Source organism: Protopterus annectens, chromosome 17.part0 (assembly GCF_019279795.1).
Source record: "Protopterus annectens isolate FY-2018-M chromosome 17.part0, PAN1.0, whole genome shotgun sequence".
Taxonomy (NCBI): domain Eukaryota; kingdom Metazoa; phylum Chordata; order Ceratodontiformes; family Protopteridae; genus Protopterus; species Protopterus annectens.
The window spans coordinates 808289060-808433238 of record NC_056751.1 but is presented as its reverse complement, the minus strand read 5'-3'; positions in this window follow the sequence as shown (position 1 = coordinate 808433238).

The window sequence follows — 144179 nt, the reverse complement described above, 5'->3', positions numbered from 1 at the left end:
CACCAAGGATATAAGTTTCATAGTTAATTTCAGTAGAGGCCCATAGGAGAATATTTTCGAGTGTAGAGATATTGTTACCAGGTGAGATATATAGGGCAATGATGCAGATATTTTTATATTTATTTAGTTTTAGAATTCCAGCAGTTAGTTCAGTGTTCTGGAATTGAGGAATTGGAATTTGGAGGGGAATTAAGGTAAGAAGGTTGGAGTAGACTAGGGCAGTGCCTTCACCTTTTTTATTTTATCAGGCATTTCTGAGACAATGAAATCCTGGTGGCAGAATCTCAGAGTCGGACATAAGGGGCTTGAGCCAGGTTTCAGAGATGGCTAAGATATCTGGTTGGTTATGGCTTAACCAAGCTTGAAATTTGTGTACTTTGTTGTTTAGACTTGGTGCATTAATTGTAAAAATCTTTAGGGTGTTGAGATAGGAGGAAGAGGGTAAGGGATGAGTGTTGTTAATAAAGGATGTAGGACCAAGGTTAGGATGGATATCACCAGCTTGGACTAGGTTGTTGAAGGAGATATCCTTTAGCCATATTGGTCTGCCAGGCATGAATTTTGGTAGATTGTAGATTGGAGCAAGTGGCAGTATCTTGACTTTAGAGGAGAAGAGTTTAGGGTGGAATAATACTTTTATTTTGCTCTACTTAGGTGTGTACTAGGCTAACAACCACTGGGGCCTTTTTAAGCCAAGTCATGCATATCAAATTTCTAACAATTTCTCGTACCCTTGGTGTGTAAGCAAGGGCTTGGAAGATGAAACACTTACAAGCAGGGGGCTGGTAGATGAAGCATTTACAGGTGGCTCATGTTATTAGAGACATGGGTGCCAAACCAGGGATGAATTTCTAGTTCCTCATCCAGTTGTTCAAGTTACTCTTGAATTGGGTTAGGGAGGATATCTGTCTCACATGGATGGGGAGCTTGTTCCAGAGAATGGGTAGTCTTTGGGATACATACCAGTTTATGCAGAAGGTCCTATTTATATCACAGGCAAGATTTAAGTGTGTATAATGGGTAATTCTGGTGCTATTTGTTTTGCAGATATGAAAGAAGTCCATCAGAGTGAGGTCTGAAGATGGCTGTTATGCCAAGCGTACATCTGCCTTCAAGAACGTATAAGAGACAGAGTACAGGGTAGGGCTTTGAGTTAGAATGCATAGGACATGTTATTTACACCCTGTATCCTTTTTATGAGGAACATCTGTGGACGTTCTGATAGTTGGATGTGTCCAGTTACATACATTCCAAAGGATGCATTGTACTCAATGATAGGTCTGGTGAGTGCTGAATATAGAGGAACAATGACCTTCTTGGACCTAGATGCCATACCTTCATTTATAAGTTACACAACATAAAATGATTTCCTCAGTGCCATACACACTTTATGGTCAAAGGCTAGATTACTGTTTATGTGTGTCCTCAAGTCTCTGGCTGCTAAGTCAACTCATGGGGGATGTTGTCAGTATGGTAGTGCCAGGAGTGGCCAACTTCCTGAAGGGCACTATTATGCATTTCTTAATGTTTAGTTTTAGTCCATGGCTCTGACACCATTTATTTGTTTGTGTCTGCCCTTCTTGGAGAACATTAGTATCAGTGGGGGATTATTTGACTTCTCCTATTTTGCAATCGTCTGCAAATTTGGTCAGACAGAGGCACTTGACATTGGCCTTGACTTCAGAAAAGTAGATGCCAAAAAGGAGCTCTCCCAGAACTGTTCTCTGAGGGGCTTTGCTGGTGACTGATCTCTTTGTAGAGGTGGACTCCCCAATTCTAACTTCCTGGGTCCTGTCTGTGAGTCAGCTGGATTGTCTACCCGGTGACATAAGGGTTTATACCTAACCTCCTGAGTTTGCCAGCAATGCTCAAGTGAGGTATTGTGTCAAATGCCTTGATCTCTTCTCAGTGAAAATGTTCTTATTAGTCAGATTTATTAGGCAGTTTACATTTGTTAGGGTAAATGAATAATTGCTGAGCTAGTAATTATGTATGTATGGATCTAGTTCACTCCTGTCTATATATATCATTTGTAGTTATTCATGTACATACAGCTGTATGTTTTGTTATCGTTTCTCCTGGGTCATGACTGTAAATGTTCCAGAGTTAAATAAATAAATAAATAACTAAAAGACTTATCCTCTTAGCTAGTTTTTGCTTGATCATCTTAAAAAGTTATTATCACTTATTATACTGAAAATATACAGCAGGCAATAATGCCTCAGAAATTCCCTATTATTGATGCTGGAATAGAAATACTGCTGATGTACAGCTCACGCATTATGCCTTTAGTTTTCAGTGTTGTCCCAGCAACTGAAGTATTACCTCACTTCATAGAAATGATTTATCTATAGCTGAGAAATGCTGTACTATTTTAACATCAACATTGTCTTTGTTTGTTTAGTAATATTGCAGTAGTTGTACACTTAGCAGTATTTCTTTAAAATATCTGTACTGTTTTTATGTATATTAGAACACTATTCTAGCTGTAGCTAGCAGCTCAGAATACTTATTGCATATACTAGTAGCTGTTTTTTTGACTTGATATGTCCCTGTGTGTACCATATTCATAGACCTGTGCTGGAACTTTCCTCACTTGGCCACATGAGAAAACTAACTTTTGCCTAGTGGGAGTTTCCTAGTTAACAAGCAGAAGTAATTACTGGTCATAGTTTGCTGTTTAAAGACTCTCCATCTGCTGATACCTATCAAGGTTCCTAATACTCATTTATTATTTACACAGTACTTAGCACTGATTGCAAGATAAACTAGCCAATTACACAACTGGTAAACTGACAGACTATTGTTGTCATTTTCAGAATTTGTGCTGTATTAAATGGGTGGACGATGTTTCAAAGTTATTTATAAGAACAAAATTTAACAGAAATCCTTTTTCTAACAACTGCAGTTTACATTAAAATGCTTACACTCACATGGACTTTAACATTGAAAGGATGTATCAGTTCAGGTGTTTCACAGCATTAAAACTTTATTAGACAGCGCATATCATCGGTATTCTGAATCCAAAGTTAAGTAAGGTGATCTGTTCTCCATTACCTCTAATAAACCTAGCCCAAAGCAGATTAGAAAGCGAGAATAATCTGGTATGTGTTATAATAGTGCTGTCTTGTGGCAGTCAATTAACATGTAAAGTAATGTTGAAAACAGCATAGTTATTATGGAAAGTAATCACAAATTGAACTAATCTAGCTAAGTGTTAAAAGTGCTCATAATGTCTCTGATCCCTGGATACTGTCATGAAACATGCTATAGATTTCAGTTTACTTTGTATAACTTTGTCACGCTGGATTCATGGTTCCATTGCAAATATCTGATATTGCTGGATATCAGAAACACTCTGCCTCATCAAAGACATTTACACTTCACATTTCAGTACCAGTTTACATTTTAATACTTCTATTCAATTACAAATGCAGGCAGTCTGCTTCCTTTTATGTAATATCTTCCTCTTACATACTTGCAGTACAAATAAGCTTTCTTATAGCATGATAATATCTGTGTCTTCATCTACTACTGCGGTTATGTTTTGCATGTCAGTTGATTACTAAATATTTGTTTTGCTTGTTTATTTAACTGAGTAAACTCACTAACACAGCTGCATATTTTAGGGGCAACCCAGAAATGCTTTCTGGTTAAGTAATGCTCCAAGTCACATAGCTGATAAATAGAGACTGAATGAAGTTAACTCAAGACTATGCAGTAAAGCTCATTAACAGGTCATAGTCTTAATTCTGTGCTCTCAAGTATTTGACTCCAGAAATGATTCACTTAACTAAGCTGATTCACACCTAAAGGAGATAAAAGTTGTTATAACTATGTCTAGCCTTAACACACTTCAGTGTCAGTAGTTATAACTCATGTGTGATTTGTTTTGCAGTATTTATAGTAATGTTTAACATGTATGGTACTATTGCCTGTTCCTGTATGTATATGCCATTTATGTGTAATACTCCTTACAGCTTTTAGTGTGGAGCATGGCTGACAAGTGTCTTTAAGGTAATGGTTGAATACTGGACCTCGGCAGTGGTTTTGCACAAGTCCTAGAATGTTATGGCAGTAGTATTGCTTGACAAGTGCCTCTATAATATTCTGACAGCTTGCAATAACAGTGATCAAGGTACAGTAAGTGTCTTGATTGCCAGTAAAAGCTTCGGTCCTTAAACCGTCTTTACATTTCTCCTTCAGGAGGCACACTGGTTAACAGCAATCACAGTTTTTTGAGGAAATAAACACATCTGTCTTCAAAATTTCTAATAGAATTTTTTTTAACAACTACTGTTTACATTGAAATAGTGACAGTAAAATGGACTTTAACATCAAGAATACATGTGCCTATAAAAGCTTCAGTCTTTTAGACAGTCTTTATGTTTATTCTTTCAGGAACCAGCCATAGGGTCTCAACTTCTTCGTGCAAGAAATCTAGACAAATTCTGAAATAATGTGGGGACAAAGGTTCAAAAGAGGGGTAGATTTTAAAAACTGCTTTTCTAAACTTAGAAAGTTGCTAGAATAACACGATTTGTATACATACACATGTATTTTCTGAAGGACATGAAGTCTGAAACTCAAATGCATGCCATTATTTATTGATTCCAATCCTCAGTGATTTGCAAGAAAAACACAAATGTAATAAGAAGCAGACAAAAAAATCTGAAGCAAAAATATGGGCATCCTGCAAAAATCTGTGCATTTGAGAGGCATGGTTGTTGGAAACCTCTTTTATCCTGGTCTTTACCTGTTGATCATCAAGTCTCTGCTTGGACTGTACCTATTTATACCACACTACCTGTATGAGTGCAGGCCATGGTGTGGCTGTCATCCTGGCAACCATGAGGGAATTTTCCATTTTCGGACCATAACTGCTCCATAGTGGTTGAAATTAATATTTACAGAAGTGCAAGCTTGCTATGGCTTTCTGTGAGTGTACTCATGTGTGCACATTTGTTGACAGCTACGACATGGGCGTGGTTTGACATAGAGCACATCTGTCTCTTTCTCTCTGTCCAGCAGATCCGAGCAGTGCAGTGGGTCAGACCACCTCTCTTTCCCAAGGGGAACTGCTGGCATTGGTCACTCACTGGATCATTGCAATGGCTTTTCCTCAACACTTCACAGAGCCAACTGGAGTGGAAATCCATTACAGAGTTAATGGAGAAATTCTCTGCCACTTTCCTAAAATCAAGCCATTTGTGGTACAGACCTTCCTTTGATAGTGAACATTTCCACAAAATATTGCAGGATAATGGGAGCTCAGGCACAGTCTATAGGTAGTAATTAGAAAATTATCCAAAAAAGTTCTCATAATGCAATATAGGCTTGCAGCACATTTGGAGGGAAGACATAATTATAACACCATAGCTGCCACAGTGAAGTAGTATTTAAATCACACCACTAAATTTCAAGTTTGAAAAAAATAAAATAAAATAAACTTCACCATTTCTGTTATTTTATTTGGTTCCTTCTTCCACTTTCTTTCACACAAAACCATTGGTGCAACAATAAATATCCTAAAGGATACTGACTTAAATATGTGTTAGCAACAAATCTTCCTAGTTTAAAGGAATTAGAAACCATTCTAGTTGCTTAAATAATAATAATAGCAATAATAATAATACATGATATGAGTTTATTTAAAATTTAAAGGAATGGTGTCTTTCTTACACATTATGCATGTTCCATACTCTGTTGACATTAAAACGTTCAATTTTCCAGCATGTTTTTCATGAAAATGCTTAATAACCATACTCAGTGGATTTTAATGTGCTAGAGCTGTCAAATGTTTATATAAGTAAGAAAGAATCTAATGTTATTTCTTTTGTAGCATAGTTTATAAAGTCAAGATATAGACTAAATTATCCTTATATATTTCCATTGTGCTCTTTGGTTTAGAATGTTTGTTTCTTGATTTACATGTCATCAGCTAGCATTCCCACAAATTTACAGATAGTATACTTTTGTCATTTGTATGTATCTGGTTGTAACAAGGGCCAAAATCTACTCTCTTGCTATTTCAGGGACAAAAAAATAAATAAGTAAATAACCCTTGGAGATAACAAATTCCCTAGTCTTTTTGTATTATAGAAAGACACCATTAAGGTTGCTAGACTACATTGTGACAATACTGGAACTTCCTGTAGAGGTTTTTAAAGTTTCCTAAAGAGACCCACTACAGCTTTAATTTCTTCTCTAACTTATTTGTGTTCCTGTCTTAAATTGTAGAATAATGGGGCATCAAGCACAATCTATATCCCAAAAAAAAAAGTTCTCATAATGTAGGCTGGATTTGTATTTGCTTCTGTTTGTTGATGGGGAGTAGTTTTAAGTGAAACTAGGCAATGTAAACAGCTTTGAGAGGAAGTGGGTGTACTTTGTCAATATTAAATATTTGCTTGTACCGAGATTAGATGAGGGTGCTTAGTAAGTAAATCCCTCTGTACAGAATATGTGATTGTTTGCAATGCATGTCTATGCTGTTCATATCATGTTCCTAATACTTGTGTTATTAACCTGAAATACCGTGGGTCGTGAATCAATATGTATACATAACTATCCATTTCAGTTAAGTTAGGTGCTTATTCATTTTTTAGTTCACAGTTCAATAAATGATATATCTCATGAACTGCCATTATATATCCAGTGATTGTCAGTTTTGTTCATATAAGTCTGCTATGCAGGTGTCACTGTTTTTCTAATTTTTGTGTGGAATAGGATGTTTGTGGAAACAAAATGAATACTTAAGTAGTACAGACAAAAATAAAGTCTGCAGTTATGTAATGTACTGTATTTTGATGTGAGATGTCTTTGTGATGCTTTGAAGTGCTGAATTTTAAACACATATGTGAATGATTTCTGTAGTTCTCTGCTTTCAGTTACTGTTGGTGTTTTTATCCATATCATTGTCATCCATGCACAACTTCATATTATATATACTAGAAACAAGACTCAGACCTCATAGGTTCCAAAACTAGCATTGCTGTATGAAGATCTGATTTCAAAGAGGTAAATCTGCGGTAATAGGATTGATGCTCTGGGTAATAGTACTACTTTGTGTCTAAAAGTTTACCAAGCTGATGCTTCTATGCCCTTCTCCAAAACACACTGCTTCCTTCTGTCTCTCCTGTTTTTTTATCACTATTGAAGCTTCTTCATAAAGAAAAACAATGTCAGTCTTGCTCTTCTTCATTTACAGCATTCTGGAAGACTTGGTTTGTCTCAGTGAAAGTATTTTCTCATAAGTTTCCTTTAGCTGGGTCTAATGGCATTGTTTGGAGGTTTTCTTTTGGGAGAGCTTTTCTCTTATTCTGCCTTTCCACCTATTATCCTCTTGGGTTTAGGCCCCTATCTAAGCCTTTGTTACAGCTTCTCTTGTTACCTGAATGCCTATGGCAAGCAAACACCACTTGCTGACAGTTAGATTAAGAGCTTAACTTATTTAACATAAAAAGTGTCCCATCCGTGAGTCCACTTTACTTACATGACTAAATGACATCCAAAGAAGATACTTTAAAATGATCATCTGTTGTACTGCAGACCAAGCTTTTTGACTCCTCTTTTCCTCCTTTTAGGTCACCTACATCTTCTTCTCTTTCCTCTTTAAACCTACAGCAAATCAGCATGGGCACAAATGATGAAGTTCAAAGATGCCTGGAACAGATGAAGGGAAGGATGCGCATGAGGGACAGTTACATAAAGAACCTCAGCTACAGCCAGGTGGTGTGTTGATATAGGTCTTTTTTTTTGGAATCTTTTGAATGCTCATATATTTCACCTGTCTGATGGCAGACAAGTACTGTGTCAGAGTAGTTAACCAACTGAAAATGTTTAATAATCATTCCCTTTTAACAGATCAAATGCCCACATGCTCGACATACACAAGATCAAGCCAACATGCTCAAATTCTGGAAGATCGAACCAGCAAAAAGAAACTGCAAAGTGTTTCTTTTTGCAGGGACTTGGACTGTGCGCGATCAGGGCACAGTAGGGATTGGGATATTGGTTCTTTCCCACTGTGGTACAATTTCAGAGTTGGAATACACAAGTTGCAAAGGGTTTGGGATGTAGCGAGCTTTCCCCCACAAAAGCAAGTGCTCAATGTGCTTTTTAAAGTTTGATCTTCCATGATTCAAGCATTTTTGCTCAATCCTAAGAATGTCAAGCATGTGGACATTCATTCTTTTAAAAGGGAACCTTAATAACCTATCCTCTTTCAGTATCTCTTTTCCTATATTTTTATTTATCCATGCTTGTTCAAGTGATTGATTGACTTCTGTCTATATTACACATTCTAGAAGTCCATTCCATGTATTATTAGTCTTGTTTATCAATAAGTACTTATTAATATCCAGAATATCTGCTCACTGTATCCTCTTCTTCCTCTCTTTCTTTCTCGTTAAGTGAAATTCATTTCCTTGTGACTGTCTTTGTACATGTCATGCCACCTCATCAGTTACCCAATCACACACACACACACACACACACACACACACACACACACACACACACACACCAAAACAAGGAGGACATGCAGATTCCATGCAGAATACATCTTAGCTGAAAACCAAACTAGACACTAAGCAATATAAGGCAGCAATGCTAACCACTATGTCACCATGCTGCCCTCCTAATATATACCGTAAAATAAAATAGAATAATATAAGCAATAAGTGTCATTTTAAACAAAAGGACAGAGCTGAAAGTTTAACATTTAACATCCTCCCATTCAGTGGCAACCTACTGGCACAGGGGCAGAGCAACCATCTGTGTTACCAGTCCTTAGACATGAAACAATAACCTCTAGAGAGCCAGCCAGAAAGAAGGGAAGAGTTTTGAGTCAGTGCCTGCTCATGTCTCCTTTGGGGGGGGGGGTGGTAGTATATGGTATAAAGCAGAATCTCTACCAGAAATGTTGGCTAAATCACAATTGTAATGATAGGAAGGATTTCCTGAGGGCACTGAGTTTCTGCATGAGTGTGCACAGCCTTCTCTAGGTCTACTGCATACTGTCCTGTCAGGGGTCTGAGAAAATGTGAGTCACAATGAAACACTTCATCAAGGTGTACAGTGTGGCCTGGTCCTGATGGTCAGCTGTAGCTTTTATGTGAGAACCTGGGAGTAGGTCTTTGGGTGGGACTGGTTTCAGGGCTGAATGGACCAAAGAAGAAGGAAAAGGATTCTTCGATCCACAGTGTTACCTGTACTGAGACCATTGCTTCACTATTGTAAACAGATGAGTTTAGCTCCTGATTTATGTATTTAGTAACAGAACTCAAATGCTGTGCTGACCTAAGGCTAAAAATCCAAATCCTTAAAATACAATTATCGGGATAACCATGATTACAGCCCAGGTGACCCAGGATCAGTTATCAACTTGGATATCTGACATTGCAGCAGGGTAGTATGGGATGCTGGGTATGGGTGTTACCACCCCTGGTGGATGGTTTCATGGGCATCTCCTGTGAATCTCCATAGTGGAGGCTGAAGAAATCATACTAGGAGGCATATGCCAAAGGGAGGAAAATAGGGTGAGTACCACAAAGGGATAAAAGTGAGGATGGAAGTAACAGGGTAGGGCATAAAATAAAAACAAAATGGTAGATGTGAATGGCCAGACTTCCTGGGCAGCCTTAAGTTTCGCTAGGGTTCCAGCCATATGGAGCTATTCAAGGGGAGTTAGAGAGGTGGCTGGTAGACCTGACAGTGGCTATGGGGTCTTGGAAGGGAGTAGCAAGATGATGTTGAAGGGAAAAAAATCTCCAAAAAAATACAAATACTTGACACTCAAAGAAATTCAAAAGAGCATTATACATACCCAGCAAAGGGAAAACTGCTGTAATAGAAATAGCTTATTCACAACTGACTTCAGATTTTTTACTATAACGGATGCCCAGTATGGTATTGTTTTAATACTGCATAACCCTAAGACTGTCACAGTGTTGACACCATCAAGCATCCCATGTTGTTACTCCATGTTTAGTATTCATTTTATTACTATAAAGGAAAACACCCTGTGTTGCTGCATGTAGATATGTAATATAGAGGCCTCTGATTATGACATGTATGAGACAGTTGTGTCTTTGATTAATTGAATAAATGTAGCATGTTATAACCTTGTTTTAGAAATATCCACGTAGAGAACAAGATGTTAAACATGACTTTTTTTTTTTTTTTTGGAGAGACTCATGCTTCTCAACCTCTAAGAGCAAAACGTCTGGACAAAGTCATATACAGTGGGGGGACAAAGGCCCAAAATAGGAAAAATTTTCAAATATTACTCTTACAAACTTCCAAAGTTGATAGAATAACAGATTTTACATTAGTATGAACTTTCTGAAGATTATGAAGTCTGAAACTCAAACTTCTGTCATTATTTTTTTACTTCAATCCTCAATGATTTGCCAGAAAACAAAAAAAAAAAAAAATTACAAGGAACAGACCAAAAATATGAAGCAAAAATCTGGACATTCTATGAAAATCTGGACAGTTGAGAGAGGTATGGAGGGAGTAGAAATGGAGTACTCCTTAATGTGAGTCTTTTTCATGATGCCTCAAAATCTCACACACTGCTTGTGTGTGTGGGCTGGGAGGGGTGGTGGCCAAGATGGTGAGCAGTTAACAGCACTGTTTTTTAGCTGTGCTTCATTTTAATATCTCTGACAGGATTTTCACTAAAAAAAATAGAACATTTCAAAACTTAATGTATTTATAGCTGAACATCTTTTGAAAGATTTACTACAAAAATAACAAGTTTGAAACTCTTTAAATTGCTTTTCCTGTCAAGAAAACTAGAAAGAACTAATTGTCTCAGAATGAGCCACTCTAAGCCCAGTGTACAGGACAGTACAGTGAAAAAGGACATACAGACTATACTAAGTAACATCAGTGAGTTATCTGTAGAGATAGATAAATTAGAAAGCAAAATGGACAATTTTAAAGAGGAATGTAAAAAACAAGTTGAAGTGCTAAGTGAGTCTCTTAAACAACAATCATCACAAATCCCGACTATAGAAGTGGTGCTATCAGATTTTGATGTAAGATTACTTGAAAATAAGGATAACACTGAATTTTTTCTGAAACATAACTTATTCCATGAAAAAATAGAAGACTTAGAGAAGAGATCTAGAAGGAATAACATCAGGATTTATGGGATTCCTAAAAAAGAAGAGGGAGACAGTATGATTTAATTCCTTAATACCTGGATGCCTCAAACTTTGAACCTGCCTGAGGCTTTTTCCTTTGACATCAAATGGACACATAGATCACTTTTAAACTTATCTTTAAAAAAAAAACACCTTTCCCAAGGTCAGTGATCATAACATTTTTTTCTCAAGTCAAGATAAGGATTTAGTCTTAAAAGCTGCATGGACTAATTATCCAGTTAAAATTAAAGAAAATACTAAAAGATTTGACAATGACTATTCAAGATTAGTGACATCAAAGAGAAAACCATGTGTGACACTTGTTAAAAGCTTAAAGAAAAATAATATTAAAGCACAAGTCTTGTTTCCAGGAAAAATAAGGATTCACCTTCTAGAAGGAAAGAAGATTTTTAACACCTTGGAAGATGCAATGGACTTTATACAGTAAAATAAAATCCTAGAAAAAACAGAAGAAATGGACTTTGAAGAGAAATGCGACAACAGATGGTTGGTTAATAAATGTCAAAAACAGTTAAAAAAAAACCTGAAGGACAAATGAAAATCAATGTATTTCATGGTTATGAATTCTTATTAATTTAAAGAAGTGCTCATTATGAACAGGTGCCGAATATTTTTTTTTTTTTTACAAGGTAAATCATTTTTTTCGTTTTCTTTCTTTCTTTCTTTCTCTCTTTTTTTCTTTCTTTCTTTTTCTTTCTCTGCTTCAAATGGTTACTAGTTCCCTTTTTAAAATGTTACAGTTTGATTCTTTTAGCTATTTATCTGTGAATGAAATTAAAGCCACTTATTTAATTTAGAGTTTAAAAGGTTAAGCTATTCATTTTATTAAAAGTTAATCATTATTACGATGAAACTTATGTTAGGTGGCACATTTTCTGATATATTGGCATAGTTAAGTAATGTACTGTTACATTAAATATAATACAAGATGCAACAAGTGACACTAAAGAGGCATGTTAAGTTACATTCTGGGTTCTTAAAATGGTCCAGTAGTGTGCTACTGATAGTATACTTGACATGCAGTAGCACCCAGGAAGGACATGCTATGTTATAAAAAAATATGAAAATATAGCTTTTTACATCTAAAAATCCAGAATGGTACTAAAAGGTACAGTAGAAGCAACCACCCACAGAACTCAAACCAATATAAGCAAAAAACAAATTTTATTATAAAGAAACAAAAACGCTTAATTAATTCACCACATTTTTTGTCCATATCAACCAGATTTCATCAGATAAATCCGCCCTAATTTTAGTTTCATTTATAATACTCCAGTAAAATAATTACCATTCATTCTTCATTAAGAATTAATAACAATTACTACTCACTAAAATATTCTGCCTATAGAAACCTATATATGTATACCTAAATATACATAAAAATATGTAAAAAAATAAACATTTATATAATATAAGTGTATAGGATGATAATTTGATTTTATATAATATCTAAAAGAAATATGAACAACGCTACTGATGAATTACATATAAATGACATTTACAAAAACTCTTAAAAGCTTGCACTGCAAAGTATTGTACTAAACAAATTTGAAATCTTAACAAACCACCTATGTACAAATGACCTTTGTATTTATCTGCATAGTTAGTCTAAATCCACTCTTATTACTGGGACGTAGAGTCTAGCAGCTTTTATTTTCAACACAGGGATTAAATAAATGTTTTCATTTATTCTTGGGGGATTATATGCTTCCAAAACTAGCTGCCAATATATTTCCCTATACTCTATTTTCTGCTACCATAGTCCACCTCTAACTTCTTGTCTAATTTGCTCAAGAACAAAATATAAAAACTTGGCTTTACTACATTTTAATGTATGCTTAAACAAAGCACTGTCATTATCTTTTGTTGTAATAGCATAATAATGATCATAAATTCTATGCTTTAACGTTCTTTCATTTTTCCCTATGTAAAAAGCCATACGTACATTACAGGTGGCTAAATATATAATTCCTTTACTATTACAACTGTAAAAATATTACCTTGTATAAGTCTTTCCCTACTGGGTATGTATATTACACTGTTGTTCAATATATATTGGCACTGTTCACACCTTCCATATTTAAATGTGCATTTTCTTCTATTATTCTCCTCAATGTGTCTGCTGTTATCATTCTCTAATTTATCTTTAATACTGTAACCCTTTTTATATACAAACTTTATAGGTTCTTCAAAAATACCCTTCAAATTAGAAAAACTTCTAAACAATTCCCATTTTTCTTTTATTATATTTCTAATTCTGTTAGTATCTTTATTATAATACATAATGTAAGCCTTCTTGTAATTTTCACTATCCTTTAATACCTCATTTTTATTATTTGTTAATGTATTCTTATTTTCCCTTCCCAAAATTGACCAGTACTTGGAGATTCAGAAATTTTGAGAAGGTGAATAAGTTAAGTGTTTTGTTTCTTTATAATAAATTTCATTTTTTTGCTTATATTGGTTTGAGTTCTCAGGTGGTTGCTTCTACTGTACCTCTCAGTACCATTCTGGATTTTTATTGTTGATTTGTGGTTTTTGGTACTGGCACCTGGAGAGTTTTTTTTGAGCTTTTTACATATATAACAGTTATTACTGGAATGATGTCAAATAATTAGAGTAACATTCACACTTTTTAATATCTTAGAACAATTTATTATGGAAAGTTTGAATCTTAAAAGGGAAGATCTTTCAGATATTTGTTCAGCTAAAGTTAGACATAACATTTAAGGAAAAGTAGGGCTGATTCTAACAGTAGTACTAGATTAATGAGTATCAAACATATAATGGCAAATGTAAATGTTTTATTATATTATATTCTATACTAGGGTTATAGCTAAAATATAAAACCTAGGAATGTAGTAAGAGTACAAGATATAGTATACAAACAAAAATAGAAAGAGATCAGATTAAGTAAATATGTGTATAATTAAAGAATATAAATATGTCTACAAAGGTGGGAGGTTGGCATAGTAGTTAAGGTGTCCATCTTATAGGTGCAAAATGCAGGATTTGATTCCCACATGGGGTAATTTACTAGACTTGGAATTACTCACAAAGGCAGTTAGCTTGGTACTAATTTATGAACTTATGATCCTAGTAAATACAATAGAAAAAATATAAATCTGAACTATAAATTAATAAATATGAAAATAACAACTGACTTCCTCCCTATATTAGATCAGTGAGATAATGTGAGGTACAGGGAAAGATGATTGAAGAAATATTTAATTTGGTCAACTTATAATAAAAATTATAATAAAAATTCTGAATACTTGATTAACTTTTCTTATTTCATAATAACTTAGTGAAGGGCTTTTTTAAAGATGATGCATACTAAAACTATGAGACTCCTTATAAGAACACTAAAGATAAGCACAAGGCATTCTTCAGTTATGTTAGAAACCTAGCCGGAAATCTTCAGATATGCTCAGAGTTAGTACACAACGACAAAAAATTTACCGAACCCACATATATTGCCAACATTCTAGCAGACAGGTTCAGTGCAAATTTCTCCCCTCCCTCACCCCCAAAAGAAGAAATACTTATCCCAGCTGAATGTAACCTCCCTGTCATCTCAGATGTACAGGTGAGAGCCACCCTCAGCAAAGCAAAAAACACAGCATCAATGGGACCTGATGGTATCCCCGGCTGCGTGATACGTGAACTCCAAGAGGAGCTAAACCCGCATATAAAAATGCTATTTAACCTTAGCCTTACTACAGGATATGTACCTGAACACTGGCGTACAGCAACAGTGGTCCCACTCCACAAAGGAGGCTCCGCTACAGACCCTGGGAACTACCGCCCCATAAGCTTAACCAGCCTGGTCTGCAAAGCTATGGAAAGAATCATTATGGAACTCATAAACAATGACATTGGGGACCTACAGACACTTGATCCCACCCAGTTCGGCTTTGTAAAGGGCAGATCCTGCCTTTTGAACCTGGTTGACTTTTTTGAAACAGTCACTAGAGCCATTGATGAGGGCAAAGCAGTCCATACAGCCTACCTGGACTTGGCTAAAGCCTTCGACACACTACCCCACTCAGGCATCATAGACAAGCTAAACAGCTTAAATGTAAATCCATATGTCACAAGATGGGTTGCAAACTGGCTAAAGAACAGAACCCATAAAGTCAAAATTGCGGGAGCCATGTCAGACTCAAAGCCATTCACAAGTGGTGTCCCACAGGGCTCTGTCCTGGGACCCCTCTTGTTCGGCATTTACTTCTCAGATGTGAAAGCAAACATAGGAGGGTTGTGGCTGACAAAGTTTGCAGATGACTGCAAACTAGGTGCCATAGTCGATACACCAGCTGACATATACATCCTACAGAAAGGCCTCACCGAAACGGACAACTGGTGCCGGAATCATGGCCTTAAACTGAATGCCAAGAAATGTATAGTCATCCCCTTTGGGAAAAACAAAGTACCCACAAATTATCACATAGACAGTAACCCACTGAGTACAGAAAAAGTAATCAGAGACCTGGGAACCCAAGTCTATAGTGACCTCTCATTTGACACCTACGTTGCCAAAGTGGTTAGAAAGACTTTCTACTTTGCCCACCTTGTCATGAAGGGGTTCACATCCAGATCAAAGGAGGTCATTGTACCCCTATACTCCTCCCTTATCAGGCCCATGATTGAGTACAATGCCCCATTTGGTATGTACCTCACCCGGCACTTACAACAGCTGGAGAGACCCCAGAAGTACCTCACCAAGAGGATCAAGGGTCTCCAACATATGTCATATGCTGCCAGGTTAAAGAAACTCCAGCTCTATTCAGTAGCATACCGCCTGCTCAGAGGTGATCTGTGCCTGACGTACAAGGCCATGTCCAACCAGGAATTGATGGACATGCTCCACCTCAAAAAATCCAAATCCATTAGAACCATGAGAGCTAAAGATTTAAACCTCAGCACAAATATGAATAGAACATGCTGGAGGGACAGATTCATAACTCAGAGGCTTCCCACACTCTGGAACAGAATCCCAGTTCATGTTAGGCAGAGCCCCTCACTGACTCTCTTCAAGAGAAATCTTGACGAGTGGATGGGAGATCGTAGGTTTACCCTGGGGGTCATCCCTGTGTCACTACTAGACAGAGGCACAGTAAACTAATTTTAATAAGTAAGGGGGTCTTCAATGTGTCACTACTAGACAAAGGCACAGTATTCTAATTTTATTCTGTACACTTTAGTACCACTACATGGGGTGGTGAAAGCCACATCACTAGGGCTAGGCTTACAAATGCCCCAGGGCAGATAGCCTAGTACTAAACTATAAAACTATGAAACTATGAATCAGAAGCATGAGCTAAGTGTTGTTAGTCTAATGGAGAGTTTGAGAGGTAGTTTGTTCTTCTTTTTCAACAAACTAGGAATACATTATTCTATGGTAGGATGTTTTAGGGTTATATCATTAGGTAATTTTTTGTTTGTTTCAAAAGTTTTGCCCATAGCTGAAGATTTCATATTGTTATATATAAATATATAAGGTATATAATAAGTTCTGTACATATATGTGATTTTATTATACCTGTTTTGTTTCTCTCACTTATATAAAAGTCTGATTTTAAATGCATATCTGTTAACATTAGTGGATTGAATAATCCAATAAAAGAGGGAGAGTCTGTTCAAATACTTGCAATTACATAGAGCTCAAATAGCATTTCTACAGGAAACACATTTACTTAATAAAGATATAAATAAACTTTCGCTAAAGAATTATTTGTTTTTAGCAGGTTCTGATTTTCGGGCTAAAAGAAGAGAAACCCTCATTTTATGGAATAACTCACCAGTAATGCCTAAAGTAAAAGATACCTATGTTGATAAAAATGGTATGTTAAGCATTGTTATAATTGAGTGGAACAGAAAACTGTATACATTCGTGAACACTTATTGGATTTCAGATGTTGGAGCTAAAGATGCAAAAAATTACTTAGACACTATAGCCTATTATATGAAAGATTAAGTAATAATGGCTGGTGATTTTAATTGTATTTTATCAGACAAAGATTCGACTGCAGATAGAAAGCTGAGAATCATATCTTCAGCCAAACACTTGACGAATTTTGTAAATCTAATGAATTTAAATGATGTATAAGGAAAGCAAACTCACTTCAATTTACCCATTATTCATATAGATATGGAACACAAACAAATATTGATAACATTTTTGTCTCAAACAATCTGTTATCACATATCAGAGAAGTTTAAACAGTTTCATGTCCATTATTATAGGATAATGGCATAATTAATATTCATTAAAGATAAATAAATCTCAAAATGGTTAAACAGCATGATTCCCTTGAAGTACTTCAGGTGGAATTGACTGTAGGTAAGACCCCTCTTTAGGTCATTGCCAGCTATAAGACCCCCTCCATGAATCAGGACATCCACTCAGCCTACATGGATCCACTTGAGTCAATCTAGATACAACCAAACACCCTGGTTTTGGGTGACTTTAATTACCCGTCCATAGACTGGGTAAATTATACGTGTTCTAACTCACTTGCCCATATGTTCCTGGACTTTGTTAACTCCAATGTCCTGGACCAGATGGTTGACATACCCACAAGAGGCTCAAACATCCTGGACCTGGTGCTCACCAACATGGGAGACTGCTGCACCACCCCTAGTGTATGGCCATCCCTGGTGAGATCTGACCACAAATCAGTCTCGCTAGAAGTAACTATAACACAATACTCCTCCCTTAGCAACAACTAGACTAAAAAACGTCTCCAAGGCTAACTACAACCTGTTATGTGACAGCATAAATAGCTTCATAGCCTCTCCCTTCACTAATGGAACAGACATCTATGCTGAGTTATACACCAATGCTTTATACGACCACCTGTACAACTGTAGTGACTCTGCCACACCTGATAGAACCAAAGCAAGATCTTCAAGGAAAAACAAACCTGCCTGGTGGACAACTGCCATTAATAGACTATGGAATAGGATAAAGAATTGCCGTCTAAGAGCAGGAAGGAATGGTCTAAAAACTAGAAACACTCCCTTCTCAACTTAAGCAAATAAGACCGATAGTTCATAGGTAGGTACTAGGCTATCGGCCCAAGGGCCCATGTAAGCCTAGCCAACAAGGTTCCTTGGCTTTTGCCACCCATGAAAGTTATTTTCCTGTGCCCCTGTTGAGCAGAGCCACAGAAGTGATCCCTGGGGTGAATGTCCTATTTTCCATCCACTCATCAAGATTTTTCTTGAAGACTGCTAATAAGGAGCTCTGCTTGACATAGATAGGTGGCTTGTTCCAGAGTATGGGAAGTCTCTGGGACAGGAATCTATCCCTCCAGAATGTTCTGTTTATTGATGTGACAAGGCTTAGTTCCCTGGAGCGTGTATCCCGGAGGGATTGGGATTTCTTTATGTGTAGCATGTCCAACAGCTCTGCGTTTGACATAGCTTTGTATGTTAGGCAGAGATCGGTGTAGGCAATATGCTATGGAGTAAAGCTGGAGGTTTTTCAGACAGTCAGCATAGGGCATCTGTTTGAGGCCCATAATCCTCTTTGTGAGGTACTTCTTTGGTCTTTCCAGCTGTTGCAGATGTCTTGTGAGGTACATTCCAAAAGGGCATTGTACTCAATAATGGGTCTAATGAGAGCTGAGTAGAGGGGAACAATGATCTCTTTTTTTCTGGATGAGAACCCTTTCGTGATGAGGTGTGCCATGTAGAAGGATTTCCTGACTATTGTGGTGATGTGATTATCAAAGGAGAGACTACTGTCCACCCGACTCCCAAGGCCTCTTATCACACCTTCGGCATTAAGTGGACTGCCGCCTATGCGGTAGTTCATGGGCACAGAGTTTTTACCAAAGGGGATGACAATGCACTTTTTGGCGTTTAGCTTTAGGCCATGGCTCTGACACCTGGCATCTGTCTCAGTGAGGCCCTTCTGTAGGATGTCCACATTGTTTGGGGACTCGACAATGGCACCTAATTTGCAGTCACCTGTGACCTTCATCAGCCAGAGGCCCTCTGTGTTAGCTGTTACTTCAGAGAAGTAGATACCAAACAGGAGAGGACCCAGGACTGAACCTTGTGGTACTCCACTTGTCACTGGTTTAAAGTCAGATTTGGAGTCTGCAGCTTTTACAGTGTGAGTTCTGTCAGTGAGCCAGTTGGCAACCCATCTTGTGACGTATGTATTTATATCCAGTTTAGTGAGTTTATCTATGATTTCAGAATGGGGGATGGTGTCAAAAGCCTTGGTGAGGTCAAGATAGGCTGTGTGAACTGCCTTACCCTTGTCTACAGCTTTGGTGACTGTTTCAAAGAAGTTGATTAGGTTCAGGAGGCATGATCTGCCTTTCAGAAATCCAAACTGGGTGGGGTCCAGAGTTTGGAGGTTACCAATGTCTTTGTTTATGAGTTCCATGATGATACGTTCCATGGCCTTACAGACCAGGTTTGTCAGGCTAATAGGGCGATAGTTCCCAGGATCTGTGGTGGCTCCCCCTTTGTGGAGTGGTATAACTGTTGCTTTGCCTCATTCAGTGGGTACAAAGCCTGAAGTGAGGCTATGATTGAACATGGTGCTTAGGTAGGGGACTGGTTCATTCTGAAGTTCATGTAGAATGCAGCCTGGGATGTTGTCCGGTCCGATGAAAGCTGTGTTCTTGGCTTTGGAGAGTGCAGTTTTTACCTGTACAGTTGTGATTGCAGGGGCTCAGCATTCTTCCAGTATAGATATGGGCCCTTTAGGGGGAGAGGGGAGATAACGTTAGCACTGAACCTATCAGCCAGGATGTTGGTATTTTCAGTTGGTTCTGTAATTTTCTTGACATTGTGCTGTAACTCAGAGCAGACCTGGGTGTTGCCACTGAGATTCTTGGCATAGCTATAGAATGCTTTGTGGTTGCCGTTAGAATCAGTGGTGATCTTATTTTCATAACTAGCTTTGGAGGATTTCATGAGGGATATCAGATTCTTACTGAGGCTGACCAGGGAGCTCCTCCACTCATGGGATTTTACCCTCTACTGCAACAGTTTCTTCCTTCTGTTGTAGAGTTTGTTTATAGCAGGGGACCACCAGATTGGCTTGCTTTTTTGGAAGATAGCGTCTTGGTTCTGTTAGGGATAGCACGATCCATGCACTCATGTAAGTGCTTTTAGAGTGTATTTGTGTAAGATTCTGCAGTCATAACTGCATTGTCCATCTGCATGGGTGTTGTGAAGTTTGCCACATCTGTCTTAAGAAGCATGAAGTTGGGTTTGGAGAAATGTTTTACAGTGGTTTCCTTAATGGGGGGGGGGGATGTGGATATCTTTGGTGATAAACTTATGGTCGGATCTTGGTAATGACTAGGTCTATGATATTGTTGCCCCTGGTGGGGGTGTGGATAAGTTGATCCAGGGCATTGGAGTTTATGAATTCTAGAAAGCGTTGAGTGAAGGAGTTGGCACATGAGTAGTTTTCCCAGTTAATGGTGGGGTAGTTGAAATTGCCCATTATTAGGGTGTCTGGTTGAATCCTAATATTTTCCAGTATATCAAGAAAAGAGGAGTGGGAATCTTGGGGCATGGTGGGGATCTGTAGCAAGCTATAATTTGCATTACAGTTTTGCCCAGAGTTAGTTGCACTTGGATAATTTTTGATGCATTATGTTGGGCAACTAGCCTGGAGGTGTGGATATCCTTAATGAATATGGACACACCCTCCACCTTTGGTGTTCCTGTCCAGGTTAGATGGCCAAAAGGTATGGTATGAGCCTGGTAATGCATGGGGTGCTCTCTGGAGCCTTGAACCAGGTTTCAGTCACTGTACAGATGTCAATTTTAAGGAGTGCCTCGAGTGAGTGCATTTTGAGGTTTGGACTTCTAGCGTTGAGTAGCATTACCCTCAGATGTTCTTCATTCCACATTGCTGCAGTCCTAACTATTGGGTAGTCCGCTGTCCAGTCGGCCCGAATACCAAAGTATATGGCTGACGTCGGTCAGGGCGCATTAGACTGACGTCAGAACGTCAGGGTACTAATGCGCATGACCGACGTCATATCCTCAGTCTTTTTTGCCGCATGGTCCAATGCAGAAGCAATTTGCAGGTTGGCGTTCTGAAAGTTTCTGAAGTCAGAGTTTCAGACCGAATCAAAGTTGGCTAAGTACCCGTTGGGGAATATTTTGGTTTTCTTGCCTCAGTATTTAACCGGATGTCAGAAAAGTGAATAACTGTATTTCTTGTGGGAAACAGATACCTCATAGGGATTACCATACTTTGTGTATACCTTGTTTAGGGCCTGAGCACGACGTTGTTGGATGCCGCTCTTGTGCTAGATTTAACAAACGCACTATTAAGAGAAGGTTAGACTGTGCCAGGTTAGTTTTGGGAAGCGTTGTAATTATAAAATGCCGCCGGAGGCTCCGGCGCCGCCAAAAGCGCAAGGACAAAGCAGCAAAGCCTAGAGTGGAAGAACCGACAGTCCCTGACGCCGGATCTTTAGAAGGCTCAGTGGAGCCGGAGGTTTTGCCAGGTGTTTCTTTGGAGTCTCAGGAGAGACTTTACTGTTACAGGATGTATCCTAGGAAGTAGGCCAGGCTGAGGGGCTTCTCAGGTGGCTGTTCTTCCCTCTCTTCCTAAGGTGGTTAGGGCCTCCCTTCTGTTTCCAAGGCTTCTTTGAGAGGCAGGCCAAGTTTAACTTCAGTGGGGGTTTCTCCTAGTGCTTCAGGGTCTTTGCCTAAGAAACATATGCTTAAAATGGCAGAGGATTTGATTACTATGATTAGAGGTTCTATGCCCCCTCCTGATAAGAGGCCTAGGGTAGAACCTGAGTTTGAGAGTTTTGAGCAATGTTCGGAGGCTTCTGAGTCTTCGGCTGAAGACTTGCAGGAGTATCCTCCTTATTCTGATTCTGATGTGGATGATTCTACTCCTTCAGCTTCTCCTCCTGAGGATTTTTCATTTTCAGAGACTCTGTTGTTAAAAATCCTGTTCCTCCTGATAAAGAGGCAAGGGCTTTGGATAGATGGGGAAAGAAAGTGTATACTTCTTCCACTTTAGCCATGAGGGCGTTGAATTGTCAGTTTCACATGTTAAAATATCAGAATTATCTCCTTTCACAATTGAAATCTAAGGTGGATGCTCTGGCAGAAGGTATTGAGTGTAAAGAGTTGCAGGATTTAGTTCATGTGTCTGAACAGGTGGGTAAACATTCCTTGCAATGTGGTTTTGATGCTGTGCAGGCCTCCTCGAGGGTGGCTGCCACTGGTTCTGTTCTTCGTAGGCATGCCTGGTTGAGAGATCAGAATTTAGCTGAGCATGTTAAAACAAGGATTTTGGATGCTCCTTTGCAGTCTGATGTGTTGTTTGGTTCGCCTGTGGAAGCAGTCTTAAAGAAAATGGAGGACAAGGCTAAGTCTATGCAAACTGTTAAGGATTTTGCAGGTGCAGCCTCCAAGTTTAGTAGAAATTGGCCTACTAAGGGATGGACTTATCCTGCTTATGATTCCCAGTCTAGGGGTAGGTCTAGACGTGGTAGGGGCAGAGCTCAAGGTTCTTTTAGGCCTAGGACAGGGAGTTCCCCTGCTCAGACTTCTGGTGAGGGCAGGGGTCAGTCCTTTCGTAAGCAGACCCAATGACCTGCCTTTTCAGCTGCCAGTACATTCTCGCCTGGCAGCACCTTTGGGAGGAAGGCTGTCTCTTTTCAAATAAAATTGGGATTTAATTACCCAAGACAGATGGGTTCTGGATATCATTCACCACGGTTACAGGTTTTATTTCCATACCATGCCTCCTTTCAAAGGCATGCCAGACATTCCTCCTCTACAAAGACAAGAGGCTCACAAGCAAATTTCTCTGTTGCTCCACATAGGGGCCATTCAGCCAGTTCCTGTGCCAGAAAGGGGCCTAGGATTTTATTCTCGCCTGTTCCTAGTACCAAGAAGGGGAACACGTGGAGGCCAATTTTGGATTTATCTATCCTCAACACTTATCTGGACATTCCCAAGTTCAAAATGTTGACGTTACAACAGCTTTTACCTCTGCTGGGCAAGGATCACTGGATGGTAACTTTAGATCTCAAGGAAGCTTACCTTCATGTGCCTATAAGACTAAGTTGCAGGAAGTATCTGCGTTTCGAGCTGGAAATTCTCATTATCAGTTCTCTGCATTGCCCTTTGGCTTATCCACTGCCCAGAGTATTCACAAAGGTTCTGGCTCCAGTGATAGCTTACTTCAGGCTAAAAGGAATTCAAATCTATCCTTACTTGGACGACTGCCTGATTCTAGCTCAAGAAAAAAGACCTTCTACAGCATTTGGATTATGTCATAGCAGTGCTAAGATGCCTAGGGTATTCTGTGAATGAAATAAAGTCCAGTCTAGTACCCTCTCAAGACATGTGCTTTCTGGGTGTGAGACTGAATACAGCAGCCCAGATGGCCTTTTTAACCCCGGACAAACAAAAGACTCTTTCCAGTTACTTCCATCAACTATCTCTTCAGTCCGGCTGACTGCAAGGACAGTCCTTCAAGCCTTAGGGTTCATGGCATCTTGTATTCTGGTGCTTCCCAATGCCAAACTGCATATGAGGAAGCTGCAATGGTATCTCAAAATGTATGGACACAGCACTGCCAGGATTTGGACACTGTCATTCAAATAATACCTTGCATTCAAAAGGAATTTCTGTGGTGGGCTCAGGAATGTCACCTAAACAAGGGACTCTCTGTGACCCGCCAGAGGCGAGTCAGATTCTAATGACAGATGCCTCAGACATTGCTTGGGGAGCTCATCTAAATGGAAAGTGGATACAAGACAAGTGGCCTGCCAGACTACAGCATCTACATATCAACATGAAAGAGATGTTAGCAGTCCAGTTTGCATTAATGGCTTTCAAGGAGTTACTTCTTCCAGGGCAGGTGTTGATTCTAACAGACAACACAACTGTCATGTGGTACATCAACAAACAAGGGGAACACATTCTTACCCATTGTGCAGGCAAGCAATGATTTTATGGGAGACTGCTCAGCTTGCAACTAACTCTTCAGGCAAGGTTTCTGCCGGAGCACAGAACTCCTTAGCAGATGTGTTAAGCAGACAAATCATGGATCCCCACGAGTGGAAACTGGATCTTCATGTATTTCAAAATTGACAGTGTCATGGGGAACTCCAGACATAGATCTGTTCGCTTCTCCACTAAACCACCAGCTGCCAAAGTTTTGCACAAAGAGGTTTCATCACACAGCTTGGAAAGTGGATGCTCTTTCTTTCAGTTGGAAAAATCTTCATGTGTATGCTTTTCCACCTCTGCCTCTTCTCCCACAGGTGCTTCTAAAGGTCAGACAAGACAAGCCAAGGATGATTTTAATAGCTCCAGATTGGCCTCGCAGCACTGGTACCCATTACTGCGGAGTCTGGTAAGGAAGCCTCCATGGCCTTTACCCTTGATTCCACACCTGTTGTCTCAGAGGGACGGTCACCTGCTCAATGTCAAGCTTCACTCTCTTCATCTAACAGCCTGGCATATTCTGTTTTGAAAGACAGCAGGTCTCAACTTCCTCAACAAGTTTTAAATGTGATTATGGAAGCCAGAAGACCTAGTACAAGGAAAGTGTACGCAGAAAAATGGAAGAGATTTTTATTTTGGAGTGCAGCAAACAATTTGGAGATTTCTGAGCCTAATTTGAGTGTGGCTCTTCAATATCTTACTGAGTTATTGGACAAAGGTTTGTCTTTCTCTTCCATTAAGATTCATGCTGCAGCAATTTCAGCTCACTATGATTGTGACCCACCATTGTTTTCGCATCCTTTGTTCAAGCAATTTCTTAGAGGGGCAAAGAATATAAGAGCTCCTACTCCTGCTTGGGATCTCAATTTTGTGTTGGAGAAACTTACTCTACAACCTTTTGAGCCTGCGGCTACTGCTGAATTGAAGTACTTGTCATGGAAGACTGCTTTTTTGTTGGCCATTACTTCTGCAAGAAGGGTTTTTGAGTTGCAGGCCCTTATGGCGGTAGAGCCTTTTTTGATTTTTCATAAGGATAGGGTATCTTTACGTACTAATCCTTCCTTTATGCCTAAGGTGGTTTCTAGTGTGGCTTTAAACCAAACTATTCATTTGCCTACTTTTTATGCAGATCCTCAAAATAAAGGGGAAAGGATTTTGCACACTTTAGATGTACACAGGCAGTTGCGTTATTATTTGAACAGGACTAAGGATTTTAGGCAGTCTCAGCAGTTGTTTGTTTCTTTTGCTTTGGGTTCACAGGGCAAGCCTGTGTCAAAACAAACTATTTCTAGGTGGATTGGGTTTTGCATTGCATTTTGTTATTCCCATCATGGCAAGGAGATTCCAGTTGGGATTAGGCCTCATTCCACTAGGGCTACTGCCACTTCAACAGCATTTCTGAGGGGGGTGGCAACTAAGGATATTTTGGAGGCAGCTACTTGGAGTTCAGTGCATACTTTCTCTAAGCATTATCACCTTCCTCTCTACTCTAAGTCTAGGGCTGGTTTTGCCACAGCTATTTTGCAAGGCATGTTGTCAGTTCCTGCTTCCTTATGATTTGCCAGCCTCCCTTACCTCTGCTTTGGGATTCTACCCAATAGTTAGGACTGCAGCAATGTGGAATGAAGAACATAGTACAGTTTTGTACCTACCATAAATGTAGATGTTCGAGGATCCACATTGCTGCAGTCCAATCTCCCTCCTTCCCTCTGTGTTTAGGGGTGGTTGTGTAGGTGAGGTTATATTCTGGTAATTTTGTATATATTGTACATATTTTGGTGCAGGTATGTTTGGAGTTTTGGTTTTGGCCTTATCTTTTTAGGGTCTTCTGACATCTGGGGCAAGAAAAGACTGAGGATATGACGTCGGTCATGCGCATTAGTACCCTGACGTTCTGACGTCAGTCTAATGCGCCCTGACCGACGTCAGCCATATACTTTGGTATTCGGGCCGACTGGACAGCGGACTACCCAATAGTTAGGACTGCAGCAATGTGGATCCTCGAACATCTACATTTATGGTAGGTACAAAACTGTACTTTTTTGTTTACCTGTACCTGTTATGGTGGTGGGTTTGTCATTTGAACCTTGCCTAAAAAAGGCACTATGGGGGTGGCAAGAGCCTTAGCTAGTATCCATAATCCCAGGGCTGACAGGTGCAGGCCATTTCTGGCAAAGCATCATGGCCTGTCAACCATGTCATCCCAGGCAGACAGATACTGGGTCCCCTTTGAATGACACCAGAAGCTTAGCCAATTGTTGAAGTCAATCATTTTGTCATTGTACTGCGGTATCATTCTGGGGGAAGGTAGGATGCTACTCAGGGCTAGGGTCATACCTGCCTGGATTAGAGGATCGGAGAGCTCTTCCATGTCTCTTTTCATGTAGTCCAGGGAGGTATGTCTCAGGTCGTTCACACTAATATGGACAATGACTGAGCCATATTTGTACTTGTTGTGCCGTGACCTGAGTGCGTGGGTTATGTGGCAGATCCTGGCACCCGGCAGGCAGCTAACAGTAACCTGCTTTTTGTCTAGTCTGGTGAGTGGAACATCTGTGTGCCTGACTATAGAGTCACCTATGACTAATGTGTTTGGCTCGTTTGTTTTGCCTTATGGGCTGTAGTTGAGTGGCACACTGAGTCTGTGGGTTATGTGTCTTTTGAGTTGTGTTGAGGGGTAGAGGTTGCTTGCGTTTCTGCTTTGGAGGACTCTGTTGCTTGGGCAGATTATTACTGAGAGTCTCTGTGAATGTTTTTGTGTATCTATGTGTGGGTTTTGGTGGTGCCGGTATAGTGGGACTATGTGATGAGTGTGGTGTGCTGCAAGTGTTTACCTTCTCCTTTTGACTGAAAATTCAGTCTTGGGTTGAGAGAGGTTTGCTTCCAATTTGGCTAGATAAGTGCATCTCTCACAGGTTGTGGTGTTTGGTGGTAGGAGGAGAGGGTTGTCAGTGTACGTGAGGAGATTGCTACATTGCCCCAAGATGCCCAGATTAATCAGGTAGACAGGAGAGAACACCGGGAGCTGACCCTTAGACATGCCTGGGTAATCACTATTTCCCAGGTAGACAGGAGAGAACCCCGGGAGCTGACCCTTAGACATGCCTGGGTAATCACTATTTCCCAGGTAGACAGGAGAGAACACCGGGAGCTGACCCTTAGACATGCCTGGGTAATCACTATTTCCCAGGTAGACAGGAGAGAACACCGGGAGCTGACCCTTAGACATGCCTGGGTAATCACTATTTCCCAGGTAGACAGGAGAGAACACCGGGAGCTGACCCTTAGACATGCCTGGGTAATCACTATTTCCCAGGTAGACAGGAGAGAACACCGGGCGCTGACCCTTAGACATGCCTGGGTAATCACTATTTCCCAGGTAGACAGGAGAGAACCCCGGTAGCTGACCCTTAGACATGCCTGGGTAATCACTATTTCCCAGGTAGACAGGAGAGAACCCCGGTAGCTGACCCTTAGACATGCCTGGGTAATCACTATTTCCCAGGTAGACAGGAGAGAACACCGGGAGCTGACCCTTAGACATGCCTGGGTAATCACTATTTCCCAGGTAGACAGGAGAGAACACCGGGAGCTGACCCTTAGACATGCCTGGGTAATCACTATTTCCCAGGTAGACAGGAGAGAACACCGGGAGCTGACCCTTAGACATGCCTGGGTAATCACTATTTTCCTCTAAGCAACCGAGGAAGATAAGTACAAAAAACTGTTATCCACTAGGTAATGAGGAAGGTTGAGTGCTGTAGTAATTTGTAGCTTATTTAGTTCTTACAACAGTTCTGAACCAGTGCTGAGCATGAAGAAGCAGATTCAAGTGCTAAAATTAAGAATCTGGCTAGTTCTAATGGAAAAAGTGAACAGCAGTCTTTATGGCGCCTGGAATAGTTTAACCCTAGCTATGCAGCGCTGTGCGATAGGAAACCCGCACAAACACAGGTTTTTTACTGAGAAAGTTGAGAGGGAGAGAAATCAGCCCAAAACGGCGAATAAGGTTAATTTCAGAGCTGGAAACCTCTCCTCTTGTGACAGATTGGCTGCTCTAATGCTTACCACTGTCACTGATAAGCCTAAAGACCTCCCACTACCACAACAAGGTCTGGACCACTCAGAAACACAGACTAAAGTCCTGAAACCAGCAGATCTGGACTACTCTAGTATCGGAAAGGGCAGGAAACAAGCAGTACAGATAATGTTTTTTTTTGTATTTTTGAAATTAAGCAGCAAAAAGCAATTTAAACAGTAAAAATGCTTAGAAATGGCTGTTGCACTTGAGTGTGAGACCTACAGTACTAAATGCAGTTTACATTTTTAACTTTTAAGCAGATAAATCAAGTGCACACACAGTAAAATGATTTAACAATAAAATGCAGCAGAAATACAAAAGAACCACAGTTTGTGTCTTTCGGCTTTTCCCGGTTAGGGGTCGCCACAGCGGAACTCCAGTCCGCTAATGATTGGCAGTAGATTTTTATGTGCCGAGTTGCCAGCCCTGACGCACAACCTTCAACGAAGGTACGGCCATTCACGCATGTCTACACACAGAAGACGCTCTAGCCGAGAATCGAACAGGACAACGTCTTACTGTGAGGCGACAACGCTACCGCAGCACCACCACCGCAGTACAAAAGAACCACAGTAAAAATTTTTTTTTAAGTGCAGTAATCAAAAACAGTTTAAGAGAAAGCCAAATAAGGTACTTAGATCAGCAAAAAGTCTCTCCTTCTCATTTCTGGCATTGTAGTAGTCTGCAGGATGCCCAAACAGGATCCACTGAGCTAAAACAAGTGCAAATCTGCGCAAACATGGGTTTTTAACTGAGAAAGTTGAAAGGGATGGAAATCAGGCCAAAACAGACAATAAGGTTAATTTCAGAGCTGGAAACCACTCCGCTTGCAACAGATGGGCTTCTCTAATGCTTAAGTAACAAACACAGTTGGCCAGCAGTGAAATAATTCAGAATGAGAATAGAAACACCCAAACAGAGTGTAAAAGGAAAAACTTTAATGAACACAAACCGGTTTCGGCACTCCAGTGCCTTTATCAATGTGGGAAAAAAATAGACATACAAAAGCCTGTGAAGCATCAATATTTAAATAAAACCACCACCAATAGGAACCTTGGTATGTTCCTATAAATCAATGCATAAACATGAACTCATAAATAATGTAAAAAATGAAAAATAAAAGGTAAATAGTGAATAGATAATATAAAAGTTAATATATTGGCTATTAAATATAATGATCAAAAACAGAGTATGGTAGTTTGGCTAAAGTCCATATGCTATCCAAACGTTAATGTTGACATATTGTAAGAATAATGCACAAAGAATATAATTAAACCCATAGGTCCAATATATCTAATAAATATAGATAATGATCTAATGTGTATTGTTATTCATACATGTAGAAACACAATTAGGAACCAAATTCAAAAATCATAAGGCAGAAATTAACCTACGGAAGCATCATAACATGCCCTTGTTTCAAAAAATACAGTTATAAGTGGTCATTGAGACCTGGTGGAAATAACGCACCCAACGTGATGATCCAATACTTCTCCTTATGATTTAGTATGGTATGCCATCCTTGAGAATTGCTTCTGTCCCCAATTATCCTGTCAATGACCATAAATGAAAACTGTGCGTTCTGATGTTTGAGTACACGATGATAAAGAGCATTAGTTTCTTTCTTATTTTTGATGTCACTTCGATGGTCATTGATACGAGTACTGAGTGGTCTCCAAGTTTGGCCTACATAGAAGGCTGAACAATGACAACTAGCCAGATAGACCACCCAGTTGCTGCTACATTTACCAAAAATTTTGCAGTCAAATACTTTACTGGTGTTATGACTGGAAAATTGTTTCGATTTGTTAATCTGTTTACATGAACCACAATGGCCACAGGGAAACGTACCCAATAATTCATCCCCTGAAACAGTTAACTGTTTATAGATTGCTCTCCCACTTTCAATATGTTTAAAATGAGAGAACAATGACCCAAGGGTTTTGCCTCTATGTTAGGAAAACTGACAGGCTAGACCCAAGATGGTTCTTAAATAATCATTAGCCAAAAGGATGTTCCAATGTCTATTTATGGTACCCTTAATGGCATTGAAATTCCTGCCATAAGAAGTGACGAACCTAATGGCATACTCAGAACCATCCCCAACCCATGTCCTATATTGTAATAAGGTGTTCCTGTCCATTTGATTGGACCAATTCCATGCCCTTGAAATATCTGGTTGTCTGTATCCTCTCTGTACAAATCTCTGAAATAAATCTGAGCCAGCCCTATCATAATCCGGTTGGGTAGAACTGAGGCATTTGATACGCATAAATTGAGACTTAGGAATATTTTTGATGGTGTAGCGTGGATGCATGCTAGAAGCATGTAGTAAAGTATTATATTGGGGATATTTACGAAATACCCTGGTACTTAGGGTATGATCCCTATTTCTGGAAACAGTAACATCCAAAAAATTGATGGATTCTAAATCAAAAGTTACCGTAAACTGAATACCCCAAATATTGTGGTTAAGATAATCTACAAACTCCTGTAAATATCCAGCATCTGCACGCCACACCATCCAACAATCATCTAAGTATCTGCACCATATGTCAATTTCAACTAAGTAAATGTTATGTGACTGGTCATAAATCATGCAGTCCTCAAAAAATGCCATGAATAAATCGGCATAAATGGGAGTAAAAGATGCTCCCATAGCCATACCCTGGAGCTGCCAGTAACATTGTCCCAGGAAATAGAAGATATTTTTTGTCAAAACATGTTCAGTCATACAAATAAGCAACGTATTAAACCCCGGTAAATATAAGTTTGCTCTGTCCAACCAATACTGTAATGCTTGAAGTCCCGCCCAATGCGGAATACTGGTATACAATGCTTTGACATCCAAAGAACACATGAACCAGCCAGGCTCCAGTTGAGTATCTTGAATAATATTGAGGAATTGTGTGGTGTCTTGCAATCTTGCCCTGACAAAAGTCAAAAGTGGTTTGAGATATTGAGTCAGAAATGTGGATAAAGGTTCAGTCAACGAACCTATTCCGAAACTATTGGCCTGCCTGGAAGATTAGTTAGAGATTTATGAATTTTTGGTAACAAATATAAAATCTGTTTACGAGGGTCCTTAACTGTAAGTTGTAAAACACAGTTCTTGGTAATTATCCTTTCCTCCAAAGCTAGATGCAAAAATGAATCAATATCCTTCTTAAAATGTGGAGTAGGATCTCTGGCCATGTACATATAACATTTGGTGTCTGACAATTGAGACTGACCTTCATTAAGATACTGGCTCATATTCAGTACCACCACAGCTCCACCCTTATCTGCAGGTATAATCATAATGTCATGATTGTTGCGTAACTGTTGTAGGGCCGTAATTTCTTATGAGGAGAGGTTGTGTCCCAACATAGTATAATCTGTATGTTGGAAATGTAAATCTCTAAGTACTGATTGCATAAATATCGAGACATTTTTGTTCATGGGGGGCTGAAAATCTGATTTATAAAATCTAAATTCATTAGATATTTGAGATGCCCTGTCGGCGAAAAACAATTTCAAGTTCAAATTGCGACAAAAAGTTAAAACATCCATGACAGTATGATATTCATTGGAAAAAAACCCAGGGACAAAACTAAGCCCTTTATTCAAAGGTTGTTGTTGGATAGGAAACAATGTTGCGTTCAACAAATTTAAAACATTCACGCATTCATTGTGAGCTATGTTAGAAAGTTATGGATCAGTCCCTCCAATGTATTATGTCTTGTATCTATTCTTGTACTTGCGTCCACCACGACGCCTGGGGCCATTTCTAAAGGGATGTTCCTATTCGATTTCTTTCTGTGTGGAGACACCTTATTATCAGTGATGTCATTGTTAGTAAGAGAGGATTCCTCCCCTGATGTGCTAGTATTGGACCTCTCTCTATTTTTTAAAATAGACCGTGGTCTTTTTTTGGATCGAACCGGTAATGTTCCCTGATTAGCATCCGCAAACCTGACTGTCCTATTGGACTCAAAGGGGCGACCCCTCTGATAGTCCATAGAATCCCTATGAAATTTTTTGATCTTCCTTTCTTTGGTGATTTTCTCATGGTTGGTCAGTTCATGGGACAACGTTTTGAGACAATCCTGGAACTTAGGATGTGACTCAGATTTCTTAAAGTCTGAACATAATGTTTTAACCTCCTGTATATAAGTGTCCACTATTCTCTCATAATATTGTAATAATGCATTCACAAATAACATGGATCCTGCCTGCAAAGCTTCCTTCCATTCAATGTTAAGCCTATCATCTGGTCGACCGACCAGAGGTAGTAGCCGAATCCTGAGGCCCCTAGGGGCAATATTCTGGTTTGCATAGGCACGGAATAGTCTCAAGTGCCATATGTTTGATCTTCCTTTCTTTGGTGATTTTCTCATGGTTGGTCAGTTCATGGATTCTTCAGGCCCTTAGTCAAGGAGTGAAAAGAAAAATCACAATCCGGAGGTATTTGTTGTCCTTGATCATTAGGATTATTGCCTGGCGAGGACTTGATGCCAAATACCCCTATGTCCTCCCGATCTGCACATAATCCAGAGAGTATATTTTCAAGATCCATGCTGTGAATGTATGGTGAACCTATGAGATAATTAAACAGGTAAAACCACCAACCAGAGAAATATCCGAACAAATATAAACTAATAAAGTTATAATGGACAGCAAAACAAGTGGATGCCAGTCAGGGAATCATAAAAAATCTGTATTATTATATAATAATCCACGCATAAAAAAAAGAGAGAGTATGTTCAATACTGCATTAACTTGTGTAATAACCACCTATTATAAATGACTAAAAAATGTCATAACCTAAGGCAAAAGTAATACAATACAACAATAGACTGATGCAAGGAACATCCAAATATACATACAACCTAAAGGCATTTATATGGCTGTATGCAATACCTAAGTTACATAGACCCAAAAGAAATACCCCCTCAGGGCCTATAAAACACAATTATCCACAATATGCCGCGATGGTAAGACTAAACACTCATAGATATATATAAAATATATAGGACAAACTTGGATGGAACATATATTGTTAACCCATAAATTATAATGTGACTAAAACAGTGACCAGGATATATAATTAATAAAAATATGTAAAAAAATAGAACCTGTATCCGGCCCAGATGAAATTAAATATATGTAGGTCCTTTAGTATACAAAAAAATATAGATAACAAAAAATATGTAAACTGTCAGTAATATGCATATTGTGTTGCCAAAAACCCTCCATCTAATGGTGGGTTGACCACAATGAAACCAAAAAAATGATGTCCCTGACAGGGCATCAGGCACACAGTATCCTGCTTTGCTTAGTTAACACCTCTATTGTTAAAATGATATATGTTAGCTCTGTGGCCTAGTTCCCAAGATTCAAATATAAGGCAATGGAAACCAACAGTATGTATAAGACTTGAGATGATTCACATTGAACAACTGACAGAAAACTTATGCTTCAAAAATTCTTTTTGTCAGTTACACAATAATCCTATGTATTGATAACAAAATCTGAAAATATAAAAAATAAGAGTCCATATGGAAACAAAACATAAATACTGTCCCAGAGAAAAGGAGCAATGAAGGTCTGGATGTCTCCGTATATAGCAACTGCTTGATAACATAAATAAATACACAGGATATATGTATACAACCTGGACCAGTCACAGCCACACCATCTATAAAGATGTAAAAATAATCCGTAATGGATTGAAAATCCAACAGAATCACAAATGTCCCACAAAAGTCACCAAATGGAATTATTATATTGATTTATGCCAACCAAGGTCCAAATTGTAAACGACGAGTGTAAAATATCCACCAACGCATCCACCCAATGGAACAATAGATGATGGTCACTGTTCTCACAATATAAAGGATGATACAAAAACCTTACGATTAATATCCCTCAAAGCGCTATGCCTGCATCAGTTCCATAGAATGAATAGGCCCAAATCCAGTGAAACGCTTTTAAAAAAACTCTGCCTACGCCACCAACGCTGTAAAAAAGGAAGTAGCCAAAATCATGATGCGATCCCAGTCACATATAGTATGTCCATTCAACCGAAGATAAAGGTCCAAAATGATACAAAAAAATTATGAAAAGTAAATCACATCAGGAGAGGATTCCCCTTCTTCTGACAACAGCACTTCTGAATCAAGTCCTACAGCATAGCCCAATGAACATAGTCAAACAAAACTGCTATGCACGTGGGTTCTGCACGGCCAGGAGAACTCAAGTAACAAACACAGTTGGCCAGCAGTGAAATAATTCAGAATGAGAACAGAAACACCCAAACAGAGTGTAAAAGGAAAAACTTTAATGAACACAAACCGGTTTCAGCACTCCAGTGCCTTCTTCAGTGTGGGAAAAAAATAGACATATAAAAGCCTGTGAAGCATCAATATTTAAATAAAACCACCACCACCAATAGGAACCTTGGTATGTTCCTATAAATCAATGCATAAACACGAACTCATAAATAATGTAAAAAATGAAAAATCAAAGGTAAATAGTGAATAGATAATATAAAAGTTAATATATTGGCTACTAAATATAATATATTTAGTCTATTGTTGTATTGTATTACTTTTGCCTTAGGTTATGACATTTTTTAGTCATTTATAATAGGTGGTTATTACACAAGTTAATGCAGTATTGAACATACTCTCTCTTTTTTTTATGCGTGGATTATTATATAATAATACAGATTTTTTATGATTCCCTGACTGGCATCCACTTGTTTTGCTGTCCATTATAACTTTATTAGTTTATATTTGTTCGGATATTTCTCTGGTTGGTGGTTTTACCTGTTTAATTATCTCATAGGTTCACCATACATTCACAGCATGGATCTTGAAAATATACTCTCTGGATTATGTGCTGATCGGGAGGACATAGGTGTATTTGGCATCAAGTCCTCACCAGGCAATAATCCTAATGATCAAGAACAACAAATACCTCTGGATTGTGATTTTTCTTTTCACTCCTTGACTAAGGGCCTAAAGAATCTTAGGTCAAACATATGGCACTTGAGACTATTCCGTGCCTATGCAAACCAGAATATTGCCCCTAGGGGCCTCAGGATTCGGCTACAACCTCTGGTTGGTTGACCAGATGATAGGCTTAACATTGAATGGAAGGAAGCTTTGCAGACAGGATCCATGTTATTTGTGAATGCATTATTACAATATTATGAGAGAATGGTGGACACTAATATACAGGAGGTTAAAACATTATGTTCAGACTGTAAGAAATTTGAGTCACATCCTAAGTTCTAGGATTGTCTCAAAAAGTTGTCCCATGAACTGACCAACCATGAGAAAATCACCAAAGAAAGGAAGATCAAAAAAATTCATAGGGATTCTATGGACTATCAGAGGGGTCGCCCTTTTGAGTCCAGTAGGACAGTCAGGTTTGCGGATGCTAATCAGGGAACATTACCGGTTCGATCCCAAAAAAGACCACGGTCTATTTTAAAAAATAGAGAGAGGTCCAATACTAGCACGTCAGGGGAGGAATCCTCTCTTACTGACAATGACAGCACTGATAATAAGGTGCCTCCACACAGAAAGAAATCGAATAGGAACATCCCTTTAGAAATGGCCCCAGGCACCGTGGTGGACGCAAGCACAAGAATAGATACAAGACACAATACATTGGAGGGACTGATCCAGAACTTTCTAACATAGCTCACAATGAATGCGTGAATGTTTTAAATTTGTCGAATGCAACATTGATTCTGACCAACAACAAATTTTGAATAAAGGGCTTAGTTTTATCCCTGGGTTTTTTTCCAATGAATATCATATTGTCATGGATGTTTTAACTTTTTGTCGCAATTTGAACTTGAAATTGTTTTTCGCCGACAGGGAATCTCAAAGATCTAATGAATTTAGATTTTATAAATCGGATTTTCAGGCCCCCATGAACAAAAATGTCTCGATATTTATGCAATCAGTACTTAGAGATTTACATTTCCAACATACAGATTATACTATGTTGGGACACAACCTCTCCTCACAAGAAATTACGGCCCTACAACAGTTATGCAACAATCATGACATTACGATTATACCCGCAGATAAGGGTGGAGCTGTGGTGGCACTGAATATGAGCCAGTATCTTAATGAAGGTCAGTCTCAATTGTCAGACACCAAATGTTATATGTACATGGCCATAGATCCTACTCCACATTTTAAGAAGGATATTGATTCATTTTTGCATCTAGCTTTGGAGGAAGGGATAATTACCAAGAACTGTGTTTTACAACTTACAGTTAAGGACCCTCGTAAACAGATTTTATATTTGTTGCCAAAAATTCATAAATCTCTAACTAATCCTCCAGGCAGGCCAATAGTTTCGGGAATAGGTTTGTTGACTGAACCTTTATCCACATTTCTGACTCAATATCTTAAACCACTTTTGACTTTTGTCAGGGCAAGATTGCAAGACACCACACAATTCCTCAATATTATTCAAGATACTCAACTGGAGCCTGGCTGGTTCATGTGTTCTTTGGATGTCAAAGCATTGTATACCAGTATTCCGCATTGGGCGGGACTTCAAGCATTACTGTATCGGTTGGACAGAGCAAACTTATATTTACCGGGGTTTAATACATTGCTCATTTGTATGACCGAACATGTTTTGACAAAAAATGTCTTCTATTTCCAGGGACAATGTTACTGGCAGCTCCAGGGTACGGCAATGGGAGCATCTTTTGCTCCCATTTATGCCGATTTATTCATGGCTTTTTTTGAGGAATGCATGATTTATTACCAGTCACATAACATTTACTTAGTTGAAATTGACATATGGCGTAGATACTTAGATGATTGTTGGATGGTGTGGCGTGCAGATGCTGGATATTTACAGGAGTTTGTTGATTATCTTAACCACAATATTTGGGGTATTCAGTTTACGGTAACTTTTGATTTAGAATCCATCAATTTTTTGGATGTTACTGTTTCCAGAAATAGGGATCATACCCTAAGTACCAGGGTATTTCTCTAAATATCCCCAATATAATACTTTACTACATGCTTCTAGCATGCATCCACACCACACCATCAAAAATATTCCTAAGTCTCAATTTATGCGTATCAAACGCCTCAGTTCTACCCAACCGGATTATGATAGGGCTGGCTCAGATTTATTTCAGAGATTTGTACAGAGAGGATACAGACAACCAGATATTTCAAGGGCATGGAATTGGTCCAATCAAATGGACAGGAACACCTTATTACAATATAGGACATGGGTTGGGGATGGTTCTGAGCATGCCATTAGGTTTGTCACTTCTTATGGCAGGAATTTCAATGCCATTAAGGGTACCATAAATAGAAATTGGAACATCCTTTTGGCCAATGATTATTTAAGAACCATCTTGGGTCCAGCCTGTCAGTTTTCCTACCATAGAGGCAAAACCCTTGGGTCATTGTTCTCTCATTTTAAACATATTGAAAGTGGGGGAGCAATCTATAAACAGTTAACTATTTCAGGGGATGAATTATTGGGTACGTTTCCCTGTGGCCATTGTGGTTCATGTAAACAGATTAACAAATCAAAACAAATTTCCAGTCGTAACACCAGTAAAGTATTTGACTGCAAAATTTTTGGTAACTGTAGCAGCAACTGGGTGGTCTATCTGGCTAGTTGTCATTGTTCAGCCTTCTATGTAGGCCAAACTTCGAGACCACTTAGAACTCATATCAATGAACATCGAAGTGACATCAAAAATAAGAAAGAAACTAATGCTCTTTATCATCGTGTACTCAAACATCAGAACGCACAGTTTTCATTTATGGTCATTGACAGGATAATTGGGGACAGAAGCAATTCTCAAGGATGGCATACCATACTAAATCATAAGGAGAAGTATTGGATCATCACGTTGGGTGCGTTATTTCCACCAGGTCTCAATGACCACTTATAACTGTATTTTTTGAAACAAGGGCATGTTATGATGCTTCCGTAGGTTAATTTCTGCCTTATGATTTTTGAATTTGGTTCCTAATTGTGTTTCTACATGTATGAATAACAATACACATTAGATCATTATCTATATTTATTAGATATATTGGACCTATGGGTTTAATTATATTCTTTGTGCATTATTCTTACAATATGTCAACATTAACGTTTAGATAGCATATGGACTTTAGCCAAACTACCATACTCTGTTTTTGATCATTATATTTAGTAGCCAATATATTAACTTTTATATTATCTATTCACTATTTACCTTTTATTTTTCATTTTTTACATTATTACATTGTTTATGCATTGATTTATAGGAACATACCAAGGTTCCTATTGGTGGTGGTTTTATTTAAATATTGATGCTTTACAGCCTTTTGTATATCTATTTTTTTCCCACACTGAAGAAGGCACTGGAGTGCTGAAACCGGTTTGTGTTCATTAAAGTTTTTCCTTTTACACTCTGTTTGGGTGTTTCTATTCTCATTCTGAATTATTTCACTGCTGGCCAACTGTGTTTGTTACTTGAGTTCTCCTGGCCGTGCAGAACCCACGTGCATAGCTGTTTTGTTTGACTTCTCTAATGCTTACCACTCTCAGTGATAAGCAGAAAGACCTCCCACTACCACAAGGTCTGGACCACTCAGAAATGCAGACTAAAGTCCTGAAACCAGCTGATCTGGGATCCGGACTATTCTAGTATAGGAAAGGGCGGGAAATGAGCAGTACAGATAGTATATATATATATATATATATATATATATATATATATATATATATATATGAAATTAAGCAACAAAAAGCAATTTAAACAGTAAAAATGCTCAGAAAAGGCTGTTGCACTTGAGTGTGACGCCTACAGTACTAAATGCAGTTTAAATTTTTAACTTTTAAGCAGATAAATCAAGTGCACACACAGTAAAATGCAGCAGAAATACAGCAGAACCACAGTAAAAATGGCTTTTTAAAGTGCGATAAGCAAAACCAGTTTAAGAGAAAACCAGAAAAGGTACTTAGATCAGCAATATCCAAAACGCAGGAGACCAGGATCCAATCCACACAAACTTCTTACAATGGCTGCAATACACTTTCACAATGGCTGGAGGGAGAAAAAGTATGGCAAGGTGAATCTAGACAACAACCAGCACAAAATCATGGGACTGAACAAATTTTTAAACTTGAAAAACTAACCAAGGACTATCAGAAGGTGCAGTTGGAAAGCAGCTATCTGAGAGAATGTGTGTGTACAGAACGTATTGCTAAGGGCCTTTGACTCTAGTAGTTTCCTATAGGGCTGGTAAGAGACTCTCTTCTATACTTGGAACTGCTTGAACTTTATAAAAAAATGGCTCTGAACTGTTTAATAAGGGACAATGACTGCAAAATGGTTAATTTACTTAGCAAAAGCAACATATTGGATTAAAATATCCAAACAGACTTGTTATTTGAAAGCAAAAAGTCTGATTATTTTAATATGTTTGTAAAAATTGATAGTACTATGGCTGAATTAAAACAAAGGAAAATTAGTAAACTTAGAAAGGATGAAAGAGAGTATGAGGAACACAGGGCATATCCGCTACCTCCTATGGGGCAGCAAAGTGGTAATAGAGAAACAGGGTATGATGCACCTAATACTAACAATAATAATGCTGTGAACAATGATAACACCCCAGAACCTTTAGAATACCCCCCCTTAGGAGGCCAGAGAAATTAAGGAACCAGAGAGGGGGGGTACTTATTACAAGTACACCAACAATACCCTGCATACATGAAGGGTAAATGGAGAGGGAGAGGGAACAGATACTTAATGCTGAATCTAACTGTAATTTGGTTGTACTACAGAATTAGTGGAGGCGATTTCATAGTATATAAATACAGCAGTTTTAAATTTAATAGTCAAGTAGCAGACTTGTTTGAAAATGGTTTAACGTTTGTACCTGATAAAAAAGCTTCATTAGATCAGACCATAATTGATTTAAAACTTTTTACCAGGAAGTTGAATTTTGAATTTTTATTCAAGTGAACTAGCACTAACGCCCCTGAGTATACCGTTCATAAAAAAACAAGTATTTTCAACCCAACTTTGCATCCTTCAGTATTAACTTTTGAAAAACTATGCGAAAAAGATATCAGGGAATTGTTCAACAGGGACAGGGGGAGATTATGTAACAATCTGAACGCAGTGGAAAGGGCACTATAAAGAGAAATTTGTGACAGTACTGAAATAAGGGTTATGAAACCCAACAAAGGCGGTGGCCTGGTTATCATGAACTATAATTCCTACATAAATAAAATGTTTACCCTATTATATGGTGATACCTACTGTGAAGTTAGTTTGAATGAGAAGAACATTTGCTATAGCAAGGTGGATGTTATGCTGGAAGAATTGCTCATGAACCAGTAAATCCACCCAGAGGAACATCAGTACTTGTTAGTTAAACATCCTAAAATACCTGCAATATTTGGTGTTCCCAAATTACACAAAGACCTAGTTGACCCCCATTTAGACTCGTTGTGGATGCTCGGGCATCTAAAACATATCCTATTGCTAAATACATTGACAGTAAAATAAAAAATATTTTGAAGGACTGCCCTTGGATACTTAAAGACTCCTGGGATTTTCTATCCAAAATCAAGAAAGATATGTATACTGATAGTATGATCTTTATCACAATTGATGTTCGGGACTTATTCTCTGTCATACCCCATGACACAGGTATTGATTGGTTTTACCAATATCTTTGTCAGTACACTATCCTAAATCATAACACCATCTTAACAATTAGAACACTTATGGAACTAGTGTTAGATACCAACATTATTACCTTCAAACAGCAGTTATTTAAACAAGTTAAGGGGGTAGTAATGGGGGCAGCCTGTGCCCCCATCTTTGCGAACATAGTACTTGCATTTTGGGAAAAATATATTATTTTTAATTGTCCTTATGCTAACTCATGGACATTTTACAGTCGTTACCTGGATGATATAATTTTGTGGAACAGTGATATGACAGAACTAGAAGGCTTTCTTGAATTCCTGAACACCAGCACAGATTTTCTTGAATTTACACATTCTGTTAGTGTTACAGATCTGAATTACTTAGACATTACCATCAAGAAAGATGTGGTCAATAAACATTTCACCTCCACTATTTTCTGCAAGCCACCTACTCTAATAGCCTCCTACATTTTGATAGTTACCACCCCCTGCACCAAAAGAAGGCTTTAGTAAGAGGACAGGGGGGTACGGCTTGCCAGGATGATATCTGAATATGATCAATTTATAGGGAAAATTGAGACCCTTAAAATGGATGTTACTACATAGAGGTTATCCAGTTAATTATTTAAACAACATCCTTCAGGAGGTAATAAGTAAGAGAGCTAGTGACTATTTTTCCCCTTCTTGGTACAGGGGAAGGGTTATCCAACAAGGAAAATCAACAGACTAAGACTTTCCATAAAAAATCTGCTATTTTCAAGTTTAATCAGCATTTTTAAAGCATCAGGAATATTATTGAACATAACTGGAACATTTTTAGAATTGATGTGGAACAGGCACAGTTGTTAGGCCCTGTTCCCAGCATTGTATATAAAAAGGAATGTAGCATCAAAAATATGTTGGAAAGGCAGAAATGTGATCCCTGGTATAGGGGCAGGGATGGTTAAATGCTGCTGTTGCCTACAATGCCAATATATCATTGAAGCCAAGGAGATTTGTATTCCCAATTATGGGAGACACACTATATGAGGGAAAGTCTCCTGCAGCAGTAAAGGAGTGGTGTACCTTGCCCTATGTACCCAATGTCCGAGTTTTTACATTGGTAAAACTAAAAATGCATTTAGAAGTAGAATTTACCAACACTACTATGACATCAGTAGGAAAGATGTTAAAAATGCATTAGCAGGACATATAGTAGCCAATGAAGGACATGGGTTCAGATTCATTATTATTGAGCAGGTTAGGATGGATGAAAGAGGTGGGCCACTCAACAATTATCTAGAAATGGCTGAGCTTAGATGGTAAATTAGGACAATGCATCTGAAGCACCGGGTCTTAATAGTGCAGTATCCGTAAGCTCTGTTCTCAGGCTCAAGGCACAATTTCTTATATGACAGTCATCGATACCTACTATTAGGCTAGGATGCTAATAAACAACAAATACATATATACTTTCATATGCATAAATATTGACATTTGTTGCTTTGATTATTTTTAATTTATTGTAGGATATATTTAATTGTCAAGTATCTTTTATATGTTTTTAATCACATTTTTTTCTTTTTTTACTGTGAGTGCAACGTGTGTGTATATATATATATATATATATATATATATATATATATATATATATATATGTGTGTGTGTGTGTGTGTTGCTCTTTAAATGTTTCTTTAGCCCTTCTGGACTTTATTTTATTAATTTGTTAATGATGATTAATTTGTTGGAATAGCATATATAAGGCTGTTGGGTAATGCTATGTTATTCTGAAGAAGTTTCAATTCAAGAGACGAAAGTGCTCAAGAAACGTTGTTTGTGTGGGTTGAACCCTGGTCTCCTGCTTTTTGGATATTACAGTTTGTGTGGAGCCTTGTTTTACTTAGATCAGCAAAAAGTCTCTCCTTCTCATTTCAGGTGCTGTAGTAGTCTGCAGGATGCCCAAACAGGATATGCTGAGCTAAAACAAGCGCAAACCCGTGCAAACATGGGTTTTTAACTCAGAAAGTTGAAAGGGGGAGAAATCAGCCCAAAATGGTCAATAAGGTTAATTTCAGAACTGGAAACCACTCCTCTTGTGACAGATAGGCTGCTCTAATGCTTACCACTCTCACTGATCAGCAGAAAGACCTCCCACTACCACAACAAGGTCTGGACCACTCAGAAATGCCGACTAAAGTCCTGAAGCCAGCAGATCTGGGATCCAGACTATTCTAGTATAGGAAAGGGTGTGAAACAGGCGGTACAGATAGTATTTTTTATGAAATTAAGCAGCAAAAAGCAATTTAAACAGTAAAAATGCTCAGAAAAGGCTGTTGCACTTGAGTGTGATGCCTACAGTACTAAATGCAATTTACATTTTTAACTTTTAAGCTTCCAAAGCTAATTATGAATCCAGATTAACTTCCCTAACTAAGGATAACCACAAGGCATTCTTTAGGTACATCTGTAACCTCAAATGTAAGGCCCAGATTTGCACTGAACTCATAGCTAATGATACTACATATATAGAACCTGTGGATATAGCAAATCTGCTGGCTGACAGGTTCAGTAAAAACTTCACTCCTCTGTCCCTGTCACATATACCCCAAAGCATCCCAAACACCTGTCCCCCATCTAGTATCTCCGTGGAACAGGTCAGGCCAAAATCATAGCCTCTATGGGACCAGACAATATCCCGGGCTCTGATCTGCATGGGTTAAGACAGTAATTAGGATCACCATTGAGCATGCTTTTCAATCACAGCCTAAGCACTGGCTTTGTCCCAGTGGAATGGAAAACAGCTACCATCATGCCTTTGCACAAAGGGGATGCATCCATGGACCCCGGGAACTATAGACCATTTAGCCTGACCAGCCTTATCTGCAAGACCATGGAACAAATTATCATATAGGAAATCTCCAAATGCTCGACCCCATCCAGTTTGGATTTACCAAGGGGAGATCATGCCTGTTAAACTTGGTGGCCTTCTTTGAGACAGTCAACAAAGACCTAGATGAGGGCAAATCTGTGCATACAGCCTACCTAGACTTAACCAAGGCCTTTGATACAATCTTGCACTCGGGCATCATTGATAAACTCACCCTGCTGAGTATCAACCCATATATTGACAGGTGAGTTGCAAACTGGCTCACTGATAGAACTCATATGGTCAAAATAGGGGACTCCACCTCCTCCAGCAGATCTGTAACTAGTGGTGTGCCACAGGCATTGGTTCTGGGACCCATACTGTTCAGAATCTACTTCTCCAAAGTACAGGCTAAAACTAAAGGACTGTGGCTGACAAAGTTTGCTGATGACTGCAAAGTGGGAGCAGTCATTGAAGCCCCTAGCGATGTCAACATCCTGCAAGAAAGTGTCATGCAGATTAATGACCGGTGTCAAAGTCATGGCCTTAAACTTAATGCAAAAATCACATTATCATCCCTTTCAGCCAAGGTGATGTTCCTGCAAAGTACCACATCAATAACAATACCTTAAGCACACAGTCAGTAGTGAGAGATCTGAGCACACACGTTAACATTAACTTTGATCACCATGTCTCCACAGTGGTAAGAAGGGCATTTTATATTGCTCATCTCATAAGTAAGAGCATTGTCTCCAGAAGAAAAGCAGTTATAACCCCCCTGTACTATTCCCTCATCAGGCCAGTAATAGAGTACAACACACCCTTTGGTATATTCCTTTCCAAACACCTGCAGCAATTGGAAAGAATACAGAGATTCCTTACAAAGAAAATTCAGGGTCTTCAATATCTGTCTTATGAGGACAGACTGAAATTATTGTCACTTTACTCTGCATTATACAGACTGCTCAGAGGTGACCTGTGTCTTGCATATAGAGCAGTATCTGACCCAGCTTTGATGGAAATGCTGCATATTTGCAAGTCAAATCACTTGATGAAAGGACCTTAACCTGGTATGTAACATCAACAGAACTTGCTGGAGAGACAGGTTTGTTTCACAGAGCTTGCCCCACCTTTGGAGCAAGCTTCTTATTCATTTTAGACAAAGCCCCTCATTGGCCCTATTTAAGTGCAGTTTGGATGACTGGATGGGTAACAGGAAATTCACATGGGGGTGTTCCATATGTGTCCCTCTTAGATGGGGCAATAGGTGCTGATTTTAGTGTCTGCTTGAACCAGACACCCTTGGGAACACGGGGTGAACTTGGCTAGGCATGTAAGGGCCATAGTGCCATTAGCCTAGTATCCCCTGATGGTCCTATGATCCTATAATCTTTAATATTATTTTAAAAACTGACAAGTTAATGCATCACAGGAGATTGCAAGCATACATTATTAAAATAAAAGGATTCACAGATTAGTATGCTAGAAATAAACATAAATGGTGAAGTATCTGACTATGTCCTGTGGGATTCAATAAAGGCTTACTTAAATAGAAGAGTTACAAGCTGGTATATTAGTAAAACAAGAGAATGGAACACATAATTGAATTCACTACAGGCCAAAATAGACTCACTAAAGTTAAATCTAAAACTAAATGACATTATCAGTCAGTCTGAACTTAAATACAAAATATGTTAAAATTCTAAGTCATAAAGTTTCAATGAATCTGGAAAAACTTAAACTTCAGACGTATTCTGTAAACCCTTTAAGCTTGCATAAACTTGCTTTTACATAAAAGAAAATGAATAAACTAAATCATGCCAAAGAAATTATGACGATATAAATAATAAAAAAGAAGAGTAGCTATTAAAGGTAATCTTGAGGGCTTTAAACTATTTTATGAAATGTAAATAATAATACAAATAACCTAAGTAATGATGATATAGTTGAAACTTTTCTAATGGAAAGTATAAATGATAAAATAACAAGTGAACAAATAAAAACTTGATAAGCCATTCACTTTAAAAGAAATAAAAGACCAAATAAAAAAGTTAAAAATAATAAGGCATCAGGCTTAGATGGTCTTATACCAGAACTATATAAAATACTACTGGATGATACAGTTAAAATATTAGATAAGGTCTATAGAGAAATAAAAACAACTGCTGAAGTCCCCCATCATGGAAATATTCCCTTGTATTACCTATTTTAAAACAAGGTAAGGATCCTGCAAAATGTTCATCATACAGACCCATTTCACTTTTAAATGTGCACTATAAGATGTTCATGTCCATTTTAGCTAACATAATTAACCTACTTATTCCTAAACTAATTAACAATGATGAAACTGGATTCATTTTAAATAGACAAGTATAGGATAATATAACAAAAATACATACATTACTAGACTGCAAATAAAAATAAAAAAAGAACTTGCTATCATTAGTCTCGATTTAGATAAGGCTTTTGACTCAGTTAATTAGTCATACCTATTTAAAACATTTAAAGTCTGTAATTTCTCACCTGAGCTAATTGCATTAATTTATAAGTTATGCAATCTTGTGTTTATGTCAAAATAGGTTCTTCTTTTTAATTCCTTCAAATTACAAAAAGGCACAAAACAAGGCTGTATGTTATTACCTTTATTTTTTTGCAATAGCTATAGAACCCTTTGCTAATAGTATTAGCTCCAGTAAGAACATTAATGATATCAAAATCAAAGAAGATTTTGAACTAAAGATTCATCTCTTTGCTGATGATATTTTACTAACAATAGGAAATATCGATACTTCATTAGAACATATAATTAGTTCTACGAGTCAGTCTGAAAAAAATCCAAACTTAAGATTTAATCATAATAAAACAGGAACTTTATTAATTAATAAAAAAAATTAAAAAAAATCATACAAAAATATTCCAACTTCAGTTGGAATAGCAATCAAAAGAAATACCTTGGTATAACCATTATGTCTAATAGTAAAGAAATGATACAAACTTTCAACATGTTGTTGATAACATTTTAAGTTTAGTCACAATTTGGAACAATTTTTTCTTTACCATGGAAGAACAATGAATGCTTATTAAGATGGTAATTCTCCCTAAAATATTGTTTGTCTTACAATCTTTAGTACTATCTCTACAAAAAAAATTGATGAAGAAGATAAATAGTATTCCACTTAATTTTTTTGGCATCCTAGTAAACCAATAGTTTCCTTTGATTGGGACAGAAAAGGTTGGATAATGGTGGAATAGAATTCCCTGATATTCAATTGTATGCTCCTTTAGCAATTGCAAAAGTTATAGCATTATGGATAAATTCATCTTATGATTCAAACTGGAAACAAATACATGAAGAAATATTGTTAGTAAATAATAAATATATCATAACCAGTCATCAGCAAATAGAGATGAATAGTTTTATCTGGTTATTAAAAAAACTTGTGTAAATTGAATTATACCCTCTTCTCAAATTCTGTATTTAAGTAACATCATGTCCTCTTTCCAAAAGTTCACATATTCGAACCATTGTATTAAAGACGTAATATTGTCTATGTTTCCAACTACATATACAAATGACTGCTTAAAAACTCATAACTTCAACAAAATGCTGGTATTGAAACAACAAAGTAACTTAATCTATTGGCATCAATTCTTAAATGGTACTGAAATATATATGTATACATATATAACATATATAATATTATATACAGTGGATATATATATATATATATATATATATATATATATATATATATATATATATACACACACATATATATATATATTCACCTCAGAATCTTGAAAGCCCAAAATCTTGAATTTAAAAAGACTGAGACCAAAATCTTGAAAGTTCAAAATACTGAAAACTCAAAATACTGAATTTCAGAATACTGAAAACAGACAGGATACCAACACTTACTGTATTCCAGCACAACTACATACAGAAACAAGTAAAGGATAAACCATTTACCACTTCTCCAAGTATAAAAGGGGGGAAGACCCCCTGCACCTCCCATATGGGGGGCTGTGCCCCCATACCCCCTGCTACTTAAATATATCAACTCTGAGATCGCACTCCACAGAACAAAATGGCAAACATACCATTACGTGTTTCATGACTGCCTGTTGTAACCTTAGTCATGTTCCCTTCTAACTTGCTATACTACAACATAACTCATGTTAGTGCAGTGAAGTGCGATCTCTGAGTTGATATATTTAAGTAGCAGGGGGTGTAGGGAGCTGCCCCCCCACATGTGGTATGCAGAGGAGCTGGCCCCCCTGCTTATACTTGGAGAAAAGTAATATGGTTTGTCTTGTATTTATTTCTGTATCTACTTCTGCTGGAATATACTAAGCATTGGTATCCTGTGTATTTTCAGTATTCTGGGATTCAGTATTCTGAGATTCAGTATTTAGAGTTTTCAGTATTTTGAACTTTCAAGATTTTGATCTCAGTCTTTTGAAATTCAGGATTCTGGGCTTTTAAGATTCTGAAGTATATATATATATATATATATATATATATATATATATATATATATATATATATATGCATATGTGTGTATGTACAGTTAAAAATGTAAGGTCCAAATGCAATCAAGATTTTGAGAATTGGTTAATTTTATAAATATTTAGAGACTTTGTGAACACAGAAATTAATAAGATATTTAACCTAGATAAGAAATCGTTCCCCAAATTATTGGAATTCTTAATAAATATCAGTAATAATGCAATGAAAAATAAATCATATTTGTTATAAATTTACACAATTCTTAAGTTAGATTTCACATATTTAGACAAGTCCTTTTGGAACTATTCCTCAGAAATTAATAATGAAAACTTTTTTGAAGAATACAAGAAAAGAATATTAAAATCTACAGATAAAACTATATCTTCATTATACTGGAAATGTTCTACTTGGAAATTCTTACACAGAGCGTTTGTCACTCCTAACAAAATTACAGTTATGTATAAATCAAATAAAATTAAATGCTAGATATGTGATTCTGAAATATTACCTGATTGGACGCATATGGTATATGAACGTGAAGACATCACCCCTTTTTGGAAAGAAAGTAATAACTCCATTCAAGTCTATGGTAAGATAGATGTAATATTTCAAAATCTTTAGTTTTATTTATTGCTTTGATTGGTGAGATAATTCCAAAAACCCAAGTGCCTCTTCTTTGGCCTGTTTTTGCTATAGCCAGAAAAGTAATTACTAAAAATTAGAAAAATAAAGTTACCCCCCTCTAGTGTTGCTTTTATTAGTACGGCAAAAAATTGTTTGCAGTAGTGAATTGCATGCTATAAAGAAGAAAACTTCTAATAATACACATTCATATAAATCTTGGCTTAAACTTAAAGACTTGCTTGAAAAATATTAATTGTTATTGATTTGTATAACTTTGATGAATGGATCAGCTGTGGACCTATGTAAATATTTGTTTGTTTTATAACTGATTTGTTTATTTATTGATTTAAAACCAAATAAAAAAAAAAAATTTCACACAGTGACACAGACAACAAACTCTTCATTAGTTGTCGCTGTGAAATATTTTCAAAATCCCAATAACTGTAGTTATGGAGTATAAACTGAAAGAGAAGCTATTCCATCTCTGAGTGGAATATATTGAAAGTAAATCTGATCTCTATAGAAATCTTTGACAGGGATGAAAGTTTCAGCTACAGCATTTTGATTGTGCTTAAGACAGACCTGGCACAATACCCATCCTTTTTCACTCTTTTGTTGTTCCTTCTGAAAGTATGACTGAGCCTTTTTGTTCACCAGGAAACAGGAAGTTAGTCTGGAAATCTGACTAGCAAGCATTGTACCACAACTAACAGGTAAGAAGCAGTCCTGCAAAGGTCAGGCATGCTTCCTGCCACAATACTCCATCCTTATGCTGTATTCCACACTGCTGATCACTGGTGGTACTTACATACCATTGACTGACTGCATCACTTTCCTCAGTATTGCTTAGTGACACTACATCCATGAATAAGTTTACCATGCACATCATGCTCAACAAATAAAAAATAACACCACTGACCTGTGAACATAATGATAAGCTTCCACATTCATCACAGTATTGTATAACAATCTCATAAGGATTGTGCAGTGTGCATTATTCTGCCCAATATGCAATGTGTTAACATTTTGTGTTATCTGTTATCAAAGTAATTTGTATTATCTAATAGACACTGAGAATAGTTTTTCTAAATATTATATGTCATTTCTGCCCCTATGGCCCATGTCATGACAGGAAATGGCCCTTGGATTAGTTCACTTATCTAGTTAACAAATATTAAGAAAAATATATTCAGTGCTAAATAAACAGATACATCACTGACAACATTCAGTCATGCACAACAGCAGATGGTCTAGTTTTGTCAAATTAAAGCAGACATCTGAGACATCAATTTTATTTCTATTCCTGCTGACCATTTGTAGGGTAAGAACTGTCAACACAGCAATACTGACAGCAGGATGGCAAGTAGGCAATAAGTTAATCTACATGTTGCAGACTATATGCAATGAAAATAAACTGAGAGTAACACAATTAGGTGCTTTTCTTAGGTTCATAACTATATACTAGGCTAACAACCACTAGGGCCGTTATAAGCCTAGCCATGCAACTGAAATATGACCCACATATTTGATTTATATAGGGGGTGATTTGCTAACTGCCTTTGTCCATCAGAGACACAGGCACCAGACTAGGGGTGAATTTCTCCATCCAACCGTCCAAGTTGCAGTTTAATAGGGTTAGGGAGGAACTCTGCTTCACATGGATGGGGAGCCTGTACCAGAGACTGTGAATTCTCTGAGAAACACCTTTGTCTCTCCAACATGCCTTATTTATGTCGCAAGCAGAATGTAGGTCTGTTGATCTAGTAGTTCTGATGCTGCTTGTTTTGTGGATGTGTAAAAGGTTCATCAAAACAGGGTCCAATGATGCCTTGTATGCTAGATAAAGATCACCGCTCAGATGTCTGTATGAGATTGAGTAAAGAGACAGGGTTTGGAGGCGATCAGCATAGGACATTTTGTTTACTCCCTGTATTCTTTTTGCAAGGAACCTTTGTCGGCATTCCAGTTGCTGCATGTATCTGGTCAGGTACATACCAAAAGGGGCATTCTAGTCTATGATGGGTCTGATGAGTGCCAAGTATAATGGTATGATGATCTCTCTGGACCTAGATGACATGCTCTTACTTATAAGTTCAACAGCACACAAGGATTTTGTTATTACTTCAGAGATATGTTTGTTTAAAGCTAGTTACTATACACATGTGTTTCCAGATATCTGACTAGTGAGTCAACTCTTAAGGATGTTTTATTGATGACGTAGTTACCTGGGGTGGCCAACTTCCCAAAATGTACTATAATGCATTTCTTGGCATTCAGTTTGAAGCCATGGCTTTGGCAACAAGCATTTGTCTGTGTTAGACCTTCCTGAAGGGTGTCCTTATCCTGAGTAAAAACTAGGCTATCAGTTTGCAGACTACTACAAGCCTAGCCAAGGTAAAGACCTTAACCATTATGCCAACCCCTCCTACATTGGTGGAACTCAGCCTCATTCTATTAATTACTGGTTGGGTCACAGTGTCAGTGGCACATTAAACTCGGCATCTGTGGTGTTAGACTAAGTAAGTACTGTCTGATGTAAATCTGAAGCAAACTCCATGATTGCAGTGAAAGGTGAAAATGTTAAACCTCTTTTTACACTAAATAGGAGTGCAGCAGTATAGTGTATGATATGACACTTAACTTTGTTTTATGGAATAGAAATGGCAAAATACAGCTATGAAAGCTTTGCAGAAGATGGATGTTAATTTATAACAACCTTCTTAGGTTGTACATTTAGTAAGCGCAAAAAAGTGGTATTTAGGACCATATTAGTAATGTATGCTGTAACTGTCATTACGGTAGATAATCACAGTATATGAAATACTGAAGAACAATTAAATATCATGTAAAGTTACTCTGAAAGGTACTGTATGAGTGAAATGAGTCCTGCAGTGCTTAATACAAACTTGTAAGGATCCTAGGTTTAATTTTTTTGTGAAACCATATCTTTACAAAATATATTTATTTAATGATTTATTGATGAGGTAAGTGCACTGTTATTTGTATGTCTTTTTCAATCATAATGTCCCGGCCATGTAGGTACAGTACAGATAAAATGCAGGGAACAAAAATTGAGTCATTACAGTCTGATTACAGGTGTACCAAATACATTTAAAATATACCATACTTATGATGAAAATTGAAATAATAGGCATGATATTACCCAAAGTTTAAATTACTAAAACAGTAGCAAAAAGATATGTACACAAGGTATACTAAAGAAAAATATAAATAATACACAAAATGTAGATAAAATTTTAAGTGGAGTTTAATAACGGCAAACAGTATGTATTGATTAATCAATCAGGTATAGCAAAGTGTGATGATTTATTGTGGGTAACACTGTTTAAAACATATTTATCTAAAGGAGGAGCAACTCTTAAATGCGGTATTGAAAAACACTGCATATCAGCATATTGCCAGGAACACCAACCAAAGAATCACAGAGCCATCCCTGATTAAGCAGCCTATTCACTTTCTGTGATTGTTTTCATCTAAAACACGTGTGTGTGTGTGTGTGTTTAGTACATAGTTTAGGTAAATATCGTTTTCTGCAAAGAGTTATTCATTGCAGTTATAAATATCCATGTGTGTGATTTAAAATGTATAAAGTATGTGGAGGGCTTCATCCCCCACACCCCCCCAGTGTAGGGGGCTGTGCCCTCCACCCCCTCCAACTATATATACTAACTCCAGGATCGCACTACAGTGGGGAAAAGGGCATATACCTTTTACTTTAATGTGTCAGTGTTAAGAGTTTCAGTCAAATGAGTTTTCAGTCTTTTGAACTTTCAGTGTTTTGGTCTCAGTCAAATGAATTTCAGTCAAATGAAATTTAGGTTCATAGGTTCATAGGTAGGTACTAGGCTATCTGCCCAAGGGCATTTATAAGCCTAGCCAGAGTGTGTCGGCTTTCACCGCCCCATTGATTAATTAACTGAGCCTCTGTCAAGCAGAGCCAATGAAGTGATCCCAGGGGTGTATTTTCTGTTACCCATCCACTCGTTAAGGCTTCTCTTGAAGATTGTTACTGAGTGCCTCTGCCTAATGTAGTTAGGAATTTTGTTCCAAAGCATGGGGAGTCTCTGTGACAGGAATCTATCCCTCCAGCATGTTCTGTTTATTGTTGTGGAGAGGTTTAGCTCACTAGAGCGCGTGGCTCACAGTGACTTGGATTTCTTTAAGTAGAGCATGTCCATCAATTCTGAGTTGGACATGGCTTTGTAAGTCAGACAGAGATCACCTCTGAGTAAGCGATATGCCACTGAGTACAGCTGGAGTTTTTTCAGTCGGGCTGTATAGGACATATGTTTGAGGCCAGTAATCCTCTTGGTGAGGTGCTTTTGTGGTCTTTCCAGCTGTTGGAAGTGTCTTGTGAGGTACATCCCAAATGGGTCATTGTACTCTATGATGGGTCCGATGAGTGACGAGTAGAGGGGCACTATAACCTCTTTATATGGGCCACATAGAAGGATTTCCTAACTACTTTGGCAATATGATTATCAAATGAGAGATTACTATCTACCTGAGTCCTCAGATCTCTTATTACCTCTTCTGTATTAAGGGGACTGCCACCTATGCGGTAATTTGTGGGTGTTTTGTTTTTCCCAAATGGGATGACTATGCATTTTTTGGCATTTAGCTTGAGGCCATGACTTTGACACCAGTTGTCTAACTCAGTAAGGCCTTTTTGAAGGATGTCCATGTCAGCCGGAGAGTCAGTTATGGCTCCCAGTTTGCAGTCATTGGCGAACTTGGTTAGCCATAGTCCTCCTGTGTTTGCCTGTACTTCTGAGAAATATGTGCCGAACAGTAGGGGTCCCAGGACCGAGCCTTGCGGGACACTACTTGTGATTGGTTTAGAGTCGGACCTGGAGCCCGCTATTCTTACCATGTGAGTTCTGTCTGTAAGCCAGTTGGCAACCCATCTTGTGGCGTAGGGGTTTATGTTCAGGCTGGTGAGTTTTTCTATAATACCCGAGTGAGGAATGGTGTCGAACGCCTTGGTGAGATCAAGGTAGGCTGTGTGAACCACCTTTCTCTCATCTATGCCTTGGCGACTGTCTCAAAGAAGTCAACCAGGTTTAGTAGGCATGATCTGCCCTTAACAAAGCCAAACTGGGTCGGGTCAAGTGTTTGGAGGTTCCCAATGTCTTTGTTAATGAGTTTCTATGGGCATGTAGCCTGCGGAGAGGCTGAGGTTGAGCAGCATGTTTAGGTGGGGGGTTAGTTCGTTCTGTAGTTTGTGCAAGACGCAGCCTGGGACACCATCCGGCCCCACTGATGCTGTGTTTTTGACTTTTGAAAGGGCTGTTATCACCTGTGCTTCTGTGATTTCCGGGACACTACACTTTTCTGGTATTGTTGTGGGCCCTTTTGAAGGTGAGAGGGAGGTGAAGTTTGCACTGAATCTATCTGCCAGGATGTTGGCAATATCAGTAGGTTCAGTATATTTTGTGCTATTTTGCACTAGCTCAGAGCATATCTGTGAGTTACCACTTAGATTCTTGACATAGCTAAAGAATGTTTTGTGGTTATCTTTCGAATCCTTGGCTATTTTTCTTTCAAAGTTAGTCTTGGATGATTTTATGAGGGACCTTAGTTTCTTACTGATACTGATCAGGGATGTCTTTCCTTCTTGGGATTTGCTTTTTTCTGAACTAGTTTCCTCCTTTTGTTGTATAACCTGTTTATGGTAGGGGTCCACCAGATTGGTTTCCTTCTCTTAGGGGAGTGAGTCTTGGTTTTGCTAGGGATGGCACGATCCATGCATCCTTGTAGGTGCTCATAGAGTGCAATTGTAAAGGATTCTGCATTTTGGGCAGTGTTATCCTTTAGCATGGGGGCTGTGAAACTTACCACCTCTGCCTTAAGTAAGGTGAAGTTTGCTTTAGAAAAGTTTTTCACTGTGGTTTCCTTGGTTGGGGGTGGTGGTGGGGTGTGGACATCCAGGGTGATTAGTTTATGGTCTGATCTAACCAGTGACGGGTTGACCTCTGGTACAGAACAGCTGTCGCCCATGTTGGTGATGACCAGGTCCAATATGTTGTGGCCTCTAGTAGGGGAGTTTACCAGCTGATCCAGGACATTTGAGTTGATAAATTCCAGGAAGCGCTGAGCCTGGGAGTTTGTACTCAAGTAGTTTTCCCAGTTAATGGTAGAGTAATTGAAATCACCCAATATCAGGGTGTTCGGTAGGACCTTCATGTTTTCCAGTGTCTCCAGAAAGGCGGAGTGGTGGTCCTGGGTCATGGAGGGTGATCTGTAGCAGGCCACAATTTGCATTGCAGATTTGCCCGATGTTAGCTGCACATGGATGATCTCAGAGGTATCATGCTGCACCACTAACCTGGAGGTGTGGGTATCTTTGATGAATATGGATACACCCCCTCCTTTTTTGTTTCGGTCCATGTTCTGTTGCCGAAATGTGTGGTATGAGTTAGAGCCCAGTAGTGCTGGAGTGCTCTCTGGAGCCTTGAACCAGATTTCAGTTACTGCACAGATGTCGACGTTCTCCATACTTAGGAGTGCTTCGAGCGCATGCATTTTGAGATTTAAACTCCTGGCGTTGAGTAGCATAACCCTAATTTTTTACTTGTGCTGTTTACGGAGGTGGGTTTGAATTTTGAGCCTTGCCTAAAAAAGGCATTATGGGGGCAGCATGAGCCTTGGCCAGTATTCAAAAGTCAAGGGGTGACAGGTGCAAGCCGTCTCTTGTGAAGCAACGCAGCTGGTCGAGCATGTCATCCCAGGCTGACAGACACTTGACCCCCTTTGAATGACACCAGAAGCTTAGCCAATTGTTGAAATTGATAGTTTTTTCTTTATACTGAGGTATCATTCATGGTTAGGGCAGGATGCTACTCAGGGTCAGGGTCATACCCGCCTGGGCTACATGATCAGAGAGCTCTTCCATGTCTCTTTTCATGTAGTCCAGGGAGGTACGTCTCAGGTCATTCACACCAACATGAAAAATGACAGAGTCATATTTGTACTTGTTCTGGAGTGACCAGAGTGCTTGTGTTATATGGCGGATTCTGGCTCCCGGCAGGCATCTAACAGTAACCTTCTCCTTGTCCAGCCTAGTGAGTGGGGCGTCAGTGTGCCTGACTATTGAGTCACCTATTACTAGTGTGTTAGGTATGATATTTCGCCTTAAGGGCTGTGATTGTGCGGCACATTGATTTTGTGTTTTATGTGTTGTCTGGTTTGTGACGGGAGGTGCAGGTTTTGTGGGTGTCTGCTTTTGAGCTCTCTGATGCTTTTGCAGGTTTTTATTTAGAGCCTTCGAGTATGATTTCATGTATTTATGTGTATTTTTTGCCAGTGCTGGTTTAGTAGGTCTATGTAAGGCTGGAGGTGTGGTGCAAGTGATAACCTTCTCCTCATGACTGTCTGTTCCAGTCTTGGGTGGAGAGACCTTAGCCTCCAGTTTGGCTGTATATTTGCATCTCTCACATATGTTAGTGTTTTGTGGTAGGAGGAGAGGGCTGTCTGTGTACATGAGGCAGTTGTAACATTGCTTCAGGATACCCAAATTCACCAGCTGGACTGGAGAGTATACCTGAAGTTGCCCTTTGGTCATGCCTGAATAGTAGGGTGAGCTGCTTAGTCACTTGGTTGGTGAGGGGTGGATAAAGAGCTTTGCCCTGCTGGGCAGTCATGTGTCATATGAAGTAGACCCGTGTGTGCCCATGCTCACCCGTCTGTGCCTCTTTCTCTGTCTCTCTCTGTGTATACATATAACTATAGCTATCTATAGTCAGGGTCAGGTAGCACATTTGCCTTATTTTTTTCAATAAATGTGTTTATTAAATTATTATGTATGACACGGGCAATCTTACATTTATATAAATGAAAAACAAACATTGACACCACTTTAGCTGCAAACATTATACATCACAGACGCCATTAAAACAACTGTAGTTGCAAACATTACACATTACTTATCTATCCAGCCATTGTCAATTAAGCATCAAATGGCTCATTCAAGTCACCCACCAATGAATTGGTAAAGAAATAAACAAACCACATAAAATGACAAAATTCACGACTTTAAGCTGTGAAAAGGCTATTAAGTATAAAATAGAGTCCAACACTATGTCCATGTAATGAAATATTTAATGTAGATCACAAATAAGCACTTTCGCCCGTACATAAAACTTGGGCTTCTTCAACGTGAGTGGAGTTGGAGTAAAGTGTGTGTGTGTGTGTGTGTGTGTGTGTGTGTGTGTGTGTGTGTGTGTTTGTGTCTTTCTTGGTTATCACAGCGTGGGTGTTAGGTAAGCGAAGAATTGAGAGAGTCACTCTCATTGTGGCCAAAGCTGCCTCTGAAACACATTTTTCACAGATTGACTAAATTGACATAGCTGTGTTAGGCAATTTACATAAGCAAAGCTGAGTATTCAGAATCCTAGGGTATGTTTATTTCAGTAGCAAGATTCCTAATGAATGCATCGTGCTGCTGACATAATTATATGCTACATTTATGATGTACACACTAATGTGTAGGCTTTGCATTTGTGTACACTGAGGATCATTAATGGTGTGTCAGCACTGTACCTAGGGGATATTTTTCAGTAGTTATGTATGTAGAGCATGATGTTGTTGTAGAGATAATGTCTGATTTCTTTAGCTAATACAGTCTTTGCTGGGAGGTATGAAATGCTTCTGGAGCATTAGTCCAAATCTTAGGGCCATGAATAATAGGTTCATAGGTGTGTACTAGGCTAATGACTACATGGGCCTTTTTAAGCCTTGTCATGCATCCCAAATTTCTGAAATGCTCTGGTGCCCTTGATAAGTGTAAGTAGAGGCTTAGGAGATGAACCATTTACAAGCTGCCTGTTTCTGTTACAGACATAGATGCCAAACCAGGGATTAATTTCCTGTTCCCCATCCAGTTGTCCAAGTTACACTTGTATTGGGTTAGGGAGGAACTCTGCTTTACATGGATGGTGAGCCTGTTCCAGAGAAGGGGTAGTCTTTGGGATAGATACCTGCCTCTCCACAGGTCCTATTTATATCACAGGCAAGGTTTACGTTTTTAGAATAGGTAATTCTGGTGTTGTTTGTTTTGCATTTATGAAGTAGTTCCTTCAGAGTGAGGTCTGACAATGTCTTGTATGCCAGGCATACATCTCCCCTCAACAGCCCATAGGAGACAGAATACAGGGACAGGGCCTTGAGGTGGTCTGCATAGGACATATTACTTACGCCCTGCATTCTTTTAGTGAGGAACCTCTGTGGACATTCCAATTGTTAAATATTCCTGGTTAGGTACATACCAAAGGGGATATTATACTCAAGGATATGTCTGAGGAATGCTGAATACAACGGAATAATGACTTTCTTGGACCTAGATGCCATACTTTTGTTTATAAGTTGCATAACATAGAATGATTTCCTCATTTCTGTAGACATGTGATAGTCAGAGGCTGGATTACTGTCTATGTATGTTCCCAAGTTCCTGACTACTGGGTCAGCTCTTAGGGGTGTGCTGCCAATATGATAGCTACCAGGGGTGGATGACTTCCTGAAGGATACTATTATGCATTTCTTGGCATTAGTCCATGTCTCTGTCACCAGTTGTTTATTTGTGTCACTCCTTTCAGGAGAACATTTACGTCAGTGGAGAAATTCAGTGAAAGATCCTAATTTGCAATCATCTGCAAATTAAGTCAGCCAGAGGCTACTAACACCGGCCTTGACATCATAGAAGTAAATACCAAAATGGAGCAATTCTAGGACTGACACCTGAGGAACTCTGCTTGTGACTGATCACTTTGTGAGGGTAGACTCCTCAATTCTAACTTCCTGGGTCCTTCCTGGGAGAGGGGTTATCATAATGGGTAATATCTTTCCCTCACAGATACAAGGTACAAGGTTTAATTGTGACCTGTGGTTATTGGCTAGGCTTGTAAGTCTTCTTTTAAGATTTTAGGGACAGGTTTGGATTTAATGGTTAAAGTATTTGCCTTGTGGACAGAAAGTACAGAGTTTGATTCCAACCTGGGTTTATTGTATAGGCTTAAAATGGCCCTTCAAAGATGTTAGCCTAGTATTCAGCTATGAACCGATGAACCTGTGAGCCAGCTGGCTATCCACTGGGTGATATAAGGGTTTGTACCTAACCCCTTAAGTTTGTCAACAATATCTGAGTGGGGTATTGTGTCAAATGCTTTGATCAGGCCAAGGTAGACAGTGTGAGACATGACTTTCTCAAAGAAGTCCACCAGATTGAGTAGGCATGACCTGCCCTTGATGAAACCAAGTTGGATTGGATCCAGTGTCTGGAGATTTCCTATGCCATTATTGATCATTTGATAATTTTTATGATAAGGCTCTGCATATGAGACTAGTGGGTCTGTAGTTTCCATGGTCTGTAGATGGCCCACCTTCTTGCAGAGGGATGACTGTTGCTGTTCTCCATTCATGAGGCATGAAGCCTGTTTGGAGACTACAGTTAAATAGCAATTGGAGAGGGCCTGATTTGTCATATTTCATGCTATTTAGAAGGTATCCTGGAATATTGTCTGGGCACATATATGCAGTGTTCTTGGTGACAGAGAGAGAGAGAGTATTAAGGACGTGTTCCCTAGTGATAGCAGGGGGGGTTATATTTGATGATATTTCCTGAGGGAAGGTTGAGAGGGAGAGAGTGATAAAGTTGAAGCTGAATTTGTTGGCCACTAGATTTGCTATACATTCTGACTGTATAGGTGACTCCATTAACAGTGAGCTCTGCACACAATTGTGTATTGCCTTTGAGGTTGCAAACATAGCTAAAGAATGCCTTGTGGTTGTCCTTGGCCTGGGAGGCCAAATTTACCTCAAGTCTGGCTATAGTAGGCTTTATTTTTCCTCTGAGTTGTTGTTTAGTTTGATGAGAGTGCTTTTATCTTGCTGCCTGCTGCATCTCCTAATTTTTGCCATGATTTTCTTCCTTCTTTTATATAACCTATTGATGATATGATTCTACCAGGGTGGCTAGTTTTTTTTTAGTTCTGAGCTTCCTCCTGGTGGGTACAGCTGCCTCCATTCAGCTATTAACATGCTTGTATAGGGATTCTGTGAACAGTTCTGCATAGACAAGAGTGTTCTCAGAGTTTATGGGGGCTAAAGCTTTTGTGATCTGACCTTACCAGAAAAGATAGTCCCTGTCTGAGTAGTAGCTGGTCTAAATGTGTGAAAGGCATTATAAGCTAGCACTGTCAGTGTGCTCTCCACAGCTTTAAACCATGTCTCAGTGACTGCACAGACATCAGCATTATGTAGATTTTCTTGGTTTTGATTCACTCTCAGAAGTACTTTCAGTTTGGCATTGCCTGAAAAAGACCCTATGAGGGAGGACAATGGTTTAGCTAATATTCAAAAACCTAGAAGTGAGAGGTGCGGACCATTCTAGGCAAAGCAATGTTGTCTTTTGACCATCTCCTTCCATCATACCTTTCAGTCTCTTAGTGCAAGAAATCTGGACAAAGCCCGACAAAATGAGGAGACAAAGGCCCAAAAATAGGGACATATTTTAAATATTACTATTATAAATTTATAAAGTTAGTAGAGTAACATGGTTTGTTTTAACATACATTGTCAAAAGGATTTGACATGTGAAACTCATATCTAAAATCCAAAAACGTACCACGGAGCCCTTGTACCAGCAACAAGTAGGTAGTCTTAACGAATTTATTTATCACAAACGTTTTCGCCGCACAAAGGTGCAGCTTCCTCAGAGAAAACAAATTAACAATGAGGTAAAAGTGCACGCCCCTTTTATACAAAGCAAAAGGGAAATGACAACATGGTAAGGTGAAACTCATTGTAGTAATTGATAAACAAGTAGAAGCCTTCACAAGAACAACTTGTTCCTCAAAGAGAAAATGCAAACATTAATTCATGTTAGTAATAAGCATTTCAAAGTGTGGAATGTTACCAAAGAAATAAACATGAAATTTAAAATGACATATTTAAAATTCTTAAAATATGTGAAAGAAATCATAACGTTAAAGTAAAAATGAACATAAAAAGTCATTCAAATAGCAACTCATAAAAAGTAAGTATAATATGCAGTAATGGATTAAATCTTAGTAAAAAAGTAATGGTAATCCATTATAAGTATGAACCATAATGAGCAACTGTGTACCTTAAAGATATTATTGTATAAACAACAATAATAACTAAAATCTAGGCAATATTTAACATGAGAGGTGCTACAACAAAGGCACGTCACATGAAGTCAGAAACAAAAAAATTTTGTATATTTAAAAAAAAAAAAAAAAAGTCTTTATGTGTGCATAAGAAAGTAAGGAATATCTACAAAGGGGGGTACTACCTTAAATAGCTCCTCAATTTGAGTACTGCTGAGATGTTACAGTTTTCGTTTAAACCCGGGTAGCAAAATGCGTCTAAACGCAGTTGCCACTCCAGTTCACGTACTTCTAAGAGTAGAGTTATTGGATTACTGTACAGACATCAGCATTATGTAGATTTTCTTGGTTTTGATTCACTCTCAGAAGTACTTTCAGTTTGGCATTGCCTGAAAAAGACCCTATGAGGGAGGACAATGGTTTAGCTAATATTCAAAAACCTAGAAGTGAGAGGTGCGGACCATTCTAGGCAAAGCAATGTTGTCTTTTGACCATCTCCTTCCATCATACCTTTCAGTCTCTTAGTGCAAGAAATCTGGACAAAGCCCGACAAAATGAGGAGACAAAGGCCCAAAAATAGGGACATATTTTAAATATTACTATTATAAATTTATAAAGTTAGTAGAGTAACATGGTTTGTTTTAACATACATTGTCAAAAGGATTTGACATGTGAAACTCATATCTAAGGCAGGTCATCCCAGTAATTTGCCAGAAAACCACACATTGTATGAGGACTAGACCAAAAATATGAGCCAAAAATCCAGACATTCTACGAAAATCTATCCAGTTGAGAGGCATGCCTTCCTTGCTGACAAATAGTGTACCCCATAGAATGACACCAGAAACTAAGCCAATTATTAAAGTCAGTCTTCTTTTGTTTGCATTGTGGCATCATTCTTGGAGGAGATAAAATGCTGCTCAAAACTAGGCTCATACCAGCCTGGGACACACATTCCAAAAGGTCAAGGATGTCTCTCTTCATATAGTCTAGGGAAGTATGTCTCAGGTCATTTATACCCACATGGTCTATGACTGAGTCATACTGGTACTTGTGGTCCTGTGACCTGAGTGCATGCATGATGTGGTGGATCCTGGCCCCTGATAAGCAACTGACCGTGACTCTCTCCTTACTCAGCCTGGTGAGAGAGGCATCATTGTGTCTCACTATGGAGTCTGCAATGACAAGAATGTTGCATTGTGTGGTGGTTTACCTTATGAGCTTAGAAGTAGAGGCTCCATGAGATGTGTCTGTATGTGTTGATGTGGGTGTTGCTTTGAAAGAGTACATTTGGGGCTGCTGATAGTATTTGTTATATGTACTTTGTCTAGGAGGTTTTTGGGGTTTAGCAGGGCTACATTTAAGTGCCTCGGCATATGTGGGTCTGTGTGTCTGCTATGAATTGTGTATGATGGGTGCAGCGTGTATTCTACTCACAACCTTATTGACATTAGGAGTGCTTTTAAGTGAGAACTTTGCCTCCCATGACATTGTGTAAATGTATATATCACATGGCATATCATCTTGTTTGATAATTACCTTGTTGTCATTAAACATGAGATAATTTCTGTATTGCCTCTGGATGCTCATATCCACCAGGCTGGTAATAGATAGAGGGAAAGCTCATATCCATAGCAATAGACCCTTTTTTATTGATTAGACAGTTGGAGTGAGAATATAAAGTAATGTCAGGAGTATCTGGTTTGCAACTCTGGGGGCAGAGCATGTCACTTCAAACTAGCTGCCCTGTGTGCAACTAGCTAATGGGAAAATTTTAAGGGTGCTCTTACAGGAAAAATGTCAGGTGCGGGGGTCTATGTCTATGCAGGGCACTGCCAAACATTTTAGGGGAACCTAATAAATAGACACTGATGATTTACAGATTAAATATTTAGTCAGATATTCTGAACTTAGAAGCAAATCAAGCAGTACTTACTGAAAATAAAGTTTTAGCTTGTCAGGAATGATGAAAAGAGAGGAGTCACCTGAATGGCTACTACCTGACTACTACTAGTGCCTTGAATAGCAACCAGACCATTCAGGAAGGTCAAAAACATACTATGGGGTCCCCACTCTGGTTACAGTAATCAAGTAGCCTGAATCCTCACCACTGACACTGGAGAGGGATGTTCACTTGGAATACAAATGGACACGCTCTGTATTTCCAGTGTAGATCTCTCTGCATCAAGCACAATTTCCCTTAAGAGCACACTTAGCCAGTTGTCTGGATTTCACTGTATCTTTCTATTCCCAGGTTCCCAATAAGGCTCCACACTGGCACTGTGAAACCAGTGCATCTGATGTTAATCTTTATCCCATTCATTACTGATGGGTTTCAGTTCTGTCCTCGGAACCAAGTTGGCCTTAGCTCGAACCAGCCAAAAACTCTTGAGCTAAGCTTTTACCCATAATATCCTTCTCTCTGTTGCCTCAGATCTCATTTGCCACATTCAAGCTATCTCTCAGCTAAGTTTTTGATATTTTGGATAGATAAGTGTTTATTGAAAAGTGTTGCTACCTTACTCTGGTTTATTTTTTCTCATACCTAACTATCGCTAAGTTTTTCAACTCTCTCTTCCAACTTTTCTTGTCAACTACCTGTTGGTAATCTTTGTACCATCGCTGGTACACTCCCTTCTCTCTACCCGCTGTGGTAATCTTCCAGTACCATTGCTGGTATTTTCCTTTGTGGTGTTTCTAACTAGCTGTGGTTGGAATATTGTGTTTGTTGTTGTTCTCTGTTTTTTTTCCTGGTACTGTATTGTTTGTGTTGGTGTTCAGGCTTCAAACAATGCCCGAAGTGTGGGAGAAAATGCAGAATAGTGACACTCATGATGACTGTGTTTATTGTTTGGGAGCGCCTCATCTCTCTGTACAATCACCTTGCTCTGTTTATCAGGGTTTTAGTTCACGTACCTTGAATGAACATATGAATAAACTGGTTTTAAAGGGCCTTCTTAAATCAACCTTTTCAGAGGCTCTCTCAGCTTCTGAGGGTTCGCCCCCTCCTAGAAAAGAGAAAAAGAGGCCACATTCTGTTCCCTCTTCACCCTCTCTTGAGAAGGAAAGACCACCGAAACCCAAGCTTCCAAAACTTTCTGCTCCAGACCAGAAGCCTGTGTCTACAGCACTGATTTCGGTCTACTACAATTGCGTCAGCGCTGCCTTCAGCACCGACAATGTCTATGGAACCAACTATGACCAAAACTAAGATTTTGACCTCTACTCTGATCCCAGCACTGAGCCTTCCCATAGTTCCACTAGTTCAGGTGGGCACTACTTCTCCTATTGTCTCAAAATTGGAGACGGTGGTGCCGTTAGACATTAAAGCATGGACCCAATATTCCCTGTCTGCGGACCCCCCTTCTTGGGACAGGTTTATAGTTCCTTTCTAGAGCATCCAGAGTCCCCTTCAGGTATATCCACTAGATCCACCAGGAGGATCTCTGAACTAGATGTGGTACACCTTGTGGACCAGCTGCTGACAGCCAGGGTGATTCCTTCTGATTAAAAAATCCAGTCCCTTCTTGGACTTGGGATTTCTGCTTCACAGACTTCATTTTAGTCTCTTCCTTCATCCTCCTTGCAGGTTTTGATGCCCTCAGCACCGACACCTCTCTCAGCACCCTTGGCTTCGGTGCCAGTAGTAGATCTCCCTTTGGCCCCAGAGCCGACCCTTTGGCCTTCAGTTCCTTTGAAACCAGGTCTTCCTTAGATCCGGGATTGGACTACAGGCTCCTCGGTTCCAGGTTCAATGCCAGTCCTGTCTATGGTGCCATCCATCGTGCCAGGAGCCCTGTCGGTACTGAACCAGCTTGAGTCTCCACTCCTGGGAGCGGGCTGAATGGAGCAGGGGTGTAACCCCTGTTCTGAGGTTGTCCTTCTCAGTCCCGGGATCCCACCCGTCTTCCAGCAGCCCTGCCTTACAGACGATGGAGAGGGCTCTTGTCTCTGAGCTGCAGGTGTCACAGGCCACTGTCCTGGATCGAGCACAGGAGTCATAGGAGACCCTATTGTAGGGTGCCCTTTCCTCTGGGTCCTCCTCAGGAATTTCCCACTGAGGAAGTTCCTAGGAAAAAATTGTGCAAGAGGAAGCACATGGACTCCCCTGAGGAGTCCCTCACTAAGGATATGGATTACAATGAAGGGGAAGGGTCCCCACGATCACCCACTGAAGATGTCTCCTTCAGAGACATCCTTGAGATCTTGAAACAGAGGGGTGATTGGAAGCCAAAAAAACCCTTCTTCCGAGGGATCTGTTTTTCTGCAGGCTTTTTGTTCTCAGTCATCTACCTCTTGGGGGACCCCACCTGCAGATGAGCTTGTTCAGCTTGTGGTGCAGCACACTTGGAAGAACCCTGATGCTGTTGAAGCAATCCCCAGGAGACCAGACAACATCCTCTCTCCCATGAAGAAAATCCACATTGGTCAAAAGGTTTACCAGTAGATGAGATGGTGGTGACGGCAACCACAAAGAAAAAAAGCTCTCTGAGGAGAGCCATACTGTTCACCCACCTAACAGGGAGTCTCAAACAGTGGACAGACTGGGGAAGTGAGTATTTGCTTCATCGACCTTTGCAATTCGGTCCTTGAACTACCTGGCACATTTCACCAGACTCCAGAGAGACTTCATCTCCGAAATCTCTGGTACTCTATCAGGACAGGTGTCTGACGAGGTTAATAACAAGGTAGCCTCACAGCTAGCAACCCTGGATTCAATTTCTAATTCATCTATGAGGTTAATTTTACATGCAGCCAAAAGGACGGCTAGAGCTGCGGGTTCAAGTGTAGTTATGAGACGTCATGCCTGGATGCGCCTATGTGACTTCACGGATCCTTTTAAATCTTCCTTCCTTAATATTCCAGTGGAAGCATCTTCCCTGTTTGACCCTAAAGTGAAGGACATGCTAGCCAGGTGTGAGCAGTATGGGAAGATCAAGTCTGCCGTTGGGGTACATTTCTCTACTCCTTAGCATTCCTTTTTGAGGAACCAGAGAAGTGGGAAATTGTGGCACAAAAAGTCTCAGTGTCCTTTTCGTGACACACATGGTGAGTTCACCCCAGAGGCAGAGGGGGCAACTCTTCTGGAAGATACCCCTACAGAGGCAGAGGGGGTCCATGTAATCAGGGTTCCAGAGATTCTTTCTCTGGACAACCCTATCAGCACTCCTGAAGAGTGGCCTGATTGTTTTCCTCTGGAAGCATTCGGGAGAAGTCTTTCTCTGCACCCCAATGCCTGGCTATCATTTACCACCAATTCCTGTGTGCAGAAGATAACCAGAGGTTACCAAATCCCATTCGACTCCTAACCAAAGCCACCAAAATGAATTCTTGATGTTCCACCCAGTCTAAGGGAAGAAACAGCTCTACAAATAAAAAAGCTGTACTTAAAAAGAGTCATCCAAAAAGTCCCACCCAACCAGATCGGATCTGGTTTCTACTTAAGATTCTTTTTGGTGCTAAAAAAGACAGGGGACTGGAGACCAGTTTTGGACCTCTGCTGTTCAAACAAATTTGTCATCCAGACAAAAGTCCGAATGGTCATGGTTCAGTCCATTCTCCCCTTTCTGGAGGAAGGCTATTGGATGTGCTCGATAGACCTTCAGGATGCGTATTACCACATCAAGCTGGACAAACGCTCCAGAAGGTTGCTTCACTTCTGGCTGGGAGCCAATTATTACCAATTTCAGGCTCTGCCCTTCGGACTCTCTACAGCCGCCAGAGTGTTCACCAAATGCATGGCAGCATTGACAGCTCATTTGAGATTACAAGGATTCCGGCAGTTTCCATATCTAGATGATTGGATCCTCACTGCCCCCACCAAGCATCTACTGGTAACCGCCTTCTACTGCACCCTCTCTATGGCAAATTGCCTGGGAATCTCTATAAACTGGGAGAAATCCAATCTAACTCCAACCCAATCTTTAGAATTTATAGGGGTGACTTTCAATACCCGTTCTTGCTTAATCTCTCTCCCAGATCACAGGCTTCGAAGACTAAGGCTCCAGCTTTGAGTGATACTCTGCCATGACTTGGTTTTGGCTCAAGAAGTCTTGCAGCTGTTAGGGTCAATGGCAGCATCAATACCAATAGTACCCCTGGCAAGGCTTCACATGAGACTCCTACAGTGGCTTTTGTTAACCCAATGGTATCCAAATCGCCACCCGTTGTCCTTCCAGATTAAAATAACAAATCAATGCAGCCAAGACCTTTCTTGGTGGATAAAGTCAGAGACAGAACTTTGGACCTGATTCTTCCACCCCCCTCAGCCCAGTGCCATTGTGACCATGGATGCTTCCCTGATTGGGGTTACATATTGAAAGAACGAAAGTTACAAAGTGCGAATGCTCAGATGAGCAAAAATGCCGCAACTCAAAGTTTTTTTTAATGCAGTACAGTGAAGATCGGAATATTTTCCCTTTCTTCACTGTGATGCAATCTCGGAGTTGGAATATATATTTAGCGGGGGTGTGTGTGGGGTGCAGCCCCCCACAATAATGTTTTCGAGTTGTGGCATTTTCGCTCATCTGAGCGTTCGCACTTTGTAACTTTCGTTCTTTCAATATAGACCCCCTGATTAGGTGGGGGGGGGACTTTTTCAGGGAATGACTGCCCAATGCACATGGTCCGATTTAGAGGCCAATCTGCATATAAATTTTCTAGAACTGAGGGCAGTGCTTTTGGCATTGCAAGCATTTCATTCTGCCCTTCCTTCGGGAACAATTGTTATCCAATTGGACAGCAATGCCAGTAGTTTGGTATGTCAGCAAACAAGGAGGAACCAATTCCTATCCCCTATGACAAGAGGCCATGAGAGTTTGGCAATGGGCGATAGCTTCCAACCGCTTTCTGATAGGAACTCATATCCCGCGGAATTCCAACATGATTGCAGACAAATTGAGCAAATGCATTCTCCTGCCTCATGAGTTGTCCTTCAACCCCAATATAGGGGCAAAGATTTTCTGCTGTTGAGGCCAGCCTTGCTGCGACCTATTTGCCTCCCCGTCCAACAACAAATGCAGCAACTACTTCGCCCTAATTCCCCCACAAACAGAGTCCCCAAGGGATGCTCTTATCCATGATTGGCCCACAGGACTGCTTTATGCTTATCCTCCAATTCCTCTGATTCATTAAGCAAGCTCTTCGGCTGAAAAGCAAAATGATCCTCATAGCACCATATTGGCCTTGACAGGTATGGTTCCTCATTCTCCGGCCTCATCTACTTTGCAGACCGTGGATCTTAGATCTGACTTTAGATCTGATTTCTCACCCCCAAGGGTTGAGCAACCTGAACTTGACCAATCTCAAGCTCAAAGCGTGGCTTCTGCACTTCCGATGATCGCCAGGCATTGTAATCTTCCCTCTCCAATATGTGACATTATTTTGGCTTTGCATAAACCATCCACCAGAAAACTTTATGCTGACAAGTGGAAAATATTTTCTATTTGGTCTAGATCTATATTCTGCACCAGTCTCTGCCATACTCCTATACTTATCTAACTTCTTTGAGGAGGGCACCGCAGCATCAACTATACAAGTTCATTTAGCTGCCATTTTGAATTTTCATAATGGTTTTGGTGACTCCTCTTTAATTTCTCATCATCTAAGCAAAACCTTTTTGAAAGGAGTCTATCCAGACCTCCAATTAAGTAGTCCACAGAACCATGGAGTCTCACACTTGTCTTACAATCTTTGACACGTCCTCCTTTTGAGCCAGCAGCAACGTGTGACATTGTTTCTATCTTGGAAATCTCTTTTTCTGGTGGCCATTACATCAGCCAGGCACATTTCCGAGCTCCAGGATCTTTGTACGAAGTGTACTTATTTGATTTTCCATAAGGACAGAGTATCACTATGGACCTACCCTTCTTTCCTGCCCAAAGTAATCTCTGAGCTCTCTAGTAATCAGACTATTGACCTACCAGTGTTCCTTCCTAAATTTTCAAACAAGGGAGAGTATTGTATATATTTATTTGATGTCCACAGACAACTGAGATTTTACTTAGGATGAAAACTATCTGAAAATCAGACCGGGTATTTATATCTTTTTCTGGTCCAAAAATGGGAAGGTCAGCCTCTAAAGTGACCCTATCCAAATGGCTGAGAGACTGTATAACTTTCATTTATAACAAAGAAAGAAAGTCTGCTCCACCAAATATCAGAGCTCAATTCACCAGATCAGTGGCAACTTCTGTGGTGTTCCACTCCAGAGCTTTGATGGACAACATCTGTGCAGCAGCTACATGGGCTTCCCCCCATATGTTTATCACTCATTACAGGTTGGATCTGGTCTCCGGGGAAGAGCTTCTTTTGGTTCAATGGTGCTCAGGAATGTTCTTTCATAGGGCTGCCCAAGCGATATAAGGTAACTGGGGACTCTGTCTCATCAGTGATAAATGGAATGAAGATTAACAACATCAGATAAAGAAGTTATGTCTTACCATAATGTTCCATCTGTGCTGTTGATCTTCATCCATTCATCACGTCCCACCGTCCTTCCTCCTCCTAGAGGCTCCTGGGGGATACTTTGGGTCCATTTCCTAGATTAAGGTTTTTCCTCGGAGACAGCCTCTGCTTTAGTAATTAGGGAAAACTCGATCTGAGGTAACAGGGAGAATGGCGTTATGGGTAAAAGCTTAGCTTGAGAGTTTTTGGCTGGCACGAGCTTGGTATAAGGCTGACTCAGTTCCGCGGATGGAACCGAAACCCATCAGTGATGAATGGATGAAGATCAACAACACAGATGGAACATTATGGTAAGACATAATTTCTTTTTCATGTCCCTGCCACAAGTAGGTGAAACACACACACACACTCTTTGAGATTTAATTTACACACACAGACACACACACGCGCGTGCGCGCACGCACACACACGTATACACACACACGCGCACACACACACACACACACGTATACACATACACACACACACACACACAGACACACACACACACACACACACACACACACACAGACAGACACACACACAAACACACCTGGGAAGGGCTGGCGCAGATTTACTAGCTATGCCACCTACTGTCCAGACTATAAGGTAGTTTCACTGCCACCAGTCAGTTACTATAAGGCTCTTAAAAGGGTATCCAGTTATACTGGGTGAAGTTAATATTAATACAGATGGTAATGTTGACCAAACAGCAAGGCTTTCCTGAGTGGCCAGAGTTATCAACAAATAAATATATGCAAATACTCTCAAAACTTAAATATTTTTCTAAAAGGACCAGCCACAATGAAAAGTGTAAATATATTTAATAATAAATAATAAAAGAACATGAGAATATTAATTATATATTTACAGTAAACACCAGAGTTTCAGTCACAGGAAGTATTAAAAGTAACACTCTGGCTTACAGAATGATATCACACGCTTCTGGTCATCTGACTCTGTTTCCCATGCTGTCACCAACACTAGACGCTAACAGGATTTTAGCACCTCCATATCAATAATACACACACAGGAGCATTTTTCAGATGTGGTGCAGCTGCTGAAAGTTATAAAACCATAAAATATTCTGATGTTCCTGCAGGAGGTTCAATCTGTTCTCTAGCACAGACATTGCATCTCTAGCTCCCTTCAAAACTGTGGGATAACTTCTTTATGGCTTAACCAATAATGTAATTTAATTTCAAGAATATTTTTTCAAAGGCCGGTGAACTAACCTCTTCCCTTCTAGTATATGCTATTATCACATATATATTTAATTCAGTTTCAATAATACAAGTACATTTATTTTCCTTCCAGCAGGGCACACTGTTTCTACAAATTAGCACAAGCAAACCTCACAAATACATTTTCAGCACAAGCACCTGTACAAATCCGTTTGATACACAAAAGACTTATTTACAAAATTCCAGCTAGCTGTGCTGGCATATGTTATACATCCACTGCCCCACTTCTCCTGGCATGGCTGGCAGTACTTTCTATCATCACATCTCTCTCCTCTTTTAAGACTCAAGGTAGTTTTTCAAGTGCCCCTTGAGAAACATTGCTTGAAAGGAATGAGCCTTTCTGGGAATACATTATCCCATTCCCTGTCTTGATAGCCCATCTGCATTGGCATTGCTAACTGCACTATAATGCTGCACTGTCATATCATATGCTTGACCCCCTAGGCTCCTCCTTAGTAACTTGGCATTTTGCTCCCTGGCTCAATGTATACATGTTAAGGGTCTGTGGTCTGTAACCACAGTGAATTTTCTTCCACACAGATAGGGTTGAAGCTTTTTGCAGTGCCCCTACTACAACTAAACATTATTTTTCTACTGTTGTATAACATTTCTCCCTAGGTTGGAGTCTACAGTTGAGATGTACCACTGGGTGCTCTTCTCACTCTTAGGAAACCTGAGTACAACCCTCACCCTATGGTTCAAAGCATCCACCCACACAACAGATTCTTTGCTGTAATTTGGACTGGCTAACACAGGGGGTCCTCCCAAAGCCCCTTTAAGCTTTTGGAATGTCTGCTCACAGGTTGGGGTCCACACAACCTTGTCTGGCCTTATTTTCCTCATCAGGTCTCTGAGGGGAGCGGCTGTTGTACTATAATTGGGAACAAATTTTCTATAGTACCTTGCTGTCACCAAGAATACCCTCATCTGATTTTTGGTAATGGGGACAGGGTAAACCTAAATGGCTTCCACTTTGGCAGGTTTTGGCCTGATCTTACCACTCCCCACTCTTTGTCCCAGGTAGGAGACCTCTACCATACCCACCTGACACTTACTGGGCTTAATAGTTAGCCCTGCCCTTTGCAGTCTTCCCTAGAACCACCCCCCCCCCCCAACATGCTGAAGGTGCTCTTGCCAGGAATGGCTGTAGATAGCAATATTGTCCAGGTAAGCAAGGACATAACCTCCTGCTCCTGATAGGATACAATCTACCAGCCTCTGGAAGGTTGCTGGGGCATTTTTCATCCCAAAGGGCATCTTTGTGAAATCTGAAAGGAGTCACAAAGGCTGACCTCTGTCTAGCCATGAGAGTCAAGCAACCCCAGCTATGGAGATAATGTGGGTTTTTATGAAAAGCATAAAAAAATGAAAAGACCACAGTCACTTAGAGGGCTTACAAAGTGCCATGCCATAACAGGATCAAAAAAATCGCAGCAGAGCATAATTCATAAAAAAGAGTTATGTGCAATGCATTTGTGACATATACAAATACAACTGCACACCCGAAGAAGCCTAAGTATGCAGGTGGTATACAAATGGGAATCAACAGCTTATTCCATGACTCACAAATATAGGAACCATGCAGCTTACTGTGGAAGGACAATCAGAAGTTATACCTTTAGAACTGCAGATCTACTCCATAAAAAAACACAACATAGTACATGAACCAAATGTCACAGTACTGGTGTTGTCCTTGACACACACTGGCTGATTAACAATATCATCAATACCTGAAATCTCAAAGCAGAAAACCAAGAAATTTAATGAAGGAATGCTAAAGGATATCCTGATGTAGAATGTGGTACAAAGAAGCATCTTAGCACAGCCAAAAACATCTAGTCTCAGTACTTAGATCAGCAAGTTTTTAAAAGTGGAGCACATCAAGAACTAGATCCCTTTGTTTAAATAAAATTAAAATGATTTCTATTCTGTTTTCATGGCAAAAGAGCCTACAAATCTCATGAAATGCTCATTGGCATGACAGTGGGGAAGGGATTAGACCTGAACACAGCCATCCCACACAAAACTTTAGTTTTTGTTCATGTCTGTACAGCCCTTGACTTCCATTGCTCCAGATAACCACCCACTTAACAAGCAAACAAATAAATACATATATAGACAAACACAAACATAAATAATGAAATAGCTCTCCTTAAGTATTACATAATAAACATTTAATTTCTTCAATAGCTCTCCTTAAGTATTACAGAATAAACATTTAATTTCTTCAAAAAAAAAAAATAAATAAACCTTCATTCATTTTACTGGAAAATCTCACCCAGACTCTGCACAGCTTGCTGTGAGGAAAGGGTTAGTTTCTTTTTGCTTTCCTATATTTTGTACTGTTTCATTGCCTTCTTCTATTTTGTAAATTGTGATTTATTTTCTTTACACTGTGTTTTACTTGTAATCTGCTTTTAATTGAATATTTAAACTAGGAAAGAGACCACAACTGTGTCTCTTACAAGTCACAGAAATTATTATCCCCACCCTCCCATCAAGGTGGTGCTCTGTTTTTAAACTCAGCTGTCTTTGTTGCCTGCCCCTTATGTTAATTTAACCACATATTTCCTTTCATCTCTTTTTTCATTGGCTATTATGAGTAAGCACAAAATTATCATTTTGTGAAATCAATCCTCTTCAACTATTTAAATGTATTGATCATTCCACTTATTTAATAGAACCAGAATATAAAGTGCTAAAGTGCCCACCCCCTTCTAATCTATCTTGCTCCTTTAAAATTAGTGGCTCCTCACGTAGATAGCTAAAGCTTGAATTACCCCCTCTTTAGTATTTAACTGCTTAGTGCACACTGTAGCCTTTAGGATATTAACCTATTTATTACAATCTTACCTTTAAAATCTGTAACATCTACTCCAAGACCATTAATTTTTGGCAAGCTCACATTCTGCCTCTTAGTGGTCATCTTGGGAGTAATGCTTCTGTTTTGCCCCTGGTGAGAGAAGGAGCATGGGGGCATTTCCTGGAGACTGCTGATCACAAGAAAGCCTGATAACTGCTTCATAGGTGCCAGCTTGGAATTTGTGATAATATTTTGCTACTGGTGAAAGAGGGAACAGATTGCATTGATTCCTAACTGTTTCTGGTTGGGCAGTGAGTGTCTTTTTGAAGACAGGAGGTACTGCCAGCCATGCCAGGAGATGTGGGGCACTGGATGTGTAACATATGCCAGCACAACTAGCTGGAATTTTATAAATAATTATATGTCATTTGTATATCAAACTGACTTGTAAAGATGCTTGTGCAGAAAATGTATTTGTGAGGTTTGCTTGTGTTAAAATGTGTCAACAATGTGCCCTTGCTGGAAGGAAAAGAAATGTACACATATTATTGTAACTGAATTAAATGTATATATTTTAGCAGCATACACTAGAAGGGAAGAGATTAATCCATATGACTTTGAAAAAATATTCTTGTAATTAAATTACTTTATGGGTAAAGCCATAAAGATCTTATCCCACAGTTATGAAGGGAGCCAGAGACACAAAGTCTGTGCTAGAGAATAGGTTGTAGCTCCTGTAGGAAGAGTGGAATGATTTTATGGCTTCAGCAGCTGCACCACATATGAGCAGTCCTCTTGTGTATGTATTATTGACATGTAGGTGCTAAACTCCTGGCAGCTTCTAGTGTTGGTGATAGCATGGGAAACAGAGTCAGATGTGTGATGTCATTCTGTAAGCCAGAAATAATATTTATAAATATTAGTAGGAGATTGTTCTCAGCATTCTGTATTCTGTCTTTGGATCTGACAACAAGGATCACTCACCCATCTTGCCTTGCTCTATTCAGTAAGTAGGAACAGTAATTCTTTTAGTCAGTCATGAATAGATAGTAAGAGTAGCTAAATACTGTTTTTTCTATACCTGTGTTAAACTTTCCATCTGTGTTATTTTAATATTACCTGTGATTGAAACTCTGGTGTTTATTGTAGATAGATATTTAGCATTCTCATGTTCTTTTATTTATTATTAAATATATTTAAAATTCTCATTGTGGCTGGTTCTTTTAGAAAAATATTTACATTTTGAGAGTATTTGCATATGTTTATTTGGTGATAACTCTGGCCACTCCTGAAAGCCTTGCTGTTTGGTCAATGTTACCATTTGTATTAATATTGATTTCACTCAGGGACCTCACAAATTGGTGAGCAGTCATGTGATATTGAACTTCTGTAACCCGTAAGCAGTTGTGACTAAAGGTGTGCATTCTATCAGCAGCCACATAGTAGACATTCAGAGTTTCATATCACAACAGTTTTTATTTATTTTTTGTTATTTTAGTTTAGTTAGGGAATGCAGGCAAAGATGTCAGCAAAGGATTATGGCAAGCTGACAAATAACCAGTTGGCTAAGGTGTGTGAAGCCAAAGGACTGGTGTATGTCAACCTGATTAAAGAGGAAATTATTTCAGCCTTAGTCACAGCTCAGACCAGCATCTAGGAGGATAATTAGACTGACAATGGGAATTTTCAGCCCTCAGAAACAGGTCACTTCAACTTTTCCTTAGAAGACTTAAAAATCCGTCTGGAGTTAGAGACTTGAACTGGAGGCCAAACGTTGGGAATTAGAATCAGCAGAGAGACTGCAGCATTTGGAGGCTGAAGAAAAGGAGAAACAGCATCAACATGACAGGGAGATGCTGACTTTTCAACATGGTCATGGAAGTAATGGGGAAAAGAATAACCAAACCCCAGAAGCAATAAAGGTCAGTACATTTTTTCCATAATTTACACAGGGTGATAATTTTGTTTTATTCATATATCTGAAACAGTATGTAAACAGTATAATATTAACCAATGGCTCTGGGTGAGGTTCCTGACCCCCTTACTCCTTGGTAAACCTGTAACTGCTGTTTCAAAATTGTCTGATATTTATTGTTTAAACAATGAAAAAGTAAAGAAATGTTTATTTGAATGCTTTAAGTTAACACTTAAAGCTTACAGAAAAAAAGTTTTATGAGCACAGACGCAAGGCAGAAGAAAGTGTGTGTGATTATATTGCTGAGTTTAGCACTTATTTTCACAGGTGGGTGAGTTGGTGTCAGGTCAACACTTTTGAAGGGCTGGCAGACTTTTAGGTGAGGGAACAAGCCCATAACACTTTGCCTGACGACATGAGAATCTGGTTGGCAGACCAAGAATGTAACTCTGCAGATGAGTTGGGGAAGAAAGGGGATCTCTACTTAACAAGAGGGTATCACTGCACAGGAAAGGGATACCTAGTGCTTCCCATGGATATAAGGGAACCCATGGTGGGCAGCCTAAACTGCCCCAACAAAGTCTGTCAGTAACAGAGGAAGCCAATAGTTCAGGTACATAGCCAGGATCAAGGGTTAAATGTTTTAAATGTAACCAGTAGGGCCATGTAGTATATAGATATCCATGGAGGCAAAGTGGGGAACAAATGTTGGGGAGCCAGCAAGTGGGAATAACAATATGCCAGTGGTAAGTTCTCTGGAGACATCAGGGGTACCAATCTATCACAAGAGATTATATCCTATCTTAGTGGAGGGAAAACAGGCCACTGCTAAGAGAGACACAGACTCTGACATAACCATTGTGAAGTCTGCAGTGGTTAAAGAGGAACACTACTTGCTTGGGTAGTCCACTACAGTCAGAGCTTTAGGAGGGACTCCATTCCAAATGCCTTTGGCCAGGGTTCACCTTGACTGGGAAGGTGGAAAAGGAAGCAAGCAAGTAGGTGTGTTTGAGGATATCCCTGCAGATGTCTTGATAGAGAATGATTTTGATAGTGCAATACCTTGTGTGCATGCAGTTACATGCAGTCAGGCTTGGAAACAGGCATGTGGGTCTGGTAGCCTGGGGGAGACCCAGACATATGTTATATCCGACACCAGGGCTGTGGAGGTGGCTATTTCAGGGAGGGAGGTACCATGTAGCAGTGAGCCTGAAGGTGAGCCACAGCTTCTGGTAGGTACTAATGTTCCCTTGGACAGAGTGATTGAAATGGCAAGACTGAGTGGTAGTACTCAGGCTGACAGTGAGGAACCACTGTCAGAGGATACCAGACTTCCTGTTGAAAGGGAGCTGGGAAGAGTCACAAAAGTAGAGCTGAGACAGGCTCAACTCTTAGACCATACACTAAGAGGCTTGAGGGAGGCAGCTAAGGAGGCACCTGATTCTCAAGGAAAGGGGGAATCTGTATACTGGAACAAAGGGTTATTGTATAAGGAATGGACTTCTGAGGGAGGGCTACAGGGTGAAGTAATACAGCACAGCCTACTATCTAGAGCCTACAGCCTACCGTCTGGCACTTCTAGCCATAGCCAATGACATTTCTTTTGCAGGTCATATGGGAATACAGCATACCAAAAGACGTATTATGCAGAACGTTTATTGGCTTGAGATTGCAAGGGATGTAACAGGGTACTGAAAGACCTGTGAGCAGTGCCAAAAAGTAGGCAAGGCAGGAGACAAGGTCAAAGCTCTTTTGATGCCTTTGCCTGTGATTGAGGAGCTGTTTCAGAGGGTAGCTATGGATATTGTGAGGCCTCTGAGTACCTCAAATTCCACAGGGAAGAAGTATATCCAGGTAGTACTAGATTATGCTGCTAGATAGCCTGAGGAAGTGGCACTGTCCTCCACTGAGGCAGAGAAGGTGGTAAATGCTTTGTTAGAGATTTTCAGCAGGGTAAGTTTCCCAAGAAAAATAATGACAGAGGTACAAATTTCATGTCAGACCTGCTGGCTTGTCTGTGGGGTGAAGCACCTAAAGACCACTCCCTACCATACACAGACTGATGGTCTTGAAGACAGGTTAAACATTACACTAAAGACCATGCTACAGGGATTCACAGACCAGTTTGAGAGAGAGTGGGGCAAATATTTGCCCCATCTGCTGTTTGCTTATAAAGAGGTACCCCAGGAATCCAAAGGTTTTTCACCCTTTGAGTTGCTGTGTGGACATAGTGTGAGGGGGACCTTTACATTTGATTCATGATGAATGGGAGGGTAATTGTGAACCCCACAAGGAGTCTGTTCCTTAACCTCAAGACAAGGCTCAGGGAGCTCATGAGCCCAAGAGAACCTGGCAGGAGCCCAACAGAAGAAAAAGGCCTGGTATGACAAGAATGCTTGTGCCAGAGAGTATGCTGTGAGGCAGCAGGTTATGGTTCTCATTCCTGACAGACTCAATAAGCTGCAGACAGCTTGGGGGGACCCTTCAAAGTGGTAAAGAAGGTCAGTGATGTTAACTGGGTCTACTTTAAATGAAAGCGGAATCCGTCGAATATGAATCAGTCGACACATAAACAGCAAAACACGGAAATGTCGAATGCACTAATGTGCGGAAATGTCGAATTGTCATAGTTGGCCCATCTGCGGTATAGCTCCATAAGGTAAGTGTACGATAGTTACGGACCGTAGGGTTAGGGTGCGGGTTAAGGTAAGTGGATAGATAGGTAATGTATGTAAGGTTTAGTGTAGGGTTTTGTTAAGTGTATGTATGTGGAATATTTACTTTGTGTGGGTATAATTCTGTAGGTAAGTGTGCGGTAGTTACGGACCTTATGGTTAGGGAGGGGTTAAGGGTAGTGCATAGACAGTTGTGCATGTGGGGTTTAGTGTAGGGTTACAAGTGGGGTTTTGGTGCTTTAATTTAGGGTTAGTAGTAGGGTTTTAGTTAGTGTATGTATGTGTTTTTTGTTGTTGTGTTTGCATAGGTAGTATGTTACGGGCAGTGGGGTTGGCCGACTATTGCGGTTTCGATGTTTAAATTTTGTGGTTTTGCGTGTTCGACCTTATCGCGTTTTGCTCTTTATGTGTTGACGGATTCGTATTCGACAGATTCCACTTTCGTTTAATTAAAGTAGACCCATGTTAACTACATGGTAGAACTGCTAGGCAGGAGGCTGGGACACAAACTGTACCATGTTAACATGATGAAAAATTACCATGATAGGAGGGCCCTGGTGCTGAGAATTTTCTGTGGATAGCAGGAGTCTGAGGGAGATTTGGTGACTGATCTCCTCAGTGAGGCTTGGACAGATACCTCTGTAGAAGGGGTAGTAATGTCCCAGTGGCTATCCCCTACCCAAGGTCGAGAAATCCGAGCAGTGTTACCGGAATTTGAAGGCATGTTCACTGGGAAACCTGGGTACATCCACATGCTGCAGCACCATGTGGATACAGGACACAAAAGGCCTATAAAGCAGGCCCCTTACAAGGTGCCTGAGAGAGTCAGACAATCTTTGAGGGAGGAGATACATGAAATGTTAAAACTGGGGGTGATCCAGGAGTCCAGCAGTCTCTGTGCCTACTGAGTGGTGCTGGTACCAAAGAAAGATGGCAGCACCAGGTTCTGTGTGGACTACAGGAAACTAAATAGTCACACAGAGTCAGATGCTTACCCCATGCCTAGGAACTAGAGAGTGGAGAAGTTGCTAACTTTTGGTTATGTGGTTGTACGCTGCCAGAGTTAAAGGTTTACTATTTGCTTCACTTAAAGTTTCTCATGTTTATCTGAGCACACCTCTCAGGATGTTCTCAGTCAGTTCATTGTGCAGGATTGTCTGGTTTCTTTCTGACAATTAAACAAACTTTAAAAGCTTCTGAGTTATCATGAAGTATTGTAATTTACACTGTCACCATTTCTGATGCTCTTGTTAGATGATTGGTTAGTAAAAAAGAAAAGTTTTAATGCCCAAGTCCTGTGGACCAACTGCGTATTGTTGCTATGTGTATTTTAGTATATTATCATATGGTTATAGTTAAAATAAGAGGCAATTTGACTGACAGTTATCCTGCTACTGTACCTAATGATACATTATGATATGGGAAGTTATGGTGCTTCAGAAATAAGGCTGTCAACTCAACACACCCTGGTCAAACTTTCAGGATAGCCTTTCTTTAATCTTTATCACTGTATTTCTGAGGCTATATACTGACACAGATAGGAAACTCAGTGGAAAATTGAGGTTGTGTATGGGTTACACATTAATGGCTCATACACTGTGATCACATTTACTTGAGGAGTTGTCTAAATGCTGGTTTTGTAGATGATGTGGGGCCTTGGAAAGGCATTAATTTCTGTCATTACTTGGCTGGCGTTAGTCTACTGACTGATTAAATCACATGGGCCTGCTACCAGATGACTTGGTTGTTGTTACAGGATGGGTAGCAGATCGTGTCTGTAATACTGTGAGGCCCATTGCTGAGAAAATCCTGAGGGTTTATGTAATTCCCTAGAGTGGAAGAATGTGAATGGGGTGCTAAAAGGTTGGGATAATAACTGTACAATTTTATTCACAGTTTTAGAGTGGTTGCCCATAACTTGGTGCCTAAGTTAAAGACAAAATGATATGTATATTTACAATTAATTTCCTCTTGGAGACATTTTTCATTGTTTTAATACTGAAACCTACATGTGTAGCATTTCTTTTGGACTGAAATGAATGCTTTTCTTTCATCCTGTCAGTCAATACCCCAAGAACCATCACCAGTGCACTGCTCATAGAACTGAGCACCTTTGCTTATGTTGCTGTGAGTAAGCCTTATTATCACAAGGTATTACCAGAATACTAATTAAAATTTTAGATAAGATCTTAAATAGTGAGTGATTTGTGTGTCTGTGTGTGTGTAAACTCAGATTAAATACAAACAAAACAGACAGTTTTTCCTGGTCCCTCTATGTTAGGTGCCTCTTCCACTGCTTATTTATTCAGGAATTTCAGAGGAAAAAACTTTAATCTCCAACAAATTATCAGTTTGCCAGCTGATCAGTAACCAAAATAATCTGAAGCTTAGTAGCATCTGGGCAGCACTGCATGCAAAACTGACAGCAACTCTCCCATTCTTAATAAAATATCTGTAGCATATTGTCAGAAAAAGAAATGTATACTTAGGCAGCTAGAATGTCAGTATGGAAGCAGTTAGCACCCCTCCACCCATTTTGCTATCATGCAGTGTCCTAAACCTTTCATTTTCCTCTGTTGATACAAATTATTTCAGACATGACTTTCCTTATTTCATAACTTCTGTGCACCATGATGAACATGAACTTTGTAAATGTCACTTCTGAATTCACAGATAACTGTGGCTGTTAATTAACTGGCAATCTGATTATTTATTGGGATTTGAAGTGTTTCACATTTCGTACTCTGTTGAGAGCATTACAGAACACCATAAATATTATTCTCCAGCCAGGGAACTATGTTCTTAAAATAAATCGCTTTTACTTACCACCAAATCTAATGATGCTGTTGGTGACTCACTCTACTCCTGCTAGGTCTCCAAACTATGGAACCCTCTACAGCTACACTTAAAGCAAATTGAAAAACTTAAGTTTTCAAAACTCAGCTTGTAGAATACCTAAATAATTTCTGGTTATGTTCATCCTCCACGCCAGGCTAATACTTTAACTGTAAACACCTAAAACTACTGTTTAATTAACATCTTACTATTTCACTGCATCCTCCTAATGCTACTACATACAATTTCCTGCCAGTTGACATTTACTGTGTTTCAGAATATAAGTATCTTGTATCATTTCTCACTCTTTGAAAGTTTATCAAAGTACTGATGAACAACTATACCTCTCTTTCATTTAACAATATGTATATGCAGTTCTTTCTCACTTTCTGCCTCAATTTGATCTTTGGCATCAAATCAAATTACACAATTTTTTTACTCATAAACCTTTATAACTTTATTGTAATGTAAGCCATGTGAATCCAATGTATGTCAATGTAGGTTTATCACAATATTGCAGGATTTAAATTATGCCTGTGTACTTCACGGAAAGTTTTTTTGTTTAATCCAATGTGTATGTACTGCAGTTGTTATCCAATGAGATTTTTATTCCTTGCATGACTGGATGACGTTGTATAATTTTTGTGTGGAGCTTTTCACCCTGGGCCTCCACTGAAAATGGTCTATTTACCCAGTCAGACTTTCCCAGTCAGCAAATGGAAACAAATAAATAAAATAAATTTCTATATCTGATTGTCAAAGGAAAAATATACTTTAAAAATGATCAAAACACGGTAGGTTCAGGTTAAGGCACTTTAATCTTGCAGCAAGGAGACAAAAACATGCTATTACAGAGTTTGTCTAACTAGAAACAGGAAATACTTTCATTTTTATACATTCTCTAACTAGACATGGCCTACCAAGCTGACGTAACAGATTACCAGCTTTTTCATCATCATCTGTTGACCATCATTCCCATGAATTTCCTGCTGATTTAACAATTTTTGTGAGAAACTTCCTGAGGAAAACAACATGGCCTTGATTACTACCAGCTAGATACATGTTATGTTACCATTCAAGGTACTATGGCTAATTCAAGCACAATGCTAGCAGTTCATTTCTCTAATAATCCTTTGTCTACTTTATCTCTAAGCTTCTGCAGCTGCACATGTTCTCATGCTTCAAACAGAGCTGATTGTCTAAAATCATTACATTTACAGAATATAGTATTGTTCATTCATTCGTTCCTGACCTAGCAGATAAGCACCTGCTTCTCAAGTACATTTCCAAAAAGGCATAAACATGAATACTGCTGTGCTAGCAATTACTAGGTCAGAGGGCATCTTGCAAGTTTCAGAAAGCATACTGCAGTTTTCAAAAAGCATCTTTTTCAGTCTCATATGAAACTCAATTTATATATATCACAGTGCATGTAAAATAGAATGAAAAGCATATTAATTCCTTTGATTATTAATTAGCATTAAGCAAACACACATTAATACATGTTTTTCTAACATTTCCCTCCTGTTAATACTTTTTAATTCTATTTTCAAAAAAGAATAAACAGTTTGCTTCTTTTCCCAACCTCTTCCAATCAGGATTTGCAGTTAAGAAAGTCATTCAGTTTAAAATTTTATGAAAGTGTTTCACATTCTAGCAGCTCTTCAAATTCAGTACTTTGATACATAGTCTCAGATACTGATATATCTATGAATTCTTTGATTAATTTCTTCATGCAGGGGATTCCACAACAAACGCAAACTCCTATTAGGAGTAATCCTACCCCAATGGCAATCAATGCGTTCATTAGGATGGAACCCCACCCTCCAAATACATTCTGGAAAAAGTCTGTCAGAGGGTTTGGGCCTGGTTTGGTCATGGCCGACACTTGCTGAATCACCTCGAGATGATCGTTAATCTCATGCTGATGATCAGGAATAAATGCACAGCATTCTTCTTTGATTAAAGCGCACGTTCCACCCCTCGCCGCTAGGGTGAAGTCAAGAGCCATTCGGTTTTGGAGTACTACAGTTCTCATGGCATTCAGTTCATCAGTTATCAGTTCAAGAGCAGAAAAAGTCGCATTACTCATTACTTAGAGAAGTTTAGACAGTTTTCGTAGCTCCAATATTGATTTATCTGCACCATATGCAGGTAATATACCTGCCCATGATATGACAGCATCACTGAAGTCCATGTGCGCAAGTTTGGTTCCCACATTACGATGGTCTTTCCAGCCTGCTTCGATCCGTCCCACTGGATTCTCAGGTTTCTTAACAGACTTTTTGGTTACATCTCGGGTATTTCGAATTCTTCCCTGAGGCAATACTGCAGTGTGTCGTATGGCCGGGACCAGGTATCCCAAAAAACAACTGCCAGACCAATTCTCAGGTAACCATTTATATGCCTTTTTACCACACACAAAAAAACAGTCCTGTACTTTAGTTGTTACTTTGTTATGAAATGACTGCCCTGCATGAAACATTTTCCTATCTATTACAGATAATTGTTTAAAAAGTACAGGATTACATTGTACCTGATCAAGAGTCTTATGCATAGATTTGTACCTGAAGTTGGTGGTTTCTACTCTTATGCATAGATGTCAAAAATGAGTTATAATCTGTACTACAGGATCCACCTAAATCATTTGCTTTTGTATAACATTTATACTGTACGGTGACATTACACTTGCTCCATCCGACTTGGATGGTATCATTTTTGTAAATACATACAATTCCTTTTTGTGTTACAGGCAAATACAGTGCTACCTTATCATGTGCTTTAATAGCAACTGTGTCAAAAAACAGATTTTCTCAGGTCTCATTGACCCCCTAGGGGGATAGCAGCCATCAATAACCCCCCGTATGCTGTTGGTATGGCCGTGCAGACTCCGCAGTTCGAAACATTAAAAGTCTCAGCATACACACGCGTAATTGCCTGATAAGTGTTAAAGTTCGGATGCCAGTCTATGTTTTGCTCATTACGTTTAATCAGTTCAACTTTTGTGGCAGGAAAAAGGAGTGGCCACAACAAAAAGAACAATGTGATTAGCATAGCTATCAAAATAATCATGCAAGTTTTCTGAGGTTGCTCAATGTCTCTATTCACTCTGTACCTGGCCATTATATTCTCGTTGTACAACAGTAACAGAGTTTTTGTCCAATTCAAAGTTCTTAACCAGTTTACAGTGTGTGAAATGAATCCAGGAAGCTCGCTCCGTGATCTTGACTGCAGTGGGTGTCGACAGTAGTACCTGGTATGGTCCTTCCCACTTCGGAGAACTCCAGTTCTTTTTCTTCACAATCTTCACCCAGACCCAGGTGCCTGGGGCTACTGGTGCTTCCGATTTTGGTTGCTCTTTATCTGAAACAGAATTTAACTGCAAAAGTTTGTTATTCAAAAAATCATCTCATATACCCTGCAAGTGAACTGTCAGCCTCTTGCTCTGTAGACATGAAAGGTTTCCACTGAGGTGTATAATATGCCCTCCCAAACAAAGTTTCAAAAGGAGTTAATCCCTTTGCATTTGGAACAGTTCTCATGCTCAGCAGTGCTAGAGGTAAACAGTGCACCCAGTTCTTTTGTGTCTCACTTATCAACTTCCTAAGCTTATTCTTCAACACCCCATTATGCCTCTCAACTAATTCTGCAGATTGGGGGTGGTAGGCGCAGTGATTTTTTAATGATATTCCAAAATAGCGACTAAGTTGTTGCACTGTCTGGTTCACAAAATGTGTACCGTTATCTCTATAAATCTTTTCCGGTATGCCAAATCTGGGTATAATTTCTTTAACAAGGACCTTTGCAACAGTAGCTGCATCTGGATTTTTAGTTGGAAAAGCTTCCACCCATTTGGAAAACATATCTATAATGATAAGGCAATACTTTTTATTCTCACATTTATTCAGTTCTATGAAATCCATACAAATAGTATGAAACGGATACGGTGGTGTAGGGAAACTCCCTTGCATAGGCTTCAATGCCCCTTGTGCATGATGCTTGTTACAAACATGGCATGCTGCACAAAAATTTTTTGTGTAGTTGGTAAATCCATATGTTGTAAACACTTGATTCACTAACTGTACCATCCCCCCTGTTGAGACATGGCTCTGCCCATGGCTCAACAAAGCTGCATATCTAAACAAGTTAGATGGCAAAATTGGTTTCTTTTCCTTGGAGATGTACAGTCCTTTTTCAAGGATTGCTCCTCGTTTTATCCACTTCTGTTTTTCTACATTTGTAGTAAGTGTCTGCATTGTTTTTAACATTTCTAAATCTAAAATCTCAAAGGGTTGTAATTCCTCACTCAAAAGAAAAGCTTCTGAGGCTGAAGCTGCCTGTTTCGCAGCTGTATCAGCCCGCACATTACCTTTTGAAATTCTATCCTGTTGCTTGGTATGAGCTACGCATTTGCAAATAGCTACTTTCTGAGGTAACTGAATAGAGTCTAATAAGTCTAAAATAAATTGCGCATGATTAATTGGTTTACCAGTAGATGTTATCATTCCTCTATTTTTCCACTGCTGCGCAAAAAGATGTACAGTAGAAAAAGCATACTGACTGTCAGTAAAAATATTCACTTTCTTACCTTTTGCTAAGGTACATGCCCTTGTCAAGGCAATCAACTCTGCTGCTTGTGCAGATAAATTGTGTGGTAAGGATGTTGCTTCAAAGTTTCAGTATCAGAAACGACTGCATACCCCACTAGGATCTGTCCTGTAGGACCCCTCCTGCACGAGCCGTCCACATAGTATGTCACCTCGGCATCATCCAAGGGAACATCTGTAAGGTCTTGTCTCGGTAATGTCTTTTGCTCAATCTCCTGCACCAGCAGTGCGGTTTGCCATCTGCAGGGGTTGGGAGCAAGGTTGACGGATTCAAAGTTGTGCATTGTTCAATTGCCATATGAGGTTGGCTCAACAGTATAGTCATACAGGAAAGATGTCTAGCAGGAGAAAGATATGCTACTTTTTCTTGCAGTAAAATAATTGCGACTGCATGAGGCACTCTCAATGTGAGAGGGTGGAATAACACTACTGAGGCCGAAGCCTGCACTGCCACTGCAGCTGCAACTACCGCTTGTACACAGTGGGGCAGGGACAGCGCCACTGGGTCTAACTGTGATGAATAGTAAGCTATGGGGCGTTGCTTGTCCCCATGTTGCTGTGTCAACACTGATGTCATATAACCTTGCCTACAGTCTACGGTTTGAAAAAATTGCTTATGATAGTTCTGTAATCCTAAAACTAAGGATGATGCTATCAGTTGTTTCAGCTTGCAGAAAGCTGTTTCTGCTTCTGGTGTCCATTGTAACAAATCCTGTGCTGCCATTGGCTTTTTAAATATCAAATTAATCAGTGGAGCAGATTCCAAAGCATAATTTGGTATCCAACTCCAACAAAAATTAGCAGTTCCCAGGAAGGACATCATTTCCTTCTTGGTAGTTGGTCTAGGTGGTTGTAATATTGCTGTTTTTCTATCTTCGTCTAATATTCTACCTTCCTTGGATATTACATATCCCAAATACTTAACTTGTTTTCTCCAAAGTTGTAGTTTGTTCTTGTTTAGTTTGTGTCCTTGAGTAGCTAAAAACTGTAATAATGCTATGGTGTCTTCTTTACATTCTTGCTGGGTGGGGGTTGCCAGCAGAATGTAGTCTACATAAAATAAAATCTGACTACCTTTCGGTGGGATAAATCCGCCAGGTTGCTTGCCATTTCTTGTGCAAATATTGTTGGACTTTCACAATATCCCTGTGGTAATCTCGTATATGTATACCGTTTCCCCTGAAATGTAAATGCAAACCAATGTTGGCTGTCGGGGTGTATCGGTATTGAGAAAAATGCATTACTAATATCTACCACAGAAAAATACTTTTGCTGAGGCTTTAAATCATTCAGTAAGGTGTGCGGATCTGGCACCGTTGGTGCCCTGGGTATAACTGCATTATTTATAGCTTGCAAATCTTGGACCATACACCATTCCCCATTTGCTTTCCTGACAGGACATAAAGGTGTATTGCATGGTAAATCAGGAGATTCTATTAAGACTCCTTCCTTAAGTAAGGCTGCTATTATAGGTTTGATCCCTATCTCTGCATCCTTTCTCAAGGGATAGTGTCTTTTCTGAGGTGTAAATGCTGACTTTGGCGTAATAGTAACTGGTCCTGCTGTTTGTATAAGTCCTACATCTGATTTCCCTGCTGACCAGAGAGTCTCTGGTATGTTTCGCAAGGCTTTTTCTTCTTCCTCCGATAAGAGTAATACTCAGCTATTCTCACTAGCCTGTGAGTGCACAGCTGGGTGTGTCTGTTATCCAATTCAATTTCTGTTTCCGTATTCCTTATTCGGAGAGTTCTAATTCTGTCTGATTTTCCCACCTTGTGACTTTTTCTCCTAAGTCTGCCCATCTCAAACTTTTATTCTTAGTTAAACTAACATGTGGCAATCGATTAGATTTGTAAAGTGCTAAAAATTCCTGGGGCAATGAACAGCTTACTACACTGTTTCCTTCTGTGTCCCAGTACAAGTTTTGTAACACTAGTCTGTTTGCATGGTTCTGAAATAATTCCTGCTCATATTCTTTATCAGGTCCTGGTCTACTACAGTAATACAGAGTACAATGCAACAAATGCTGTTTGTCAATGTCGAGGGAGGGGGATTTACTGATGGCTACGTTCATCAGTTCTTCGGTTACTGCCACTAGACAAGTCGTAACCAAGTCCTAGCTGTACCAATAATATGTCTCACCCTCCGGTCGCACTACAAAAGTTTCCATTTGTCACTGTGCTTCCATACCCTGCATGGTTGGAACTACAGCTATGCCAAATATCTGCATTAAGTCTCTACCCAAAAGGTTTACTGGGCATTTTGCAGAAACTACAATTTTACTTTTCTGGGTCATTCCTGAAACGGGGTCTGTTATTGCTATGTCATGGGAGAGCGGCTCCCGATACAGCTGTCCATTAGCTGCTTTCACCAGTATATAATCTGGTGATTCTGAATCTTCCGGTAATTTGGAAGGGTGTATCAGGGTCTGTGAAGCCCCTGAGTCGCACAAAAATTTGACTTCCCTCCCCTCTAGCAGAAGTGTCACTTCCAGTTTTGTATCTGCTAAGTAAAGCTCTAGGCTCAATAAGGCTAAATCCAAAATTTCATTTTCCTCAACGTCTACAAATTCATGTACATCCTCCATCCCTTCTGTCACATCCTTTACCCTTGCCATCACATTTGCACTTGTCTTTTCCTGTTTATTTTCATTCAGTAATTCCTGACTATCATATAGTCATTCCTCATCTTCCTTATTTTCTGTAGTCACCTTTTTATTTAACATGCAATCCCTTGCTAAATGTCCTTTATGTTAAGTTGTCAATCTCGCCTTCATTCTTGCTGGATGGGTTCGGAGCCGATCCTCGGCTCCGATTCGGCACTTGCTAAGCTCGAGAATCACTTTTACCAGCTCGAGGCAGCCCTATATCCCATGATGCAAGGCGGTAATTACCCAGATCTCATTTGCCGCTTCGCTCATGAGGTCACCTTTTTTACCAGCTCCTGGTAAGTGAATTTTCATTGCTCTTTTCAAGAGATTTAACTACCCCACTTTTAAAAATGTATTCCCTTTTATAGCTAGTAGTTCCCCGATTCACTTAGACCCTATTCCCGTCAGTTTTCTCAATCCCTTATATATTTTTCTGTTAGTCAGGCCTTAGGCCTTCCCCTCCCAAACAATTTCCTGTCAGGATTTTTGTTAGGTGTGTCTGTGTTTTTGTTTTAATTAGTGTATTTAAGGACTGAGTGTGTGTGTGTGTGTGTTTGTGTCTTAACTCGGTCATGTCAAAAGACACTAGGGTCTCAGGTTTTAAGAAGTGTGACTCGTGCTGTCAGAAGATGTCGCTGACAGACGGTCACACTTCTTGTATTTACTGCCTGGGACCCCTACACTTGCAGGACTCCTGTGCTATTTGTCATTCTTTCAGCCAGAGGGTCCTGCAGGAACGTAGAAACAAGTTGATCCTGAGGGGTCTTCTCAAGCCTGAGAGCTCCCGGCTAAGGTCGGTTCCGGGAAGCCCTCTAAGCCATCCAAGACCCAGACTTCGGTGTCCAAGTCTGTGGCCTTGGTTCCGACTCCTCCAGAGTCGACATCGGCCCTGTCCGAAGCCGATCCTTCCTTCTTAGAAGGTTCAGTACCGGCGCCGATCGGCACCGATACTCTGGCTTCGGCACCTGTATCGGCTCCGGCTGGAGCCGATACTCTAGCTTCGAAGCATGTTTCGGCTCCGGCTGGAGCCGAAACATCTCCATCTCAGCTCGGAGCCGACAAGCTGTTGGCTCCAACTGTATCCGAAGGTTCATCGGCTCCGATGGCTCCGTCGAGGAAGAGGTCTAGATCTCCTTCATTGGAGTCTATCCACTCGGCTCCAGCCTCCCCCTTACTTTCGGAGCGGAGCCATCAGAGCCGATCATCAAGGTCTTCCAGGCTCTCAGACCATGACTTGGAGAGAGTGGTGAGCAGACTACTAAAATCACAGGCACTGGCCCAGATGCTCCATAGCCCATCTCAGCAGACGTCCGCTATTCCACACCCTCCTAAAATTCTTCCTTCGACTCTCCTACAGAGTTCAGAGCTGGAGTTTATTGGTACCGTGACTGTTGCTGCTTCAGAGCCGATACCGCACCTTTTGGCTCCGTCATCTTCGACCCCTGTCTCCTCCTTGAGACCGTCCTTGGAGGGATCCGGTCATCAGTCTTCCCTGGTCTGTTCCGAGGGGGCGAGTGGCATCGGACCCTTGTCCGACCCCGCTCTCCCTCTCAGAGCTTCGGCCTTGGTGAGCTCGGCTCCGACATCTGCTTCGGAGCCTTCCCTTTCGGTGGAGCCAGGGATCCCTGTTTCTAAGGAGCGGGGTCTCTCGGTCCTCCCTGGGAGGGGAGCCTTCGAGGTGATGAGGAGTGTGCTAGTCCCCGAGCTTAGTCAACAGTCGGTTCCTTTAGCTCCTCCCTCTATGGTGCCTGTAGATTTCTCTTCCCACTCTCTTGCTCCCGGACCCAGAGATCCATCACCCCAGGTTTCCCCATTGGGAAGAACTTCCTCTTCCGAGGTTTCTCCTGATCCTTCAGGAGAGCCCCCGCATAAGAGGACCTGCAAGAGGAAGCACTTAGACTCCCCTGAGTCTACGACATCAGATACCGACTTAGATGAGTCGGAGGGGTCCCCAAGATCCCCCTCTGAGGATGTCTCCTTTTCAGACATCCTAGAACTCCTTAAACAGAGGGGAAACTGGCCCTCCATTAATCCCTCCGAGGATGAGTCGGTATACCTGGAGGCTTTTGGATCTCGACCCTCCACCTACTGGGTGTCTCCACCTTTCGACCCCCTCATGGAGGTGATAGCTCAAAAGGCGTGGGCATCTCCTGATTCTGTGGAACCAGTCCCCAGGAGGCCTTCTAAATTTATCATGGCCCCTACTGAGAAACAGTCTCTTACGAAAGGTGTTCCGGTTGATGCCATGGTGGTGGCAGCCGCCACTAAAAAGGAACTTGCAGATCCTTCCGTACCAGTCCATCCTCCTAACAAGGAGTCTAGGACCATGGACAGGTATGGTAAGCGGATGTTTTCCTCAGCGACCTTTGCTATGCGTTTGCTGAATTATTTGTGTCACTTCACCCGACTTCAAAGAGAGATCCTCAAAGAATTGGGTGAGGTAGTACAGGATCCATCAGCTGCTGGACTCAAGAGAAGATTGCCTCTCAGCTTGGAATCCTAAATTCCATAACTAACTCCTCCATGCGGCTCATTTCTTATGCAGCCGATGGGGCGAGTAGAGCCGCAGGCACAGGAGTGGCTCTTAGACGTCAGTCCTGGATGCGGCTTTGCAATTTCACAGACCCCTTTAAGGCGTCCTTCACAAATTCTCCCTTTGATGGCACTACTTTGTTTGGGCCTCAGGTGAAGGACACATTGACCAGGTGCGAGCAAGACGGCAAGACTCTTTCTGCCATAGGAGTCCATTTCTCCACCCCTTCTAGACCTTATCCCAAAGGTCAGAAGGGAGGGAAAATGTGGTTCCGAAAATCTCAGGGAGTGATGCCTGACACACGTGGTCAGTTTACCCCCCGAGGCAGAGGGGGTAATAACAATAGATGCCACCCTAGGGGCAGAGAAGGTCCGCAGAACCAGGGCAGCAGAGAGCCCCTCTCTGACAAGCCCTTCCAGCATCCCTGAGGTGTTGCCCGACTGCCCACCCTTGGAGGCAGTCGGGGGGAGATTATCGCTGTACCCAGAAGCCTGGCTTTCTCTCTCTCAAGACAGATGGGTACAGTCGATCATATCCGAGGGTTACAAGATCCCCTTCGAGGAAAGCCCCTTCCCTCAAAAAGGTTCCCTTCCAGACATTCCACCCGGTCTAAGGGAAATTGCGAAGCTAGAGGTATCAAAGCTTCTAAAAAAAAGGGCCATCCAGCCAGTTCCAACAGATCAATTAAAGTCCGGAATCTACTCAAGGTTCTTTTTGGTTCCCAAAAAGACAGGAGACTGGAGACCAATATTAGACCTCAGCAGGCTGAACAAGTCTGTCAAAAAGACAAGATTTTGGATGGTCACACTTCAATCGATTTTGCCCTTTCTGGGCAAAAACAACTGGATGTGCTCCATAGACCTTCAAGATGCGTACTATCACATAAAAATCCACAGACGCTCCAGAAGGTTTCTCCGCTTTCGGCTGGGGACCAGTCATTTTCAATTCAGAGCCCTGCCCTTTGGTCTCACTACAGCCCCCAGAGTGTTCACCAAATGCATGGCAGCGATCACGGCTCACCTGAGACATCTAGGATTCCAGGTGTTTCCGTATCTCGACGACTGGCTCCTCTCAGCCACCACCAGGCATCAACTTCTCCAAGCCAGAGATTATACTCTACATCTCTGCGGTCAGTTAGGAATTTCAGTCAACTTCAAAAAGTCTTCCTTATCGCCCTGCCAATCTATTACCATTATAGGCGGATCTAGACACTACTCAGATGTCAGCAAACCTAACAAGTCAAAGAATCCTAGATATCCAAAACCACGTTCAGATCATCCTATACAGCAGAAGAGTACAAGCCAGGTTGGTCCTGAAAGTGTTGGGCCTCATAGCAGCTGCCATCACACTTCTTCCTCTAGCCCGTTTTTACATGCGTCTCCTACAGTGGATGTTGTTCACCCAATGGTCCTTCCAGCAGCTTCCCATGCGTCACAAGATCCTGGTGACACAGACCTGCAAGAGCCATCTATCCTGGTGGACTTCTTCTCCCCTAGTCCATCAGGGCAGACCATTGTCCCCGGCCCTGGTAGCCACGGTCACTTCGGATGCCTCCCTGATCGGGTGGGGGGGCATTATCAGGGCAGGATGGTTCATGGCATGTGGCAACCGTTCGAATACCACCTGCACATAAATGTCCTAGAGATGAGAGCAGTGCTTTTAACGTTGCAAGCCCTCAATGACTTTCTTCCCTTAGGAACTATTGCAGTTCACATGGACAACATGTCCGTGGTGTGGTACATCAACAAGCAGGGCGGAACCAAGTCCTATCCCTTGTGTCGAGAAGCTCTCAGACTTTGGCAATGGGCGATGATCTCTCATCGATTTGCCAGTATGGGTTGCCTTCAAAGTAAAAGATGTTTTTTTTTTTTTTTTGTAAAACATATTCTGTAAGTGTAATCAAGAAATTATTAAATCCAGTAGAATATAAATTGGATTCATTTAACCAATGAGTCACCGCCATAATCCCAGCCTTGTGAGGAATACTCGTATATAAGGAAGATACGTTCTACTGGATTTAATAATTTCTTGATTACACTTACAGAATATGTTTTACAAAAAAAATCTTTTACTTTGAAGGCAACCCATACTGGCAAATCAAAGGGACAGCCATGGGTGCATCCTTTGCCCCGATTTATGCGGATTTGTTTATGGGATATTTTGAACAGGCCTTCATATACGATGTTGAGCAAAATATTCACATGGACAATTTGGACATCTGGCGGAGATACCTGGATGATTGCTGGTTGGTGTGGTGGGCAGGTATGGATGAATTATCCAAATTTGTTGCATACCTTAATAACAATCCTTTTGGTATACATTTCACAGCCAACACTGGATATCATGAAATTGTTTTCTTGGATGTTGCCATTAAAAGATTACCTGACCATACTCTAGCAACATCGATGCACAGAAAATTTCCACAATACAACACTTTACTTCATGCTACCAGTTCTCACCCCTGCCACATCATCAGCAACATCCCAAAGTCTCAATTTTTGCAACTTAAAAGAATATGCTCGACAAATGCAGAATATTCAGTACAAGCAGAAGAATTAACAGCAAGATTTATGGATAGAGGATATAATCCTGAACATCTAATGAATACGGTCACCCAAATCCAAACCAGCAGAAGATCTGACCTATTAAAATATAATAGATCACAAGAAGAGGATGCTACTCGATGTCAACAACCCATCCAATTAGTCACCACTTATGGAAACAATACATCCAGGTTCAGACAAATAGTCAGTAAACATTGGGATATATTGAAATTAAACCTATTTCTCAATGACATTCTTCCAGATACATGTGCTTTTTCTTACTGAAGGGGGCGCACCATCCAGTCTCATTTAACACATTACAAAAGATTCACACCAGTATCTACAATACAAACCACACTTTTTGGGGACCCACTGGTGGGCTGCTATCCATGTGGACATTGTAGTGCATGTCAGTACATTTGGAAAACTAAAGAATTTACTAGTAAAAACACCTCTAAGGTTTATAACATCAACATTTTTGCAAATTGCAGCTCTGATTGGGTTATTTATTTGGCCCACTGTACCTGTTCTGCCTTTTATGTTGGTCAGACTTCCAGACCCATCCGGATAAGAATTAGTGAACATCTAAGTTCCATCAGAAATAGAAGAATAACAAATGCTTTATACAAACATAGTAAAAACCACACAGGTGCTTCTTTCAGGTTTGTCATTATAGACAAAATTCAACTTCATAGGAATTTTAAGATGGGATGGCATACTAAACTCAACAATATGGAAAGCAAGTGGATCACAAATCTTGGGGCTTTTTTCAAACCGGGATTGAATGAATATGAAGTACATGATGGCACTTTGAAACAATAAGTTTATCAATATGGCACATAACCAGTGTCAGTCATAGTCCTTTGCACCCCAAGATATTAAGATAAGTCTCAAGTTACATATGGTTAGTTATTCGGGCTCAAACTTCATAGTATATAAAAATGTTCATATATAAAAATGTTCAGACCTGAACCTGAGCCCTGTCCATAATACAAGCTATTTTATGGCTCTGTATAATTTTGTATTATATAAGTTATTTGCATTTTTGCAACCCATGAATAATTCATATTAATATAAGGAATTCAGATTTTCAGGTCTGATTAATTCAACAAATTTTATATATTTTATTATATGGTTTTGCATATGTTCCAAGTTTTCACTGTGTTCAAACTAACAAGTTGATTTTTGTCAGGAGTATACCACTTTAAATTTAGTGAATATAAAGAGTACCAGGATGTGATGGTGTTTTGTGAATCAACTTTTTGTTAAGAGAATATAATACATTGATAAAGGCTTTACTAGCCGAAACCGGTCTGTTAATATTGATGGCAGCTAACTTTCTAGCTACCTCCAAATAAAACTTCAACTTATATCTTAATTCTGCTGTCGTGTGTGCTGGTCCCTCTTGGTTTTTAAAATTACAATATCAAAACATATTAATTGTTACATAGGTCATCTTGAAATTGACATTCTTTAGAATATGTTCTATAGCTTATAACATGAAAGGTAGTTGTGTGCAATGCAGTGCAATGCAGTTACTACATGAGTATTGATTGTTATATATATAATATTGTAATACAAATTCTTTACAATTTTTGTAGCATATAACACGAATATTACTTGTCTCTAGTGCAGTAAGTACATACAGAATCAAATGCAGTAGTTCTGAATTTTGCCATACATATGAGACACCAAAGTAGTAAATAAGAGGAAACTAGACAAAGAGGCTAGTAGAAATTACTTTAAAATGAGGTGCTGGATTTAGGGAGAGGTCACATGGAGGAATGTCGAGGAAAGTTGAAGTGAGGTAGGAATAAGGGAGTGGATAATATGGAGTGCTGTAAAATGTGAAATTTGAACTAGAACATTTAAATTCAAATCCAGATGAAGAAAGAAAGAAAATTGAGCTGTCATGCATGCAATCACTCATTACCAGAAAGAGAATTGAGCCATCATGCGTGCAATCACTCATTACCAGTAAAAGGACGTAAGCTTTATTAGGCATGTTGCAGTTCAAATTTAAGTATTAAAATGCACAGGAATAGATGGAAATGAGGCCTGAAGATCTGCAATTAGTTTTCTGCCAAGCTGTTAATTGTATTTAGCAGATTGTAGTCCCCCTACAATTAACATGTTTAGAAGGAAAAAAAACACTAGGACTTCAGACTAGTCAAGGAAAGAATAGCTGCTTCCAATGTGGTCCTACAATGATATCATCAAAGTGATCCAAATGTTCCTTTCAAAAGACTGTGATGGCAGGCATTTATCGTTCATTTCTGCATATTTACAGGAATTTTAGAAAATAAAAATGAGCAATAAGATGCTTAAAAACATAATTTTATTGTTAATGTGGGCAGGGGTAATATCATTGAATAAGTGAAGAAACCTGATGAGATATGGGAGGGTAAGGCAGAATGCTGATACTGTTATTTAATATAGTGCAGGAGGGTGTAAATGAGTTTTGTCAAAATTCAGATTAAGATTGTATATACTGCCAAGTGATGTGGTGAGCATCCATATTGGGGTTTCGTCGGGTCAGCATGTATGTTGCACAGAATCTTGCTTCAAACCGCTGTACTCCAGTTGAAATCTACTCCTGATTTATAACTCCAGCTGTACAGAGGTTTTCCTGTTTACCTTTGTAAAACAAGAATGTGAATCCTAGTTATAAAAATGTGATTGCACTCATTCAATTCTTGCAACACCAGATATGCTTGGTCTTTTATCACTTAGAAGTCAAAAAAGGGGTCTTTCAGCACAAAGCAGGGCATTAAACAATCCTTTGCAATCCTGACCAACCCAAACAAAAGCAGCAAATGCTAAGGAAAATAAGGCATGGGTCAAGTAACAGAAGTAAAAAAAAAAAAGCACAGCTAAAACCTCTGTATTCATAAAGTTAGTGGGTAGTTCCACAAAGTAGCTATTCACACTATTGCTGAAATTGAGAAAAGGTTACTGTGAGCCATAAGCTTTTCCACAAGTGGCTTTTCCCTTGATGTAACCCTTCTGATTCAAAGATAGTATTACCACACTGATTGTTTGCAAGTGAGAGCATCACAGCGTAGGACAGTCCTGGTAGCCATAGTACATAGTAATAAGGCAGTCTGGGGGAGTGGCTATGTTAATTGGCTATGTGTCATCCACCAGAAATGCCTAATGGCTACCAGTTTATGTTGCAGTGATTCAAAGAATTAGTTGGCTGTGTAAGTTAGCACAGTCAGCGAGAAAATTTAACACCATCACCCATTGACTTTGGCAAAGTTCAGCGGAGATGTGAGTGAGTGTGTGAGCATGTATATTTAAGAGAAAGAGTGTGTTTGTGTCTGTAGCTGCATGAATGGAGTTGGACTAGTGTGTGTGTGTGTGTGTGTGTGTGTGTGTGTGTGTGTGTGTGTGTGTGTGTGTATGTCTTTCTTGGTTGTCACAGCAGGGGTGTTAGGTAGGGTATCAAGAATCATGAGAGTCACCTTCATTGTCACCAAAGCTGCCTCTGAAATGCATTTTTCACAGATTGACTAAATTGACCTACATGTGGTAAGCAATTTACATGAGCAAAACTGAGTTTTCTAAATCCTAGGGTATGTTTATGTCAGTAGCAAGATTCCGAAAGAATGCATCATGCTTCTGACATAATGATATGCTACATTTGTGATGTACTCACCAATGTGTAGACTTTACATTTGTGTACAGTGAGTACCATTGATGGTGTGTCAGCATTGTACCTAGAGGATATTTTTCAATAGTTATGGATGCAGAACATGGTGGTGTTGTAGAGATAATGTCTGATTTCTTTAGCTAATGCAGTCTTTGCCGGGAGAGATGAAATGCTTTTCTTTTTACTCAAATATTTTTTTTATTTTTCTATTAACAAGATAATGAATTAATACATTCTAAAAGATAATAACTAGTGGAAATAATATAAACCAAAATAAACTATATACAGAGGCCTGAAAAAATGTAGATATTACATTCCTAGATAGATAATTAAAAATAATATATAAACAACTTCAGTTTTCATTAAGGAGAGTTAGGATCTAGTTGAAGAGTGTCAATGAAAGATATCACTTTCTTCCAAGGATTGTTGATAAAAGTCTAGGATGGATCCTGTATTCTTTGACTTTGGTTTCCATAAGAGCTGTTTCTTTTAGAAAACATAGAAAGTCTTCAAAAAGTGGAAGAGCTGTGGAATTCCATTTTCTAGTTATGCTTTTCCTTGCAACTGTAAGTATAGTGCACAGTAAAGAAAAATTATCTTTGTTCAAAGCAAGGTCATCATTAACATTAAATAAAATTAAAGATTTAGATAGTGAAAATGAGTAAAAAAGAGATCTTTTAAAAAATCATCTAAGTCACACCAAAATTGTTTTAACATAGTGTAATTATAAAAAAGGGGAAGCAATTTGCTTTACCTTCATGCATGCATCTCCAAGAAGACATGTTCTTAGTTTTACTCAACTTAGCTAACTTATTTTGAGTTAGGAATGCTCTATGAAAAAAAATTTCAAAGTAAAATATACTCCAGTATTGTAACCAAGATGTAAGCTTGACAGATGATAAAATGTAAAATTTATTCTCTTGAGACAAACAAGAAATATGACCCATAGTAATATAGTTCCAATATTTATCCAGTGGCTTTGTCTTGTATTTTATTACAATTTTATATAATTTTGAAGTAAGATTTCCAATATTGGAATTATCGTAAATAATTTCATTTAATTAATTTATTAATTTAGGGGTTTCTTTAAAAAAATGAGTTACTAAGTATTTGCAAAGTTCATGGGAATTCACTGCCACATTTTACAGCAATAACCAATCGTGACAGTCCAAATCAAAATCCTTTTTAAGTTGATGAATATCTTTAACTTTGAGTTCTTTAGTACAGTGTTGCCAACAAATGAACATTTTTAGCTTCCCATGAAGTAAATATGTTCTTATGAACTTTATCAATTATTTTGTCATGGTAAAGGGAATTAAAGCTTCAGACTAGATTTTAGTGTCTATGTTTGTTAGAATAAATTGTTAAGAATAGAGTTTATAAAGTTAAATGTTGTAAGTACAGAAAATTATATTGTGAAATATAACAAATAAGGTGCCATAATTTATTAGTCTGGTCTTTTAAGGAAAAGTTAGTTAAAATGTTATTTTCATTTTGTAAGATAGTTAAATGTAAAGATTTCCAGTTAGAAATATAGTTTGGCTCTACCCAGTTTAAAATTATACATACTGAAGCTTTGATATAGGTTTCCACATCTGGGAAAACTATCCCTCTGTGATCCCATGGTGTGATATGATGAAGAAACACTGTTCTGTTTCTATGAGGGTACAAAATAAATTTTAATAAGAGCCTATTTATGACATTAATAAAATTCCTGGAAAAATAGAAATACCTTGAGCTATATACAGTATTTTAGGAAGAGGAATAATTTTTATTAACTGAAGTCTGTCTTCTAAGGAAATGAAAAGTTTATTCTATTTATCAGTAATGTTTATTTATTATATTTATAATATTATTATAATTAGTTATTGTCTCTTCTACAGTATTATGTAGGACAATACCCAGATAATGAAGATAATTTGATTGTTTCCCAATAATGTGTTTTTTTACAAATTTGACCTTGTTTCTTTTTGTTTAATATCATATATTTAGATTTTGATTGATTAAATTGAAGGCCAGAGATAGATTGAAGCAAATTTAATGAAGATTCTAATTTTGATAATGTTACACTAAAATTGGGTAGTTTTTTTGCAAAACATCATCAGCAAATAACATAATCTTAGAAAAATATTGATTTTCTATATTAAGATCATTAATTGTTGGATTATTTTGGATTAGAATAGAAAAAATGTCCGTGCAAGAGCAAATAAGATTGGAGATAAAGGGCAACCTTTGTTCACTACCTTTGGTTAGGGGAATAGATTTAGAAGTAAAATGACCTAGTTTAACATAATATGTTGTTATTATGGGTATTTTTTTAAAGGGGAGTAAAAGAAGAGGGAAAATCAAATAATTTTTGGACTTTAACTAAATAATCCCAATTTAAGGAGTCAAATGCCTTTTCAATATCTAAATCAATTATCAATGTTTCTTCATTTTCCCTATTTAAGAAATCAGTAAGGATTAATATTCTTCTAATATTATCATGAGTATGTCTAGTGAGTATAAAACCTGTTTGGTCATATTTGATTATATCAGTTAAAGGTTCTTTTATTCTGTCAGTGAAAAAAGACATGAAAATCTTATTATTAAGAAGAGAGATGGGCCAATAAGAGTTACAAAATTGAGGGTCTTTATTTTCTTTTAAAATAGGGGTAATTAACATATATCTCCAAGAAGAATTTTCCATTGTGATTGAATTTCAATCAAAGTTTTATGGAAGAAAGATGTGATAGAAGAGGGAAAACATTATAAATTTCTATAATCATCCCATTCATTCTTGGAACTTTTTGGCTTTTAATTTTTTTAATTTTATCTGTAACTTCCTTATATGAAATTTGTGTTTGAAGGTTAGTTTTTAATTCTTCTGGTATTTTCTTAATATTAAGAGATGCTAGATATAATTTTGAAAGTTTGACATTTGTATTGACAATTTTATTATGAAGTATATAGTAGTTAAAAGTATCAAGTATATCTCTAGTATCTGATAAGTTTTTATTTGTATTTTTATGTCTTATTTTCACAATATTGCTAGTTTTAGAATGCATTTTAACTTTCATTGATAGATTATGCATGTGTTTAGGAGATATGGAATAGACATTTATTTTTAATCTTTCTATTGCCTATTGATTTATGGGAGAAAATATGAAGACATTGTTTGTTTAGTTCTTCTATTTTTTATTAGAAATATTATTTTTTGAAAGATGAGATTTAGCTACTAGAAGTTGAGGTTGCGTGTTTTGTAATTCTGAGGCCCATTCTTTAATTTTATTTTTACACTATGTGAGAATTTTACCATAAATATAAGCTTTTAAGGAGTCCCAAATCATAACTATATTGACATCTAATGCTATATTTGTTTTAAGAAAAAAATGTAATTCCAGAATTAACCATGCTTTGAAATCTTTAATTTTAGTTATGTAAGCTGGGATTCTAGTTGGAAAGGACAGTCTTTTAAAATCAGTTTGAAACATGAGTTTCTTCCTTCTCGTCTCAATCTTCCAGTCTTCGGTATTCTGGCTTTTTGGTATATAGAAATAGACCCATACACACACACACACACACACACATATATATATTTATTTATATATATATATATATATATATATATATATATATATATAGGTGATATCTTTAACTTTAACAATAATATGTTGCTAAATCCCAATAACTCTCATCTTCATTAAATATGATGAAGAAACATAAATAATATGTTATTTGAAACTAGGAATTTAAGAAATAATAATTCAGGCTAAAAAGAAAAAAAAATATCAAGAAAAATAAATGTAACATTATTACAATTTGAATGTACAACTTTAATATCATACATGGAATTATCAAAATTCCCAGTCTAATAGATAAACAAAGATCCATCAGACTAACCATCAAAACTAATGAACTAGGTCAAATGAGCAGATTGACCCTACAGATTAAGAAATATGTAATGAAGACTGTGTTAAGCAAGTAAGATTATTGCAAGATGACATTGCTCCATCAAAAATGGAAAGAAATTAATGGTAATATATACATATACCTATAACATTAATACTATAAGAAACTAATACCATTAAAACAAATAAAAAATACTAAATTCCTAAAAAACACCCTCTAAATATATTTTAGAAGCAATTAACCAATAGCAATACTGAAGTATATTTGACTACTACTTATAATTATAGTTAACTTGTAAGAAAAGTCTAACACCACTAGTAAGCCTTAACCCACTTTGCAGTAAAACTTGTAAGTACTTCTCCTTTCATTTATAAACATTACACTTTTCCTTTCCTCCAGTTATTTGTTTTAATGACTCCCTTAATTACATTGTACAACACCCACCTTATGAGATTAACCAGTGGTAGATGATATAAAGAGTATGAAAAACATGACACACTGAATTATTGATATTTATAAGATAAACTTAAGAAGCTAGGAAATAAAGAAAATACCAGTTTTGCACAACCTCCTTTTAGAATTCACATCTTTAAATTAACTGTTTTTGCAGGAAAATTCTTATTCATTAGTGCATCTCAAAATTTGGGAGGTGCAGACTGTAATTGTCTGTTTTCCATTAAGTTCCCATCAAGCATACATGGGTCTGTATTATATGAGCGAATTGCACAAATTGCAAGTGCTCATAATATTGAATGTACCAGACCTCAAAGTGCTTTTTCTGAGATCACGGTACAGTGAAGAATGGGATATTTGCCCTTTCCTCACTGTAGTGTGATCTTGGAGTTGGAATATATATTTACCGGGGGGTGTAGGGGGCACAGCCCCTACAATAGGAAGTTCGAAGTCTGGTATGGTCGATATTATGAGCGTTCGCAATTTGTGCGATTCGCTCATCTGATATAGACCAGTATACACTACTAATTTCGATATATATATATATATATATATATATATATATATATATATATATATTCACTTTAGAAGACTGAAAGCCTATAACATTAAAATTCAAAACACTGAGACCAAAATCTTGAAAATTCAAAACATTGAATCCCATAACATTGAAAATACATAGGAAACCAACATTTAATATATGCCAGCACAACTATATACAGAAACAAATAAAAAAACAACCATATTACACTTCTCCAACTATAAGCAGGAGGGCAAACCCCCTTGCAGCCCCCATGTGGGGGGCTGCACCCCCACACCCCCTGCTACTTTAATATAGCAACTCCAAGATCACACTACACAGAACAAAATGGCAAACATACCATTCTGCGCTTCATGACTGCATGTTTAAATTGTAAAAAACTATCCTTAACCTTCTCTTAGAAACACTATTTCATTGTTAAAATATTACACATTACTATATATCTCTCCAATACTTACTGGGATTTCATAGGTAACTTCAGTCATATTCCCTCCTTACTTGCTATACTAAATGGATCTACTTCAGTAGCCCAAAAGACTATACAACCGAAAATTAAAACACCAAGACTGAAACAACGAACCTTCACAAGCACAAAAACCCAGAACAATGAACTCTACTAACACTGACAAATATGTGTTAACACAACTGCGATAGATACGCACATAGCATGAAATGCAGAGTGAGCTGTTCTGTGTAGAATATCACTTTTAAACATATGTCAATGCAATGTTGTACATTCCCAAAGCAGAGTCATTTATACATTGTACAAAGTGCTGTTAAACTATGAGTTCCATGTTGTAAATAACTCTGTGAGTATAATAGTACTACATTCATAATCCAGCGTACATCGCCCACATACTGACTAAAGTGCACTTGTACGATACCCAACAAAACATTTCTAAACTGGAACAATCCGTCACTGAAATCTCCCTTATTTATAGGTCTACTCTTCATAGTGCGGTCTCACATTTAAGCAGACTACAGACAGAATTGTGCAAACATACAGTGCCACAACCCTCTGTTAGCATGAAACATAAATAAAGTCCAGTTACATTTTCAGTAGTTTAGCAATGGCCTTAACAAATTCAAGAGGTGAATACTCTTCCCTATTGGCCAAAACAGTTTGAAACTGCTGATGTCTAAGAATAAGCCTTCTTTTCTTAGGTGATGGAAGATAACTTGTTGACATTTTCACATGCAATTCATCAACACGGTGTTGTTCTGTTACCAAAGCAGATATTAATACCAAAAGCTTTGTGCCCCTACCACTTAGGAGACATTTAAGTCTCCTATGCCAAGCCTCCTCAGTATTTTGGGTCCGTGGTAAACATAATTCTTTCAACTCACTGTTGTTCCAGAATGAAATCGGAAACAGTGGGGAAATCTCATACTTGAGGATGTTCTGGTGTTGAATTTTCACTGTTTACCGTACACATACCAATCAGAGAAGTATTTTTACAACATCCCGTCCTTCTACTGGAAAGGAAGCTTTTAACGACTGAACTGTACTCTGCACTTCAGTCTCCTTTAGAAATGTTAAGGTTTCAAGACACTTGATGGCAACTTGAAATGATTGGGATGTGTTACACAGTGACGCTAAACCCAATGACTGAACCTTCCACCATACATTCTGCCCAAAGTGGAATAAGCAACCTTTTGAACGGGCAGTAGGCACATTAAGTCTCACATTTTTTAAGGCGGCAATTTCAAAATCACATAGCACATACTGCACTTCAGCATCAAAGCCATTCTCCGATAGCAGATAAAATATACTATGCCAAAGATAGTTGTATGACTTCAAAGACTTCTTAGATAAGAACGAGTACAGTAGTGGGATAGCTTTGCTGTGGGTCCCGTACTTTACAAAACCATGAATACTGTGCAATTGATGGATAGTTACACCTTTACTGAAGAACGTACCATCCGTACAAGCCAGATGGAGGCACGACTCAAGTCATAGAGATTGTTAACTATTGCAAACACAACTATGGTGGTTACAGTGTTGGGATCACACATTACTTTACTGACAAAAGTAGCAGTTTTGAGGGGATAATTTGTGAAATCTGTATTATTTAATGTTACATCCTTGGTCCCATGTTGCAGACTTGTCTTGTGTCTAACACGCCCCACCTGTTGCAGAAGTGCTTTTCTACGGGGTATATGGTGGATAGTATCTAATGAGGTGGAAGCTACTGTGTCTTCGACTGTGAGGCATGGGGTATCCTGACTGTAAGTAGCCCTCATTTTTAACTCATTACACACAACATACCTGTCCAGTTCTCCTGGTTCCCCTGGGTGATTATGTGCAACAGACTTCTAGCATATCATCATTTGGCATGACTACAGTTACGGCTCATGTTAAGTTGTCATTCTCGCCTTCATTCTTGCTGGATGGGTTCGGAGCCGATCCTCGGCTCCGACTCGGCCTATACTATAGCTCGAGAGCTATTTTTACTGGCTCGAGGCAGCCCTATAACCCACAATACCATGCACTAACTCCCCAAATCTCGTTTGCCGCTTCACTGCGAGGTTGTCTTTTTTTATCGGCTCAGGTCAGTAAAGAGATTTATTCTATTAAACTAAATTTTCAGGTAGTTTTTTCCAGTTAGTTACCCTTGTTTAGGTCCCTACTAATTGTCTTATTCATACAACCCTTTTGTAGCCCTTCTTCCCTTCTTTAGTTAATTTTTATCTTTGGGCCTATGGGCTTTACCTTAGTTTTCCCCACCCCTTACAGTGCCTGTGTGTGTGGGTTTAGTCAGTTCCCTTAACTTTTCTAATTTTAAGTTGAGTGTGTGTGTGGACTGACTGTGTTTACTCTGGTTAGGACTATGTCCAAAGACACTAAGGTCTCGGGATTCAAGAAGTGTGACTCGTGCTGTCAGAAAATGTCTCTGACAGACGGTCACACTTCTTGTGTCTATTGCTTGGGGTCTTTACACCTGCAGGACTCTTGTTCCGTCTGTCACGGGTTTGGTTCAAGAGTCCGGCAGGAGAGGCGTAATAAGCTCTTCCTAAGGGGCTTGTTAAAGCCCGATGACTTCACGTCCAAGTCTGGCTCGGGGAAGTCTTCAAAAACCGCCAAACCCTCGGCTCCAGCTTCTGAGTCGAGGGTTGGCATTATCGAGATGGCTCCGACATCAGTTCCATCCAGATCCGAGGTGGGCAAAGTGGTATCCACTCCGAAACCAGCATCGGAGCTGACCCCAGTGCGCAAGCGCTCTAGATCCCTCTCACTAGATTCCTTCCAATCGGCTCCGAGATCCCCTCTCCTATCGGAGCGGAGTCATAGGACTCATCTAGGTCATCCAGGCTCTCCAACCATGACATTGAGAGGGTGGTCAGTAGGCTTATAAAATCTCAGGCACTAGCCCAAATGCTCCAGAGTCTATCTCACCAGACTGTGGCTCCTTCGGTACCACTATCGATTCCTCCTCTGACTCACCTCTCGAGTTCGGAGCTGGAGTTTGTCGGAACCGTAACCTTGCCCATGTTGGAGCCGATACTCCCACGTTCAGCTCTGGTGTCGTTGGCTCTGACCTCTTCATTGATTCTGTCCGTGGAGAGGTCCGGGCACCGGGACTCCATTGTCGGCTCCGAGGGTACGAGTGGCATCGGACCCTTGTCCGACCCCGCTCTCCCTCTCGGAGCTTCGGCTCTGGTTAGTTCAGCCCCAACATCATTCTCGGAGCCTTCTCTGTTGGTGCCGGGGGCGGTTCCGGTCTCTTCGGAGCTGGGACTACCTTTGGTACCTGATAGGGGAGCCTTCGAGGTGATGAGGAGCGTGCTGGACCCAGTGTCCACTCCAAGGTTAAGTTCTGCAGCTCCTCCCTCTACAGTGCCTGTTACGGTCTCTGGCCATCCTCCTGCATCTGACAGCAGAGATCCAAAGCATAGGGTACCCACTTTGGGTGTCTCCTCCTCTTCCGAGGGCTCCCCTGAAGTTTCAGGGGAACCCCCTAGGAAAAGAAAGTGCAAGAGGAAGCACATAGACTCCCCCGAGTCTATCACGTCGGCCACCGACTTGGATGAGTCGGAGGGTTCCCCCAGATCCCCCTCTGAGGATGTCTCTTTTTCAGACATCCTAGAGATCCTAAAACAGAGGGGAAATTGGTCCACTCTCAAACCTTCCGAGGATGAGTCGGTTTACCTTGACGCTTTTGGGTCTCACCCTTCCACCTCCTTGGTGTCTCCCCCTTTCGACCCACTAATGGAGGTAGTGGCTAGAAAGGCATGGGCAGCTCCTGATTCAATGGAACCTACCCCTAGGAGGTCTTCTAAATTTATTTCTGCACCAGAGGATAAATCCTTTCTCACCAAAGGCGTTTCAGTTGATGCTATGGTGGTAGCAGCAGCCACTAAGAAGGAATTGGCTGATCCTTCTGTACCTGTTCATCCTCCTAACAAAGAGTCCAGGACCATGGACAGGTATGGCAAGTGGACATTTGCTTCAGCGACCTTTACTATGCAATCGCTGAACTATTTATGTCATTTCACCTGCCTTCAGAGAGACTTGCACAAAGAACTAGGTGAAACGGTACAGGATCCTTCTGCTGTGGGGTATCAGGACAAGATAAACTCCCAGTTGGCCACCCTGAACTCCATTGTTAACTCCTCCATGCAGCTTATCTCTTACGCAGCCGATGGAGTGAGTAGAGCCGCTGGCACAGGTGTTGCGTTGAGACGTCACGCTTGGATGCAACTCTGTAACTTTGCCGATCCCTTCAAAGCATCCTTCACCAGCACCCCCTTTGATGGTTCAGAATTGTTTGGACCTCAGGTGAAGAATACCCTCACCAGATGCAAGCAAGATGGTAAGACTCTCTCTGCCATAGGAGTCCATTTTTCCACACCTGCTAGACCTTATCCTAAGGGACACAGGGGTGGAAAGATGTGGTTCCGCAAACCACAGGGAGTCGCGCTGGCCGCACGTGGTGAATTTCCCCTAGAGGCAGAGGGGGGAATAACAATAGATGCCACCCCAGGGGCAGAGGGGGTCCACAGAACCAGGGTTCCAGGGAATATTTCCCTGACCAACCCTTTCAGCATCCATGAGAAGCTGCCCGACTGTCCGCCTTTGGAGGCAGTCGGGGGAAGATTATCTCTGTACCCGGAAGCCTGGCAATCCCTCTCCCAAGACACATGGGTACAGAAGATCATATCCGAGGGTTACAAAATTCCCTTCACTTCCTCTCCGGTACAGCTGCCAAGATCCCTACCAGATGTACCACCCGCACAAAGGGGTCAGGGTCAGCTAGAAATAAAAAAGCTGTTAGAAAAAAGAGTCATCCTGGCAGTCCCAGCAGATCAGCTAGGATCCGGAATCTACTCCAGATTCTTTTTGGTACCAAAAAAGACTGGAGACCGATATTGAACCTCAGCAGATTGAACAACTCTGTACAAAAGACAAAATTTCGGATGGTAACACTGCAGTCCATTCTACCCTTTTTGGGCAGAGAAAACTGGATGTGCTCCTTAGACCTCCAGGATGCCTACTATCATATAAAGATACACAGGCGCTCCAGGAGGTTTCTCCGCTTCCGGCTGGGAGCCAGTCATTATCAATTCAGAACCCTGCCCTTTGGTCTCACCACAGCCCCCCCCCCGGGTGTTCACCAAATGCTTGGCAGTGGTCATGGCTCACCTAAGACAAAAAGGATTCCAGGTGTTTCCATATCTAGACGACTGGCTCATTTCCGCTACCACCAAGCAGCATCTTATAATGGCCAGGGATTACACTATTCAACTTTGCAACAGTCTAGGTATTTCTATAAATTTTGCAAAATCCTCTTTGTCGCCTTGTCAATGTATAAACTTTATAGGCGCCGTATTAAACACCACAGAAATGTCTGCAACATTACACCCTCAGAGAGTGACAGACATAAGGCGGAATGTTCAGTCCCTGTTTCAGCCCAACAGAGTTCAAGTCAAGCTAGTATTGAAAGCGTTAGGCCTCATGGCAGCGACGATTCTTCTACTCCCATTAGCCCGCTTCCACATGAGGCTCCTCCAGTGGATGCTGTTTTCTCAGTGGTCCTTTCAACAGCTACCAATGACTCACAACATTTTGATAACCCCATCTTGCAAGAATCATCTCTCCTGGTGGATGGTTCCCCTCAGCTTTTTCAGGGCAGACCCTTTGTTCTTACCCCCCCAGTTGCCACGGTGACAACGGATGCCTCCCTTATCGGGTGGGGGGGGCATTATCAGGGCAGGATGGTCCAGGGCACATGGCAACAATCAGAACGCCACCTGCACATAAATGTCCTGGAGATGAGGTTGGTGCTTTTGACGTTGCAAGCCCTTCAGAGCTCTCTTCCCACAGGGACTATAGCAATTCAAACGGACAATATGTCTGTGGTGTGGTACATAAACAAGCAGGGCGGAACAAAGTCCTACCCCCTATGTCGAGAAGCACTCAGACTTTGGCAATGGGTGATTTCCTCTCAACGGTTTCTGATAGCAACGCACATCCCCGGGAAGTCCAACATCATAGCGGACAGATTGAGCAGAACTATCCTCATGCCTCACGAGTGGTCTCTAAATCAAGCGGTAGCAGACAGAATATTTCAGAATTGGGGCCAGCCTTGCTGCGATCTTTTCGCAACTCCTCAAAACAGCAAGTGCCTCGACTTCTTCACACTCTTTCCTCTACCAGGCCATCCCCCCAGAGACGCTCTTGTTCACGATTCGCCCCGGGGTCTTCTATATGCCTTTCCTTCCTTAACATTGATCCCGCAATTAATTCAGAAAGCAACCGCATTGAGATCCAATATGATCCACATTGCTCCGTTTTGGCCTCGACAAGTATGGTTTCCATTCCTGCACAGTTACCTACTGGAACAGCCTTGGCATCTGGAACCCCTTCCAGATCTGTTGACCCATCTCACGGGCAAGCTGCATCAGTCTCTTCATTCCCTCAACCTCACAGCTTGGTTGCTCCACTTCCAGCCATAGCCAGGCTTCCCCTTATTTCTCCTCCTGTTCGTGATATCATTCTGGCTTCCGATAAGTCCAATGCTAGGAAGATGTATGCGAGTAAATGGAAGCGTTTTTCGCACTGGGCACAAGCTAGGTCCTTAGATCCTTTCCATGCACCCATTCATAAGGTTCTAGACTTTCTGGCGGAGCTTTTTCATTCAGGGTCATCGTCGGCCACTATCAGGGTACAATTAGCGGCCATTGCTAATTTTCATGCTTTGCTCTCAGAAGCAAATATTATGTCCCACAAACTCTGTAAAGCCTTCCTCAAGGGCATCTTTTTGCTTAGACCTGCAGTTAAGGATCCACCTCCACAATGGAATTTGAATTTAGTTCTAACCTCATTGATTCTGCCTCCTTTTGAACCTGCAGCTTCTTGCTCCCTCAAGCTTCTTTCTTGGAAAACTCTGTTTTTAGTAAGCCATAACATCTGCCAGAAGGGTATCAGAACTTCAAGCCTTGTCTGTCCGTCCCCCTTATTTGGTCTTTCACAAAGACAGGGTAACTCTCAGAACAAACCCTTCCTTCCTACCGAAAGTGTCCTCAGAAGCAAATCTAAACCACTCCATTGACTTGCCTGTCTTCTTCCCAGGCTATGCCAACAGGGCTGAACAGAAATTACATTCATTAGATGTTCATCGCCAACTACAGTATTATCTAGACAGGACAAAACAACTCAGAAAGTCAGACCAGCTCTTTCTCTCTTATGCTGCAGGAAAGAAAGGGCTTCCGGTATCAAAGGTTACTCTTTCCAGATGGTTGACATCTATTATTACCTTTGTCTATGAGTTGAGACACAGGCAGCTTCCATCTAGGCCTAAGGCTCATTCAACCAGGGCACTATCAACATCAACGGCATTTCAAGCAAGGTTACCACTAGATGCCATATGTGCAGCAGCTACATGGGCTTCTAAACATACCTTTATTGCCCATTACAAACTTGATATAGCCTCCAGAAATAGAGCTGACTTTGGTTCCACTGTACTCAGGAGTCTGTTCCATTGAGCCACCCAGGACTAAGGTGCTAGGGACGCTGTCCCATCCAGCAAGAATGAAGGTGAGAATGACAACTTAACATTAAGAAGTTATGTTCTTACCATAACGTTCCATGTTAGTTGTCTTCTTCTCGCCTTCTTTCTTGCGTCCCTCTCTCCTGCCCCCTAGCCTGGATAGACTTGAGGTCTCTGAGTCCTTCCATTTCTGGAGATACAACATGTTATGGTTTCCCCGTATCCTTAGTGTTACTAGCAGGGAGCCCGTACTTGCAAATGAGGATTATGATATTATATTTATACTATGTCTTAGCTTCCAAACGAGATCTGGGGAGTTAGCGCATGGTATTGTGGGTTATAGGACTGCCTCGAGCTGGTAAAAATAGCTCTCGAGCTATAGTATAGGCCGAGTCGGAACCCAACCAGCAAGAAAGAAGGCGAGAAGAAGACAACTAACATGGAACGTTATGGTAAGAACATAACTTCTTATTCCTTTGCAGCTCTCTGAAATTTTATATTTACATCCCCAATATCTTTTTGTATTTCTTGTCTTCTCCAAATGGTACAGGTAGTTGTCAACTACCAGCAACTGCTTCCCCTTTTGTGAAGGCACTGTTGTGTAAATGCTGCCTAACACTCCCGGAGCTTCCATGTTTATTTCGGCCATAGTGTCTTCGGTGCATAGCACAATGTTAGCTGATTCTTTGGGAGTATTTGACCAATTTGTGATGTCAACAAGTTCCGTTTCAGATGATTATTGTTTGCTGTTTCAGTACACTGCTTTACCATTCATATAGTCTTATTTACTGGTAATTAGTAACAAGTTCTATGGGTACGTTGAGTCTACTTGGGAGATTTGTTCATATGATGTTTCGTTGTTCTGGGTTTTCGTGCTTATGAACATTCGTTATTTCAGTCTTGGTGTTTTAATTTTCGGTTATATGGTCTTTCGAGCTACTGAAGTAGACCCACTACAATATAAAACATCTTAGTGTAGTGTAGTGCAATCTCGGAGTTGATATATTTAAGTAGCAGGGAGTGTGGGGGGACGCAGCCCCCCCCCCAAATGGGGGGTGCAGGAGGGCTTGCCCCTGCTTATAGTTGAAGAAGTGTAATATGGTTTGTTTTTTATTTGTATCAGTATGTAGTTGTGCTGGAATATAGTACATGTTGCTTTCCTAAGTTTTTTCAATGTTATGGGATTCAATGTTTTGAGTTTTCAGTGTTTTGAATTTCAGTGTTATGGGCTTTCAATTTTCTAAAGTGAATCTATATATATATATATATATATATATATATATATATATATATATATACACACACACACACACACACACACACACACACACACACACACACACACACACACACATATATATATATATATTTTTTTCCCTTCCCCTTTCTCCCTTCCCTGTCTCTGTCTCCAGTGACCTTCAAGACAGACCATTTCCAAATACAATTTAAACTGATGATATAATAACGCAGACTGCTTATGACAAATAAACCTACAGACATCACCACTTCATTTGTGCTTATTTTTGGAAATAGTTTTCCAGCACTTCTTCCTAATACATGGACATACTGGTAATAATGTAGTCAGATAAAAACGTTTTCATTTTTTTTTTCTTTTCCCACAGGGAATTAACAATATGGGTGATTAAAGACATATGTACCTTCACACAAATTAGTGGCTATTGTTATTGGACATAATAGGAGCCTGCCACTTTAAGATGACTTATACATGGGTAACACTTGGGGTTTAATGAGCTGTAATGTTTCTATAGTGGAAAGGACCGAGTGGCATACCATTAATTCCTCACAAGCGAGATTTCAGATTCTTATCCCTCACAATCGCACCAGCTAAATTGCTTTCAGATCATGAAATATTCTTTAATTTCCTTTCACCTCTACTCACTTGTACAAAAAAATGCTCATTTATAGAGGAAAAGAAGTGATCCTGGTCTGTATGCCACAGGAAGAGCAATTATACAGAAACGCTTATAGCTTCCTGTTGAGTACAGTACAAACTAAGAAAAACAATTAGCTCCACAGCTGCAAATGAAACCTCTCAAGCACAAAAACAGCTCATGGAACGTCTCGAAATAAGTGTGGAGACTGCAAACTGAAATCTCCTTTGATATAAACGGTCGAGATTTTTTTAGATTTAAGGTGGCAATCTAGTAACAAAGAAAGAAAAACAGCACAAAACAGTACACAGAGCCAGTGTATCAAAGATATACCTCTCTCAACACCATCCACCCACTCACAGATATAAACAGCAGATACACAGCCGAAAACCCCAACACAACAAACTAAACAGTTAAGCATAATAGAATTGATTACCTTCTATATAAACTAAGCACTAAGATGGGACATACTAAACAAACTGCATAAGTCATCAAACTGTACAATGAGAAACAGTTTTCCCATGAAAACCAATATATGAATATAATACCGTTACAATGTTACTTATTAAAATTAATATACTTTTGAGTTGTTCACTGTGTACAGTAACAAGAAAAAATTTACCTGTGATAATTAAGCTGTGTCTGAGATAAATATGCATTTGATATCTGATGATGTTAAATAACCCTGTGAAACATTCACAAAAGCCTTAAACAAGGAGATATGTATGTTTTATTTGATTCTTATTAAGTTTAAAAAGTAGTGGTTAATATTGTGAAATCAGTAAAGCGTATGCAACATAAACATTAACTAAACAGAAGTCATTTGGAAGTTGAAGCTTTGACAGTTTTACTGGTATTGACAGTAGTAGATTCTATTGTTTGCAACTTCTTTTTTAAATCAGTCCAAGAGTTTTTTTCAGAAAATCTTTTCAAGGAAGATGACCAGTCCATGTCATCTGGAATAGAAATAATATTGTTATTTTTGATGAATGAAGATGCTTCCTCTACATTGTTAAATGTTTTTACTTCATTTGATAGGTGGATTTTGATTTTAGCTGGATAGATTATTTGGGCTTTGAAGTTATTTTGTTTAAGTGTCTTAACAAGGGGCCAACTTTTTTTTTTCCTTATGTCCATTACTTTGGCTGAGTAATCATTGTCAAATCTAATTAGGTTCTGTTTGTACTTCAAAGGTCTTTCCTGCAAGCAGTTTTGAGTACTAGTTCTTTGTCAGTATAAAATAGGAATTTTATTACAATGGATCTTGGGGAGACGAAGAAGATAATGGTACTGCTTTGCCTATAGCTCTGTAGACTCTTTCGATACCATAAAAAGCCCCTCTTGTAGATTTAAAATCTCAGGAATCCAAGTGCTAAGGAAAGTTATATCTTCACCTTCAATTTTTGTCTGGAAGTCCAAAAATTCTGGTGTTACATCTTCTTTCTCTTTTTTCCAGATCATCAATTTTTATTAAGAAGCCATGTGTTTTGTTTAAGAAGAAAGTCAGTTTGGGATTCTTCCTCTTTTAGCCTTCCATATATGTCATTCAAGGCATTTTCCATGTCAGAAATTAATTTTAATTTGTTATTGCTGAAGTAATTCCTTGAAAACATTTCTTTGTTTAAGGCAGCTTTTTCTTAAGATTCTCTAAATTCTCTTGGATTGGAAGCCATCTATTTTCAAAGATAACTCCTGTAGAGTGGATGTCACTAGTTGTAAGTATTTCCTCAAGGATGTGTCAGTGTGGGAATACTTTGACCTGTTCATCTTCAGTTGATGATATAGTCTCCAGATAATAATGACAAGAAAATGTTTGAATATTTCCACCAAATCCAAAAATAATAAAGTCTACACTATATTAACACGTTTAGAGAAAACCTTTCGTAAAAAATAATTATTTCCTGTATTTTACATAAAATTCTGCAGAGCTCTAAAAATATGCTGTCTTCACTTGGTCATCTTGGCTCTGCCCCCAATTTCTGAAACACTCTGGTGCCCTTGATAAGTGTAAGCAGGAGCTTAGGAGATGAGCCATTTACAGGCTGCTTGTGTCCATTAGAAACATGTGCCAAACCAGGGACGAATTTCCTGTTCCCCATCTAGTTGTCCAAGTTACACTTGTATTGGGTTAGGGAGGAACTCTGCTTTACATGGATGGTGAGCCTGTTCCAGAGAAGGGGTAGTCTCTGGGATAGATACCTGTCTCTCCAGCAGGTCTTAGCTATATCACAGGCAAGGTTTAAGTCTTTAGAATAGTTAATTCTGCTGCTGTTTGTTTTGCAGATATGCAGGTGTTCCTTCAGAGTGGGGTCTGACAATGTGTTGTATGCCTGGAATAGATCTCCCATCAACAGTCTGTAGAAGACAGAATACAGGGATAGGGTTTTGAGGTGGTCAGCATAGGACATATTACTTACGTCCTGTATTCTTTTAATAAGGAACCTCTGTGAACATTCCGATTGTTGAATATTTCTGGTTAGGTACATACCAAAGGGGGTATTATACTCAATGATATATCTGATGAATGCTGAATACAATGGAATAATGGCTTCCTTGGACCTAGATGCCATACCTCTGTTTAAGTTGCACAACATAGAATGACTTCCTCACTACTGTAGACATTTGATGGTCAAAGGCTAGATTACTATCTATGTGTGTTACCTAGTCCCTGAATACTGGGTCAGCTCTTAGGGCTGTGTTGTCAATATAATAGTTACCAGGGGTAGATTACTTAATGAAGGATACTATTATGCATTTCTTGGCATTTAATTTTAGTCCATGGCTCTGACACCAGATGTTTGTTTGTGTCAGCCCTTCCTGGAGAACATTTGAGCCAGTGGGAATTCAGTGACATATACTAATTTGCAATCACCTGCAAATTTAGTCAGCTAGAGGCTGCTAACATTGGCCTTGACATCATTCAAGTAAATGCCAAAATGGACCAGTCCCATGACCGACCCCTGAAGGACTGTGCGTGTGACTGGTCTCTTTGTAGAGCTAGACTCCCCAATTCTGCATTCCTGGGTCCTTCTTGGGAGAGGGGTTGTCATAAATGCTAATGTGTTTCACTCACAGATACAAGGTACAAGGTTTGATTCTGACCTCTAGTTATTGGCTAGGCTTGCATGCCTTCTCTTAAGACTTTAGGGGCAGGTTTTGTATAATGATTAAAGTATTTGCCTTGTGGACAGAAGGTACAGGGTTTGATTTCAACCTGGGGTAATTGTCTAGGCTTAAATTGGTCCTTTAGCGCAGTTAGCCTAGTATTCAGCTATGAACCTGTGAGCCAGCTGGCTATCGATCGGATGACAAAAGGACTTGTACCTAACCCCTTAAGTTTGTCAACAATATCTGAGTGGGGTATTGTGTCAAATGCTTGGCCAGACAAAACCAAATTGGATTGGATCCAGTGTCTGGAGATTTTATATGCCATTATTGATCATTTCCATGATAATTCTTTCCATGAGTTTGCATGTGAGACTTATGGGTCTGTAGTTTCTAGGGTCTGTAGATGGCCTACCTTTGTGCAGAGGGATGACTGTTGCTGTTCTCCATTTATGAGGCATGAAGCCTGTTTGGAGACTACAGTTAAATAGCAATTCTAGAGGGCCTGATCGGTCATATTTCATGCTATTTAGAAGGCATCCTGGCATATTGTGTGGGGCCATTGATGCAGTGTTCTTGGTGCTATAGAGAGCATTAAGGACCTGTTCCCTAGTGATAGCAGGGGGGAGTTATATTTAATAATATTTGCTGAGGGGAAGGTTGAGTGAGACAGGGGTACAGTTGGAGCTGAATTTGTTGGCCAGTAGGTTTGCTATATATTTTGACTCAGTATCAGTATAGGTGACTCCATTAACAATGAGCTCTGCACACAATTGCGTATTGTGTTTGAGGTTGTGGATATAGCTAAAGAATGCCTTGTGGCTGTCATTGGCCTGGGAGGCCAAATTTACCTCAGGTTTGGCTTCTGTAGACTTATTTATCCTCTGAGTTATTTGCTTAGTTTGCTGAGAGTGCTTTAATCCTGCTGGGTGCTGCACCTCTTAATTTTTGTCATGATTTTCTTCCTTCTGTTATACAGCCTATTAATGATATAATTCCACCAAGGTGGCTTGTTTTTTGAGATAGTTCCGGACTTCCTCCTGGTGGGTTCAGCTGCCTCTATTCAGCTATTAACATGCTCATATAGGGATTCTCTGAACAGTTCTGCATAGGCAGCAGTATTCTCAGGGTTTATGGGGCCTAGAAATGTTGCCAGGTTATCACTTAATAGAAGGAAGTTAGCTTTAGAGTAGTTTCTTTATATTCCAGGATTGGATTAGTTGGGGTTCCAGGTTTTAGTTTTACTTCAAAGGAGACCATTTTGTGCTCTGATCGTACCAGAGAAGATAGTCACTGTCTGTGTAGTAGGTGATTTAAATGTGTGAAAGACATTATAACCTAGCACTGTCAGTGTGCTCTCCACAGCTTTAAACTGTGTCTCAGTGACTGCACAGACATGAACATTCTCTAGGGTGAAGAGAGCTTCTAGGGAGTGGAGTATTTTATTTAGACTTTTAGCATTGAGCAGTAACAACTCTTTTTCAAAAAAATAAACAAGCAAAATAACTTAAAGAAACAAACAGGCAAAGGGCATTCACCAGACTAGAACTAAGTCAATTTATTGTAAGCGCTTTCGGATTTAAAAATTCACAAACTTCCTTAGACAAACATAGTTGTTAACTGACTTAGTTTAAATAACCCTCCACATCAATGACATCATATCCTGTAAAACATTTAAAAAGATATTGTCCATTAAATCACAATGTAATCACAAGAACATACTTCATTCTACATAAAGTTAATTTCACCTTTAACAAAACTTAATTAATTACATTAATTAACATATAAAAGCATGTAAATATATACAAGTATATTAAAACATATAACTGTATTAAAACTACAATTTTTACATTTGAAAGCACTTACAATAAATTGAATTAGTTCTAGTCTGGTGAATGCCCTTTGCCTGTTTGTTGGTCATTTAACGTCTGTTTAAAGCCTTAAGCTTCAAAATACATTTAATGTACAAATGTGGTTCTTGTAGAATGTGTAAACATATTAAAGTGACTAATAGTTTTTCCATAGGTAGAAATAAATATAGAGTTAAAGGTAAATATAATTGTAATGCCACTGGTGTGGTATATTTAGCCCAGTGTCAAAATTGCCCCCAGTTCTATATTGGTAAAACTGATAGGCACTTTAGAAAGAGAATATATGAACATTTATATAGCATTAATAGGAAAGATGTAAACAACACTTTAGCAAAGCATATTATTGAATGTCCTGAGCATTCATTTTTGTTTCTTGTTATTGAACAAATACACCCTAATATTAGACGTGGGCCAGTATCTGTGGAGTTAGAATTTAGAGAATTATGGTGGCAAGTATTAACTAACGCTTACACCTATCCCTGTTTAATGGAATACAGTTCCATTAAATGTATTTTGAAGCTTAAGGCTTTAAATATACGTTAAATGACCAATTGTGTACTAGTTTTAATATTGTTATATGTTTTAATATACTTGTATATATTTATATGCTTTTATATGTTAATTAATGGAATTAATTAAGTTTTGTTAAAGGTGAAATTAACTTTATGTAGAATGAAATATGTTCTTGTGATTACATTGTGATTTAATGGACAATATCTTTTTAAATGTTTTGCAGGATATGATGTCATTGATGTGGAGGGTTATTTAAACTAAGTCAGTTAACAACTGTGTTTGCCTGAGGAAGTTTGTGAATTTTTACATTCGAAAGCACTTACAATAAATTGAATTAGTTCTAGTCTGGTGAATGCCCTTTGCCTGTTTGTTTCTTTTCATTGAGCAGTAACACCTTTAGATTGTCTTAGTTTTGATTTGCTATGTCGGAAGTGCTTTCAGTTTGGTAATACCTACAAAGACACTGAGGGAGGGCAATGTTTTAGCTAATATTCAAAAACCTAGAGGGGAGAGGTGCAGACCATCCCTGGCAAAGCAATGTTGTCTGTTGACCATCTCTTTCCATGCTGACAAATATTGCACCTCCTTAGAATGACACCAGAAACTAAGCCAATTATTAAAGTCAGTCATCTTTTGTTTGCACTGTGGTGGTACAGAGGTTGTATTGTTGCCTCACAGCAAGAGGTTCTCCCCTTCGATTCTCAGTTAGTGTGCGGGGAGTGGCTTCTGTGTGGAGTCTGCATGTCCTCCCCGCGGTCAAGTGGCCTCCGAAAGACATGCGTGAATGGGCGTGCCTTCGCTGAAGGTTGGGCATCGGGCTGGCAACTCGGCACCATAAAAATCTACTGCCAATCATTAGCAGACCGGAGTTCTGCTGTGGTGACCCCTTACCAGGAAAAGCCAAAAAGACAAACAACAACATCTTTTGTTTGCACTGTGGCATCATCTTTGAAGACGGTAAAAATGCCGCTCAGTACTAGGTTTATACCATCCTGGGGCACATATTCCAAGAGTTCCATGACATCTCTCTTCATATCGTCTAGGGAGGTACATCTCATGTCATTTACACCCACATGGACTATGACTGAGTCATACTGGTACTTGTGGTCCAATGACCTGAGTGTGTGCATGATATAGCAGATCCTGGCCCCTGATAAGTAACTGACCATGACTCTGTTCTTACTCAGCCTGCTGAGAGGGACATCAGTGTGTCTCACTATGGAGTCTGCAATGACCAGAATGCTGGATTGTGTGGTGGGTTGCCTTATGGGCTTAGAAGTAGAGGTTCCATGAGATATGTCGGTATTTGTTGATGTGGGTGTTGTTTTGAAAGAGTGCATTTGGGGCTGCTGAGGGTATTTGTTATATGTACTTTGTCAAGGAGGCATTTCAGGTTTAGCAGGGTTACATTTAAGTGCCTCAGCATATGTAGGTCTATGTGTCTGCTTTGAATTGTTTTTGATGGGTGCAGTGTGTGTACTACTGACAACCTTATTGACATTAGGAGTGCTTTTATGTGAGAGCTTTACCTCCAGTGACATTGTGTAAATGCATCTCTCACATACCATATCATCTTGTTTGAGAATTAACTGGTTGGCAGTAAACATGAGACAATTTCTGTATTGCATCTGGATGCCCATATCCACCAGGCTGGTAACAGAGATAGTGTGAAAGTCCATATACATGGCAACAGACCCTTTTTTATTGATTAGACAGTTGGAGTGAGAATATAAAGTGATGTCAGGAGTATCTGGTTTTAGAGCTTGTCACTGCAAACTAGTTGTCCTGTGTGCAATTAGGTAATCGGGAAATTTCAAGGGTGTTCTTACAGGAAGAATGTCAAGTGCAGGGGTCTGTATCTATACAGAGCACTGCCAAACAGTTTAGTGGAAACTAATAAGTAGTCAATGATGATTAAGGGAAGAAGTATTTACTCAGATATTCTGAACTTATAAATAAATCAAGCAAAAGAAAGCATTAGCTTGTCAAGAATGTTGAAAAGAGAGGAGTCGCCTGAATGGCTACTGCCTGGCTACTACTAGTGCTGGTCTCATCACAGCTGCACATTGCTGGGATACAATGCTCCTTTGCTTCTTTGTTCACCAGAAGCAAAACAGGGTGTTCGGTAATCCACAGTCTTGCTCCAAATGATGCAGAGGTCTATAGGCTTGTTGTAGCCTTTTCCTAGTAGATATATTGAATAGCAAGCAGACCATTCAGGAAGGTCAAACACAGACACTCATTGCCCACCCAGAAACAGTCAGGAATCAATGCACTCTGCTCCCTCTCTCACCAGGAGCAAAATATAAGCACAAATTCCATGTTAACTCCTATGAAGCAGTTGTTAGGCTTTCTGGTGATTAGCAGTCTCCATGAAATGTCCCTATGCTCCTTCTGTCATCAGGGGCAAACCAGAAGCATTAATCCCAAGATGACTACTAAGAGGCAGAATGTGGACTCTCCAATAATCGGTGGTCTTGGAGTAGATGTTGCAGATTTTAACGGTAAGATTGGAAAAAAATGGGTTAATATTCTGACAGCTGCAGTATGTACTAAGCAGTTAAATATTAAAGAGAGAGTAACTCAAGCTTTAGCTGTCCAAGTGAGGAGCCACTACTTGTAAAGGAATAAGATAAACTGGAAGGGGTGGGCACTTTATATTCTGGTTTTATGAAATACAGTGGAATGGTCAATAAATTCAAATGGTTTAAGAGGAATGATTTCACAAAATGATAATTTTGTGCTTATTCATAACAGCTAATGAAAGAGGAGAGGGAATGAGATATGTGGTCAAATTAACATAAGGGGCAAGCAACTAGAAAGACAGCTGAGTTTAAAAACAGAGCACCACCTGGATGGTAAGGTCGGAAAAATTAACTTGTGTGTGACTTATAAGAGAGACAGCTGTGTTCTCTTTCGTAGTTTAAATATGCAGTTAAAAGCAGAATACAAGTAAGACACAGTGTAAACAAAATAAATCACTATATACAAAATAGAAGAAGGCAATGAAACAATACAAAATACAAGAAAACAAAAGCAAATTAACCTTTCCCTCACAGCAAGCTATGGCAGGGTGTGGGTGAGATTTTCCAGTAAAATGAATTGTTTTTTTTTGAAGAAATGAAATTTTTATTGGCATACTTAAGGAGAGCTATTTCATTATTTATGTTTGTGTTTATATATGTATTTATTTGTTTGTTTGTTAAGTGGGAGTCATCTGGAGCAATGGAAGTTAAGGGCTGCACAGACATGACGATATAGCAGTTATGAACTATTGACAACTGCTTTGTCAATAGGTCTTGCAACCAGTGGGAAAAGAAAACACTACAGTTTGTGTGGGATGGTGGTGTTTCAAGACTGAACCCTTCTCCGCTGTCATGCCAAGGAGCATTTAATGAGATTTGTAGGCTCTTTTGCCATGAAAACAGAATAGAAGTAATTTTAATTTTATTTAAACGAAGGGATCTAGCTCTTGATGTGCTCCACTGGTAAACACTTGCTGATCTAACAGTGCTGAGACTAGATGTTTTTGGCTGTGCTAAGATGCTTCTTTATACCACATTCCACGTCAGGATATCCTATAGCATTCCTTCATTAAATTCCTTGTTTTTCTGCTTTGAGATTTCAAGTATTGATGATGTTGTTAATCAGCCAGTGTGTGTCAAGCACAACAACACCAGTACTGTAACATTTGGTTCACGTACTATGCTGTGTTTTTTTATGGAGTAGGTCTGCAGTTCTACAGGTATAACTTCTGACTGTTCTTTCACAGTAAGCTGCACGGTTCCCATATTTGTGAATCATGTAGTAAGCTCTTAATTCCCATTTGTATACCACCTGCATACTTGGGCTTCTTCGGGTGTGCAGTTGTATTTGTATATGTCACAACTGCATTGCATATAACTGTTTTTATGAGTCAGGCTCTGCTGTGATAGGTGTTTTCTGATCCTGTTATGGCATGGCACTCTGCAAGCCCTCTAAGTGACTGTAAGTGATTGTGGCATTTTCTTGAAAACCCACATTATCTCCATAGCTGGGGTGCTAGCCCACCCCTTAACTAGAGAGTGGAGAAGTTGTTAACTTTTGGTTATGTAGTTCTATACTGCCACACAGTTCTTAGGTTTAGCTCAACTCATTAATCTGGCAAGAGTTAAATGTTTATTATTTGCTTCACTAAAAGCTTCTCATGTTTATCTGAGCGCACCTCTCAGGATGTTCTCAGGCAGTGCATTGTGCCGGATTGTCTTGTTTCTTTGTGTCAATTAAGCAAACTTTAAAAGCTTCTAACTTATCATGAAGTATTGTAATTTACACTGTCACCATTTCTGATGCGCTTGTTAGATGACTGGTTAGTAAAAGGGCAAAGTTTTGATGCCTGACTCCTGCGGACCAACTGCATATTGTTGCTATGTGTATTTTAGTATATTATCATATGGCTATGCTTAAAATAAGAGACAATACTGTACCTAATGATACATTATGATATGGGCAGTAATACTGGTTCAGGAATAGGGCTGTCATCTCAACACACCCTGGTCAAATTTTCAGGATAGCCTTTCTTTAATCTCTATCACTGTATTTCTGAGGCTGTACACTGACACCGATAGGAAACTCAATGGAAAACTGAGGTTGCATATGGGTTACTCATTAGTGGCTCATTTACTGTGGTTAATTTTACTTGAGAAGTTGTGTAAGTGTTGGTTTTGTAGGTGATGTGGGGCCTTGGAAAGGCAGTAATTTCTGTCATTACTTGGCTGGCATTAGTCTACGATTCAGTGTACTTTTCACTGGCTAAATCACATGGACCTCCTGCCAGGTGACTTGGTTGTTGTTACAGAATAGGTACCAGATAGTGTCTGTAATACTGTGAGGCCCATTGCTCAGAAAATCCTGTGGATTATGAAATGCCCTAGAGTAGAAAAATCTGAATAGGGGTGCTAAAAGGTTAGGATAGTAGCCATACAGTTTTGTTCATATTTTCAGAGTGGTTGACCATAACTTAGTGCCTGAGTTAAAGACAAAACCCAGGATTCACGAATCCTCCATGTAAGACTAAAGTAGTCTTACACAGAAACACCAGTCTAAGAGTAAGATGGCAGCGCACCATGCATATTAATGAGGGCGCGCTGTCTCAACTCTAAGGCTAACACCGAGTGTGCATGAGTGTAGGGGACATGTCGGACTGCTGAGCAGTCCAAAAATACATGCCCCTGCAAGTCTCTCAGTCAGGAAATGTCAACCTACATGAGCGAGTCTGCTAAAATGTGTACATACCCAACACTACACTCCCCCACATTCTAAACCCCTGTACAATTATAAAACGTAAAACTTAAATTTTTTTATTATTCCCGATATAGCTGCCCGTATTTGTGCGTGTTTGCGTGGGTTTGCCCATTGCTTAGCTACAGTTAGCAATTTAGACATCGAAGAGGATAATAAGAAACTTATATCCAAATTAAGCAAAATAGCGATAGCGTAGTGGTAGAGCCTTCGCACAAAGAGGAGGCATTCCCGGTTCGAGACACACCACTCCCCTTTCTATTTTCTGTTGGAAATCTGTATATAAAAATAATCCCTGACATTTATCATTTAAATTTCAGTAAAAACCATTGAAATGGCCTATGTAGTAGTGAATAAATTATATATATATCTATATCTATCCATCTATATATATATATATATATATATATATATATATATAAGAAAGTGAAATGGTTATGTATACTGATGGATGCATAAGTAACGTATCTTAAGCAATGAGAAGCACTGCTAAGCAAAGTTTACCAGTATTAAGCATATTTAAATATAATTGCTCGTAGCTAAGCACTGCTTTAATTAGCGCAATAGCTTTGCGCAGAGCTGCACATCATGCAAACGACCGCAAACAGAAGATGGTTGCGCGTAGCTGAGCACTGCGCTAACCAGCATAACATTGGGCAATGTAGAGCAACGTCAGGCAAAGTTGAGCAAAGTCGGTAAAACACAGCCACACCTGCTAGCCAGTCTGGCCAGTAGTAAAATAAAAAGCAATGACAGGCCTCGAACCCGGGATACTGTACACCTTAATCACAGTACTGAACCACTAAGCCATGACAGCTTTTCATAAGCATGCACTTTCAACACACACATACATATCAATGGAAGTCTACCCATTGCTAAGCAGGTGTGCCTTCAGCTGATTTTTTTCAAAACTGGCCAATCACAAATAAGTGCTGGAAATGATGCATATTTAAGCTCCATAGGCAGGAATACTTGCCATAACTGGTTGAGGCTCCCATCTGCAGGCAACAATGGCCGGTGCTGGAGAGGGATCTCATTTTCGAGCACAACGTTGGGGTATTGAGGAGTCAGAGGTAATGGTTTGGCTCCTTGTCCATAATCATGAGGATAGACTCTTGCGGGGCCAGTACCAGGGCACCCAATACAAAGTGGAAGCCTGGGACCGTCTAGCCCATGAACTCACCAGTGCCACAGGTGTCCCTCAGACTGGTGAGCAGGTCAGACACCACCATGCAGACCTGAAGAGATGCAAGGTAGCTCAACTGGACCAGTGGATCCAGGAGGCCTGTGGGATGGAAAATGCCCCACTACTGAGTAAGTAGCCATGGAATTAAGTATGTAAGAATTGCTATTCTAGTGTATACTATGGATAGGTATGTCTCAATATCACTTCATTTACTTCACAGCTGCAGGTGTCCTTGCTGCGAATCAGCAAGGGCTGCACCACCAGGCAGGGTAGTAATTATTCTGCTTGTACTGTCATGTAAAATACATGAGAGAGCCTGAAAAAAGTGTTTTAACACAATAAATAAAGGTATAATAATTCTCTAATAATTATTCTGCATGTACTGTTATATAAAATAAATGAGAGAGCCTCTAGAAAAGTGTTTCAAGTCTTTGTCTTTAATAAAGGTATAATTCCTGGAGTGTGTCTGTGTCATTTTTTTTGATATGTTGTTGTACTCTTGCATTATAGAAATAGCACTGTTGTATTAAGCACTGTTAACACACAGTTGGGTAGGCCGTATAAAGTGGATGAAGGGAGTGCCAGTAGCTTTTAAGCATATTCACAGTCCTCAACTGTTGGTTCATGCCCAGCATGTACAGGTTAATCTGGCACATGAGTAGCTTGGTATTATGTTCCCCAGAAATGTCATTGTGCTGGCAGAAATATAGGGAGCTGTTAACATATAAGTGATAATTTCACCTAAACATATCTAGATAAGTATAGGAAAGTAGAGCTGTCAGTGTACCATCTCAGCAGTAGTGTGTCTGAGCAACTCACAAAATATGTAGCAGTAACATCTGCATCCCGGACAGTTTGTATGTCGTATACAGCCCATGTATATAAAGATCTAGCAAAACCCATTTCACGATTTAAGGAAATTGGGTAGTGTAATAATACATGTAGGGGACATATAACTGCAGGTAATAGGAATGTAGTGTAAACTAGAAGGATATATAAGTTGTTAATGGAGCTATCATTTTCCACCCTACTGTATGTGCATAAAAAATGCAATTCCACACCTCAATGGGTATGTCTAATCTCAAAACATTTGTTGGGACATATGTCCTATTGGTTTATAAATATCTGCATTTATTTCGATGCATGTGCCCTGTTCAAATACCACAATATTGGTGGCCTGTTGCCATCAATTAAACCTGCATGCTGTTGTTCCATATATGCATGTGTCATGCTTGCTGTTCAACTGTTGAAACTCTGGTGTGTTGGGTTAATGGTAATACCTCTGCATGCTGTTATAACTAATTGAGAATGCTGTTGACTGTTACTAACCCATATTTTCATTAAATCCTCCCAAACGTAGAACATATGGGAAGGCTGGTCCCAGCGGACCCACCTGTCCCACCTCAGCTGGCAATGGCATCTGGCACCAGCAGGTCCAGTGCCCAGCCTGGGACCTCCTCCTCTGTTGGCCCTGTGCCACCTTTGGGTGGAAGTGCTGCAGGGGATGGGGCTCATCCCCCCGTGCAAGCGTGGGCAGAGGAGGGCCACCTTTCACCCACCGAACGGTCCGGGCTGTGGTGCGTAGGGTGATCGAGCGTTCTGTCGCTGATCCTCTATGCCAGCTTGAGGCACGAGTGGCTCGACTCATGGGTGAGCCTGCCCCTCCTATGCAGCCCCCTGCACAGCCACCCTCTGGGCTGTGAAGGTGCAGTGGTGACTGCCCATGGGTGGGGTCTCAGTTCCACTGTTGCCATCTGTGGGCTCATGGGCTTGCGATTTCCAAACACCCTTCCCCGTCAATGGTGTTCACCCACCACATGTGTCATATTCAGCCCCTGTATGCATCTTGTTTGTCCTGTCTGTTTACCTCCCCAACCTACCTCCCCAAATATACCTATATCCCCTACCCCACATTCCACTCTCACCTGGAAAAAGAAAAAAAGGGCAATCTGCTCAAAAAAAAATTACGCCCCATACATAGCTGGCCATTTTGCACACATGTCTGCTGGACATATAAAATGTAATTCAATTGGCAGTACAACATACTTTGTTGTCCTCACCCCTCTCTCAGGGGTGGAAGGTTTCATATTTCCCTCCAAAAGTATTGCATATGCACAGCTGTTGCTGTAAAAGAAATGGACAGCTATGGTCCTTCCCTACACCCATCCTGCACATCCTGAGCTGTTTTCCCTACTGTCTTCCCCTCTTTGTGCCCCTTTTTCACCACTGTCCTATCTCCCCATTTTCTTTTCTTTCAAAGAAATGAGCATGGGGGTTAGCATGAGTAAGCACTTTTAAGCAGTAGTTAGCAGGTTTGCACGAGTGTGCGCTTCTGTGCGCTTAGCTAAGCATTGCTAAGCTTCGCGCAAACGCACGCAAACCCGCTTACAACTGCTTAAAAGTGCCTTAGTCTCCCTGCATGTGAGGGCCCTTGTTCTGCTCATCAGCAAAATAAAACACCACTGTCAGTCTCGAACCCTGGACCTTGGATACTCTAGACTGCATGAAGTACCACTAAGTCACACTACATATACAGCAGGTTGTTGCTGAAATAGATATATCATGCATCAGAATGAATTAATGTAAAGGAAAAATAGGAATGCCATAATACAAAACCTGTTCTGTGGAACTTTACCAGCAGTTGTTGTGGAATTGCATTACATGACTGTGATAAGCGAACCAGCCATTTTAGCAGTAAATGATGTTACAGCAGCACTTTACAACCCCCACACAGTATCATAGCAGGACAAACACTGGCATATCTAACTAGGGCAGAGGACATACATCCCAACTGTGACTACATATCAGGGATGTCCCTGATGTTGAAACATATGTTAGCTGTGTCCCTCTGAATCCCCTGAAAAGTACTGACATTAGGCAGAAAGGTGGGGTATTACACCTAATGAATAATGATAATATGTAGGAGTTAGACATCACTTGTACTTCAGAAAAGATGTAGTAATTCATATGCACTGGTTCTCCCAAAGTCTCCACTTACTGTCCCTATTATTTATAAGGTGTACCTCACTTTTACCTACCTTTACCTGACTCTGTTCAAATATGTACCTGAGTGTTTCAGAGACCTGGCCGAGGCAGAAACACACAGGCATATCAGCTTTTCTGCTGTTACACACTGTGAAAATATCTTTGGAAGGAGTTCCACAAGCATACCCTTATGTAGGAGTACAACACTGAAATACCAAAGGATGTAGCCATGTACTGGTAGCAAATGACTGTAACAATGGCATTGTACCAGTGCTGGAAAGACCTGTGCTTTGCACAGACAGAGAATTACAGCCTAACGTCTGGCTACCATCTGGATAGGTCCACAGTTGTGAGCTATGCAGACTACTTGCCTTGCTAAACTAACAGCTAGACAGCAACCATTAATGTCCAGCAAGATAACAATCACACAATAATACATAATGCTCTCTGTATGTCTGCATCCCCACCCAAATGTACAATATACCTGTGTGTTCAGGGTTTACCAAGGTTGTAGGCAGGCATACTCAGTACTGGAATTGTCCAGTTTTCTTGAGCATCCTGTGCTAATGTCAACTATAAAAAAGCACAAACTGTGCAGAAGTGAGTACATTAATATTCACAGTATAGCAGTTCACAAACAGTTCACGTGCCAAATGAATACATCTCAATAACTACTTTTGTATGGCAGTTAATTGTATAAGTAGAAAAGAAACTACATACTCCCATGTATCTTGTTTTAGCATTTGTAGGGATGAGTACAATTCTACCCTGACAACTGTGTACTGGAAGTGACAACATTCAGGTCTGAGTACAACATTTAAATCACTGGCTACACCCCTAGCTTCAGATATAAGAACTAAACCAACCTTCTGACTTACACAATGGTGTCTACAGCAGACAAGCATGGGCCCCACTTTGGAAAGCTGAAAGGGCTACGCCTACCTGACATAGAAATTTATAGCATTGGGTTGCTATGACAGTGAGTACTGCAATTACCACACAGAAGGCTGCATGCAATTATCAAATGGTGGCCACCAATTGGTGCAGAGGCCATCACATGCACATGTGCAGATACCTATAAAAGCAGGCTGTACTTGCTGCCCACACATGCAATCATCCCATTGCAGATACTGAGACAGAGAGAGAGAGACAGACAGAGAGACAGAGAGAGAGAGAGACACACACACACACCCACACCAGCCAAAAAAAAAAAGGCAAAGACACTCTGAACTGAAAACTACAAACACATACAAAGGAAAGATATGTAACAGATATGTATTTACTGGCATGTAGTAGATGTATTTGAAGACTACTCTATATACTTTGAAACATCAATATGTGGCAGCAGTACGTATCTATGTACAGATGCCCTGCATAACTACTGCCATGGACAAATCACTGTGTAGCTGTGTGCAGTGGGACATAACTGTGATATATGTAGCTCAGCATTAAATGTCAAACATCTGATCCATGTTATCTGTGTTCTTTACAGTAGTGTGGACAATGGCTGTTTGTGGGAGTAGCACATACAGCTATATAAACATAGATGTGACAGAGTAACACATGCATGATAGTCATATCAATGTGTAGCTTAGCATTGGCAACTGCTGTACCGGGCTAGCATGCTAATCTAGCATTTGCAGCTATGTATACACCTTCTAATATTACTGTGTGCTCACACATGACACCTGTTCATGTTGCAGCAAGGCCCAACAGGTCAGCCGTGAGGTCCAGGGACTTACAACAGTGTGGACCTTGTGTGTGTATGGCACACACATACGGAGAGATATATCTGTGTCAGATATATTAGCATCTGTACATGTGCATAGAGCAAGGGACATACTGCAGCTGTTTCTGAAGGGAGGTCATATATATGTTGGTGAAGGTTGTTATGTGCATATTTGTATGTAGGTAGTAGTGTGTGGCAAACAAGACAGCATACAGTGCTGGTATATGACATGTGGTGGTTAAACGCTGTGGGTATGATTTGTTAGGTTTGCAGTGTTGCAGCCAGTAAGGCCTGCTAAAGCCACATGGGCTGAGAACACCTTCAATGCATTTCGCACAAGACTGTGCAATATCATTACATAACTGTATACCTCACATACGTTGCATAATTGATATTCCCACCATGAAAGGTGGACTGTATATGTGCCTATATGTATATCTATATGTACACCAATGGATGTTTATATGTATGTGTATATATATATATATATATATAGAGAGAGAGAGAGAGTCATATTTACTGCGACAGATGCCTGGTGACAAAGCCATGGCCTCAAGCTCAATGTTGGAAATGCATTGGCATCCCTTTTGCTAAAAACCACATAGGTGGTAGTCGACTTAACACTGAAAATGTGATAAGAGACCATGGGACACAGGTGGACAGTAGTCTCCCCCTTGATAATCACAGTGCCACACTAGTCATGTAATCTGCCTACATGGCACACCTCATCACAAAAGCTGTGTCATCCAGGGAAAAAGAGGTCAGTGTTCCCCTCTACTCATCACTCACAAAACCCATTATAGAGTCAATGCCCCTTCTGGTATGTACCTCACAAGACATCTACAGCAACTGAAAAGGCCACAGACGTACCTCACAAAGAGCATTACTGTCCTCAAACAGATGCCCTATGCAGACCATCTCACAAAACCACAGCTAGACTGTGTCACATACCGCCAACCTAGAGGTGACCTCTGCCTAACATACAAAGCTATGTCCAACCCAGAGCTGTTGGACATGCTCCACGTAAACAGATCACAATCCCTATGAGCTATACACTCTAGGGACCTAAACCTTGTCACCTCAATAAACAGAACATCCTGGAGGGATAGATTCCTATCTCAGAGACATCCCATATTCTGGAACAAACCACCTATCAATAGCAAACAAAGCTCCTCAGTAGTACTCGTCATGAATAGTCTTGATGATTGGTTGGGAGATAGGAAATACACCCCGGGAATCACCTCTGTGGCTCTGCTTGACAGGGGCACATGAAATTAAATTACTTGGGTGTCAAAGGCCAGGGTACCATCTGGCTAGGCTTCTATAGGCCCTAGGGCCAATAGCCTATTACCTACCTATGAACCAATACACACCCACATGTACTTGTTGCAATAATTGCTATGTGAGGTTGACTGAGTGTGATGGTGAATGTGTTGGTGAATGTGTCGCAGTTGTTTATATGTGGGATAGCTTAGTGGGAAACTGTTTCTGTCATGGTATTATGTGTCCTAGCTTTGATCCCAGCAAAAGATGTGTATGCTATTACTAGCCAGAAAAATCAGTATGGCATATGGTCTGAAATAGTCCCTTGGTGTTAACTGGGGTGTGCCATTGAAGCATAAAGCAGTACATGTATGCTCATTGATTGGTACTGCTGGTGAATCCAAATCCTATATGAACTGTAGTATTATCTGAAGCTGTAGGCCTAAACAGCACAGTATGGTGTATGTCCACATTGCTTGGAAACACTGTTTTGTGTGTTCCCTGTAGTCCTCACAGATTACATACCTCAGGCATAAGGGTTTGTAAGTACTGACACACAGTACTGTATGGTACACACGTAAAGTGCATCTGGGTTGCCATACCTCTGTGCCCTGTATGTATGTCCGATGTGTGTGTGGGTATGCCTGTAACATGCCCTCGGTCATATGTGTGTTACAGGATATAAGTGCATATCTAGCAACATGTATAGTCTAGTACAGCAGTATGCCACCTATATTCACGAATGTGCACATATTTTAGGCAGGGGTTTTCCATCAACAACTAGTGTGGTATACTGGTAATACTGTAACTGGACTTTACAATCATTGCAATGGATTACATATTTCTTTATGCATTAGCTTGATATATACTTCCTGTGGCTAGGTGGTGCATTGTGTCGCATACAGTGTGCCATGTACTGTTGCATAGTCTTACATAGTGTTTTCTCTTTGTTGCTGTGCAGAAAATGTTTTAATATATAGAGCATGTCAGGCACTGTCAGGCAGTTGTGGGTTGAGCACTGATATGTGGTATTGAAAGTGTGTATCCTCTGAGAGACAATAGTTTGCTATTTATGGCAGTTCAGTGATATCTGTACTGTAGAATGTTAAGTGTGCCACATGACTTGCTCACACATATTATTTCATTGTCTTCCAGGGTCATGGCCCACCATCGCAATCCTACCTATAGTCGTGCAGAGGATGAAATCATAACCACTAGTCTCATCCAAAACTACACCCAGCTATTCTCAAGAACCAACCAGGAACAGCATGAGTGGACTGCACTGTGGCAAGATGTTGTACATAGGATAAATGACATAGGCATGCATAACCAGACATATGAGCAGGTACGCCATCACTGCAGTGATTTACTTAGACATGTCCGGCAGCGTGCGTCTGATTCTGTAGGCAACAGCTTGCCACAGATGGTGGGGCTACCACCCATCCCCCCTCACCAGAGTGGAGGAGCTGCTCCTGAGCCTGGGGGCTCCCGACCAACAACAACAACAGCACACATGTATCATCATGGAGGCCGGAGCCCCCCAGCAAGTTCACATGGAGCGTGCAGGTAACATGGCATATCTGTAGACTACTGTTACCTCTATTGTTAGATCATGCATATGTGAGATGTGTACTGTGAAGTTAGAAGATGTGGAGCCTGGTGTTGTGCAATACTGATAATTTGGAACATGATGTGTAGGCCTGTGACTGTCAACCATTGTGCTACTGTAAGATTGCAAACCCACAGTAGCAATGCCACAGTTGTTACCACTGACAAACTGTTTCATATCCTTGTAGGTCCCTCTGGTGTGACAGCAATGCAGCAGACCCATGCTGGTGAGTGTGTTCTACATATAATATTGCGAATAAAATGTGCATGTCATAGGTGAGGTGTAGGCCATGTACACATGTAACACACCTATGGATAATGCATGCTGTGCATGTTTGCTGTGAGACTATGCACATCTCAGTAACGTGAGTGGCTGCCTCAAACACATGCAATACACAGAGCATCCCAAACAATTGTGGCTACACTATAGTGGACATTGGATAGGCAGTCGATACACATGCACACAACATACACAACTTCGTCATACGCAGTACATGTTAATATGTTACACATGGCGTATTCATACACACGCTGTAAGGTCACACTCCAGTATCCCAAATGTCATCCACACAGCACACATAATATACCTGAGGGGTAGATGCCTATCATGGGGCAGTGAGACACTCTTCAACACACAACACATTCATGTTAGGCAATGCTCCCTACTGGGCACCTTACAAACCCATGTAACAACTGGCTGTGAAATGGTGAATGTAGCCATGGTACTGTGGTTCAGGTACAGCATGATAGGTGCCAGTCTGGCACACACTAGTAGCCTTGAGTAACCACATGATGCTGCATGATGATGGCTCATGGTACTACATGCCATCCAGTTACAGTAACCACAGTACTACACACAGCATTCATTGCTATACACCTCAATGCTGTGTGTGTGCAAACATATGCACCTATACACAATATGCATAGCAAACACCATTTGCACAAAGTGACACATATATGTCTTGTAATGCTATTGAGTGTATAGGTCACATGACACACATTGGGTATGTGTGATGTTTAATGTTGCACTTGTGTTGTAGCATGCCATGTCATGGCTGGCACTGGCATGTCCACAATATGTTCTACACTCACCATAACTACTGTACAATGGCTATGTTGAGCAATGGTATTCCATCAGGTATACACGCACCACTCATCCTGTGTGTATACATTGCATGCATGAGCTAAACCTGTGTCCACAATTATCTGCTAAAGACACAGATGCTCTAATCAGTAACAGATATCTATGTGACACACAGATAAACATCCAGCCATGGTATGTATACCTGTGAGTGATGGTGCACAGCACATCGAAGAGCTTGTAATACTTGCACAGCAATGTTGTGTCCATGTACACATTGCATTCCAGGGTGAGGCCAATGACTGAACAACAACACACATGCATCAAAGCCATGCATACTGTTATTAGCAAGGATTGTCTACACTCAGACTGCATGCGGTTGAGCAACACACGTCCTGCATGCTGACACGTCTGATATGACTGTTTGTCTTGTGATACTGTACCCCACCATCAACCGCTATTGAGTATGTTCTGGATTGCTGGTGGTGTGTGTGTGTGTGTGTGTGTGTGTGTGTGTGTGTGTGTGTGTGTGTGTGTGTGTGTGTGTGTGTGTGCGTGTGTCTCTGCTTTAGTGACGAGTGTATTTGTGTGCATGTGTTCATGTGTGCATGTGTGCATTTGTTCATGTGTACTGACATCATGTACAGATCATAAAGTGTGTTTTCTGTCTTCCTCTCACAGGTGCTGAGGTTGGGCTGGTTCACTGCAGCAGGGAACCTGATGTCACTGACACAAATAGTGATAATGAGGATAGGTGTGTTGAGGCACAGGCATGTTTGCCAGAGTCTGTCGTTGGGCCACCAATCGACAGTACACAGCTGTCCACCCCATCCATGCACACAGTCATGCTGCCAATACATCCATCATCACCAATGCCCATAGCTGAGAGACAGTGTACAGTCGGCAATGGCCAGGACAGTGTGGTACCCATGGCACATGCATCCGGACACAGCAGCTATACCCAGAGGTCTGGAAGGGTACCACACAGGCAGATGTCCAGGGGTTCTCGTCAGAGCACTGCTGGTCATCATGCCCCTGGCAGACGTGCCACAAGTTTTACAACCTCTTGCATGTTCCAGGCTGTCATGGAGGCATGTATGGAATGGTACACCAGACAGGGACTAAGGGCACAGAGGGCACATAACACCTCTTTAAATGACAGTATCCATGACCTAGCAGGTGCCATCCGTAATTACACTGAGGTCACTGATAGACGGTGTGAGACATTAGATGTCCCCCGCAATGTCATGTCCATGTGTCAGGACAGTTGAGACGTCAACGTGGATGTATGCCAGCAACATCAGCAGCTGGCAGTCGCTGCGGACGACCCTCAAGTCACAGCTACTCCTGTAGTGCCAGTACCAGCCCCAGCAATGTTGGGGGTGGGCTGTCCATAGACCATCCTAGAAGACCACGTGCACGTATCTCTGGACAGTCCCAGCAGGGACCTGGTTCCAGTGTACATATGTCTACCTCTGAGGATAGTACTCAGTCTGGCTTAGTACCTGATACTGTCAGTAGCACCCCTGCCAGGCACAGGTACCATATCAGTGGCCAGAGACTGTGATCTGTAAAGCCTGGCAGGTACAGTCTGTGACTGTCCCACAAATCCCTGTATATGGCAGCCACATGGTGGAACTGTGTGCATGCAGACACACACACACATAAACCAGACACCTAGGGCTAACACATACCTGCACACATTACATCAACATTGGCCCATACCAGTACTCATGGCCCTCACGCACACACACGCACACACACACACACACACACACACACACACACACACACACACACACACACACACACACACATACATGTCGATTGTATGGCTCAATGTAGGCCTCTGGCAAACCAACAACGCACCCTGTGCATATGATGAAACCTGTGCCACCTCCTGTCATCTGTAACATTGATGCAGGAACAGGCTAACATGGTGCTGATGCACAGGGTGACTTTATAGCAGTATAGCAATGTTAGCATGTTGTCAGCAGTAAAGTATAATGATATCCTTGAAGGTGTAGCTGAGCAGGCATGATGCATTAAAGCTATGATTGTCAATGTAGTATTGTTTACACCAGTGTTAATCCCAATAGTGTATTGTCCGCCCATGTGCCACTTGACTGATGTGTGTAGTATTGGCAGCATGTGTTAGAGAGTGGACAGTATGTGTGGGATGTGTGCAGCACAGGTTTGCAGGTATACATTTATGAACATGGTGGAGGTGCACTGTCTGCATGTACGTGCATAGTGGACACATGGGCTGGGTGACATGCCCTGTATTACACAGTGTTAATACTCCATAGTTTCTATTGGTGGCCAGTATGCATTGTACTACACACATTTTGGAACTTGGGTACACGTGTGTATGACATGGTTTGACACTGTGCTGTGGGTGATACTGTTACTATCTGTCATTGGTTTGCATTCTGGTACATAACCTCAACTGCCTGACCATAAACAATCATTAGATGATGTCTTGACAACTGACACACAGATGTAGGACACACAGTAACATTTGTACCCTTCAGGAACTATGCTATGCCAGTAACCAGTGGTGTTAACCTGCACCCATTCCTGGGACCATTCCTGATTGCCATATAGGTCACTTAGGTACAAGCAAACACAGTAGGGATATGTCCGTCCACGTCTGGAAATGCATACTGTGGCCTATAATGCATTCTCCAGATGACACACCCATCCTCCACAAGAGTATCATACAGACAGATACCTGTTGTCAAACCCATGCTGTAAAGCTATAAGCCAACTAAAGCATGGTCATCCACCTTTACAAAACATAGTATCCCCACAGTACCACATAGGTAGTAGCCCCCAACATGTTGACAGGTACCGATGTGTACATACAGCCAAGTGTTACATCATCTCTCCTTTGGTAATCATGTTTCCAAAGGTATTTTGAAATTCCTCGGTGAATCACATAAGCAATAAGGGTCTGCATGCATATCCACAAAGGTTGTTGTACACCTATAATGAATAGCCATCATTGACTGACTTTGCTGCATTTTAACTGGTCTGAAATATACCTCAGGCATAAACCCTCACTCACACTATTCAACAGAAACCGTAATGAGTGTGTATGACACGGATAACCTAGGCCAGGGATCACTGCAGTGGCTGGGATTGTCACAAGCATACAGATGTGACCTAAGGTCTGGAAAGTGGCAACACACTCTGGCAAAGATAACAGATGTGTTCATGGAGAAAGCAGGGTTCCCTCCTATGAAATAATTGAAGTCACATGTACGTATATGTATTTGCCACACAGCTACCTGACATGCAGTGCACATACTGTTGTCATTGTGATATGTCATACAGTAGTAAAAGCAAAACCCACAACACAGTGATCAACTGTTTCACACACACACTCACCAAGTGCAGGATTCAAACCCCTATCTAACTACCTTATGATACTAGAGCAGTATGCATTTACACGACACGCTATGCACATTACTGGGAGTTCTCCTTTCCACAGGTATATTTGTAGGATGGTGACATCATCAGACTTGACAAAGATAAGTATACCACTTCTAAGGTGTTGTAGTTGTCTCCAAAAAGGTTGCTTTTCTACAAGGAGATACACACATTCTCTCATACAGTTGTCAAGTGTAGGATTCAAACACCTACCGAACTACCTTATGATACTAGAGCAGTATGCATTTACACGACGCGCTATAAACATTACTGGGATTTCTTCTTTCCACGGGTATATTTGTAGGATGGTGACATCATCAGACTTGACAAAGATAAGTATACCACTTCTAAGGTGTTGTAGTTGTCTCCAAAAAGGTTGCTCTTCTCCAAGGAGATACACACACACAGTTGTCAAGTGTAGGATTCAAACACCTACCGAACTACTTCATGATACTAGAGCAGTATGTATTTACACGACGCACTATACACATTGCTGGGAGTTCTTCTTTCCACAAGTATATTTGTAGGATGGTGACATCATCAGACTTGACAAAGATAAGTATACCACTTTTAAGGTGTTGTAGTTGTCTCCAAAAAGGTTGCTCCTCTACAAGGAGATACACACACACTCTCATACAGTTGTCAAGTGCAGGATTCAAACCCCTGTCTAACTACCTTATGATACTAGAGCAGTATGCATTTACATGATGCACTATACATATTACTGGGAGCTCTTTTTTCCACAGGTATATTTGTAGGATGGTGACATAATCAGACTTGACAAAGATAAGTACACCACTTTTAAGGTGTTGTAGTTGTCTCCAAAAAGGTTGCTTCTCTACAAGGAGATACAAACACACACACACACACTCTCATACAGTTGTCAACTGCAGGATTCAAACTCCTAACTACCTTATGATACTAGAGCAGTATGCATTAACACGATGCACATTACTGGGAGTTCTTCTTTCCACAGGTATATTTGCAGGATGGTAACATCATCAGACTTGACAAAGGTAAGTATACCACTTTTAAGGTGTTACTTCTCCAAAAAGGTTGCTCTACTACAAGGAGATACAAACACACACACACACACACACACACACACTTTCATACAGTTGTCAAGTGCAGGATTCAAAGCCCTACCTAACTACCTTATGATACTAGAGCAGTATGCATTTACACGATGCGCTATACACATTACTAGGAGGTCTCCTTTCCACAGGTATATTTGTAGGATGGTGACATCATCAGAGTTGACAAAGTTAAATATACCACTTTTAAGGTGTTGTAGTTGTCTCCAAAAAGGTTGCTCCTCTACAAGGAGATAGATGCACACACACACTCTCATACAGTTGTCAAGTACAGGATTCAACCCCCTACCTAACGATACTAGAGCAGTACGCATTTACACGACGCGCTATACACATTACTGTGAGTTCTTCTTTCCACAGGTATATTTGTAGGATGGTGACAAAGTGGGTTACATTAGGTGACATTAGGTTGGCTACATGGAAGGAATTTGTAGACACTTTGACAATGTGATCATCAAAGGAGAGTTTACCATCTACCTGTGTCCCCAGGGCCATAATTACATTCTCCTTACGTACTGGATTACCACCTATGTGGTAATTTGTGTGCAGTTTGTTTTATCCAAAGGGGATGACTATGCATTGTTTGGCATTCTGCTTGAGGGCATTGTTTTGACACCAGGTATCTGTCTCTGTAAGACCCTTCTGTAGGATGTTTGTGTCAGCCGTGGAGTCGATTATGGACCACAGTTAGCAGTCATCTGCAAACTTGTTCAGCCATACTCCTCCCATGCTTGCCTGTACCTCTGAGCAGTATCTACTGAACAGGTGGGGTCCCAGGACCAATACCTGTGGGATGCCATTTGTGACTGGTTTAGAGTCGGACATGGCACCCACAACTCTGAACATGTGTGTTTGATCTGTGAGCCAGTTGGCCACCCATCCTGTGACATAGCTGTTAACGTTCAGGCTGGTAAGCTTGTCCATGATGCCAGAGTGGGGAATGGTGTCGAAAGGCCTTAGTGAGGTCCAGGTGGGCTGTGTGGACTACTTTCACCTCCATCTATGTCCTTGGTAACTGTTTCAAATAAGTCAACTAGGTTTAGGAGCCAGGATATACCTTTAACAAAGCCAAGTTGGGTAGAATCCAGTGTCTGGAGGTCCCCAATGTCTCTGTTTATGGGTTCCATGATAATTTGCTCCATAGCTTTGCAGACCAGGCTGAGTAGGCCTATAGGGCAATGGTTTCCTGGTTCTGTTGTGGCACCCCCTTTGTGGAGCTGGATGACTGTTGCTGTATGCCATTCTTTGGGTACATAGCCTGTGGTAAGGTTGAGTCTGGACAGTGAATGTAGGTGAGGGTGTAGTTCATTTTGGGGCTGGTGTAAGTCGCAGCCTGGGACACCATCCAGTCCCATTGATGCTGTGTTCTTAGCTTTGGAGAGGGCTATTTTTACCTGCATGTCCATGAAGTCTGGTGCTCTGCATTCTTCTGGGATGGACACAGGCCCTTTTGGGGGTGATGTGGGGGGAAGTTTGCACTGAACCTGTCCCCCAGGATGTGGGCAATGTAAGTTGGTTCAGTGTATCTTTTTACCACTTTGCAGTAGCTGACAGCATTTTTGAGAGTTGCCACCTAAATGTTTGTTATAGCTAACAAAGGCTTTGTGGCTGTTATTCTTACATTCCTTGGCAATTTGTCTATAGAAACTGGCCTTGGAGTATTTTATGAGCGATCATTGTTTCTTCCTAATAATGATCAGTGATGCCTTTCCTTATGTGAAGTTTGCTCTATCATGTGTTCGCTCCCTCCTTCTGTTGTATAGCTTATTTATGTGTGACAACCACCAGATTGGTTTACTATTTTTGGAGGAGTGCATCTTGGTTTTATTTGGCATGACTCAATCCATGCATCCCTGTAGATGCTTATAGAATGCACTTGTAAATGATTCTGCAGATTGTATAGCATTATCCTATAGCAAGGGTGCTTTTGAACTTTCCACTTTGGTCTTGAGAAGTGTGCTGTTTGCTTTAGTAACTTTCTTCACAGTGGTTTCCTTGACTGTGGGGGGGGGGGGCTGATGTGGATGTCCAGTGTGATAACTTTATGATCTGATATTACCAGCGAGGGGTTTATCTCTGTTGTGGAACACTGGTACCCCATGTTGGTGATGATTAGGTCCAGTATGTTGTCACCTCTAGTGGGCATGGTGACCAGCTGTTCCAGAGCATTTGAGTTTTTAAACTCTAGGAAGCATTAGGCAAAGGACATTGTACACGAGTAATTTTCCCAGTCAGTGTTTGGTAGTTGTAATCTCCTCATATAATGGTGTTTGGTAGGACCTTTATATTTTTCACTGTTCTCAGGAATACTGAGTGAGGTTCCTGAGTCAAGGTAGGTGATCTGTAGCAGGCTACAATCTGATAAAGCAGCTTTGCCCAATGTTAGTTGCACTTGCATGGTCTCTGAGGCCTCATGCTGTGCCACTAACCTGAAGGTGTGGGTATCCATAAGGTAAATAGACACACCACTTCCTTTTGTATTTCACTCTGGGTTTTGGGTCCGAAGAGCAGAGGGATTGTGAGTGTTTTACGTGGAGCATGACCAACAGCTCTGTGTTTGACATAGCTTTGTATGTTAGGCAGAGATCACCTCTGAGTAGGCGATATGCGAGAGAGTACAGCTGGAGCATTTTGAGACGGTCTGTGTATGGCATGTATTTCAGGCCGCTACTGCTATTTGTGAGGTATTTCTGCAGGCTTTCCAGTTGTTGTAGATGTCTTGTGAAGTACATAGCAAAAGGGACGTTGTACTCTATTATGGATCTAGTGAGTGATGAGTAGAGGGGAACATTGTCCTCTTCTATTCTACATGAGACACCTTTTGTGATGAGGTGTGCCACATAGAAGGATTTCCTGACTACTGCGGGGATATGATTATCACAGGTGTGTCCACTACCAACCTGTGACCCAAGGTCTCTTATTACACTTTCAGTGTTAAGTAGACTACCTCCTATGTTGTAGTTCATGGCTACAGAGTTTTTACCAAAGGGGATGACAATGCACTTTTTGGCATTGAGCTTGAGGCCATGGCTTTGACACCAGGCATCTGTCTCAGTGAGGCCCTTTTGTAGGATGTCCACATCTTCAGTAGTTTCGATTATGGCTCCTAGTTTGCAGTCATCTGGAAACTTCATTAGCCACAGACCTTCCATGTTAAAGTTTACTTCAGGGAAGTAGATACCAGATAGGACAGGACCCAGGACTGAACCCTGTGGTACTGCACTTGTCTCTGGTCCAGTGTCGTACTTGGAGTCTGCTACTTTCACAGCGTGTGTTCTGTCAGTTACCCAGTTGGCAACCCATCTTGTGACATAGCGATTTATACCTAGTTTAGTGGGTTTATCTATAATTCCAGAGTGGGGGATGGTGTTGAAAGCCGTGGCAAGATCTACATAGACTGTGTGAACCACCTTACCCTTGTCTACGGTTCTGGTGACTGCTTCAATGACGTCTATCAGGTTTAGGAGACATGATCTGCCTTTTACAAACCCAACATGGTTGTGGTCCAGAGTTTGGAGATTACCAATGTCTTTATTATGTTATATGATGATACATTCCATGGCCTTGCAGAGCAGGCTCATCAGGCTAATGGGGCACTAGTTCCTGGGGTCCATGGTGGCTCACCCCTTGTGTAGTGGGATAACCGTCACTGTGCGCCATTCAGCAGGCACAAAGCCTGAGGTGAGGCTATGACTGAACATGGTATGTAGGTGTGGTGCCTGTTCGTTCTGTAGTTTGTGTAGAACACAGCCTGGGATGTTATCTGGTCCCATGGATGCTGTGTTCCTGGCTTTGGAGAGTGTTTTTTACCTGTGCAGCCTTGATGACAGCAACTTTGCAGTCTTCCGTTATAGAGATGTGCTCTTTCATGGGTGAGAGGGGAGTAAAGTTAGCACTGATCCTATCTGCCAGGATGTTGGCAATATCAGTTGAGTCTGTATATTTAGTGCCATTGTGCTGTAACTCAGAGCAGATCTGAGTGTTGCCATTGAGATTCTTGACATAGCTATAGAATGCTTTGTGGTTGTCTTTAGAATCAGTGTCGATATTGTTTTCATAACTAGCTTTGGAGGATTTTATCTTGGATCACAGCTTCTTACTGATGTGGACCATGGAGCTCCTCCCCTCATGGAATTTTACCCTCTTTTGCAACAGTATTTTCCTTCTGTTGTGCAGTTTGTGTATGGCAGGGGAACACCAGATTGCTTCCTTTTCTTGGAGGATAGTGTCTTGGTTCTGTTTGAGATAGCACGATGCATGTAGTCATGTAAGGGATATAAAGTGCAATTGTGAAGGATTCAGTAGTTGTAACTGTAATGTCCATCTGCATGGGTGTCCTGCAGTTCAGCACTTCTGTCTTAAGAAGCATGAAGTTGGCTTTGGAGACATTTTTTAACATGGTTTCCTTAACTGGGATGTGGGTCCAGGATGTGGATATGTAGGGTAATTAGCCTATGGTCAGATGGGACCAATAAGGCTCTGTCATCAGGTGTGGAACACCGGTCACACAGGACAAACCAAACTCCGTAACCAACACAAATAACCACAAAGTGAGCTAAATGCTACTCATTGCCAGAAGTCTCAGCCTCAAGATGCACACACTCGAGGCACTTCTCATTATGGAGAATAATGATATCTGTGTAATATCAGTAACCTAGTTCAAGGCTCCAGACAGCACACCAGCACTACCAGGATACTACCCATTCCATACCTTCCAGCATCAGAACCTGAATCATAGCACATAGGGTGAGGATGTATCCATATTCATCAAGGATACCTACACCTCTCATACATGCTCTGTACAGGATATGTGCCCATAGAATATTGCACAGCAACGTTCTTCACACTCCACAGGGGTGGGGCCACAAAAACCCCTTGGCATTCATGCTCTATGAGCCTGATGAGTGTGTTCTGCAAGGCAATGGAGCCAATCATAATGGAAGTCAACAATACAGAGATTGGGAACCTTCACACAGTTGAGCACACCCTGTTTGGCTTCATGAAATGCAGACCACGCCTCCTGAACTGGGAGGATTTCTTTGACAGTTACCCAGCTACAAATGATTGAAATGAGCTCCACACAGCCTACCTATACCTCACTAAGGCCTTTGACACCATTCCCCAGTCAGGTATCTTAGATGAACTCACCAACCTGGCCATGAATCCATACATCACAAGACGGATTGCAAACTGGCTCTTAGATAGATGCCACACATTACGAGTTGCTGGCTACATGTCAGACTCTACACCGGTAGTGACTGGTGTCCCCCAGGATTCAGTCCTGGGGTCCCTCCTGTTTGGTATAGACTTCTCAAATGTACATGCCAACACAGGAGAGTTGTGGTTGACTAAGTTTGCTGGGAACTGTAAAGTGTTTGCCATAATAGATTCCCCGGAAGACATGCATATTCTACAGAAGGGACTCTATGAGACAGATGTGTGGTGTCAGAATCATGGCCTCAAGCTCACTGTGGAGGAATGCATAGTGATCCTCTTTGTTGAAAACACAATACCCACAAACTACTACATGGGTGTTACCCCCTTAAAAATGACAAGGTGATAAGGGATCTGGGGACACATATACATAGTCATCTTTCCTTTGACAACCATGTTGCCAAAGTGATTGGATGATCCTGTGTGGCCCACCTAATCAACAAAGGGTTTTCATCAGGATCCAAAGAGGTAGTGTTGGCACTCTACTCTTACATCATCAGACCCATCATTGAGTACAGTGCACCATTTTGGATATACTCGACTTAGCATATCCAGCAGCTGTAGAGACCACATAGGTACCTCACCAAGAGGATTACTGGCCCCAAACAGTTGTGTTATGCAACACAACTGGTAAAACTAAATCTGTTCTTTGAAAAAACAAGAAGCAAAAATCCACACCAAGCAGGAACCCCAGTAACACCAACGAATAAGTATCCAAAAACACTGACTGAGGTATGGCTCCAGTTCAAAGAAAAAGGTAAAAAAGCAATGAAAAATTCTTCAGTAGCAGTACTGGTTTATTACAAAGAGACACAAGCGCTTTCACCAATGCTTCATCAGGTGTACTCAATCAGATAATAACCACACCTTATATAGTAAAATCTATTGACATCACATAGCATGCAGTATAGTATTTAAAAAGACACACATACAAAAATACTTGTTAAAAACATATCAATATACATAAAGTGTATAATATAAAATATAAATACATACGTATGTTCACAAAAATATTGTAAGATACATAAAATAAAAATAATAATAAATATAATAATGTTTGGCTAGGGCATTAAAAATAGTACCCTTTTTAATATGATAGACATGCTCTTTTATCCTTTCCCTCAGGGCTCGGTCAGTCTTACCTACATAGAAACAACTGCAGGTTTCGCAGACTGCCAGGTATACCACGTGCATAGTACTGCAGGTGGACAATACTCTGATATCAAACATTCTACCTGTATCTGGATGTTTAAAAACTTGCTTTCATTTATATAAACACATTGAGCACATTTGCCACAGGGCTCCGTGCCATTCTTATCATTCTTTGTAGAACTGGACCTGGGGGTGCACAATCTCCTTTTTAAATTTCTATAATTCCTAAATGTAAATTGTGGTCTCAAGCCTACTACCTCTGCTATTTCAGGGTCTGATGTTAAAATATTCCAATGCTTATTAAATATTTCAGTATACATACTAACATTTTTGGAATAAGGAATGCTAATTCTTAATTGAGTGTCATATTTCCTAGGACTTCTGACATACCCTTCCAAAAAATAAGGTCTGGCTTTGGTATATCTAAACTGTCTAACTTTGTTCTCATTCCTAGCCACCGTTAATGCCCTAGCCAAACATGTCAGTAGAACAGGTAACAATCACATTTTTAAATTTCAGGTTCTTTCCACAACATCTGAGAATATCAGAGGGGGTGATGTTAGATTAAGAACTGAGGAGATAGAGGCTAGATGGATTGTTATGCTAAGGGCCAATTTTGGACATGGGTTAAATGAAAGTCTACCTAACAGACCAGTTCTTTTAAAAAGGGGTCTGAAGAGATGAGGTGTTTTTATTATTATTTTTATTTTATGTATCTTACAATATTTTTATGAACATACATATGTATTTATATTTTATATTATACACTTTATGTATATTGATATGTTTTTAACAAGTGTTTTTGTATGTGTGTCTTTTTAAATACTATGCTGCATGCTATGTGATGTCAATATATTTTACTATATAAGGTGTGGTTATTATCTGATTGAGTACACCTGATGAAGCATTGGTGAAAGCGCTTGTGTCTCTTTGTAA